The following is a 103,273-nucleotide window of genomic DNA, read 5'->3' as shown; positions in this document are numbered from 1 at the left end:
CAAGAACAGAATCATATTGCATGGAAAAATCTTGAATTAATTTACGGAAATTTCTGAGGATGACGTTTTTAGAATCAACAAAAAGCAGCCATAATATTATAGATATTTACAGCAACTCAATATTGCTGCACCTCTTCTGTCAAAAAAATTAACAAAATTTTGAACTACTCAATAATGAATGGTTTTGTAGTGGAAATAGGCACACGTTACCCGGGACACTTTACCCCTATACCCCCTATATTATAAAGGCAAGGGGATAGGGATAATTATAGGCCAATTTCCGATGTATCCCATCTTAACAATAATGATAACAATAATAACAACAACATCAATAATAAAAATTATTATTATATACTTTTCATTTCTGTATATTATATTTTTGTGATTTGCTTTACATTGTAACTTTTGTTAAATTTTAGAAAGAAAAAGAATCAATCAATAATAATAAGCAGACGCGTACGCAGGATTTTTGAAAGGGGGGTTTTCGAGCTGATTTTTTTTTTTAAATCTCCCGCCCAGTCTCTAAAAAGTGATGAGCGGGGGGGGGGGGGGGGGTAGGTGATGATTTTTTTTTCCTTTTTTTTCAGCGCTGCAAATAAGACAATAACATTTAAGTGGGGATGGGTATGTAACAGTGCGGTCATGACCCGCGAGCGAGCAGAAATGTTCTCGTTTTTGCGTTGAAAACATAACCTTTTTGTCAATAGTTTGTTGGTATCATAGTCGATGCTACATGTCCTTCGGATCGTAGCACTCATGATATGGCCAACCGCGTAGCCAGGATTTCATTTTGGAGGGGGCGGTAAATGCACGCGAAGCGTGCCAACACTTACAGAGCGCTCCCTAGGGGGTGGGTGCAGGGAGGGGGAGTTTCCCACTCCCGCGCGAAGCGCGAAGCTTTTAGTGTTTCATAAATCAAAATGAAGAGGAGCCGTTTCTCTTGTCTCTAGTACCTCCAATTCGGTTGACTATATTGCGATTTTGAACCTTGTTTTTCAAAAGTGATTGTAAACGCACAAAAGAGGTATACAATGGAGGAAATTAAAATGATAATAACTCCGCGCGAAGCGCGGAAGCTAAAGTGATTTATCAATTTTTCTTGCCATAAAAAGGGTCCCGAGAAAAGGGTATTCTCAAAGATGTATTGAAACTTTCTTTGGAAAGATCAGATTTGATTACAAACAATTTAGCATCAGTGCATATTTTTAACTCGCAAAACAGAGGAGAAGATTGGTAGAGGAAGATATTCCTCCCCGCGATGAGCACTGAAACTCTGAAATTTCAAAGGGCGGACGTTTCATCAAATGCAGATATCTCTAATACCCAATCGTCTCTAATTCAATTGATTTTCTAAGATTATTGAACTTCATTACAAGGAAAATAGTGCGCATAAAGTTGAAACTTCTGTGATTTATTGAAATTATCTATCTATATAATAAAGGATGATTAATTTTTTTGACTTATCCTGAAGCGCTTCATTTTGAATATAAAGAAACTTAAGTGTCATTCAAAATTTCAAACTGAGGGCGCAAAACAGGACAGGAGATGAATGTATACAGGGAAATGACATGAAGTTTAATACAATTTGATGAAAAAAATATTGTACTTTTTTATTTAATACGACACGAATTCCATACCTTCCTCTTTTTAAATTAGGAACCTGTTTGCCCCCAAATTATGGTTGTTTATAGTAATGAGCTGAAAAGCGGGAGAAGCTGACTTTATGGAGGTGACGGCAGAAACTGATATAAAGATTTTACCCGCTCGGAGCCGACCAGACCAGAAGTTGCGCGATCAATTGAAAAAAAAGATAACTTCATACATTTACTTCGGCCTAACCTTACTCAAATTCATGCCCTAATGTATACAATTTTAACTTTAACTGGCAAGAATCACATAGCTGAGGTGGAAAAACAGGATTAGAGAAAAGGTGGGGGAACAATGGAGAACTTCAATATTGTCATTTAACCGCGCGCAGCGCGGAAGCAAAATTCATATATGAATTTAAAGCAAGAAGAGTGAAGGAGTTTCTCTTTTGAGAAAAAAATAAAGAATAAATAGAAAAAACACAAAGCTACCTTTCTTCCCTTTCCTTCCTTCCCTTTTCCTTTTCTCCTCTCCTTTTCTCCCTTCTTTTTTTTTCTTTTTGGGGACGTTTTTTTGGGGGGCGACCGCCCCCCTGGCTACGCGCCTGGATATGGCCTTGATCAGAACACTAGAAACTTAAGAAATTTCATAAATGATTACGAGCGAGCGGAGTGAGCGAGCCGAAATTTTCGCGTTTTCCCGTCAAAACATACATTTCTTGTCAATAGTTTGTTAGTAAATCAAGTATTAGTCGATGCTACATGTCCTTCTATTCGTAACACTCATAATACGGCCTTGAACAGGAGACTAGATACTTATGGAATTTCATAAATTATTACGAGCGAGCGGAGCGAGCTAACCGACATTTTAGCGTTTTCCGTCATTTTGGTTTTCATATTGGTAAAACATATTTTGTAAGAAAACGTATGTCTTTGTCTTGGTTCACTTGTATTCATAAGTATACATCATGATAAGCATGTATGGCCTTGTTAATGGCGATACCGTGATCATGTCGGCGACATGCGGAAATAAAAGATATAATAAAATGGAGCGAGCGAAGCGAGCGGAATTTTTTTCTGTGTTTTTCGTCGGAAACATGAGATTCTGTTCATTATTGCTGTCATATACATTATTGGGTAGGGGAACTGTCCGTAACCAGACCAAGGAGTTATCAGGCTCTTGCCCGATAACTCCTTGACCAGGCCGACCTCTGGGGAGACAAGCAAAAAAAAAAAAAAAGAAACGAAAAGGGGGGGTTTGAACCCCCGAACCCCCCCTTGCGTACGCGCCTGATAATAAGCATATGTCACTACATAAAACAATAATAACTCAAAGTGCGAGGAAATAAGTAATCGGGTCTGGAGAAAAAAATTTGGTGTATATAACTGAAACCAGAAGGTTTTAGCACAACAGGATTAAATATCTCGTTAAACAGACAATAGAAGCACCAGGAACAATGAAGACATAGGCCCTGAGCAAATTATATGTAATATAACATAAGTCACTGGCATAAATCCGTGTTGATGGGTGGGGGGGATGCCTGAAATATTTTGGCATTTTTTTGCAATCATGTATTTAGATATGCAAGGAATTGTCATTGATATGTCCACAGTGGTGTACCGTGGGTCACGGCATTCGGGGCACCAGCAAAATTTTTGAATCACTGAGTGAGCGCGCAAAGGGCGCTCATATGACAGTTATACTGACCTAATTGAGAATTTTTTAAGGACAATGTCATTAAACGGATATGTATCTCACTGATCAAATAATGCTAGCGCGAAGCGCGAGCTGATTTTTTTTCATATTCACACCTAAAAAGGGACATTATAATCAAATTTGTGTAATCACGATAGGTACCTGTCTTGCTAAATAAAGCGAGCGCGAAGCGCGAGCTGAAATTTTCGCATATTTTGACCCCAAACAGCGAGATTTTAAGGAATATATTTTAGGAATCCATTAATAGTAAGCATATCTCACCATAGTCATCTAATGCGAGTGCCAAGCGCTTGCTGATTTTATTAGAATTACATCTGAACACATGAAACACTTTTTGTAGTCATTGCAATCATGAGTATCATACGCATCTCACTAATCAAATATTGCGAGCGCGAAGCGCGAGCTGAAAATTTAGACAATTTTGACCTGAAGTGGGGCATTCTAAGGTTTCTTTGTAGGAAGTAACTAGGACCATTCGTGTTTCATTAGTCAAATGATGCGAGCGCGAAGCGCGAGCTGAAAATTTTTGATATTCAGATCAGAAGAAGGGACATTTTAAGGACTGATTTTAGGAATTCATGAAGAGCAGACATATCTCACCAATCCACTAATGCGAACGTAGTCACGGACAGGAAATGTTTCATATATATGAAATGAAGACCTTAACATGGGGCAATCACTTTTTGAGTCATGTAAAAGAAGCATATGTCACTACATAAAACAATGATAACTCAAGTGCTAGGAAATATATTTGGTTTATATTGACTTGAAAACGGGATGTTTTAGTACTTCAGGATTATATATCTCGTTAAACAGACAATGCGAGTACCAGGAACAATGAAGACGTAGGCCCTGGGCAAATAATGTTTCATAAAGTTATGATAAAAATGTTTCTTATGTAATGTAGCATAACATAATTATAATATAACATTATAATGAATAATATTTTCTTCTTTCCCACTACGTTTCTCTTCCTTTGTCCCTCTTTTATCCTTTCCCCTTTTTGGGGGGTCAGCCGATGGAGAGGGGGGGGGTATGTGCCCCCCGTAGTTACGCCACTCTATGTCCATATGGCAAATACCCTCCAAAAATATTATTATTTGTTAAGCGGTATTTTAGGAAGAATGTTTACCAATAAAGCAACTATCTCTTGTGATTTTTTTTTTTCATTTTTTTCGTAAAAAGTGGGGGATGTTTGTACAGGCCATCCCCCCCTCCTCGAAAAGTGGGGGGATATATCCCCCCAATCCCCCGGGATTTACGCCAGCGATAAGTACAATAAAATGACAATAATTTCTTCTTTCCCACTACGTTTCTCTTCCTTTCTCCCTCTTTTTTTCCTTTTCTCCGTTTTTTTTTTTTTTTTTTTTTTTTTTTTTTTTTGGGGGGGGGGCAGGCACGTGCCCCCCATGCCTCCCGTAGTTACGCCACTGGTAACGCCCCTAGCTGTAAGACTATGTAATGAAATAGAAATATTCTGAGATATACATGGGTTCAACCCCTGTTTATAACTCTGAGTCACTAAATGTTGTCCTATATACCAAAACCCAACACTGAGCTGTAGGCCTATATATTAAAGATCTTTTCGATATTCAGGCCCATCTCTCCAAAATGAATGACAAAATCTCCCCACCTTCAAAAGAAATTACAAATGCATATTTTTCTTATATGCATATTTAATCCATTCTATGTTGGACAGGGGTACAGTCCTTAATAGTCCCTAATTTAACCCTGCACAATCTACCTTTAATCCAAATATATTATACTTTACTTTATTTCGAGATCTCTATCGTTAATCATAACTGAAAATTATTTTTTGTACGTCTACATGTGTTTCAACTGGACATCGTTGGTCGTTGAAAAACAGCATTGCTGAATCGATTGTTCTTTTTTATCCTGTATAAATATGTTGAATATAAGAAAAATCAATACATGGGAAATCCGTGATAGCTAGTAGGACCTTCTACCCAACACATATCTACGGACTACGGGGGGGGGGGGGCTTGGGAAACCTTTCATGCATAGGTCTATTCTGCGACGATATTGAACGATGCAGTATTCCATTCATCGCCAACGGGGGCGCGGCGGAACGTATTTTATTTTTTGGGGGTGGGGGCAATAAAGGGCACTTATGTCGAGACAAACAGTTTACATACACCCATGGAATTCAGCGAAATTTGTTCGCTTGCCAAACATCGTTAAATTAACTATATTTTTTCAGAAATCTAAATACAATCATGACGAATTTGGTATCAAATGAAAGAGCTAATGATTGGGATGCCATTGGGATTAAAATATATTTCAGGTGGAATTTTCTTTGAAAAGAAAAGCAATATTTGTCCAAATGTTTTCTATTGTTTGCTATTATAATTTATTTTCAAACATCGCTTCAGAGAAATATATAAATGTCAAATTCATTATTTATATTACAATTTCTACCGTAATGTCATAAAAAATGTAAATAAGATGTTTCGTGGTGGGAAAAAAGAAGTAACTAGCAAAAAATATGAAATGCCTTTGTCCAGTTTTTTTTATTTATCTATAATAGGAAGATATTGGCAGTGGCGTAGACAGGTCCTTAGACCTGGGGGGATGATCCCTAGCTGCAATATATATATATATATATATATATATATATATATATATATATATATATATATGCATATCTATATGTATATATATATTTGAGATCAGTAGTATGGAGAGGGCCGTAGCAAGGTCAATACCCGTCTTCATCAAGCTTTATATAAATATATATATATATATATATATATATATATATATATATATATATATATATATATATATATATATATATATATATATAATTAATATATAAATATAAAGAATGAAGGAGATAACGTACTCGATAAAAACAAAATATCATGGGCCAAAGCAGACGAGTTAAAGATAACAAAATAACACGATCTGCCTCATGGATTATCTCGTGTGTCTTTTAAAGGGGAATGAAAGCTTTGGAACAAATAGGCTTGTGTAGAAACAGAAAAATCAAAGAATAAGAATAAAGAAAGTTTGAGAAAAATCGGACAAATAGTGAGAAAGTTATGAGCATTTAAATATTGCAATCACTAATGCTATGGAGATCCTCCTTTTGGCAATGCGACAAGGATGTGTGATGTCACTGATGAACAACTTTTCTTTTGGTGGACTATAAAATAAGCCTCAAAATGTCTCTTTTTGCTTTTTATTATGATGATACAAACTCTGTATCCATGATGTATTTAAAAAAAATATGTATTACATGCCCTCATGTAGAAAGAACACATGATCTATGGATAGATGTGATAAAAGAGGCAATTCAAGTGAAATATATACTAAAGTAATGGGGAGAGTTGTTCATCAGTGACATCACACATTGTTGTTGCATTGCCAATGGGAGGATCTCCATAGCATTAGTGATTGCAATATTTAAATGCTCATAACTTTCTCATTTATTGTCCGATTTTTCTCAAACTTTTGTTGATCTGTTTCTTTGATTTTTCTGTTTTCACACAAGCTATATTGTTCCAATGGTTTCATTCTCCTTTAAGCATTCACTTAGCTTTCAGCAATAAACAGGGCATCCAGTAATAACGAAACTTCCTTGCATATTTTTCATGGCAGTAATCTTTTGTTTGATCAATGACAAGGAGTAAAGATGATCATAAGAGAAATGTCATTTGTCGGATGTCTAGTTATCATCTTGGTCATGACAGTCCTGCTAAACATGATCTAGAATAACTAGTATTCCTTATTTTACTAGTATACTCTTTTAAAAGTAGCGATATTGTTAATGATCAAACGAATGAATCAACAACTAAAGGAATAAACAAATAAACAGCCAAATAACTAAAAAAAAATATCAATTACAATTATAGTAATAGGGGTAAAATAAAAAAAGCTCAACGTTATATTTCTTATCCACGTGCAGATATGCGGACACTAAAATGATAAGCACACTCTGTTTAAAATTACCATGATTACAAAGGCTTGATTGAATTAAGTATGGAAATGAAATAAACCTCACCGGGTTGTCGGAAGTAAACTGTATAGATAGTAACTTGTTATAATTTCGATTCATTTCTTATTATGTACCTTGTTATGATGATTATGATAAAAACATAGGTAAGGAAATGTAACAGTTTATAACCTTCAAACCTAGAAGACTGCGCACGTACAGAAATCACTGGTATAAGTAATTCCAAAATACATTGCGCCAAAAATATTGAGTGAAAAAACCTCGGATATCACTGAGGCCATCCAAAATTTGCACTTTCATTCCAAAATCATTCATTTACTAATTCGCTCCTTAGAGACTGAAAATTTTCACCTTTCCTTTGCAAAGTAGGGGTTGAGGACATGGCCAGCAGGGAAAAGGGTCAGTGTATGTGTATAGGTAATTTCTTATTAATTCATTTGAACAGTGTTAATGTGTTAGGAAAGCAATTGCTCTGAAAGGGAGTAATAAAGCGACACTTTCTTAAATCTGTAATGAAATATTTTGAACTTATCTCCTTTGCAAATACATAATTATTATAAGGAAATGTACTTGGTGAAACTCTGAATAACGATCCTTAAATGTATATGACGACGCAAGACAGCTGTTATTACTTAAAACTTGCAAGTTGTTAATGCATATATGATGATTGACTCTGAATAAAAGTCCAATTTTGATCATGTTTGTCATTGCTGTACGTTATGATTATTACTGCAATTATTATTGATTGATTTTAACTAGCATTCATTGCTTTATTACTGTATAGTTTTGCTTCTTCCCCCACAGAAACCTGGGGGGATGATTGTACACACCATCCCCCCCACCTAAAATTCTGGGGGGATGCATCCCCCCATCCCCCCGCTTTCTACGCCCCTGGATATTGGGGAAAATGACACCTAAATATTTGTCAGCTCCTGATGACTAAACAGTGTGATGAGGGGCATAACGTACTTATTCATTTGATATCAAATTCGTCATGATAACACAAATAAATGTTATGATGTTTCGCAAGTGTCAACTTTTCTTTGAATTTCCTGGGTGTATACCTCTGGCCTCGACTGTACATGTTAAAATTGGGATTTTGCTGCAAACGGATATTTTCACCATGAGATCATTTACGTGGAATAGGTGTTTTGTCGTAATCAAGTTGACCGATCGGACGGAAAGCCTTTCTGAAGTGATATTTCTGATTGATCAGATATATATTTGAAAGTCTTAAAAGACTTTCATGTTTTTTCGCGAAAGAGTGTAGCGACTGAGCGGTCTTGAAAAAAAAATCTGAAGTTGTTTAAACTTTGGTCAATAATAAAAAGTGAAAGTTTTAATATACTGACCAGAAAAAAAAAACATTTTGAAAAAAGACACTTTTTATTTTGTGAAAGGGCATTTTGGGGGCATTTTTTCCACCGAGGAATTGGGAGGTGGAAGTGCCCCCTGTCCTTTTCCTTTTCCATTGCCCCTGATCTTGTTCGTCAAGTACTCTATAAAAGCGTTTACTAGCTCGTGGGCCCATTTGCAATAGCTATAAAAAAAAAACAATCTGTAGATGCAGTATAAGCGGTACTTTAAGGGCTAGTATAGCAAGTCAATGATCCCCTGCGATACCTTGCAATTTTTTTTTTCAAACCCCCTACTTTATCTATAACAATGGGCCTACCAAATGCCGCTTGGTTGAAGTTTTATACCTCTAAATTTGTTTGTTTTTGTCAAAAGCGCTTTCAAATTTCTAGTGACTCTTTCATATAGGATACGATTTTTTTTCACAACCATTTTGAAAGTATTGATAAGCATGATAAGTATGCAAATTATCAAACGTATTTTTGTCTAAGATTGTATACACGAGTTTAAACTGTTTAAACAAAATGTATATACTGTAAGTTCATCTATTAATCAGCTGTATAAAAAACAGCGTGTTTTACTATGTAAATCAGCTCTCGTTTCGCTCTCAGAAACTTATTTTTTGAATCCCCCTAATGATGACAAAAACCCTGTTCATGGTAATATTCGGTTTCAGGTAGGGCCTGTTACAACCGATAATGTCGCTCTCATATGATTTACCTAATTCTTAATGTTGTTGCAAAAATTAAATTATAGTGGGATCCTGCATCTTCTCCAGATCAAGCTTCGCTCTCGCATTATTATATATCCTGAGGCCTATATACCTTTACATCGGATCTACGGGATAAAGTGTGCATGCAGTTGTTAATCTGCAGCCAAGTTTATCCTTTTCATGATTACGGATAAAAGATCAGACCCGATCAGACTCGGATCAGACAGCAAACGTACCGGGAAACGTGCACTGTTTGTAATATTGAATGAAAAGAGGGGTTGGGCTCCTGACAAACCCCTTTTCTTCCTTCAGTTGTTTATAAACCCTTTCTCCTCATTTCATAATCTCTTTCTTATCGTTCCTTATGTCTTTTTCATTCTGTATATAAATTCATTTATATACTCACTCTTTCCTTCTTTTGCTATAATACTCTCTGTATTTCCTTTTCTTTCCATTATGTAGATTTAGATGTGTAGTCTTATTCAAAGTATGTATACATCGTATCCTTATTGGGGACCTTGTCTTGACAAGCCTAGTTTTTAAGGTCTCCTCTTTTTTTCAAAATGTGAAATTTTGTGTAACTTTTTCTCCGTAATCCTACTCTCTTAATTCCAAAGACTTATTTTTAAGTCCAAAAGACTTATATTTTAAGTCCAAGAGAGACTGGTTAAAATGACAAAACCCTTGGATTTAAAAACAAAACTATCCTTAGACTTAAAAGTTTAAGTCTGTAGAAGTTTTAAATTTTAAGTCGTTTGGACTTGAAATTTAAATCTTTCTGGATTCATTTTTAAGTACCATCAGGATTTACTGCAGTTTAAGTCTTTCTACAGGTTTAAATATGAATGGTAAATCGCAACATAAAAACAAATCATGTAAGGGTTGTTTTCAAGTCCTTCTTAGAATTAAAAATATTGAACTTCAAATGAAACACGATACAAGTACTTCAAATTCATAAACATTTATTTTTCCATGAAATAGTCAATTATAAGATAATGTAGAATTTCAATTCCACAATAAACCAACATATGCAAATTCAAACCAGTTCATTACCTTTTTACAATATCAATCTGTTATATACTGCCTTACCACGACAAAAGTACTGACCATAAAATAGTTTACGAGTTATAAAGCAAAAACTATATTTTGTACGATTCATTTTATTTTTTTGCGAATTCATAGCTCAAATTGGTATATAAACAGATAAACCGATGATGCATAATAAAAAACTACAAAGTATTTTGGTATGTGGAAGTTTATGCCAAGTAAAATGGTAAAATTGGTCAAAAATTATGGTCAACACTTCCTTTTGCTGTGGTAATTCAGTAATTGCCCTATCTTTTGATGTGTGTACAAAATGCAAGTAAGCAACAACAGCAATCCAATCAGTGAATGTACATCATTTGGATTTATATCATTTACTAATCTCTAATAATCAGGCCTACTAATTCAGGATTTCTTGCCATTTACTCATAAAACATTTTACAGTAAAAGGGTGTTCAATGAGTTTGTGGCAGAAGTGTGCAGATCCTCTCATTCATTTATAGTTAGTGCCATTTCTCGTCTTTTTTTAGGTACAGCTAATTTAAAAAATATATAGTTAGTCATCGGTTTTTAACCCTTTTTACCATGAGATTTGGGACAAAATTCCAAAATCTGGCACTGTGCGGTCATCCGTTGCCCTGGTCTCAAGGGCTTAACACCAACAGAAATCAACAAGAACATGGAGACCATATTTGGAGATACTGCCCCTTCCTACAGAATGGTTAAGAAGTGGCCTGAATTCAAACATGGCAAGGAGAGCTTGGAATACGACCCCCGTCCAGGAAGGCCAGTCAGAGTCGCTGCACTGGGCACAATTTACAACGTTCTCAGAAACCGCTAACTGGCCATGTTAAATTACCTGTAGCTAAAAAACAAAAAATCGAAAGAATCTAAAACTTTTGGTGTATTCATGGATTGAGTAGATCTGCACACTTGCCAAATTACAATTTTGCAGTTCATCAGCTTCTATCTTAACCTTATATAACATGGGCTTTTTTGAAACTGCATAGCCCAGGGTGGGGTGGGGGGCATATTTGCCCCCCCCCCCCCCCGATCTTGGCCATCGATCGCAACGTAAATAGGCATACACGTTTTCCACAACGTAATCTCAAAAATTGTATAATTACATAATTATTCAATTTTTTTTCAATTCTGCTAATTTATGCATGAAATTAGAATTCAGCTGTACATCTGTACATACAGGTCCAAAACTGCTAAATTATGTCTAAACACTCTTTTCAGCATTCTCATCAAATGTACATCCCAAAAATGGTGGTATCAATTTTTTTTTGTTCCTATGTATTTTATTGTGTTTTAAATTTCTTATTTCTTTTTTCGACATGAAATTATTGATTCATTTATGAATTTTGGCTAGAAACAGAATTTGCATTGGATTTGTACATGAAATCATGTTTTTGAGCAATTTTGGGTCCGACGTGCTTATAAAATGTTGCGCAATTTCGGTTATCAAACGTCAGGCGTGAACTTTTCATATTCCGGATATAATGCAAAAATATGTTGAGGGGCTAAAAAGATGCAATGAAAACAGCAGTGTGGACTGTATAGAGGCACATTATAATGTTACATCCAAAATCAAAATGAGATAAAGTTTACCTAACCTAATCCATGTTAAAATTTGTCCCTGACACTGGCGGAAATGTTAACTTGGATCAACTGCATATTTGTACGGATTACAACAAATTTTGAGGGAGTGTTCATGAATACTTTGGTAGGGCTGGGTTGAATTTTTTTACATGTAAAAACTTTTTTGACCCTCCTATACTGAACCAAAATTTCATCAAAATTGTGTGAAATATACCATACAGTTATTTCAATGACTTGTCAAATAAACTGCATTTCATTTTACCCCTTCGAGGGGTAATTAAAAAAAAAAATGTTTCTCCCCCTTCTTTAAGATAAAATCAATTGGCAATTCAACTGGAAACTCTACTAGTGTTTGATAAAAATGGCTGCTAGCTACTGAAAAGTCGCATGTAGTGCAATTTTAATTGGACTAATCAATTAGTAATTGGAAGAATTATCATATAAAACAACTTTAATGATTGATATACCAAGATGATTTCCATCTTTCTGTATTCAAAAACTGTAAATCCAACAAGTGTAAACCAGCTAAAATTTCCAGTAAACATGGCAGACCTCGTTATCAGTCTTATGGTTAGGGAATGTGGCCTTAAAGGACAAGTCCACCCCAACAAAAACTTGATTTGAATAAAAAGAGAAAAATTCAACAGGCGTAACACTGAAAATTTCATCAAAATCAGATGTAAAATATGAAAGTTATGACATTTTAAAGTTTCGCTTCATTTCACAAAACAGATATATGCACATCTCGGGCGAATGAGGGAACTGATGACATCACTCACTCACTATTTCTTTTGTATTTTATTTTATGAAATATTTTTATTTTCTCGTCATTGTCATGAGAAATGAAGTTTCATTCCTCCCTAAACACATGGAATTCCATTATTTTAACATTTTGTGTTTCAGGCAAGGAGGTCCCAATCATCAAATTCGTAAAAATTGAAATATTGTATAATTCAAACAATAAAAAACAAAAGAAATAGTGAGTGACATCATCGACTCTCTCATTTGAATGTAACTGGCTCGTTCAAGTAACTGTTTTGTTAAAAAATAAGCGAAACTTTGAAATGTCATAACTTTGTTATTTTACATCCGATTTTGATGAAATTTTCAGCATTGTTCTTGTCTGATTTTTCTCTATTGATTCAAATGAACATTTTTCTGAGGTGGACTTGACCTTTAAAGGGATGGTCCGGGCTGAAAGTATGTAAACGTAATATATAGAGTAGAATTCACTGAGCAAAATGCCGAAAATTTTATCAAAATCGGATATCAAATAACAAAGTTATTGAATTTTAAACTTCAGCAATATTTTGTCAAAACAATCGTCATGAATATTCATTAGGTGGGCTGATGATATCACATCTCCACTTGTTCTTTTGTATTTTATTATATAAAATCAGGTTTATTCTAATTTTTTCAACCAAGAACTAGAAAAAGTGGATAACTGATTCTGTGCATTAGATATTTATTGCTGCAACTTCATTATAAGGGAGATTCACACAAGTATGAAATAATGAAAGAAATATGATTTTATTTAATAACATGAGAAAACGGAAAGTGGAGATGTGACATCATCAACCTACCTAATGAATAACCATGACAACTGTTTTCACAAAATATTGCTGAAATTTAAACTTCAATAACTTTATTATTTGTTATCCGATTTTGATGAAATCTTCGGCATTTTTCTCAATGAATTCTACTCTATGTATTCAGATACATGTATAAATATTTTTAACCCGGACCATCCCTTTAAAACAACAAAATGGGCTTCTAATAGCCTGTCAAATAATTCAACAAAGCCATCACCTCCTACTCTACTTTGATTATCACTAAACAGGCAGGAAATGTGAGGCTTTTCTTCATCTGTGCGCAAGGTAATCCTACTCACACGTACATCATAGACACTGATGCGCATGTAAGACAGAAGCTGCGTAAGACAGAAGCTGCGTCTGCTGCAGTTGTACTGTGTTCAGTACTTTCCTATATCAATTCACGTTGTGAATTGGCCTGCCTATTTAGTGATGATCAAATTATAACATTTTGGTCTAACACGAAGAGGGTTCAGTTTGTACGGATTACTAGTACTGATCAGACATAATAACTGATGCAAGTGAGCGCACTGCAGGTCTCACCTTGGATGGGTGAACACCCCATATATGTAGGCTGCTAAATATTCATTAAATGGTGCCAAAACTTGGGCAAAGTGGACATCGAAACAGTAATGGGCTTTGAAGAGCCTGTCAAATGTATCAACAAAGGTATCACCTGCCACAAGGACATTTTGGTCCAACACCAAGTAGTGTCGCTTGCTCTTCTTCAAAAGGAAAGGTTGGCTGAACATTTTCTCCATTTCCAGCTGTCATCCTCAAATCAGTTCCTTCCTGAAATATTACAAATTTAAAGAAATCAGTAAAAACCATATCCATCATCTATTTCAGCAAAGGAATATATCAGGCCTTGTCATTTGCAGCAAGCTTTTTATCACTCGCCTTAATTTGGTCTAATAACAGGATAATATTCAGAGCTGCCAGTCATTACTGTTCAAAAACCTGAAATGCAAAAAACCCCAACCCTGTACGGTGAATCCTATTGAAGACTGGCATCTCTGAATATTGACATCATTCGCCTAGAGCTCCCCACACAATTTCTTTACATATTCTGATCTGAAAACTTGATATTCTGAGCATTTTTGCTACCAATGATTAAGATGGGTATCTAAAAAAAAAAATAGATGCGAGTGCGAAGCTCGTGCTGAAAATTTTGATATTTCGATCTGAAAAAAATTGAGTTTAATGGACGTTTTTAATAAACAAGATATATATCCAACAAAAAGACTTTTGCCAAATGAAGCGGGAGTTCTTTTGAGGTCTAGAACTGAAAAAGACTGTTACAATCGAAAGCTCAGCTAAAGCCACTTAAAAGGGTGCATTCAGAATTCGAGTGATTTTGTTGGTCTACATCACACAACGTTGGTCTCTTACGGATGCACACAGCTTGCCTAAGAGTTTAGGTCAAGTGATGAAATCGCTGAAACTCTGAATACATATAAGATATCCAACTCACAAGACCCGCCAATTAAGCCTTGCAAGCTGTTCATTGTTACCTGACAAAGGCACAATTCACTCCAGTGAAAAAAAAAGTAAGTCTACTGCATTTGCACTACAACAAGATTTAATTAAAATTAAAACATGAAAACAACCTCCTAATTATTCAATTTCAAAAAAGTACACTAATGAAAATGCAAATCTGGCTGGAATGCAAGTAAGTGACACAACATTCCTAAGTTGGATGCATATTTCATGATGTTTGATCACATCAGTGTTCCAATTTTGGCAGTTTTAATAACATAAAAAATGGCAGCTTACTGTCAGAAGCTTCATCTTTCATGACCTGTTGTATTGTAGCATAATCCTCCTTGGCAGTGGTGATGATCTCCCTGAAGGTAGTCCCCCATTTTTTCAGAAAATTCCCAGACTCCTTAGGAAACATAAGTGCAAATTCAACATTGATCTGGAATAAAATAAAACACAAACTAATTAATACCACCGTTTCATGATTATCTGTGGATTCGCGCAAAACTCCTCTGTGAGAATCCAAATGGATTTACGCAGGGTGCCGCAAACTTATATCCCTGCCTGGCCAAGGTAGAGATTGGGACAATGTGGCATGCTTGCACAACACAGGAGTGTGTTTGAATTGGAGACATGTTTTTTAGGCACAGTCTCTGAAAAATGGAGAAGCCATGCCAAAGTCTGACAATGGGAAGACCATGCATGTTTCAGCTAATGGTTAAAGTTTGGATCCTTAGAAATCATGAAGTACCTTTCCAGCAATCGACTGCTGTATTCCTTCACAAGGAATTGCCTAAGTAAAATCCTCCACTCCTTTCACAACTTTTTTGTGATGTGATAGTGCAGTGCATCAAGTTAGCAACTCACACACTACCACGTGATTGGCTGCAAGAGTGCACAGCAAAAAAAAGTGAGAGGTTCAATTTTGCATAATAACTTTTAATGAATGCAGTGGCTCTGCCTACTCTGCAAACATTTTGGTACGTTGTAGATTTTTTTAAAAGGTGAAATAATGATAAAGAAATTGTAGATGTCCACATTATATGATACAGATTTCTAAAGCACTACATGTACATCAGGGGGTATAAACTGTATAATAAACTAATTGGCACATTCTACAGAACCATCTATGTTTCTTACCAAGTTGGATTAATCCTTGTATCATGGATACAGGTCTATGAGCTCGGTAATAGAGAGTTCCCCTTTGACCTGTGCCTGCCGATACTCATAAGTTCGCTGAAAGTATTTTCTTATTGTTGGTAAGTTTTCTTTGGTTGGGCTGGCATACTTCATTCATTCAACCTACAAAGTCAAAATACGGTAGATATGAACCAATATAACTATAGGCGGGGAGAGAAGCACTTATAATCTTCAGAATCACAAGGTAGTAAAGCATAATAAAAACTTAATTCTTACAGTTTGATGGATAGCATGGGGTTTTTAAGTTAGAAGGGGAATCAGATTTACCATACAAATTGTATTGATTGGTATTAAACATGAGTTGATTGATTTCCAAGTAACTAGGGTCAGCATATGCTTGGTTAAAATACTAGGTTTTCTGCAGCTGCATCTTTAGTAACTGAGTTACGAGATTTGGCTCTTAAAAAGAAAATCCTGCAAAATGAATTTCCATTGGGCCAGGGTGAATATTCTTCGAGAAAATTGATGTTCCTAAATTGCTTTTGTGATTAGATCAAAATCTTCCACAATCCTATTTCATTAGGTTTCAAAATCTTTAATAGCGAAGTGCAAAATTATCAAGTGATAAAGCAGCTTTTTGGAAGAATATTCACCCCGCTACTGACCCTGTTGTTAATAAGGGCTTACCATTTTCTTTGCATCAGTGTCTTCCAATAGTGCATCATCTATACCTGCTTCATCTTCTTTTTCATCGCTGGTCTTCTTCGGTTTCCTCATTTTCTTCTCCTGTTGCTGTGACATTCTGGAGTTCTTAAGACAAGTTTGGAGGAACCCTTCTCCATCACAATAGAGCACTTCCTGTATTTAGATTTAAAATGAATGTCATTAATTTGTTTAACTACTTTTTTTCCTTTACAAATTACAGATAAAAAAAACTCCCTTCCTCTCTTTACTAAAAAGGCATTAATGAATAACATTTACCATGTTTACGTTTGGGATTGTGTGCCTCATATAGTATTCTAATAAATGATTATTTTAAGTTGTTATTTGATTATAGTAAGGTAAAAAAAAGAAAACAGCATGGCATATTTGTTTTAATCTAACCAATGTGTCATGCTGCTCCACAACACACGCAAATCACTTCAATACACACTAGTCTAGAGACATGTCACTCACAAGTCCCGTAATCCACATAAAGGCCATATTTTGATCATTTTGGTTTCATAATTTATGCAAAATAGGCACCCTATTTCCAATGTTTCCAAAGCTTATACTGCTAAGAAACATGGTTGCAAAAAATGCGCAAAAAATAAAGAAATCTGCAGTTTGTGACAAGATTTTCATTTATCGCAAGCTCCGAGGGTGATGGTATTGGCGAAAAACAAATAAAAAACCCAAACCCTCCGGTTCTGCCGAAGTTAAATGCAAGTCCCCGCTGGCCTGCATTCGACCGCAAGGGGAGTACTGATGGGCGCCGGAACCTCTGCGATGGACAACCATGTATATGGTGCAGCGCATTTAAATATTGCAGAAAAACTTAAGCGGTTGAATTTCGGGTAGTTTACTCTACATGTCAGAAATAGATCTAACTTTATGTACTATCTACAGAAAATCTCATCAAAATGCGAACAAGAATGATGTGATTTTTTACCAGAAAAGGCGATGATGTAAATTTGACGCAAAAAAGGACAGTGCCCTTGTCTGCCCACTCATTCACTTTACAATTTACATGCAGTTTGGGATTTTTTGCATGAAAGTGGCATTTTCAAGGCATGCGAGTGAAAAATAAAGTAGTCCTCTTTTCTCATTTTTTCAGTGACATACGTATCGCAAAAATTGATTTAAAGATGATGGTGTCCGTTGCATCTTTATGATGTTACTGTTAGAATTGCGAAGTTACATGTATATGCGCAGACAAGGGGCTTCAGACCATACATGAAGATCTAACGTTAGATCTAGAATCTAGACTAGACTAATCCACTGACTGAAGTGATACCAAAACACTAACAAGTGAGTTCAGCTGATTTCACTACACTAGAGTGACTAGATCTAGTAGATAGGTCTAGTACACACACAGAAAAAAAATCATACCAATTCCAACAATAACATATTGACCAAGTGCGCATAAAATGAGTGTAATTCCAAGGTCTAGGAGACTGCACGCATGCATGTGTAGCCCCGGGCCGGCTGGGACGCTGCCACGAACGCCAACTACAGTCAAGCGTTCGGGCTGCCGTAGTAGTAGCTCATCATGTAGGAATAGGGGGTGGGTGTCGGGACAGAATAAAATTAAAAAATGAAACTGCCTTCTTGAGTTTGATTTAACAAAAACTACTGTAGTGTAGTCTTTTGTAGATCTAGACTCTATGCGCTGTTTTCAATAACTGTTCTTGGACCTATTTCATAGCTACCAAGTCTCACGCATTATGTGTGAGACTCAAGCATTTTGTACTCTTGTTCATCCCCTCAAATCTCTGTCTCACGCAACTAACACAGCCTATCCCCATAATAGGCCTATATACATTGTACACAATGTCTGTGATCTCATTCAGATTCACAAAAAATCTCACGCATAGCCAAAGCCCATAGGGCCTAGCTGGTCTTTGAACTTGGCATCTCTGCTTAATATTTGTTCTAACAATTATAAAAGGCATTGCCTGTTACTTTTAAATGACTATTAAAAATTGACTGCCCAGATAAACAACCCGTCCGGACACATGCACAACAAATTAATATACGGTACATCATGTCTAGTCTAAAGTAGTCTAACCCAGGGAGCTCCTGCCCGCGAAGCGGGACGGAGCCGCTTCGCGGGCCGGAGCTTCCTGGCCTGGGTTAGGTACCGGTAGAGTCTAACGCTAAGCGGCTAAGTTTAACATCACGTTGTCAATGACAATGGTGACACCAAAAACATCTGATTCTAAGAAGTTTTCTACGACGAATCACAATAAAATAAATATCAACATATTCATCATTATACATATATAACTTCGAGCATACCTTTTAATTTTGCAATAATGTCCTCCGGAACGCTTTTGGTCAAATATTCTTCCATCGCAGCCCGGGATCGCAGCCATTATGAGAGAGAAATTATGGCGGCGTTGGAAGTTTTGCTCTGGTCACGTGATTCCAATTCATTGCAATATGATTGGTTAAAGTTTTAAGTCTTTCCAAAAGAATTAAAACATCGATTGTTTTCGCGGAACGTCCGAGAAATTTTAAATCAAGGCATCACTAAAATAAGTCCTTACGACTTAAATAATTACAAGTCTCACATAAGGTTTAAATTTTAAGTCTCGGGAATTAAGAGAGTACTCTGTATAATGTAAATGATATTTGATTTGATCTATTTCTGCATTCACATCAGTATCAGAATTACAAAATGCATATATACAATATATACAAAGGTAATACATAATTATAACAAAATGAAAATAGTCGCATAGTGTAAATATTGTAAATAAATATCAACAAGATATGTTATATATTTTTCCAAAACAAGATTATGAATTACGAAGATGAAGGCCTCGTAAAAGATATGATTAATGTAACGGCCGCAATCTATGTTTATACGCTGACAATCTATTTTTTTAATCTTGATATTTATTTTATCATCATTTGTTTTGTAACTACCGTGTATTAATGTTTTTGTGAAATGAAGAATGAATGAACTATGAACTATGAGTATTACACAAGCTCTGCTCAACTTCCAAGGGCATGAAGGCTAACCGGTACTACCGGGTACTACCATTCATATTGTTCTTTTGATATACATTTTAAAGATTACTGTAGATCTATGCTATCATTTTTTTCTGTTATGTTTGCAAGTCAAATAGATCTAAAAAAAAACGAACTTGAACTGGAATGTCTGCATTAAAAAAAACAAAAAAAAACTTGATTTTACAGATGATCTCGTCATTCACAATCTCTATGATGTCTCATCACCTCTTCAACAATTTCTGTACAGCGCCCTCTAAGCAGAATTACAGAATCGATTGCAAAGAAAAAAAGACTGAGATGAGAGAATTAGAAGAGCTGGCAAGCGACTTTTTGCAGAATGACTTGAGAGGAGCTAAGAGCGTCTTTTTATCACAGATTTTACAACTAAAGGCCAAATGTGGATGTGACTTTTCGAGCCTGGTAACTAGAGAGTATGTCTGCAAATAAAGTGAGTATCAAGGAATTATAAATTGTAGGCCTAGTGGCATCTCGTCTGTTTCGTTTTTTGCAGTTGCAATGCATGTACGGTACCGTATCATGCGTACCGGGTATTGACAATTGACTTGACTCTTGACTTGTCAGTTTACGCAGCCCATAAGCATAACCCAGGTCCCAGGCAGGAGCTCACCGCGTATTTACCCATACTCACGGGACAAGGAATCGGCATTCTCATACTTTATGTCCCAACAAACTTACCATTGAAAACGATGACCTTTCTCCGTCAACCCAAATGAAAGAAAGTAGGCGGCCTAAGTAGTTCCGGCGCAATCATGGCAATGTTTACGTTTTATTTTAGCTAGCTTCAACTTAAACTTTAAAGGTGAACTTCACTGTGGAGTGTTAGATGCGCGGAACGCGCATTAAGACAGTTGGTAGACCAAAAGCTTCAGTCTCTGTATTTTGGTTGTTCTGCTACGTTGGCTCCACTCACCATACTATGAATGGCAGTAGAGGCGCACGGCCAATATTGGAGACTGTCTCCAATGTGGGAGATTATCTCCAATATCAGAGACTTTTGTAAAGAATTTGGGTATCCAATTTCAGAGACAGTCTCCAGTTTGGGAGACCAATTTCCTTTGTTTACATTTGCTGCAAAAGGATTACCTTGGCGGCAAATAAAAATGTGATAAGCAGATTCCTCATAAAAAATTACCCCTTTTCACCGTCTACTTTAAAAATTCACCGTCTACTTTTGTTTTGATAAGGATTTTTGTTGTCAATCACACACAAAACAAATGGGCTTCTGACCTCAGTGAGACAAAATTTTGGGTGGAAAAAAATCATGCTTTTGTTGGTGTTGTTTCTTTTGTCCTTTTGCAAAGCAAGTCTCCAATGTGGGAGATTGTCTCCCCTATTGGAGAGAGTCTCCCATATTGGCCGTGCGCCTCTACTGAATGGGGATTACAGTAAAATGTCAGAAATTGTTGAATAAATCCCCAGAAACGACGGTTATTCCTGTCTAGACAGTTGGCTGACCTCACGTACATGACGTACGTGCAAAGCGCCAACTTAATGTGTTCCGCCATCTTGCTTGTTGGTTGCCGATATTAAATGCGCATTTTCAGATTTTTTTACGGTCAGTCATTATCCATGACTGAAACATTGACCAATCAAAAACTAAGATTCTATAAGAAATATGAATATTCATATACGAAAGTATAAACATAGATAATTCAGTTTTATGTGAAATTTAAACACAATTCTTCAAAATTGGGTTAGTTTTATGTCTCTTAAATGACCCTTAAAACCAAATTTTTTTTTCGAAAAAATAAGGGTTTTCCCAAGTTGCCATGGTAACATGGTCTGAATTAAAAAAGCTTAGCAAACACTTCATTTCAGTGATCGAGGGTGTATTTGTTTACGGTATACGTCTACATAAGTTATAACATTTTTTCCAGACCATGGATGAACTTTCAAAAAGATTTTTTAGGCAAGTTTTTATGATTTCCGGCAATTTTCTGACACAGGCATTTTGAAGACGTAAGTTTTACAGAATTAGAAGAAGACATCATGGATTTTCCTATTTATCACGACGGATATGCAACTTACTTGTAAATAAATCAAACAGAGTCTATGATTGATTTTCGATAATGCAAAAAGAGACATTCAAGTCTCTGATTGAGAGCCGCAGATTGAACATTCGCACAGCGCAATGGTAACGTTTTCGCCAAATTCGTCGGGGTGAAAACTCCAAGCGAGCCGTACCACTCACCAGTCGCGAACGCTGCGCTGTATGTTTGATGATATATCTGGTGCCATTTCGTGCTTATATCTCATTAAAATTATTTGTCATAACATTGGAAATATTATCGTGTAATGGCCCAAAGGATCGACTGTAATAAAATACACTTTGAAATATTGTCAGAGAGTGATTAGTTAGGTGATGTTTATGGTCAGAATTTAGTCATGGCTTCGTGTGAACTTACGCGAATGCGGTCACTTGCTCACGGGGCGAGTCGGCCAGGCCCTTTGGTGGAAGGTCGTTACGTGCATTGAAGCAAGAGCAGAGTTGGGGAGTTAGGTAAAAATACTTTGAAATAAGTAATCTGCAACTATTTTTTGTCTTATCCCTTTAGATTAATTAGATAAGAAATTAAAATTCTAAAAGTTTAAATCCAATTTTAGACAGTGGCATAACAAAGTCAAAGAGTGGTGCTTTATAATTATGGGGGGGGTCTTGCATGCCCCAATTCACGAACAAGAAAAAAAAGAGGAAAAGGAAAGAGAATCTTGCGAAATTGTTCAATTGGATTTTTGTAACAAAAACATCAAAATTATGCTCATGTTGCTTGCTTGCAACTAAGTACTTTTCAAAATTTTGCCTGATACGCCATATCGTATATAACCCTCAATTTTTTCGCTCGTTACGCCACTGATATAACAGCTAGTTTATGCCAACATTATTTGGTTGCGGGATCAAAGCATCAGCTATAGTTAAACATATACTTTATGCCTGTTCAACTTCAAATACAGGATTAGGCCTGTATTTATAAGATGTTTTTAAGATCTATGGGTGCCTTTATTATTTTCATTTTCAATTAAAACAATTATTAATTATGTATTAATTTAGTAATAACCTCCGTGATACATTTTATTGTGTTAAATCATGCCATTTCTGTTGTATTAAGCCCTTGTAAAAGCATGCTCAGTAGCAGATCCCTCCCCCATATATAAACACAATAAAAATGTATATAAAACGAATTGACCCACCCCCCCCCCCCCCCCGCTCCCCTATCGAGGACAAAATGAAAATATAATGTTCAAAATAATTGACCGCCCCCCTTTGACGTGGCAGCTGTTGGTGGCATGATGTCTTCTTTGACTTTTTTTTTGCGTGTAAAAATAATACTGAAGAAATAGGGGCACTCTAAGTGTCCCCCATGAAAATCGATCTGGATCTGCAAGTGCATGGGGCTGCCCCCTCTCCAACGCCATAGCTACACCATATCTTTATGTTCTAGCTCTCATATTTTTCAGCTCCCTGATTTTTTGGAAGAAAAAAAAACAAGGCGAAAGAAAAGAGTGAAATAAATCCAATACGATTAATCACAATTTGAGTTGTTTGAAAGAATTATACTTATAATAAACTAAATTAAATTCTTCAACCATGATGAAGAATAAGAGCAATCTTGATAAATTCTGTTTTTTTTTCAAAATCAGAACCAATTAACCTTTTTCTGATTTTTCTGTCACTTTGAGAAAAAAAATTAAGGTGTTCATCGACGCCCAGTACTGCATGATGAAACTGTATTCCCACTGGGTCACTCCCCCCCCTCTCTCCCCCCATAAAGCGCCATGCTCATTTCTCTTATCTCACCTTGACCTTAATTAATTAATCTTAACGATTTGGTGGTACTTTCAAACGTGACTGGTCGCCATCATAGCTTCATCCCCAACAAACACTGAACAAACAATCACAACAATATTCTGTTGTGCGACCCAACATCATTCCTTTCAATACGCATAAGACCATACGTGGGCATGCAGAAACAACGTGGGTTCTCAAAAACTGACCCGTGTTTGGACTGAAATTGTGATTAAAATGAAAATGTTATAAATATCACAAAAATATGGGTGTAATAACGGATATTTGATTAACGGAAAAACATCCATCGCTAATTCATAAGAATTCTGGAAAAGATTTGAACGAGGTTTTATCAATGGTAATCAAGAGGAATTAGTGTATAGATGAATGGCGCTCAACGTTAGCCGGTGAGGGCGCGGGCCAAATCTGGCCAGAATCTGGCAATATGGTGTCGTCCATTAAGCTGACGTTAGCCAGCGGCGACTGCACGTACATGACCTGGGAATCCAGAATCAACTCTCTTATACTCTTTTTATGTCCCAACAAAGAAATTGCACTGTGCGCGCCTATGGTGCGCGTTATGTCTACTATAGTGTGAATGGGGATTGGGGATATAAAGTATGAGTATATTATTATTAAGAGAGATGGAGTTTGGTTGTCAGGTTTAGCCAACAAGATTAATAAATGAATGCGCATAGTGTGAATGATAGGCCAGGGTGGGGGACATAAAGTATGAGTAAAGAGAGTAGAAGGAATTTGCTATCAAGGTGAATGAATCATTTTGAGATCTCATGAATATACATGGCTAGCTGTCAAGCTAAACTCGTATTAGGAAGACGGTAAGTGCGGCTTGAATTGAAAAACAAGGGGAAAATGGGGTTTATAATATACACGTGCTGATTACAGCAAATTAATTTAGCAAAAAGTGGGGGACATAAAGTATGAGTATAAATAAGAGAGATGAAATTTCATTTTCAAGGCTTAGCCAGCAAGATTAAATGTGTGAAATGCGCATTGTGTGAATGAGGGTGGGGGACATAAAGTATGAGTATATTAAGAGAGATGAAGTTTTGTTTACAAGGTTTAGTCAACAAGATTAAATGCGCGGAATAAACATAGTGTGAATGCGGGTAGGGGACAAAAAGTATGAGTATATTAAGAGAGATGAAGTTTTGTTTTCAACGTTTTAGCCAGCAAGATTACATGCGCTGATAGTGTGAATGGGGGTGGGGGACATAAACTATGAGTATATTAACAGAGATTAAGTTTTGTTTTCAAGGTTTAGCCAACAAGATTAAATGCGCGGAATAAACATAGTGTGATTGGGGGTGGGGGACATAAAGTATGAGTATATCAACAGAGATGAAGTTTTGTTTTCAAGGTTTAGCCAACAAGATTAAATGCGCGGGAATAAACATAGTGTGAATGGGGGTGGGGGACATAAAGTATGAGTATATTAAGAGAGATGAAGGAATTTGGTATCAAGGTTTCCCTATCCAACAGGGTTAAAACGGAGGTGGGGGACTGATACCATGGTCACATTTGTTCTACGGCGGCCGTACGGCGAGTCGAAAACAACCGTTTTATCAATTTTGATTCAAACCACCTATATGTATTTGGACAAAAAATGTTGAAACGGCTGTTTTCGACTCGCCGTACGGCCGCCGTAGAACAAATGTGACCATGGCATTAAAGTGTGAGTATATTAAGAGAGATGATGGCTGGCTTTTAAGGTTAATAAATCGTTTTGAGATCTCATGAATGTACATGGCTAGCTGTCAAGCTGAAATCGTATTTGGAAGAAGGTATGTGCGGCTTGACTTTAAAAAACAAGGGGAAAGTAATTAGCTTCCGTGTATGAATTTCACCGCGGATGAATTTAATTAAGTGACGAGGTTATGATAAGTGACAAGGTTTTGAACAGCCAGTGGTAAGAAATCGAGATCGAAAATCTGTTGGGACATAAAGTATGAGAATGCTGAGTGGTCGGCATATGGTGATAGTATCCTGACATCAAGGCACAGACTGGAACCTCAAAAAAACGAAAATTTCTCTTCTTCTACCCCACTTCCCCAGTCTCGATTGGCCATTTTGTTATGATTCATAACAAAAATGGCCGATCGAGACCTACATATCGAGCCTTGTCTAGGCTCAGTGATCAAATGACAAATATCAAAATCATAAAATATATGATCACTGAGTCCTCTAGTAGGCACTTCAGGTGAAAATTAGGAAAGGCTGTTCCAGCATATTGATGATAGGCTCACATTCACAATGAGGCCCAATATCTACGATTCACAAAACTGTTTGAATTTTTAAGTTCCAATATCTAGAAGTCGAGTTATTGTCATCTTTGTGATGAAAAAACAGGGCTTTTTGTGGACAAATGAAGATTGCGAAATCTTATTATTCTCTTTGTTTTGGGCATGGCACATTTATAACACACATAGCTTATGGGGAATTATTGCACAATCTTTTTATTTATCTTGAAGTGCTCAGATTGATTTGATATATTGGCATATGATATATTTGGTTCCATGGCAACTTGAACTTCCCCTGGACGATTACCCCCACCCCCCCTGGACAATTACCCTCCCCCACCCCCCTCCCGGACAACTACACTGTACCCCTATCCAAGCCTGGAGGCGTCTGGGGAGTAAAGTCTTCTACCTTCGTAGGTTACTCCCCTAACGCCTGGGGCTCGAATATGTAGGCTCCCACACACCAAGAGAAAAAGCAACTATAAAAATGCACCAAACTTAGGGACAGTGATTTTCCGTTTCTAAAAATTGCCTTTTCCGTTTCAGAAAATCTCAAATTCTGTTTCAGCATGTCTGAAAACGGAAATTCTGTTTCCCCATAGACTTTGTGTACAAGAAAACCAATACGCAACGAGTAGCGATGTCAAAATGCTAGCGCTGCTCAAAATTTGCATCTACCAATGTACTAAAATCGCTTTAAAATCCATATTAATCGAAGAGATTCGAGCTCATAAAATATTTAGGGAAACATAATCAACATGAATATATTCTTACCTTTCATATTATTAGCATTATTTTATTGTTAAATGGGATTTTATCGCTGATTTGGGGACTTTTCAGACATCGTTTTGAGCAGTCGATGACTTCCGAATATCCGCCATTTTGGATTTGATGAATCACCGTGATCATTATATTACGACCGAACGTAGAGGGCAGCAACACACGGCCGGATTCTGCCTTCTATGCGGACGTAAGTGTAAACTAATTTGGATACGATCGAGTGATGGAGAGGCTCGAGTGTAGTTACGACGTGTTGATTGTCATGATTGTTGTTGCAAAGTGAGATCGTGTTTTTCAGTTGATATTCGTATTTTGTTGAGGATTTGAGATTAATTTCTGTTGCTTTTTTGTGCATTTTGAGAAAAAACATGTTTTCCGTGATTTTCCGTTTGAAAAGACACTTTCTGTTTCAAACAGCCGATTCCGTGAATTCCGTCCGTTTTCCGCAATCGCGGAAAATCACTGTCCCTACAAACTGCTAGTTATGTTTAGAATCTGAGGTTAACACTTCTGTACATGGGTAAAAATATCGGTTGGCAACGTTTGGCAAAAAATGGATAGTTATGGTTAAAAACTGTCGCAGAAGTGCGATAGAAAAATAAAAGTAGAAGAGAGTTTACTCACATTTGTTGTCATCGCCATCTTTGATCCATTGTTAATGCAACCTAGTTACGTGACGCGTGTAGAGGGCGGCAAAATCACGAGCGTTGCTAGATTAAAAAGTGCTAAAATGTCCCGCTTCAACCACTGAACTGAAAATACGTATTTCTAGTTTAGTGGTTGAAGCGGGTCATTGTCAAGAGTCTGTGAGTTATGACAATATCAAAATCATAAAAAATATGCTCACAGAGTCCTCAAGACTAATTCCTATCCATTCACGTGTAGCCAGGAGGCTTCTAGGGTAGTGCTAGTGTTGTCAGTCGGTCCGGGATCGGGATGAATTCCCGGCGGTCTGAGGCTCCGAGACGGTTCCGAGACGGTTCCGGGATCAATCAACTTAGACCGTATCCCGGCAGGAAAATAAAATCAATAATGGCCAAATTCATGTTGTAATATTTCCCTAATTAGTTTTTGTACTTACGAAATACGAGAGAACAATTTAGTTTCAACTGGCTGTGTGCACATGCACCTCGAAATATTACGCAATCTGTACTCGTCGATCGCATGAGCATGCACGCAATCTAGCTTTGCACACGGCTCCGAGAGATCTGCGCAGACAACAATCGTCTACTGTATAGTCTCATGTGCAGACCTCTTTCACCTCAGTTCGTTTTACTGAGTCATTCATTTACCCCATACTTTCGAGTTGAATCTGCTACGATATGTATGGACTAGTGAATTTATCATGAAATAATTTACTAACAATTGACGATGATGATCTATGAGTATTTGCAAATTTAGTCATTTAAAAAAAGTCGCCATTAATTTTGTGATGATTGTATTTGTTGGGGTATTTTTTTGCGAAAGGGTTTGCAAATAACAACTAGACGAATGCGCATCATGTTTCAGCTGGTTAGAGCCGGGAGAGAGAGAGAGAGAGAGAGAAGGGGAGGTTACGGGAAGTGCTTGGTCGTTCACGACTGGGGACCATCTGTCATCTGTTGACTTGATGTTTACAATTGCAAACCAGTCGGTCAAATCATGGAGCTGTTAATAGCTCTATGGTCAAATCATTTCTCCTAGATATATTTCGACTTAAATTATAAAATTGTACCAAAACGCTGTTAGAATTGGCGATGTTTAAAGTGGCGTTGTTTAAACTTTGAAACAACATTGTTTTGAAAGACATATCATACCCTATATGTTGTAAAAATATGTTGTTAAATGCATCAAACAAATTATCAATGATATTAACAGTTTTAAATGATATCGTTGGAAATTGCAAAAAATATTTAAAAACAAACTGTTTAAAGTTTAAAAAAAATTCTATTGGTTTAATAGTTTAAAAACAGTTGTATATTGACTGGCTTAAACAATGTTTCTTAATATTTAAATAGTTGTTCAAAATATTTTTTTACTGTGAATAGTCTGAGTATCTATTCAAATAATGTTTTCTCGATCGAAAGTAATTCATGATTAAAGAAAAAATGAGTTTGTTGTTTCGATGCGAAGTGCCGGCCGCCGGGACTAATCTTGTGTAAATTTCCTAATAAGCTTCTCTGATAAGATAGTATTCACTTTTCTCAGTAGTAGTGATATCAAGGAGATATCTCCTTGGTGATATCATAATGTTCAGAGTTACGAGAGAGGGAGAGAGAGTGAAACTGAAAGTTAAAATTCCGGGCTAGCTAGGGCCACAGGCGCACTGACAAGACATTACGCAATTTGCTTATAACTGTCAACCACGTGCGCACCGACCACAGATCAGTGGCACCGACACGTGTGTTATTGGACTGTCAGATCAGCAGCTGGGTCGACTCAAACATAATTCGGGTCATGTCAGTGGTCATTAATGTTTACAGTTTGCGGTGGTGGCACGCTTTGACTGTCTCATTATTTTCCCCACGTTTTGAGTGAATGTTTACAATTTGCGGTGGTGGCATGCACACTTTGACCATGGAGCTAACAGTTAATAGTTCTATGCTTTGACTGTCTGGTGCACCGCCAGTGCGCAGTGTTTAAGGCTGGAAATGTAGGTATACACTTTTGGATTGCATTTGTGCGTGGAGATATGTTTCGGGATTCGGGACGAGCCGGGATCCCGATAAGGAAATTTTGAAGTTGCCGGGACGGTTTCGGACCGGGATTTTTTTCTAGATAACAACACTATTCTAGGGAGTAAAAATCATTTACTAACGTAAGGTTACTCTCAACCAATGAACGTAGAGGGCAGCAACACACAAGCATGTTGCTTTTAGGAAGGTCCACTTCGCTCAGATTTTGTGACCACCTTCTCCCAGTGCACTTTTTTTGAAGATTGTAGAGTTGATTTTTTTTTTTGTTTGTTCAATTTCATTATTTTTCATTTATAATGAAGCCTCCAAGGAAATATGTTAAATAATATTATTTTGGCATATTTGTATTTTTTAAAAATTGTAAGATAAAAGGTAATCATGATTCTTGTAGTTTACGTAGCAATAAAAATATATAGACTGATGACATTTGTGTTACCGCTCTTCTGCTTAATTTCGCTGCCCCTACCAATCTACACAAGCCGCCATTTTGTTTTCTATTGTTCTTCACTCATGATACGGATGCTTGCAAGTAACCTTGGTAAGCGATGAATTTCAATGACCGGAGTTAGAAATGAATATTCATTATGAATGACGTATTCTGTTGAATCCCGGGGGTGTTGAATTTCGGGAATTGAAGAGTCAGTCAGAGCCTGAGCTGAGGTAGCTACCTAGACGGTATTCTAGTGAGCTATATCAGCTCAGGCTCTGCTAAGGCTAAGACTAATTCTGGCTCAGTAGCCTACTAAGTAGGTCTAGCTAGCCAGCTAAGTCTAGCTGCTATTTAGGCCTATCCCCGGGGCCTATCTCTCAAACTTGACCCTCAGCTCAATATACCCAGATTAAAATATGTTACCTACCTACCGAGATCGAGAAGACAAACTCTGGTAACCAACATACATGTAAGTTCTCTACACCATTCTCCAAACGAGTTCTCTTTGGCACCACATAATAGTTTGTACGTCTCTACAACGCTATCAAACTACGCGCGTTATGACACTGCTATGACTTCAATTCCCGAAATTCAACACCCCCCGGGATTCAACAGAATACGTCATTCATAATGAATATTCATTTCTAACTCCGGTAATTGGAATTCATCGCTTACCAGTAACCTTACGTTAGACTTTTAGTAAAAGATTTTTGTCTCACCTGCATAGCAGAGTGAGACTATAGGCGCCGCTTTTCCGACGGCGGCGGTGGCATCAACATCAAATCTTCATCTGAGGTTAAGTTTTTGAAATGACATCATCATATATGGACCTAGTTCATGAAACTTGGCCATAAGGTTAATCAAGTATTACTGAACATCCTATTAGAGTTTCATGTCACATGACCAAGGTCAAAGGTCATGTAGGGTCAATGAACTTAGGCCATGTTGGGGGAAATCAACATCAAAATCTTAACCCGAGATTGTTTTTGAAATGTCATCATTCATAACTTAGAAAATATTTGGACCTAGTTCATTAAACTTGGAGATAAGGTTAATCAAGTATCACCAAACATCCTGCATGAGATTTACATCACATGACCAAGGTCAAAGGTCATTTAGGGTCAATGAACTTTGGCTGATTTGGGGGTATCTGTTGAATTACAATCAAAACTTTAAAAGTTTTTGGATCTGATTCATGAAACTTGGACATAATAGTAATCAAGTATCACTGAACATCCTGTGCAAGTTTCAGGTCACATGATTAAGGTCAAAAGTAATTTAGGGTCAATGAACTTTGGCTGAATTGGGGGTATTTGTTGAATTACCATCATAATTTTGAAAGTGTGTTGGTCTAGTTCATAAAACTTGGACATAAGAGTAATCAAGTATCACTGAACATCCTGTGTGCATTTTAGGTCACATGACCAGGGTCAAAGGTCAATGAACTTTGGCCATATTGGGGGTATCTGTTGAAATACTATCATAACTTTGCAAGTTTATTGATCTGACTTTTGAAACTTGGACCTAAGAGTAATCAAGTATCACTGAATATCCTGTGCAAGTTTCATGTCACATGATCAAGGTCAAAGGTCATGTGAGATCAAAGAACTTTGGCCGCATTGGGGGTATTTGTTGAATTACCATCCTATCTCTGTAAGTGTATTGGTCTAATTCATAAAACGTGGAAATAAGAGTAACCAAGTATCACTGAACATCTTGTGTGAGTTATAGTAGTTTTCAAAGTCAGCACTGCTGCTATGTTGAATCTTGTGATGCAGGTGAGACGGCCAGAGGCATTCCACTTGTTTTTTTTTTTTTTACTTAATTTCAATTTAACAGAAAACTATTGCTTGTTTTGTAAAATTTTCTTTTGGATAATCTGAAGGTCATCATTTTACACCATATTAAAAGAAAATTTTTAAATATATATTTGTTTTATGTTGCCTGTGTGTGGATATTTCAGATGTCACTCTATAACCGTTACTCCGTAACCAGGTATGGGTTTTTGTTTTAAGTTGTAATTAATAAAAAAATACACCAATTTTTCAATGTACTGTACATAAATGCAGCATACATGTATTAAAGCTAGAACAAAATAGAATCCAATCAATAACTCAATATTGTGATAGCCATTTAAAGTTCACAGAGTTTGAGCAATATGTTTTCTCCTCAAATATGCATGTCCATTTTACATCACTCCGTAACCATGTTTATGAATATTCATATCTCATTAATGCAGTGGATCAAAATAACAAATATTATTTTGAAACATGGGTTCAGCAAATACTGTTAGGAACCATTTCTTTGCAAATGAAGATTCAAATGTGGGTGATAAAATTGTTTGAATGCTAAAATTTGTTTATGAATGTCACTCTGTTACCTTGGAACTGCCCGGAAACAAGGCATATTAAGTTATACCCAAGTCTGGAAAAAATAGTGAGAAAATCCTTCCCTATATTTGCCGTAATGTCAGAAAAATACATTTTATCAATTAAATGCCTCCCCAAAGTATTCACTTTCTCAAGAGTGGTTTAAGAAGTCATTTATAAACAATAGAGCTAGAAGGGCTACATCATCAGCAAGGAAGATTATAAACCCATCTTTCCTGAAAGATACCTCCTGGTCCTTTCTTTTTGAGAATCTTTATCAGGTTGTCGAGAAAGAGTGTGTAATAGTAATGGGGGAGAGTATGGCACATTTTCTCACTCCATTTTCATGGTTTACTTTCACATTTATTTATTTTTTTTTTGGGGGGGGGGAGGGGACGATTGGCTGAATCTGAACTTAGGTCAAAAAAGGCCTTTCCATGATTGTGGGAATGACATTACTTTTATTTGGGAAAAACTTTCATATAACCCCTCCACTATAATTTTTGTCATACACGTACTTCTGTGTAATTATAGCAATAGCCAACATAAAAAAAATTGGGTGATTTTTTTAATAATCTGAGTTGAGTAAAAATCAATAGGCATTCTTAAGGGGGAGATATCTAAAAACATTGTGAATGATATTGAATATCGGTCATTTTATGTATCAAATGCCTCAAAAAGAAATGCAGCACTTCTCATTAAAATCCCTGAATTATGTGTAAAGTAAATGAGTGCGCAGCCATAGGTCCTATTTTTTCAATTTGACATGACTTGCCACAATTTTTTTTGCAAGGAAATCATATTTTGCTCAATTTTTCATGAGATTTGGCAGATTTACTCGAAGAAATATTTATAATATCAATTTAAAATTTTGTGAAAAATCAAACAAAATTTTCATTTAACTTCATTCATTATTTACATATATTTGTGAAAAGTAACCCTTGAAAATAAAGAAAATACATGTAGTTTTTTGCCTGATATACATGTATAATGTGTACTTTAATGGGCAATATTTACATGTAAATTTAGAATTAGTGGGTGCATGTGCCAATTGCACCTCTGCCTGGTTCTGCCACTGGATTTCTAGAGCCAATGGGTTAATACAGAGATGTATGGAACAATTCTAAAAACAGAAGAGAAAATCTGTGCAGAAAACCTTGATTCCTTTTACATGTGCAGTATAAAGTCAAGCTTTGTCATGTCTGGACAAAATTCATTTTTTTCTTGCCGCTTTTCAAAAGGGCTACAAAGCGACCATAAATATGGAGAGAATAGCTTTACAAAACACAAGTTGCCCTCTGATTTGATAATATGCAGACCATGATCTTTTAATCCCCAGCTAACTTGTAATTTATTGAAGGTTTTGTTTAAAATTTAGGGGAAATAGAAAGAAATAAATGCTGCCAGCTGCTGCAAAATATGGCTCTCAAAGATTTAGTTTAGATTACTCCAATGATGTTGTAGGACTTAAGCCTGTTCATCGATCAAAGTAGAATGTCTATTGCTGTTCTCCTTCAGACAATATTAGTTGCGCTACAACACACAAGAATCGAAAATCACTCAAAATCATTGACAATCGTCTCCCAATGCTTAAAGGACAAGTCCACCCCACCAAAAACTTGATTTAAATAAAAGGAAAAATTCAACAAGCATAACATTGAAAATTTCATCAAAATCAGATGTAAAATAAGAAAGTTATGACATTTTAAAGTTTCGCTTCATTTCACAAAACAGTTATATGCACATCTCGGTCGGTATGCAAATGAGGGTACTGATGACATCACTCACTCACTATTTCTTTTGTATTTTATTATATGAAATGTGAAATATTTTGATTTTCTCGTCATTGTCATGTGAAATTAAGTTTCTTTCCTCCCTGAATACATGGAATTCTATCATTTTAACATTTTGTGCTTCAGGCAAGGAGGTTCTAATCATCAAATTCGTAAAAATTGAAATATTGTATAATTCAAACAATAAAAAACAAATGAAATAGTGAGTGACATCATCGACTCTCTCATTTGGATGTAACAGGCTCATTCATATAACTATTTTGTTAAAAATAAGCAAAACTTTGAAGTGTCATAACTTTCTGATTTTACATCCGATTTTGATGAAATTTTCAGCATTGTGCTTGTCTGATTTTTCTCTATTGATTCAAATCAACATTTTTCTGAGATGGACTTGACCTTTAACAAGTCTTTTCTTAAATGCAATCACTGTAGGGCCGTCTGCACCATCCCGAGTTTTCAAATAAGCGCGCTATTTCTGATCTGGCAAATTATCCTGATCTGAACAATCTTGAGATTATTTGTAATGGAGATGCAATTACCTCGAGAGTTCTCTGGATTAATTGCAATCCCAAGTCAACTTAGATAATTCACAAAATAGCGCGCTATTTTACGAATTATCCTGCTAATTCGCAGGTGCAGACGCACTCGGGATTATTTATGCACTGCGCCAGACCATATTGCATTGATGCCTCGCTCAAGCAGGAATCGCTCTTCTTGCGATGGTGGAGACAAGGTTTCTTGAATAACTATTTTGTTAAAAATAAGCAAAACTTTGAAGTGTCATAACTTTCTGATTTTACATCCGATTCTGATGAATTTTTCAGCATTGTGCTTGTCTGATTTTTCTCTATTGATTCAAATCAACATTTTTCTGAGGTGGACTTGACCTTTAACAAGTCTTTTCTTAAATGCAATCACTGTAGGGCCGTCTGCACCATCCCGAGTTTTCAAATAAGCGCGCTATTTCTGATCAGGCAAATTATCCTGATCTGAACAATCTTGAGATTATTTGAAATGGAGATGCAATTACCTCGAGAGTTCTCTGGATTAATTGCAATCCCAAGTCAACTTAGATAAATCACAAAATAGCACGCTATTTTACGAATTATCCTGCTAATTCGCAGGTGCAGACGCACTCGGGATAATTTCTGCACTGCCCCAGACCATATTGCATTGATGCCTCGCTCTTCTTGCGATGGTGGAGACAAGGTTTCTTGAATGTCAAGATTTATTGTGAAGAGGGCGGATTGGGCTAAAATCTTGAGATTGAGCAAGCTCGGGCTGGTGTACATTCCCCAAAACAACAAAATATATAATGAACAGGGTGCTACATAAGCACTTGCCCAGGGCAAGTAAAAGTTAGAGTTGGACAAGTGTTATGAAATAAAGACCTGCACTACTTGCCTGAATTGGGCAAGCAAAATTCTCAGAGTAGAATGACCGAAATTAGGGTCGATGTGATTTATTCATTGACCCTGAATTTGGTCATGGTGGGCAAGATAAAATCACTTTGGAAATGGAAAAAGAAATGCAATCAGTTCATGTAAAAGGAGTAAAAAAGGTCAATGGATACCACAATACTTTCTTTTGAATAGATAAAGTCTCTTTTTCAGGGATTTTTGATTTCAGGCAAGTGAAAGATTCTCGGGCAGGTATATTCCAATTATTTAAAAATTTAATTGCAAGTGCTTCTCAAAAGTTATGTTGCACCCTGTGACCCTGCAATTTTTTTTTGTTTTTTGCATAATGCACAGTCTAGATCAGTGAGACTAGATTCACTTGTTTTGTTTCAGTGCTTGGAGACAACTGTGAGATGATGATGATTGAATTATTTATATTCTAATAGAATTTTGTCAAATCAGTGGTGAAGCAATAAGGTCTTGATAGGCCTTTATACATGTATCTGACTCTACAGTGTATTTAACATTGTTATTCATATGAAAGGGAAATTATGTCTTTGCTTCAATCATATCTGTGAGGATCATAATCATATATCCATTACTAAAATAGGTCAAATGTTACACCTTCATGTGAAGCTAAAGCTTTCTGTGCGTATAGGATCACATTTGGCCTTTTTTGGCTTGGAGTTGCATGTATATGTATATTGAACTAAATCCGAGTTTAAAAGTGTGTTTACATTACAGAAATGAATACTCACCCCAGTGTTGTACAGTACTTTGTACCTAGTATGTATTGTCGTATCATTCACAGCCGTGACCAATATGCATCATATTGCCCTTAAATACCAGGCAGGATTTTTATCTTCAGATCTTCAGAATTTAATATCAGGGAAGTGATGCAAACAAAAAGCTGGGTTGGATTGCTATTTGCATGCAAAATGTGGAATCATTGAAATTTCATAAAATTTTCAAGAAGCAGGGTAGTATCAAGCTGCCCGTTATAGAACCGTCATATTGTTTGATCAAACAGTGCACAGGTAAAGAAATTGTAAGAAAATTAGTGCAGAAAAAATGCAATGTTCATTGCATTTTTGAAAAGGGTCACAGAAGACAAAGCAAACAGTACTTAAGATGACCTTTTTTTTTCTTTTCCCACAAATTATCCATCTTTCCTCCTTTTTTTAAATTGATTTATTTTGGCTGGCTGCTTTGTGGGGGAGGGGCATGTCTTAGCCCACAAGACCACAGCACACATTATCTCAAGAGTCTTTTGATGCCCTCTTCCAGGTGCTCAGTTATATACCCAACTCATTCCTCATTTCCATAGTGTGCAACCCATAGTGATCCTATGAGTCATAGATCTTGACCTTCTATGTCACGCAAGATTGATTTTTGAACTTGGCATCTGAACCATGAAGATTGTAGCCTCTTGTCTTGGCCCTGGCGGCTGCTTTCTGCAAACATGGCGAATCAAGGGATATAGAGAAGCAGAGCGCTGTGAGACAGGGCCTCTTGACATCTGAGCCGAATTTCACTGACTTTTTTTTGTTTTTTATTGTTTTTACCAATATTCCGACCAAAAACTGGCCAGTGAAATCATCCAATGAGAGCGTGGACTGCTATGGCGTCATATTGAATATTCATAAGCTCAACTTGAAATGCGACCCATTGATTTGTGGCAAAGAGTGACAACGAAATCTCAAAGAGCATTATTGATATGCCTCTAAAATGCTGAATATTGACCAATTTAAGGATTTGCAAGTCAAGGAAATTAAATTTGCATTGAAAAGACAAGATGTTTTTGTAAATCTACCTACAGGATATGGAAAAAAGGAATATTTCATGCGATTCCATTATGCGTCGATTATCACTCTCCGCTGTGCAGTGAGGGAATGCTGGAGTGGAGTTGCTTCCCCTGGACTCTAGTATGACCAGTGGCTGACCAGTATCTCCCAGGAAGTTTCGTGGCAGTGATGGGTCTGTTACAGCCAGTACTACATGTAGTAGTAGTACCACTACTTGTAGCATTTTGCTGGTTATATAATAGTGTCCCGCAAATTAAATGAATCCCCTGCAGAATAGTGGACTACTATAGTATTCCAAACCCTGGACGAAACAACTTTGACATTTCATTGGTTTACTAGCAAACTAACTAGGTGACTGGTAATATGACTCATGTATATTCATTAGGAAGATGTTCCGTATGAATATATACATGTACATGTAATTCAGCTCAGATGTCAAAAGGCCCTGGCTCGCTGCCCTCGCCAGACATAATTCACTTTGTGAATTAGGAAATCCCACGCTTCGCTCGGAAGCAGCCACCAGGACCTCAACAAGAGGCTATAAAGATGGGGAGTCAGGGCTCAGATCATAGATCATTTTAGTTCATAAAAACTGATCAGTTGGTCATAGTAATATACAGATATTGCCTACCTAGAGTTTGAATATAACATTTCCTCTCCCCGACGGAGTTATATTTTTCCCAAGGGAATATATTTTGCCCGAAGCGCGCAGGGCTGAGGGAAAATATTATCCCGAGGGAAAAAATATAGCTTCGGAGGGGAGTTGAAATGTTATATATTAAAATGATAGACCAGGCAATATCTGTTATATTATATAGTATATGTGGATTCGCCATCAGAAATTGTATTCATTATCCGGCTCAAACCCGAAATTCTTGCTACTGCTCTGATCCATCTACGTCATAATAGTATATTTTTTTTTTTTTAATACATTAAGCGCGTTCTTCATGCAATCGACGCGTTAACACTAGCGCGTACATCAACTACCTTGTTGCGCAACTTGTATGCAGCGAGTGACGTCACCTTAGTGGATATAACGCCGCAATTGAAAATACAACGCGGTATATTCCCTGAGGTGACGTCAAAACCTAGAATATAACAAATGCGATCCTCGCAGCCATGGTCACGTGATGGCGTATTGACCTATCACTGATTCGAATCTACATGACCTATGTAATATAATAAAATATTATTGGGATTAGACTAATTCGGATTGTTGTAATTAAGAATGTAATTCGGAATGTCATTGAAATGTATTGAACCCAGCCCTTACATGTAGTATATTGTACAGTGTAGACAGTCAATTGGAAAAAATAGTGCTTGACGATGGTTGCTATTATTTGTGTAGAGCCCCTGGACCTCTTCGATGTTTCACAGAGATTGTTCAGTGACTCTGAACATCTCATGCGTGAGTGAACCCTAAACTTCAAACCTTGTTATCTCCCTTTAATGTTCATGGAAGTTAGTGAATTTCTACTTAGTTTCAATCAAGTATTTGTGTTTAGTTCTTTTAAATCAATTTTGACAAGTTAGACTTACATGTAGGATGTGCTTTTTCATGCTAAATAAAAATATCAAAAATCATTTTCTAGATGTGCATAAAAAAGGAGATATCACCTCTTACTCATCGTTATGATATACAGTATACCTTGGTTTTTTAATTTTATACCTTGGTCACAATTCTTCTACGGGGGCTGTACAGCGAGTCGAAAACAGCCGTTGTAACATTTTTTTTTGTACCAGCTACATATACGTGTAGGTGGTTTGAATAAAAATGAATAAAACAACTGTTTTCGACTCGCCGTACGGCCGCCGTAGAAGAAATGTGACCAAGGTATTAGTTCAGGGCCCAAAGCATGAAGGTTACAATTCGGCCTATTATGCAATCAAATGGTAGCCACTATAGCAATAGGAAATTACCATAAGAAATAAAACCATCATAGTATATTTTATTCAATGACTAGCCATGCATTTGTGAACACTTGAAGTATTCATTTGACCCATGTACTGTACACTGCACCAATGTCAACAGGTTTTAAATGCAAGAGAAGTGGCATTGATGATAAATGGCTTTAGTGGATACTGAACTAACAACAGTAACTTGGTATGCCTACTGTAGAATTGTTTTTACTAGGCTGTATACCCTTTACATAAACCTATCCTCCAATTAGCCGCATAAGAGTAATGCGGATAATTCAATAAAAATTGCGTTCATAAACTCCGAAAATAAGCCGCATTATTTTTACGAGCGCCCGTCCTGAAAAAGGCGGATAATCGCCATGACAACTGGACACGCCCCCTCCGATGCGGTTGTGTTGGAAAAGGGTGACCTTGTGACCGCACCATGGCAATTATCCGCATTATTTGGAATTGCGTTCATAAACTCAAAATCTTATCCCGATGCTGCTATTATGCGGATAATAGCAGCAACAGAGTAATGCGGATAACTCTTGTCCTCCTCCAATTTTACGACCAAATTATGCTGCTATTAGCCGCCTAATTCATAGTAATTGGGTTTATGAAAGGGGTATGAGTCATCTCGGGTGTTTCTTGACCGGTGCCTGCCAGGGCCGGACTTTTTTGCGGAGATCGGTTGACCATTAAAATAAAGAAATAAATTTTCAGTGTCAAAGACTGCACATTACCAACCGAGTTTAGGCCCTTATTTTCTATTCTATTCTAGAGCAATATTCTATATAAAGTTTTTTTCACATGATAGTATAACAAACCTTGGTCAACCAAGTAGGATTTCTCAACAGGCCCACAAATTTTACATGTCCTGTTGCATGTGCATGCAGCCATATTCTGCATTCGACCAATGAATATAGAGGGCATCAACACTTAACAGCGTCAATGGGACTTAAAACAAACAGAAATTCATTTAAACATAAAATCAATATTGCTACCAAGGGTAGACATAGAGACATGTGTGCCATCTGCGAATAAAACAGAGTTTTCTGATGTAACATTGGGGTAAATCACTTATGAATAAAGTTAAAAAAGATACCCTCGCATGTGCTTCATCGCCACTCATGCTATAATCATAGAGCTATAGCTCTATGCTATAATTGTAGATGTGCATTATTTCAAGGAGCTTCATATTGATTATTTGTGTATGTGGGTGAGTCAGTGTACTACTTCATTCAGGTCTTTAATCCACAATAGTTTGTTGACCCTCCATGTAGTGTCCAGAGGCCGTCCAGAGGCCTCCAAGATTGAAGGAGGTTGTGTTGATAGTCTACAACTAAAATTCAAAGACCCACTGATATGTTTGTGTACAACCTGTATCTAACCCAAATCAGATCAACGTACTCAACAGTTTATGAGACAAGGCATGCTTCAAGTGTCAGAAACTTACCAACTTTCATGAAGAATGTTGTAGTAAGTGGAAAAAATACTTGTTTTGTTTCTGATTCAAAGTAAATTTGACCTATTATTGGTCAAGATAATAGACTACATGTGGAATTGTTTGCAGTGTAATTCACCTTTGAATCATTGCTCTAGATAGCCTTTGCATTGAAAGTCTTCAGTCCACAATGTACATTGTACATGTGTACATAGCTCTATGATGTAGGTCAGGTCATTGCTGCATTACTAGTAATTCATGCTCTAAACAAGGACACTACAACTGAAGGGTAAGGATGAAGACATGAAACTCTTGGGAAGAGTGTCTAATGTTTTATCAGCTTTATATATTGTCATTATGGTTTGTGATAAAGTATATCCAGGGGAAATGGTAGAGCCTAGAGAGAGATGAAGGAGGGGACGATTTTTACATTTTAACAAAGCTTTAAAAAAATCTATGAAAATTTGAGGTTGATATTTTACTTCTTGGGAAACTAGGGAGGTGTGATAATTCCCCTATATTTTTAATTTATCAAGGAGTTTACATGTAGGGGAGGGTGGGGGTAAATAAGGCGGCCTGTTAATTTTTAGCTCACTGCTCAAGAATGGTAGGGTCAAATGGATTACTGTTTGTGTAGTAGGGTATTTGAGATTTTATTCATTTCATTTTATTCATGGAGAAAATTGTTTGATCAAATTATTTTTTTTATACTATAGTAAAATAAAGAAAGAAATACACCGGTGTAAGTTGGGATATGACATCAGCTTCCTCATTCATGAAGATGCATGTCCATTCTATAGGCCTATAGCATATAATCGTTTCACTGAAATAATGCAAAACTTGAAAATGCCAAATTAGAAATGACCATACTGTAGTAAAGGCAGAGCCCAGACCAAATTGGATTCCATATGACACTTCCTTAGATATAAAAAAAACAATAGTCCAGCCTGACCTTGTACACTATTCTGTGTAACAACACAAGCAGCGGAAATGTACTATCCCTGTCCGTATCTCTTTGAGTTCATATCATTGTTTAGCTGGACAAGTCAAATTTGTAAAGTTTAGATCTATTTACATTATTTGCAATCTTCTGGTACTGCATTATTTCCTAAGAGGAATTTATAAAACATGATCACTTTAACATAAACAGAACTCGAAAAATGAAATCGGTTCTCGATCGATTTCAGTTTTTTACCGGCGTGATTTTTCTCGTCAGATCTGCAGATTATATTCCAAGAGATTTTCAGGGCTTGATTTAGACCTACATACTAAAATGTTGAAAATATGTAAGCATCCAAGCATCTCAATCAATGGTGATCGGACTAGTATCATCTTTGAATGTAATGTGGATGGTGTACAAATGTCAGAAATTATAAATCCTAGAAGAAAAAAGAGTTCTTCCTTTCTAAATTGGTCATCTATATTAATGCATTTTATCAGAATTTTCAATAAAACTAAAATTGCCAAATTTTCTGTTGAAGGGGAACCCCTTTCCTGTATCTACCCCAGGATGTTTGGCAGATATTTACATGTACATGTAGTCTGACACCTTTTGGACTCCCTCCCGGGGGGCCACTTCCATTCACGAGTGGATACCATGCGCGACCATGGGGTCTCGAAAAGCACCCTAAACACGTAATTTCCATATTCTGAAAATGCACCCCTTAACAAGTATTGGCGTGTACTGTGAAACCCTACCCTTAACATAGAAACAAAAAGATACTCTTGGCAAATATTCCCTGAAATGAACCCCTAAACAAGTACAGGAATGTTTTATTGTTACGGGTCCTTCGGTCGTCGGCTTTACCTTATTGGTTTAGTACGACCCCACCTTCTACACCTTGCGCAAATCGGACTCTAAACACGTAGTGTTGGGGCAAAAAGGACATCCTTTATAAAACATTTAATTTTGTTTTATCTTCCCCGCAAATTCGACCCTAAACACGTAATTTTCCTAGCGAAATAGATACCCTTTTTTCATTATTTTTGTGTTTTTGACACCCTTATCACGTTACGTACGTAACGTGCCCTATCGTGAAAAAGACATCGTTTTTACATGTTTTTTTGGTCGCGCATGGTATCCACTCGTCAATGTAAGTGGCCCCCCCAGGACTCCCCCCCCTCCCCCATTAAAGGGGAATCCAGCCTTAGCCATAAACTGTTGTGCTGGGAAGGAGAAAAATAAATTAAACAGAATGGTGAAAGTTTGAAAGAAATCGGACCAGCAATAAGAAAGTTATAGACGCTTTAAAATTGAGATAAATACTATGTAGATTTCAAATTGGCAACTGAGTAAGTAAATTATGACAAGGGGCAAGGACAGCTTTCCCATAGGCCATGTACTTTATTATCACAGATTTGTGGTTTTCTCCTAAGTACCCATTCCCCTGGGGTTGTGATCTAAATATGACCCAGGTAGTATATTGTTGTATGTTCTCATGAAAGAAAAATATAATTTGAAATAAAACTTTTTGGGAAAATGACATTTTAGCCATAATATGTATTGGAGTACATGGAAGAGTAGTCCTTGCCTTACATCACTATGACATCCCATATGCGGCCAATTTGAAGTCTCCATGGGTATAGTGATTACCAATAATTACAACTTTTAAAAATTCATAACTTTCTTGTTGTTTGTCCAATATTGTTCAAACTTTCACCTATCAACTTGTCTGATTTTTCTTTTCCTTATAAAACAAGTATTTATTTGGGTTGGATTCCCCTTTAAAGTCTCCTCTTGCCTCTGCACAGCATGGAGCTTGAAAGAGCGAATGCCTCCAATATCATTATCAGTCTTAGAAAATCTCCCGCGTACATGTGCATTTCAGGCTCCTTGAGCCTGAAATGAATGCCTCTCACATGCATTGATATCCTCTTTTACAATGTACATGTATATTCTTTGTCTTGTGCCCAATTATCAACTGCCTACTCATCACCACTTAATAATCGATTCAATTACCTACATGTATCAACATAAAGAGCGTTCAAGTTTGATCTATTTGATGCATGTATACTCTAGATTTCAAAGTGCCATGTACCAGCAAATTCATTCATTGTAAAATCATTCTTCAATAATTTCATTATCCCATTTTGATGAAAACATATGGTGACTTTGCTCCATTTGCTCAGCCATGCTATATTGTATGAATATGGAATGGCCTGCTCAAAGTGAAATACCCACATAGGCTGTAATAATCATTTTCTAATCCAACTACAGTGTACTTCGTATTCTGACAGTTCTGGAAATTCAGTTTAGTGCACATTAAGAAGGTTTGATCGATGGAGGTAGAGTGCAAAGACTCTTATTTAATTATTTCAATATATATTTTCAAATAAAAACATAAAAATATAAACTTGAACATGAATTTACTGGCCATTGAAATCATGATTGAAAGAAAAAGGTGTCCCAATAGCTTGAAAGGCTTGAAAAATTGATTTAGTTCCCAATAGTAGACCGGCCAAACCTCAAAAAGTGCTCTAGATAAGGATTCGACGGCAAAATTTGTTAATGCTTGGCATCCCAGCTAATAGTCTTGCAAAAATACCCAGGAATAGCGTACGGCCGGATGCCAAGCGCAATTTTGCGTGAAAGTGTCATTTTTAGCGTAAAATCTGAAAGACTGTCGAAAATCACGCATTTTGATATTTTGACGGATTATCATCATATTTTTTATTATCTTTGATGTGGAATTGTTTTTATTCAGAGTTTCAAATTATAAGTCTACTAAATATGCATTTCAAATTTGAATATTACACACACACATATGGCACAGGGAAACATAAAACCGCGATTTCCTCGAAATAAAAGTTTGTGAGAACTATCAATAGTTTGAAGTTTTTTTACGCATCATAAATTCTTCGATTTAAATGCGTTTATCCATCGAATGTATAGTAAATGTCCTAGTGTCACAAATATTAAAAGAATTTTCAAGAAAGATGGTAGATATCTAATTTTATGTTATCCGAAAGGAGACAATGTGCATTTTACCAGGTGCGCATTTTGAAAGAAAAAATTGAAAATACCGTACATTATGTACATAATTACATGTATAAGTCCATAATAAAGCGATTTTTTAATTGGATAGCACAATTTTTCAATTCCTTGCATCCCAGCTAAAAGTCTTGCGGAAATACTGAGGAATAGCGTACGGTCGGATGCCAAGTGCACTTTTGCGTGAAAGTATCATTTTTAGCGTAAAATCGGAAAGACTGTCGAAAATCACGCATTTTGATATTTTGACGGATTATCATCATATTTTTGATTATCTTTCATATGGAATTGTTTTTATTCAGAGTTTCAAATTATAAGTCTACTAAATATGCATTTCAAATTTGAATAATACACACACATATATAGCAATATGACACAAAAAATCGTGATTTACTCGAAATAAAAGTTTGTGAACACTATCAGTAGCTCTTAGTTTTTTTACAACTCAAATTCTTCGATTTGAATTGGTTCATCTATTGAATATCGATCGTTTCTAATGTCACAAATATTAAAATAATCTTTAAGTAAGGTGGAAGAGATATTTTCCGAAACGGGACATGCAAAATTTATCGGGGAGGGAGGGGGGGGCATTTTGAGTGTAAAATTGAAAATATTGTAAATTATGAACATAATTACATGAATAAGTACTTTAAAAACGAATTACAAAATTTCTGGCCGCAACTGCCTCTGCCCCCTCCCTCCCCCGCTGTCTAAGGTCATAGTGTCCGTAAGCATTACATTACATTTAGGATCACGGTTTTGTTGTCTCACCTGCGTAGCAGAGTGAGACTATAGGCGCCGCTTTTCCGACGGCGACGGCGGCGGCGGCGTCAACATCAAATCTTAACCTGAAGTTTTTGAAATGACATCATAACTAAGAAAGTATATGGACCTAGTTCATGAAACTTCGTTATAAGGTTAATCAAGTATTAATGAACATCCTATTAGAGTTTCATGTCACATTACTAAGGTCAAAGGTCATTTGGGGTCAATGAACTTTGGCCGATTTGGGGGTATCTATTGAATTACAATCAAAACTTTAAAAGTTTTGGATCTGATTCATGAAACTTGGACATAATAGTAATCAAGTATCACTGAACATCCTGTGCGCATTTTAGGTCACATGACCAAGGTCAAAGGTCATTTAGGGTCAATAAACTCTGACCGAATTGGGGGTATTTGTTGAATTACCATCCTATCTCTATAAGTGCATTGGTCTAGTGTTAAAATGTGGAATAAGAGTAACCAAGTATCACTGAACATCGATCTTGTGCGAGTTATAGTAGTTTTTAAAGTCAGCAATGCTGTTATGTTGAATCGCGTGATGCAGATGAGACAGCCAGAGGCATTCCACTTGTTTAGTAAGATATTCATCTTTTTCCACATTAAAAACATGTTCAAAATCATTCATTCAATTCGAAATTTTCAGTTCACGCTTCGCGCTTGCATCAAATGCTATAATTAAATACTGATCACTGTTCATGATTTGACGATTTTTATTTTACCTCATTTGCTAAGAAAGCGTGAATGATTCTAAGCTAGCAACCAGACTGCTAGCAATTATAGAGGAGCGATGGCTTAAGGTACTCTCCGATGGACCTATAATGAGGATTAAAATGCCTCACTACCATAAAAAATGTATTAAATGCTCCGTTTTAATGTCAGAATATAAAAAAATAGCATTACAATTAAATATGAATCATGTTCATGATTACACTTACGAATTGTAACTTTCTAAATTTCAGCTCTAAATTTCATGGCATGTAAAAAAATGCTCGCATTATTTAAATAGGACTTGTCAGATACTTAATGGCCAGCGTCCAGCGCAGATATTGTAATATATAGATAGTCGTACAACTGCATTTCCCAAAAGGGCACTGGTATGTCCAGGGCCGCCTCGGGTCGGACTGTCCGGCCCCCGTCTTAGACTACGATATATAACAACATGGACCTGTGATAAATGCAGTGCAAAAGACCAAATAACATTTATCATTCATATTTTAACATAATAATTATAGCACTAGGACATTGGAAACAACTGAAATTAATAATCATTCACGATAGCGCCATCCATAGCTCATCGAACCTAAATAACGTATGACCTTGATCATGTGAACTGAAATTTGTGCAAAATGATCGATGATACTTTAATACCCTTATGTTCAAGTGAAATCTTTAACTGGATCAATGGAAAAATCAAAAGTTATGATGACATTTAAAAATTACCCCCATATGGTCAAAGTTCAGTTACTCTAATGACTTTTGACCTTAATCATGTGATCTAAAGCTTGTGCAAGACGATCAGTAATACATGAATATTGAAGTGTCATTAAAATTAAAGTGTCATTAATTTCTATCAAAGTTATAATGAAATTTCGAAAAAAAAATGTAACTTTGGTTAAGATTTCAAGGTTGATATGACGCTGTTATATCAAAACTACCGTCACCTTCACCGGAGAAGTTGCTCCTTTAGTCCTGCTCTGTTATGCCGGCGAGACAAAAAATAGGTACTGCCGTGCAACGGCCATTTTTAAAAAAATATACTCCGATATTCAAATAACTGAAGTAAAATGTAGATTGACAGAGTGGTTTAAAAATGCTAATTGAATCGCTTTATCATGTTTATACATCCATGTATGTTTTCTATAATTTTGGATATAGATATTCCTGTAAAATTAATGCTACCATGGTAACGGCAAATTAAATATCAGACCTATTTCTGAATATCGCCACAGGTAGATTTAAGTTCAGCACCAATTCATTCGCGGAAATAGCAAGAAGATCGAACTCTACAAAAGCAAACATAATCCTATGTAATATCATGACGAGTATCGCACTGATATAAGCTATGTGCAATATCGATATAATATTGTGCGCTGTTTATTTTTATCAGAAATGTGCATCTGATAAAATAATGTGCATTGTTATATTTCGCATATATAACATAAAATGATATATATCTTGCATCTTATTTCAATATTTGTTTTCACTATATGTGTCATGACAACAATTATTAAGTATTTATTCGGTTAGCACCAAATCTTGACGAAATTGAGATGCGGAACACAAACATTATACCATTACTAGTTTTTACAAACTTTTATTTTGAGTAAATCACGATTTTATATTTCATATTGCCATATATGTGTGTGTATTATTCAAATTTGAAATACATATTTAGTAGACTTATAATTTGAAACTCTGAATAAGAACAATTCCATATCAAAGATAATCAAAATATGATGATAATCCGTCAAAATATCAAAATGCGTGATTTTCGACAGTCTTTCCGATTTTACGCTAAAAATGATACTTTCACGCAAAAGTGCACTTGGCACCCGCCCGTACGCTATTCCTCAGTATTTCCGCAAGACTTTTAGCTGGGATGCAAGGAATTGACAAATTGTGCTATCCAATTAAAAACTCGCTTTATTATGGACTTATACATTTAAATAAAAACTCGCTTTGGTATGTACTTATACATGTAATTATGTACATAATGTACGGTATTTTCAATTTTTCTTTCAAAATGCGCACCTGGTAAAATGCACATTGTCTCCTTTCGGATAACATAAAATGAGATATCTACCATCTTACTTGAAAATTCTTTTAATATTTGTGGCACTAGAACATTTACTATACATTCGATGGATAAACGCATTTAAATCGAAGAATTTATGTTGCGTAAAAAAACTTCAAACTATTGATAGTTTTCACAAACTTTTATTTCGAGGAAATCGCGGTTTTATGTTTCCCTGTGCCATATGTGTGTGTGTAATATTCAAATTTGAAATGCATATTTAGTAGACTTATAATTTGAAACTCTGAATAAAAACAATTCCATATCAAAGATAATCAAAAATATGATGATAATCCGTCAAAATATCAAAATGCGTGATTTTCGACAGTCTTTCAGATTTTACGCTAAAAATGACATTTTCACGCAAAATTGCGCTTGGCATCCGGCCATACGCTATTCCTGGGTATTTTTGCAAAACTTTTAGCTGGGATGCCAAGCATTAGCAAGCATTAACAAATTTTGCCGTCCAAAATATAAAAATCGTTTTGGCCGGTCTACTACAAATGTATTTCTTATTTTTAGTCAAACTCCTCATGATCTACACATATACATACTGTACAACTAATTTGTCTACTTGCTAGTTTTTTTTCTTTTTTTTTGCTGGGTCTCATGGCTGGTATGGCTATTTAGTCTAACATACATGTACTCTTGACTTATTTTCACTTTCGGCTATAAATCAACTCTGGACTATTTTCTAGCAGTCCAAGTGTCAGACAAAGTGAAAGGTTGACCAAAGCTTGAATGATGGCAGCCCATCTTGAAAATAGACCTAATGGTTTTCGATCAAGAATTAGCATCCATACAAAAATCCTGTATTCTTTATTCATGAATCGTAACTTTCTTTTTTCCCCTAAAAAGATTAATTGATCAATTTTCTCTAAACCTATTCCTCAATCTGTACCTTTGATTCAAGTTCTTAGTATTAATTTCATTGTAGATACGATGTATATGAAAAGTAAACCAAATACATGTATTTCCTTTGGCTTGTTGTGCTTATTACCTACCACTTTCATACTGACAGCCAGAGTGGAGTTACTCCCGGGTTCCAGAAGGAGTTCACTTTGTATGAAAATTCTAGGATTATTTTGATCCGGATTCGAAGCGGAGTACTCAACGCAGTGCGAGAAGAGGATTTCAAATGGAGTTCGTCTGCACCGGAAGTGCAGTATCGGCTATCTCGCGCATATTTTCATTTATTTCTACATGGGGGAGATTCCACTCGCCACACATATGGCGCGAACTTGCTTGGAAACTATGAAAACGACTGCGGATACACTGCTGCAGAGCTGACCAGTTTGAAAAGGGGTGTAATGTCGGTCCAGAGTACAAGCGCATCAACTCAACCTGGAGTAACTCCACTTTGCTTTCAGTATGAAAACACCTCCAGAGGCTAGAGCATGGCCCTAATTGATAAGCCAGATGCGAAAAAATGGCAATGTAATTAATTGCTGGTACAGGGGAAAGTACATTTACATATTATTAAAGTATAGACAGCATTGACCAAGTACGACCCCCACACAGAACATCATTTCATTGTCAAATTATTTGCTTTTGCTCTTTTGAAAATATTGTCTTCTGAACTCTGATATTTTTAAAATCCTTTCCTTTATTTTGTTCATTTCAAATCAGTCAGACTGCAGGTCCCAAGAAAGTGACTTCTTTCATCCAAGTGATATTCATGACTTGAGAAGTTTTGCATATTCAAAGGATAAGTCCACCCCAACAAAAACTTGATTTGAATAAAAAGAGAAAAAATCAACAAGCACAACACTGAAACTTTCATCAAAATCGGATGTAAAAATAAGAAAGTTATGGCATTTTAAAGTTTCGCTTATTTTCAACAAAATAGTTATATGAACGAGCCAGTTACATCCAAATGAGAGAGTTGATGACATCACTCACTATTTCTTTTGTATTTTATTATATGAAAAATGAAATATTTTGATTTTCTTGTCATTGTTATGTAAAATGAAGTTTCATTCCTCCCTAAACACGTGAAATTCCATTATTTTAACATTTTGTGCTTCAGGCAAGGAGGTCCTAATTGTCAAATTCGTAAAAAATTGAAATATTGTATAATTCAAACAATAAAAAACAAAAGAAATAGTGAGTGAGTGACATCATCGACTCTGTCATTTGGATGTAACTGGCTCGTTCATATAACTATTTTGACGAAAATATTAAGCGAAACTTCGAAATGTTATAACTTTCTTATTTTACATCCGATTTTGATGAAATTTTCAGCATTGTGCTTGTCTGATTTTTCTCTATTGATTCAAATCAAAATTTTTCTGAGGTGGACTTGACTTTTAATGAGCTTGATGCGGACCAAAACACCTCTTTTCATTCGGTCATTGCTGCTCTAATTGTGCATCGAATTTCATGAATTTGGTATCATTGTAAAGAAAAAGAATCATTCTTTCAGGTCATCTGTTTGGATTTATTCAAAGATTTTGTAATATGGGTTAAAATTGTGATCTAAAATATGCTACAAAATAGATATTTTCACCTGACAATAGCTGCTATTTTCACACTTTATTTTTGTTTGAGCCCAAATGATTTTTATATCATGATAAAGCTGAATATGTAGGCCTATGCTTTGAAATGATATAGGTTTCAAAATAAGAATCGGTTTAATTGGGTCAAGATCACACTTTTCATTTGCCAAGTACATAAAGCAGTTGAAAACAAGAATACTGCACTCTTGATTGGTCAAAGAGACCACACAATGGCAAATTCCAATGGTTCCAGTGCCTGGGTTCAAGGTCACACTTCCCACGTTGTAATCTCCTCAAATACCCAGCGCCTGTTGTTCTGTGAACCTTATCCAGCCAATCAGAACTCTTGATTTCATGCAAGTACAAAATTTCAGAAATCTCGTCTTGTACATTGGTGGGAAAAGTGTGATCTTGACCCGATTGAAAGGTGCCGCATATCAAGAGTGGCATTGTAAGAAATTACAGAAGTTCAGCTTCATAGTGATATAGATATCATTGAGGCTCAAAATAAAAAAATTTGCAAAAGAAAACAGAGGAAGAAAATTCAGTTTTGAGGCACATTTTCAGGCCAGACATTTACTTATTTAACAAAATATTACATACAAAATAAATGACCAATATGAAAGAGTAACTTTTACTTATCTGATGGTGCAATAATATTTCATTTAACTTGAGGTTAAAACAGGTAAATTCTTTAAAAGAATATCTCACGAATCACAAGATTTTGCAAGGAGGAGGATTCAGCCACGAGATGATTTGGATGAATCTGGCCTTTTTGCTCATTAGCATAGGGACCTGCGGTCTGACTGAAATATAACTCTAAACTTGAACAAGTGACGTTGATAGGGGCTACATGTATTGGGCCCATTTGCATCATGACTACAATTTTTTTTTATTGACCACTACACATGTACTGTACATCAAAAACATGTATGGCAGATCACATGCACACTAGGTGGTTTCAGACTACCTCGAAGTTCGTCAGTTCCAGGTATTCTCTGATCGGGAAATTTACCCTGATCAGAAAATACCAGGTATTTTGGTAATGTGAAAGCAAACTATGCGTAATTTCCCCGAAAGAAAATACCCGCTAAATAGTAGGTACTTGGCAAAATTACGAGAATTTTCGCGGGGATTTTTCCAAGGTCGCAGGTATTTTGGCGATGTGAAAGCAAATTACGGGAACTTTTAGCCCAGCGTGTCGTTGGGCGTCGTGGGGCGCGGGAGCTGTGGGTGGCTGCTGGGCAAGTGATTTTGAATCTCGCGCCTTGCCTGTTTATCAGACCATACTGCGCATGCTCGTAACTTCAGGAACTTATCCCGAAGGGTATGGTTGAGGGCGGTGTGAATGCAGGAATAAATTAATGGGTATTTTTAGCCTAAAAAAGTTCTTGTAATTTAACACGGGGATTCTTGTGATCGTGGCGGTTTGAAACCACCTACTGTGTACCATAGTTCATTCTGTAATTAATGGGAAAAGCATCAGGGACTCAGGGATTGTATTCACGGTCAAGCAATAGATAGGAAATCTGTTTTGCCATGACTTGACCTCTCATTTGTTATCTATGGGTTTATAAGGGCAGACAATTTGTAGCTTCATCATTGTCTATTTTGACAATAATTCTGAAGGGAAATAGTTTTGGATATCACAGGTGGATCCAGGGGGGGGGGAAGCCGGACCATGCCCGCCCCCCTCTTTTGAGAGGCACTATTACATTTTTTATAGTAAAAATGCCATTCAAACGGAAGTGTGCCCCCTTTTTTGCTTGTCAAATTTTTCCTCCGGAAAATGTGCCCCCCCCCCTGTTCGGAAAATCCTGGATCTGCCCCTGTCAGATTTAGCCTATTCATTTTCTATAGCAAATTTGACAGAATTGTGTTGGATTGTGGTTGTAGATGACTGTGTTCTGAATGAACCATATTGCCTGGTTATCACAAGGAGAGAAGTTCAAAGTAGACATAAATATAGGCTCATATTCTGAAGTCTGGTTTAACTTTAAAGAGGCTATGGTCTAACTCTGTTTAAATTATGGTAAGCCAAAAATATCAAAATTTGCTCTTTGTGCTCTTTTATTGTGCTGTAATGGGGAAGAAAACAAATTCACGTATTTTTCCCAGCCAGTTTATATGGATGATCTGATTGACAAATACATGTACATATTTAAAGCTGATATTAAAATAAACCATATTGTGATAGAGGTTTGTGTCACAATTGGCTATCTATAAGTAAATCACCAGAGTTTGAATTATTAACAGGAGTCCAGAATAAGCACCCATAGGCCCATATTCTGAATTCCGGTTTAAATCAAACCCTGGTTTAAATTGTGGTTTAACTATGGAGAGCCAATTCGAGCATACAATCACTAAACAGTACACAGTCAAATTATTAAACTCGTATGACACCCAAATTATTCATAATTGTCTGGGAATGATAACTGAACTATTTTTCTTTATTATGAAAGTAAAAGGAAACAAAAATAGTAAACAGAAATATACAAACAGATTTTTTTTATTCTTTGGGCTCCCCATAATTTTAGCATTGAGTTAGACCATGATCTAACTATAAGTTTAATCTGACTTCAGAATATGGGCCATAGTATACAAAGTACATTAAGTGTACGGGGGTGGGGGGGAGTAAAGCAAACCATAGGGATGAGATACTGCCCTTCATTCCGTATTTTCTTTTATGCACCTGTATTCCTGAAACTGAAAGCCAGAACTGGAAACTGTTCATTTTTATTCTCTTTGCAGACATGTTATTCTTCAGCTGATAACAACGGTTCTGCTATGATGGACCATCATTCAAGATGTTTCCTGGTAAGATTTAAAGGGGATCACAAACATCCTCTCTGACATCAAGTTCATTTTGTTAATTTTAGCATAAAAATCAGAAAATATATGATGTTGCTCTTCTTGATAGCATTTTAAGGATTTCATTTCAGAGTTTCATTTCAGAATTTTAACTATTTTTGCAATCTGGTGTCCATGATTACTAGACAATGCACCTCTTCTTTGATTGTTTTGATATTTTTGTTCTGTAGTATGTCATAAATCAGGGATGCTACTTTTTAGACATGCATAGGTCGTACTTCTGATCCAACATAATGCCAGCCATCACCCTAAGTGTCAAAAGAGGCCCACTTTAAATCATTTTCCAACTTTTAATTCAATTCTAAAAGGTGACTTGTCAATTCCCTTCACCCAGTCTACACCTGCTTTTTCTGTTTGACTTCTTTCCATAGATATACTAAATTGATTGTTTAGACCAAAGTTGTCTGAGAAATACACCAACTGCTTGTAGACCAAGTGAATATAATTATAAAACAAGATTTCTAGTTTCATCAGGGGGTTGTTCAGACTTGTAAAATATTTTTACTTCTTAAAAACATTATAAGTGGCAAGTTACTGGCAACTCAATTTCTATATTTTCTTTTGATTTAAGGGCAAGCGATCAGCAGTCATCTTCCTAGTCATCTACACCATCCTCATGGGATTCATGTTCCTGTCCTATCTCTATACATCATCGGACGGCAGAACGAGCAGCGCCGCCCATCTCTCCGGCAAGGATGTCATCGTTATCAAGAAGAGTGCCGCTAGAACGTATTCAGATGTAGCAGGGTCAGATGTAGTAGACACAGATGGCAGGATACATCTGGGCATGAATTTTCTTCCAAAACCAGGGGTTCCATCGCCGGTTCAGACTCATTTTAAATCGCTCCGAACAGGACAGGTACATGTATAAAAGTTGAATAAAATCTTCTATTGTATCAAGGAATGCAAGGTATCTGAGTTCTTTCTCAATCTTATGATGAAATACTGGTGTGAACAGAACTTTCTATATAAATATAAAAAACACTGATCTCTCTCTGTCATCAAGAAATATTGCTGGAGTGATACACAATTCCTCTTTATAAATATCAAGTATCAGAGATCTCTCTCCCATAACTCTTTTACATCAAGAAGTACTAGTGGAGTGAAATTATTCCTCACTATTTCCTCTATAGTCAAGAGGAATATCCAAAACACATAAGAGATACTCAGCTTGATACATTTCCTCTATGAGAGTACATGGGTCATTATAACAAGTACCAAAGATCTCTCTTACAGAGGATAAACAATATCCTTGGATGTTAATATGTGAAATGAAAAATTGAAGTTCCCGTGGATTCCCCTTATCCACGAAGTAACAGTGGGATGAAACTAATACTCAGAAAAATATCAAAAATTTAAATAATGCAAAGGATTTTTTTTAATCCAAGAAATGCAGCAAAGCTATTCTTCTGATAAGTCGCGAAATTCCCCAAAGAGCTAGTCTAAATGTATTGCAACTGTTGTCAAAGTTTTAATGAGTTTTTAAATCAAACTTCTTTTTTATTTGTTTATTTTTTTTCAAAGTCATGATATGACAGTGGTCCTTATATCTGATCAAGCCTGTCAAATTGGTGACAAACCACAAAGTTTACATTGACTGACTGATAAATTTATCACTTTTTACCAATCATAAACCAGGAAGGATTTATTTGAAGCTTTCATTGGACATTGTCATCCTATCAAAATTTGGATAAAGTTTGTTATTGTCATTAAGGACACAACAGTGAACATATTCTTTTTTTAACAACACATTCTTTGTACATTTTGAACAAATCTGTTGAATGGTGTACATGTACATCTTCCCCCCCAAAAAAAAAAGAATCTTATTTTGTGCTAATTTTCAACTGACAGGTAGTGAAAACAATAGTCTGTGTTGCTTTTGATGATTTGCCCAAGTCACCAAAAGCATTGCTCATTTATTGTCCAAAGAAGTGATTTCTTTGGTTTGTGCCGTAATTGTGTGATTTCTGTTTGCTCTCTCCTCTGCAGCCAATTAAGGACAAATGCAAAAAATGTGCAGTAATCTCCAGCTCAGGACACATGCTTGGAAGCAAGCGAGGGAGAGAGATTGATTCTATGCCCTGCGTGATACGCATGAACAATTCCCCGGTCGAGGGGTTCGAGGAGGATGTAGGTGCAAGGACTACATTGCGCATTGTGTGCCATATGTCGACCGAGCCGGTCAATGCCGACTCGGCAAGCCTCCTCAATCCGTCCAACAAGCAGAGTCGGCCGGAGAAGATAGTTTTCTTTGGTCTCAATGAGCCCAACCACAGGTGGGCATTGGAGAAAGCGGAAATCATGGTCAAGAACTACCCGGAGGTGGATTTTTATTCTTTGGACGAACTGGGAGAGCTGGAGTTTGATCTGATCTTTCAGAACGAGACAGGCAAGAATAAGTGAGTTGAAACAAAAATCTTCTCAGTTCTTTTTTGTCTCGCCCACCAGAGGTGAAGGCGAGACTTAAGGTAGGGATCCAAATGTTGTCCGGCGTCCGTGCGTCGTCCGTCCGTCGTCTGTCATCCATCCGTCACAAACCTATTGACACTTAACTCCACAACCGTAAGTTGCTTTTCGACCAAACTTGGATGGTAGATGGACTTGGGGGACTTGCATGTTATGCTACAGTCAGAGGTCACATGGTAAGGTCAAAGGTCATTTTCAGGTCAACGTTAAAGTTTACATGCAAGACTCTCTTATGACACCTAACTCCGCAACCGTAAATGACTTTCCAACCAAACTTGGATGGTAGATGGACTTGGGGGACCTGCATGTTATGCTGCAGTCGGAGGTCACATGATAAGGTCAAAGGTCATTTTCAGGTTAACGTTTAAGTTTACATGCAAGACTCTCTTATGACACCTAACTCTGCAACCGTAAGTCACTTTTGAACCAAACTTGGATGATAGATGGATTTGGGGTACCTGCATGTTATGCTACAGTCAGAGGTCACATGGTAAGGTCAAAGGTCATTTTCAGGTCAACGTTAAAGTTTACATGCAAGACTCTCTTATGACACCTAACTCCGCAACCGTAAATGACTTTCCAACCAAACTTGGATGGTAGATGGACTTGGGGGACCTGCATGTTATGCTGCAGTCGGAGGTCACATGGTAAGGTCAAAGGTCATTTTCAGGTTAACGTTTAAGTTTACATGCAAGACTCTCTTATGACACCTAACTCCGCAACCGTAAGTGACTTTTCAACCATACTTGGATTGTAGATGGACTTGGGGGACCTGCATGTTATGCTGCAGTCGGAGGTCACATGGTAAGGTCAAAGGTCTTTTTCAGGTCAACGTTAAAGTTTACATGCAAGACTCCCTTATGACACCTAACTTCGCAACCGTAAGTCACTTTTCAACCAAACTTGGATGGTAGATGTACTTAGGCGACCTGCATGTTATGCTGCAGTCGGAGGTCACATGGTAAGGTCAAAGGTCATTTTCAGGTCAACATTAAAATTTGCATGCAAGGCTCTAATGACAAGTGTTATCATCCCAATCATTTCACAATGAAGTTTCGATACAATTCTGTTGCGTGCCCTCGCAAATCACGATATTTCTGGTCATTTTCACAAGTGGGCGAGACACAATATCGCTCTTGCCTTGTTTCAATTAGATGTTATGATTTCTTATCAGTTACTCTGAAGTTTTTGTGCTCCATAATTACTGCACAGTCTGTCCCACTAATTCTTCAGAGAAGATTCTCTACTCTTTAGCTCATTTGGGAACATTACATCATGCATCAGAAATTTTAGATGTAACAGATAATCATTTGTGCAATACCGGTACTTGGAAGAAGATCTGCACATGCCTTTGTATTGAATTTTATCTACAAGTATGTCCAGCAGCCCTTTGCAAAGAGAGTTTAATCAAACACACTCCCACAATCAACAGTGAAAGTAAACCAAGGTGAAGCATGCATTTCCAGCTTGCATTTTATTTTTTTAAAAAGTGATTGAGTTTTAAAACACCACTCTTTTTCTGCAATGGGTTTCTGAACTTTATTGCTTGGAGACAGTATTGCTAGGGAGTCTTCTTCTATAAACTGAATGCTAACAAAATTTTACAAATTAATTTTTCTTTGCCATTTACCCTATAGCACCTACAGATTATAAGCATAATGGCAAACTCTCACTAAAATAAACTGGTAATTAGTAGGCATTGTTCCAAACAAATTGAAACATTTTTTTTTTTTATAAATTTACTTTTGTTCATTACAAGTTTTATTTATTTTGTTGCATAGGATCTGTTGAATAGAATGGTACATGTCAAAGTTCAATCAGATGTACGAATATTGACCTTTGAGAAATAAAAGCAAAAGTTCATGTTTCAGCTGCCCCAGAGTGGGCCCCAGTCCCACGCCTTCAAAAAATGTGAAGTATTACTGACAGAATGAAAATTAAACTAAAGTTTTCACCAAATATGGGATAAAATATGTCAAAAATTAATTGTCCATATCTGAACAGGGCTCCACACTAACCCATTTTTTCTACTGGTCCAACCTATTCATGTCGGGCCAGTAGATACCCAGTTTTTCAAATTTTTACTGGTCCGAACCTAAAATCTACTGGGCCCAAAAAATAAAGAAAACATTAAAAAAAGGCGCAAGTTTATTTTTCTAGCCTTTCGTTACCCCCCCCAAAAAAAAAAATTAAGGACAAAAAGAAGCAAGACAGAAATGAAGAAAGAAAGAAAGAAAGAAAGAGAGGAAGGAAGGAAGGAAGGAAGGAAAAGAAAGAAAGAAAGAATAAAAGAAAGGAAGGAAGAAAAAAAGGTAAAGAAAGGATAGATGTGAAGGAAGAAAAAAAGAAAGAACTAAAGAAGGAAAGGAAGGAAGGAATAAAGAAGGAACAAATATAGATAGAAAGAAAAGAAAAAAGAAATGAAGGGAAGAAACGAAGCAAGCAATACAGAAAGAAAGAACAAATCCAGAAAGTAGTAAAGGAAAGAAGAAGCAGTGAAAAAAGAAGGTTAAAAGGAGAGATGGAAAGACGGACAAAAGAAAGAAAGAGAGGAATGAAGGATTGAAAGAAGGAAGGAAGGATTGAAAGGAAGAAAGGAATTAAGGAAGAAATAAGGCAAGGCTCCACATTAACTTTTTTTGGTGGTGGGCCACCAAAACCTTCAAATAATTTTTTTGGTGGCCCATTAGTAAAGGTTGGTGGCCCGAAAAATATAAAGAAAAACATTAATTAAAATGAATAAAACAAAGTGAAATATTCTGCAGTCACTAACACGTACCACTATTCTTTGTACATCTTGTATGTAAATCGTGCTTGCTGTTATTTTACTTTGCTTATTTTGTGGTAATATATAAATTGTTCTATCATTGTAAATATGAAATGATTGAAAGAGAATAAAAGAATTGTATTGTTCCCAGGTTGTGGATTTTTAATCTCCGTGCCGACACACACTCATAATGGTAAAGTAAATAAATAGTGCATATAGCAAACTCAGATAGATTTACAAAACAATTATTTTTCCTTTCTTCCTTTTTGATCATAAAACCTAAATTATGCAGGCCCCAAATCCAGTTTATTTTCTCTTTTCCAGCATATTATAGCAGGAGAAAATCACAGAAAAATATGCTGCAGAATTTATAGAACAATGTGTAAAAGGTGGAAATAAAAAAAATCATTTTTAGAATAGTATACTGAAAAAAGAAATAAAAAATTGTAAAAAATGAATAAGTGAAATAAAACAAAAGAAAAAATGAAGAAAGAAAAAACAAAGAACAGGAAAAAAACATTTGAGAACAAAAGAAAATGTAACTTTGTAAGAAAAATGAATAAGACAAAATTATCAAAAAATGGGGAAAATTATTATTATTCAGTAGAAACATGTTCTTTAATCAGGCATATTCAATGGGAAGGGGGTATAAATGGTTTAATCACTGTAAAAAAAAAATGAAAGAAAAAAAATGAGAAAACGGCAAAAATTATCTGGAAAAAATAGTGAGAAAATTCCTTCCCTATATTTGACAAAATGATGGAAAAATTCACATTTCATATCAATGAAATGCCTTCCCAAAGTATTTACTTCCTTAAGAGTGGTTTAAGAAGTCATTTGTAAACAAGAAAGAAAGAAGCTGCCTATTTATTTTTGGCTAGAAGAGGCACAGCTTCAATATAAACCAAATATCAACATACATACAAATGCACATACGGGACTGTGATGTACTCACCTATGTGTTTTATGTGTATTAATGCATTTGCATGTGACTTTGACGTAGATTTTCAGAGTTCTGGGGAAGATTTCTTAGCAGTAACATCCCTGAGTCTGAATAGTCTGCTAGCGCACAGCTAGCTGCAGTGGTTTCATGCACGCAAAGCTCAGCCAGACAGCCGGCGCGGCCGGCTGAATAATAGTTACTGTATGCTAGCGGTAGTAGGCCTACATACTGTCATGACTATGCAATCTTTGTGTGTGTGTATTTGTGTGTAGATTAACAAAAAAGGCGCATGACGAATTGGCTTGCAATTTGAACTGTAGAAAGTTGATAAATACATGCAAAATCGGGAGAAAAATTGCGCTACTTTGAAAATTATTGGTTGCCCGATTCGGGCCACCAAAACTTAACATTTTTTCAATAATGGTTGCCCGAGATGAATTTTTGGTGGCCCTGGGCCACCGGGCCACCGCTAATGTCGAGCCTTGAATAAGGGAAAGGTAAAATGATAGATAGAAGGAAAGAAATAAATAAAGGAAGGAAGGGAAGGAAAGAAGCAAGCAATTATGAAACAAAGAAAAGGTAAAAGAATAGATGAAAGGAAGAAAAAAAGAAAGACAGATAGAAGAAAGGAAGGAATGAATGTAAGAAAGAGAGAAAGGTCTGAGAAAAAAATAGAAAAAACAAGAAAGGGTAAATAAATGATGGATGGAAGAAAGAAAGAAACAAAGTAACGAAGAATGAAGGGAAGAAAGGGGTAAAAAGAAGGAAGGAAAGAAAGGAAGAAGAGATGAATATAGGATGGATGGACTCAAGAACTAAAGAAAGAAAATATCAGAAAGAAAGAAAGAGAAAAAAGAAATAGAGAAAATATTTTATAAAAGGATAGAAAGAAAGAATGAATTAAAGAAAAAAAAGGGAAATTAAAAAAGTAACAAAAAATCGAGGGAAGGAACAAAGAAAGATTAAGAAGGAAAGAAAGATAGGAAGAAAGCTAAAACTATCATAATAAATAATATATCAGTTTCTTTTTGGCTCAATTAAAATAGCTACAAAAAGAAAGTCAGATACCAAGTGTATCAACACACACATAAATGCATATGTGGAGCTATTATGTATTCAGACGATATCACCCGAAACCCGATCTGTTTGAACCAAAACAGAAGTGAAAATTTCTCCTTTTACTGCTTACAAATGACAGAGTTACTCCAATTTTTAGGAAATATGGACATTATAAGAGCCTTTCATGAGTATGAACCATGAATTTTGACAGTTCTGTGAGAGATTTCTAACAGAGTTTAGCCAGGCTTTGTTCGTGCGCCCAGTAGAGAATTTACTATGTGGGTTGTGTGGCTGACTACATGTACACTGTATGCATGCTGTATGGTACTCTAGTAACACGTGCGATTCATTCTGTGTGTATTCTGTGTGTGAATGGCAGAATGTAATGGGGGGAAATGGTTTGCTGTGAATTTGACCATTTCTGGAAAAGTTATTTGCCCAACAATGGTTTTTATTACTGGTCATGTCGGACCCTTAAATCTTGCTATTTTTGGAAAAATTACTGGCCCGACAATGATATTTTTTACTGGTCATGTCGGACCAGTAAATCTTCCCGTTTCTGAAAATCTACTGGCCCGACAGTGTTTTTTACCGGTCAGGGACCGTCGGACCGCCGCTAGTGTCGAGCCCTGCATATCGACTTCGATGTCACTCTGTGTGATATCCAACGTTTTGATGAACTCTTCATGGTATAACAACGCTTGAGCTTCTTCGGCGAAGTAAGTGGTTTTCCGAGACGTGGACGCAGCCATCTTTGCTGAGATCAACTGCGCAACAGTCTGGAACTTGCTACACACCGATGCGTATCAATCGGTTTTTCTCCATTATACTCAATAGGAGCATACACTTTCTATGGAGATCTATATAGCAGCCAACCTATACAGTATGCACATGCAATATTAGCACGGTAAATCATATACAAGAGAAACTATAGCGCAACTAAAACGTACGGGCGGTTCAGTGTGTAACAGGAAGGGCGGTCTCGGGCGGTTCAAGGGCCATTTGGTTAAAGTGTAAATTGTTAGATAAGAGCATAGAAGCAAATGCATGATCGTATGAAGGTACATTCATGTATCTTTGCCTTTGTCACATGCCTTCTTTTCACAAAGGCGGTGGAAGCTAGAATACACATCTGACATATTTCTGGTTGTGCTTTTCATAAAGTACATGTAAACATGCAGTAGTGAGGTTTTCTTCAATATGCTGTGATGAATCAGCACTTCATGTACATATATGTACATTTACATGTATGTGAGCAAACTGTTGTCCTGGCAACAATAGATTTGAAGTGCATTTTGTGTAATATTGTCTTGTAATGAAATTGTTGTAGAGAAGTCATTCTACTCCATGATACTCCTTGTACGAATTTTGGATCTATTTTGACGAACTGCTAGAGATCTGGGGATTGGTTCACCAACATTTCTCATCTGACAACTTGTCAGATCTTTACAACATCCTTTGTTTTGATTTGCTGAGAAGTTAAGTTGCCTGACTGTTACTATAGTAACTGTTTAATAAAAACATCTGACAGATTCTTTCATGAAATGCTCCCCTACATGTAGCCATTCTCAGATCCTCACAACAAATCCATGACCACTTTTGGAAGCATGTTCAACAATATTGTGTGACCTGAGCCCCTTCTTAAAAAGAGTTTTGACTGATCCGATCAACAATAAAGTATGGACACCCAGCAACGTCGACATCTAAAATGCAAGTTTGTTCAAAATATTTGCTAGATATATATGACATATTTTCATACATTCATCATTCTCTTGAAGATTCAGTGTGAGTCTTTGTTTACTATATAAAGGGGATTGTACAAATTTCCTGAAGAAAAAAATTATGGTACATGTATTTCCATACAGTTAAGATTGATTAGATCATTCGTAACTCTTTGTAAGACGGTGCCCTGAAGACTTTTGACAATGGCTTGGGTACCGTGCTGGTGCTATGTACATGTAGACTGCTAGCATGTTCACATGATTCAGAGCTGCCAAGTACATGTAGTACGATTTTCCCGTATTTCATACGGAAATCAGTTTAAAATATGGCAGTACGCTTTTTCATGATAAAATACGGGAAAAAACAAATTAGAGAAGAAAAGGTTGTTTGCCCCACTAAGCATCCGGGAGCTTTCGGGCGGAGATGAAAAATGGCAGCCATGTTTTGCTGCCCTCTACGTTCAATGAGTTGTGCTTTCATCAAGGCTTTCCGATTAGAATTTTCGATATCCTGGCGAATCAACGCAGGTGACAAGTTATGAGCGCACGCATGTAGATTACAAGCGCAAAGCAGCGGCTCCAATCGCAATATATAGCGACTGGGAAATACGTCTGTAAGGATGATGACATCATCCAAGATGGCAACTTACGTTGACCAACGAAAGGATCGAAGATGACAATATTTCGATCATCATTAGAAAGGAATTAGCGGTTACTGCGGTCTAAGGTACGATACATGTATTTCTGAATTTCATACATTTTTCCGTAAATATGGATGCAATTTCTTTTTCATAATGTGACATTTTATTTACAAAAAAACGATCGGAAAATCAGTTTTCCGCCGAGTGTTAGATCTAATGTTACTGCTAATTTAGTACGTTGTCTGTACGTATGGGCCTCCAAGCTCTTCAGTCTATGTATTGGTGAGTGAGCCAATGCAGTTCAGCGGAACAACCAAAATACAGAGACTGAAGCTTTTGGTCTTGTGTGGGGCGCAAATTTTGAAATATGAAGGAATTTTTCCATTATGCATGCATATTTATCTCACACGGTAAAAATACGGATTTTTTTGTCAAAATACTGATTTGGAGGGATTTAGAATACTGAAAATGCAAAATACAACTTGGCAGCTCTGCATGATTCCCATAAAGCTGCAATTTGTCAGCTACAATACATGTGTAAACATTTACACAAATTCCAATGTAAATATGGAATGGTCCTGTTTGCAAATTAAACTTTAATTTTAATGGAGAATTTGCTCTTTTTCAATATTTGCTCATAGGTACACATGTATAAAGTGTGTTTTTATGACAGATCTTCAAATCAAATTAATCAGTGCTCTTGGGTCCTAAACTATTTTTGGACAGGTTTTGTTGCATGAACTTGAAATAGTTCTACTTGTACAATATCAAGAAAATAACCAGTAGAATGTTGATTCTTGATAGAATGATTATGATTTTCTCAACTGTTTAAATCATAGCTTTTACAATAGTCTAGGCATGCATTCATGTTAATATTTTTTTTTTTTTGGGGGGGGCGGGGCAGGCAATGTAGGAAGTTCATGAAAGGCCCGGGGTTAGTGACTTCGCTCTTATCACAGCAAAAATCACTCATAAAATTCCCCAAAATGGAATGCCTTACCCCTTTCTTAACTGGGCTATTTCAGACCAGTATACTACTGGGGGGGGGTTCAATTTGACCCTCCCCTCAGATCTCGCGATCACCGAGAGAATTTGCACGCGCGTAGAGCCAGATGTAAACTACAAGAAGTCCTGTATGGTAAATTTTTTTAAAAATTAATTCTTTATATTTTTAATTGAAATTAATTATGCAAATTTGCGTATGAAATTTGCCCTAAATTTTGTTTTTTGTGTATGTTTTTGCCTTTAACTCCATTCATATAGCTAGTAGATTGCTAATTTTTGGTTTGAGTATCAATTGTTGCATTTTTAACAAATATCTACAAAAAAACTGCAAAAATATAATTCTTATGTATTTTATTGTTTTTTTAAATTCTTATCTATTTCTTTGTTTTTTCAAACCTTTGTTTTTTATTGTTTTTTCCAATGAACTTTGTCGGGGACCCTTCTGCGATCATAAATAGCATAAAATAGATCCATTTAAACCAACAAAAGTAAATATAATCATACATTCTATGATTTTGGGTTGAGAAACACAATTTGCATTGACTTTGTACATGTACACGGAATCACGTTTTTGAGCGATTTCGGGTCTGACATGCACTGAAAAAATGTTGTGTAATTTCAGAACCGCGTCCCCGGGCATCTCAAAAGATGCGCATGACTTGAAGTAAAAAAGTCAGTGAGCGGCGCGATTAAAAAACTTTGCGCGACGGCGTAGAGATGAAATTTGTCGAGGGGGGGATCAAATTGATTTGACCCCCCCAGTTAGAGTCACTCAAAATCTGCCACATTTGCAAAAAATGAAAATAAATGGACATTTGAAAAATAATCAGTATTCTACATCAGTGGAATTATGATATTTGCAATTTTGCATACTATAGCATACATTTTTATCTCATCTGGCCCGAAGGGCAAGATGAGCTTAAATGCTGTGTTGTGTCGACCGTCCACAATTTCAAAATGCTACTACTTCGCCATTTCAAGTCCGATTTCAATTCTGTTTGCTTTATATGATTGCACTACATGTAGGTGGGAGATTCAAAACTTCACAGAATTTTGAAATTCATTAAATATGCTAATTTATGCGTATTTTTCAAAATTCACAAAAAAATGCTACTTCTTTACTTGTTGACCGATTTTGAATTTTTTGCTTCCATCTGGTAGAGCTTCTTGAAGTTCACCAAACTTCTACACAGAATTTAGAAATTTTGACCAGAACAATTTTTATGCTAATTTATGCGAAATTAATTAATGCATATTTTTAAAAATTCACATAAATCCTTCTACTTTATATATTGACCGATTTTGATTTTTTTTCTTCCATCTGTAGAGCTTCATGAGGTTCACCAACCTTTTTCACAGAATTTTGAAATTTTGACTAGAACAATTTTTATGCTAATTTTGCAAAATTAATTTATTCATATTTTTAAAAATTCACGTAAAATGCTTTTTCTTCTTTAATTGTTGACCGATTTTTACTTTTTTTCTTCTTCCATCTTGTAGAACTTTATGAGGTTCACCAAACTTCTACACAGATTTTTGAAATTCTCAGTAGAAAATTACTAATGCTAATTTATGTGAAATTTATTCAGAAATCACAGAAAATGCCTCTTCTTTATTTGTTGACAGATTTTGATATTTTTTCTTCCATCTGGTAGAACTTCATGAGGCCCACCAAATTTCTACACAGAATTTTGAAAATTTTCAGTAGAAAATTAATTATGCTAATTTATGCAAAATGTCTTCATATATCACAGAAAATGCCTCTTCTTTATTTGTTGACAGATTTTGATTTTTTTTCTTCCATCTGGTAGAGCTGCATGAGGTTCACCAAACTTGTACTCAAAATTTTAAAATTTTGTCTGGAAAATTTATTCTTATTTATGCAAAATTTATTCATAAATCACAAAATATGTTTTTATTTCTAATCAATTTCAATTTTGTTTGCTTTATATGATAGCTCGAGGTGGTGATTCAAAATTTAAACATAGAATTTTGAAACTCATTGAATCTGCTATTTATTCATTTATTTTCAAAACTCACATAAATTACTTATTTATTTGTTGATTGATTTTGGTTATTTTTGTTCCATCTGAGAGCTACATTAGGTTCACCAAGGTTCTACACAGAGTTAAGAAACTTTGACTAGATAATTATTAATACTTAATTCATATGAAATTTATCCATAGATCACAAAAAATGCTTCTATGTCATTTCTTCATCAATTTCAATTCTATATCCTCAATGTGTCACCAATATAATTCACTACAGAGTCAACTGGGCTGAAATTAAAATTGTGTTAAATTTTGTTGCGAGATGCCGGATGAGCTCCACATCATTGATGTGCTAGTTAGTAGGAAAACATGGAAGTATCTCAACTAATTTTGCACAGTGGGCTGATGCAAGTTATCCAACATGAAAGAGTGGAGATACTTGGAAGATGAATGAAATCGTGAATGTGTCATTCCAAAAAGCATGTAACGCCTCCCCAATGTGCAATGGCTTCAAACTTATGTAGGGTGGCTGTGCAATCTACTGAACCTGTACCTGGTTATGGTCAAAATCATTCATTTGTGCTTGTAGATGATGATGGAAATGAAAGACGAATGATATTGTTGATTGTGAAAAGAGTAGCCCCCCTCCCCCTCCCAAATGAACGTACACCCTCAAACCTTCAGCAATTCCCCCAAGAGTGAAAACATAGCCCCTTTATAGAAATTAAAACATTACTTCTTACCCAGGAAAGAAGTCAGAGGGGTTTAAATATTTTAAAAAGCATACATGACATGCAAATAATACATATTGAAATACAATTTGTAACAGTCTCAAAATCCAGAACAGAATAACAACCTAACTTGACTCAAGTGCTGCGTATATTTATCTATGTCAGTGTAACTTGATACAAATGTAATAGGGTCTATATAGTGGAGACCGTGACCAAAATCGAATTATGATTTGATCTCAATTTCTCCTTTTCAGATATGATACCAACACTTGGTTATCAACGGGTTGGTATACCATACTCCTAGCTCTGGACATGTGTGAAGAGGTCCATATGTATGGCATGGTCAATGAGAACTATTGCGAGTAAGTATAGATAGAATTTGATATTTGTTGAGGCAAAGTTTCATTTTAATCATGATTTACATTGCAAGTTTACATAAAACGTTGGAAAAGATTGCATTTTTCAACACTGAACAAAGTTTGATGGTGAATTAAAATTAAATCAGTGAATCTGCCAAGTGTTCATAATTTATTCCAAGAAATTCAATTATACGCTTGATATTTGTGATGTCACTAATTTAAATCTTGAGAAATTTGGTTCAAATTCTTCCCTGCACCTGGCATTCATTATTCAGTCGATTTAATGTTCAATTCGTATTGCATGGCCCATGCCATCTTGTTTATCTTGGGGAAAAGTGGTTGACCCACAATAACTCTCATGGTAATGAACGTTGATGCTGCATGGATCGTGAAACACAAATTTATTGATAGAAAAATTAGGTCTGGGTATTCGCGGAATGTCTGAATGCTCTTAAACTGGAAAAAAAAGCAATTTTCATTGGTAAAAAATGTAGATTTGTACACTACAGGGACAGTTGAGGGGGGGTCTCTCTACATTTTAGGCTGATGGTTTAGAGCAGATCAAACTAATTTGATGATTTGCCTTTAATATGTGATTTCTTGATGATGTCATTTTTCACCCACAGGTTCATTATCAAAGCAGTGTGGTCCTCCACTCGATCACAAAAGGTGGTTTCAGACCCAGGGGGGGGGGGGACTCAGTATATAATGCATAGTGGGTATGTGCTGCGGAGGGGACCCCCATTTCCACACTCAAATTTCCGTTCCAAGGCATAGCACTTTTGCCTTGTTGAGAAAAAGAACAAAGAAAGCCACTCCAAGGCATAGCATTTTCTTATCGAGAAAAAAGAAGAGGGAAATCCGCTCCAAAGCTTCGCATATTTTTCGTTACGCCGCTCCGATCGCATTGAATGAGCTGCAATTTTGGTGAAAAGCAGCCGCAGAGCTCCCCCGGCGGAGGCCGCGCTAGCTGCATCATGCATGCATGACCGTTCCATAGGGATGCATACACACTCACACGCTGGCGATCCGTTCCAAGGACCCATGTTTTCACAAACATTTGTCTTTCCGAAGCCCGTTCGAGGACCCTCCTTTTTACAATAAGCCCGCTCCAAGGCCCCCGTTTTTTGTCTCGCCTGCGGCACACCCCCAGCACTTTTTTGGTCAAGTGCCCCCCCCCCCCCCCGGGTTTCAGACCTCAAAGTTCGTCAGTTCCAGGTATTTTCTGATCGGGAAATTTACCCGATGAGAAAATAACAGGTAATATTAGCAATGTGAAAGCAAATTACATGTCATATCCCCAAAAGAAAATACCCACTATACAGAGCGTATCAAAAAAAAGTTTACACTTTAAAAAAGCCCTGGGAATTAAAATATATACACCATGAAGGTAATTTGTTCACATGTTATCTTGGGTTTGGGTCTCATTTATCCAATGAAAGTAAAAGTTTTGACAGAATGTTACACTTGAGAGAGCACTGTTCATTTTTGTAAAGCTCGCAGAAATCTGTTTGCGCAGAAATGCTTGTTTTCACGTGGTGTCAATGGGAAAGGGCGAAATCAAACTTACCCTCCGAAACATTTCTCTTACATTTCCCTTGCACTTTTGGTCAATTGAAATAAGATGGATACATTCAAGCATTTTGTAACAATTTTCCCACCCAAATTGAAATTTCAACACTTAGTAAGCACAACCTTTACCCGTCTTGTGCCAGCTGGATCTTAGGACATAACTGAATCTGAACAAAAATTTATATCAGACATCTCCAGCATTTTTTGGACTAAGTTTTTATCTTTTAAAGTGGGTTTACATGTCATTTTTTATTAATACTTGTTTCTCCACACTTTCCCCAAGCTTGACAATGATTAACAAAATGAAAGTCAAGCCTAAGCCGTTTCATGTAAATCACAGCTCAGTGTAAACCAAATATCGTCACGATGGCCTCGGTGTGTGGGGAAACGGGGTGGGGCGCAATGAACTCTTCGAAGTGTTTTGGGCAAGGAAACACGTTAAAAAGTTTAAAGATATCTTCAAATCAATTTTACAATCTAAATTTAACGTGTCCTTGATTATTAAGGTCTAACTTTATTCACGTAACTATTTTAAAGTTCTGCGCAAATCATTTTTCACTAACTTTTCAAAAGTAAGTGGTGCTCACTCAAGCGGAAATATTTTTCAGAAGTTATATCCTAAATTGCTTAAATGGATCTGTACCAATGTTAAAATGTGGAAAAATGATCGGGATATTACAAATGTATAATTTTACAAGATTTTTTGTAAGTGTAAACTTTTTTTTGATACGCACTGTAGTACATGTAGGTACTTGGCAAAATTATAAGAACTTTCACGTGGATTTTGCCAAGGTCGCAGGTATTTTGGCAATGTGAAAGCAATTTACAGGAACTTTTAGCCCAGCATGTAGTTGGCTGCAGGCGCTGTGGGTTGCTGCTGAGCTAGTGGTTTTGAATCTCGCGCCTTGCCTGCTTATCAGACCATACTGCGTATGCTCGTAACTTCAGGAATTTATCCCGAAGGATATGTTTCGGGGCGGTGTGAATGCATGAATAATGAATGGGCATTTTTTAGCCTAAAATAGTTTTCGTAATTTAACGGGGATTCTTATGATCGAGGCGGTTTGAAACCACCTAAAAACACATTTATCTAATAACTTGTTCAGACAGGCTGAATACCAAATGATTTATCTCATCACAGGGTGCGTTTATTCGACACTTTTTACCCTAGAATCATGATTAGAATCATGATTCAAATCACGATTCTGCAGAATCACGATTGCGTTTAGTCGAAAGTGGAAATAAACGTCTTTCAAATCACAAACATGAAACACGGAAAAAGGGGCGTTTGGAAAGACGTTTCTGTAGAATCACGAACGAAAAAGGTCGTATAAACGATATCGTGATTTGAATCATGATTCTATGACGTCATTGTGTCGTGCTTCTTCCGGGTTCGACTCAAAGGCGCGCGCTGTGTTTCGTGCAGGTTAATTTTCGTGTAGCAGTATTGCCAGTGTACTAGTACCGGTATATGCCAATTGTCACGTGCATTTAGGAATTATCATTCTGTGTATTGTACCCCCGGGGTTGTACTGTAGCGTCATTTGTATATTTCATTGTTTTCATCAATCATATCTTCAAGTTCCAAAGGCACAAATTGGACTGACGACGAACTCAGGGCTCTGCTTGTGCTTTGGCCTGAAGCAAAAGCATCCCTAAAGCCTGGGCCTAAAGCTTACCCGGATTCACAGAAATAAGACGATCTACGAATCCCTTTCAGCGGCGCTTGCGAGGGAGGGATTTCTACGGAGATGTGGCACCGCCTGTCGAGACAAAATTAACAGAATTCGTGCCCAGTACTACGGCTACCGAACACCATTTTCGATGAACCGACAAGATTGAATACAAGTAAACAAAAACAATACACGGAATTCTGGAAGTAAAAGATTTATTTTCGGAAGCCGAGTAAACGTTGCACAAACGATCGCGCGTTAGCTCGGGCGGCAGCAAAAATCTAGCAGCCGACTTGAAGTTAGAAACACGCACGAAAATGTTGACCTATACTTCCTGGGTCAAACTGCGCACTGTGATGCGCACTGGATCGGCCCGAATTCAGGGAGAAACAGCGTTAGAAAGATGGTCGTATAAACGCTGATTCTGTCGGATCGTGATTCATGATGCTGTTTTGAATCATGATTCAAATCGTCATTCAAATCATGATTCTGGGTTGAGGTCGCATAAACGCAGCCTTAAAATACTGAGTATAACATAACCTCTTTTTGGTCAAAACTTGTTCAGGCTCAAAATACTGAATCATGGATCTCATTCATCCATGTCTGCCTGGGGAGTGTTTCATCAACATTTTCATCCGACAAGTTGTCAGATCTGACATCTTTCTCTGATGTTGATTGGCTGAGAGGTACTGTTACTATGGCAACTGTCGGAGAAAATGGGACTTAGCTAGGAAAGCTACGTGTTTAGGGTCAAATTTAGACTAAATGTTTTATAAAGGATGTACTTCTTGCCTTAAGAGTCAACACTGCGTGTGTAGAGTACGATTTGCGTGAGGTGTGAGGTACGTGGGGCTGTACTAAACACAATGATGCATAAAACCGACGTTCATGACATTAACAATTGAAATATCGCTGTACTTGTTTAGGGGTGCAATTCAGGGAATACTTGCCAACAGTATTGTTTTGTTTCCAAAACTTGTTAAAGGTAAATGCCAGTTTTTTTGTAACGATATCAAAATGAGTTGATACAGAATCAGATGAAATGACCACCAAAGTGTCTGTTTGTATAAATAAAGAATATATGCCAAAGGATTATGTAAGAAATTGTGTAACTGCTGAGAAATTAGCAAATAGGCACATGATTCGGGTCAAGCGTCGGGCACGACATTCAAAGCAATAATAATACACTGTCCCGCTTGCGCTTCTCTGTGTTGGTGATCTTCGGTGTGAATATTTTTTTTTTAGCGTAGATTTCAAGATTTCACAAAGTTCAGTTTATGTGACTGTACCAGATCTAGATCCTCGATGATATACTGACAATTGAGCCTGGTTTTACAGACTTTCTCATTAAATCAGTGTTTACTGCAACTACTGGCATTTCTCTTTAAGGCCAATACTTGTAAGGGATGCATTTTCAGAATATGAAAATACATGTTTAGGGTGCTTTTCGAGACCCCTTGGTCGCGCATGATATCCACTCATCAATGGAAGTGCCCCCCCCCCCGAGATAGAACGATAGAGGGCATACATTTAGAATTAATATCTATACATGTATTTATATGGCACTTTAATCTTCAGGACATCTGGGTCCAGTTGCAGGAAATCATAGTAAAATTGCCACCCAATGTTGACTCCAGTGAATCTTTGATACTTTACATACATATATGTATGTAGTTACAGTTGGACAGTAATTACCTATAAAATGCAATAGGACTCGGAACTATTTGAGAGGGCATACTCCAAAAAGAAAATCTCATGATCTTTGGCATGATGTTATTTGTCAGAGGCCTGTGAAGGTTGTATTAGAATAGCTGATAAATTTCTTTGTTATCAATTGTCAAGATGATACATTTTTGGTATTAAAGAAATCTTTGAGAGATTTGAGTAATTCATGACTGGAGATGTTTCTATCCAAGCCTTAGTTTAAAAAAGCCTTTTTTAGTTCAAGCATTAATCCAGGAAAACAGAAACTTTTATAATTCAGAAATAAATTACAGCTTTATATATTTGAATATTATCTTGTGCCATTTGGCAAGTGCAGCATTGCAGGAATTGCAGCCAATTTTTGATGAATTTAATTCTTTCCAGAGAACTTGGTGTACATGCTATTGATCACAGCCAAGTTTTAATGAATTTAATTCTTAGTAGAGAATCCTTTTTATGTACTTAAGCCAAAAGCAGGAATGGTTGGAGGTATATTGCCAACAATATCGTTGGGTAAATCTGATTTATAATTACATCTATTCAACATTGATTTTAAGTTTTAAATCCAGCTTTTTTTTTTTTAGATCCCAAACACCTTAACTGAATTCAGGTTTGCAGATTTTTCTCTTGGGCAGAGTATTGTCTGAGAAGATTTTAGATCATTATCCTTTGTACTGTAGGTCAAAGTGCTTGTGCACAGGTTCCAGCCCCCCTCCCTTCCTGAACACACACACAATGAAATATTTTTAATAGGTATTTCAGTTTAGTTTAAAGCTAATTATCTCAGGGTATATTTAGTGTGAAATTTTTGGTGGGGCATTCTGACCCCCCCCCCCTCCAAGATATCAGATTTTGTTCATGTGATCACCCACAATATTTTGCATGGTTCGAGAAAACAATGTTAATCTACATGTATGGGGTTGCATACAGGAGCTATTATTGTACAGAAATTACCATTCGAATTTACTATTCTAATTTTTGCATGAATTTGGCTATAGATTAATAAAGCCCTTGAGCTCTTTCATGGCCTACTGATCAAATGCACACATGAAATACGTAAATTGGTATAAAAATGTTTTCTTGTGTATTCTATTAATTAAAAAAAAAAAAATTTCTATTTCTTTTGTTTCTGTTTTCCATTCAATTGCTTCCAATCTTCCAGATCATGAGTGACATGAAATAGATTTATTTTGATATGTAAAAATAATAATATGTACAGTTATGAATTTGACTGGTTTGCTTGTTAGCAATTCAGATGTAGGGATGCAGTTTCTAAAAATTGCCTTTTCCGTTTCAGAAAATCTTAAATTCCGTTTCAGCTTGTCTGTAAACGGAAATTCTGTTTCCCATAGACTTTGTGTACTTGAAAAAGTGACATTTCCGTTAACATAGAAAATCAATACGTGATAAGTAGTGATGTAAAAATGCTTGGCTGGTCAAAATTTGTATCTGCCACTGTACTAACAACGATTTGAAATCTATTTCAATTGAAGAGATTCAAGTACAAAAACTATTTAAAGAAACATACTTTACATGAATACATCCTCACCTTTCACATTAGCATTATTTTATGGTTAAATGAGATTTTATCACTGATTTGGGGACTTTTAGACATCGTTTTGAGCTGTCATTGATTTTTGCCTATCTGCCATTTTGGATTTGTATGTACCGCTATCATGAGCGAACGCAGAGGGCAGCAGCACACGGCCGTGTTTCTGTCTTTATGCAGACAAACTAAGGATACAATCAAGTGATTGAGGGGCTCGAGTGCAGTGCAGTTACGATGTGTGGATGGTCATGATTGTTGTAGCGAAGGGAGACTGTGTTTTTTCCAGTTGATATTGGTATTTCGTTGAGGATTTGGGAGTAACTTCTGTTGCTATTCTGGGCATTTTGAGAAAAAATATTTTTTCTGTGATTTTCTGTTTGAAAAGCTACTTTCCGTTTCAAAAGGCCGATTCCGGGAATTCTGTCCATTTTCCACAATCGCGCAAAAATCACTGTCCCTACAGATGCAATAGCTAACATCATTCATTGTTTCATGAAATTCTCACTGGATGACCAACAAATTGTTTCATATCTTTTACAAGTACAAGTATTAGATCTTCCCATTATCTGTCAAGTTGACTTCCTGAACTACTTGTATCAGAAATGGTTAGGAATAAAACCAGGAAGTCCTTGACCAGGAGATGTTTCACAAAGATTTAAAGGGGAAGTTCACCCTGACAAAAAGTTTGTTGGAATCAAATACCGAAGAAAATATGTAAAAATATAGGTGAATGTTTGAGGAAAATCTACTGAAGATTATAAATAAGTAAATAGAATTTTAAATTTTTGATTTGCGACATCATACGAGCAGCTGCCTCACATGAAATGCATAAATTACAATTTGTAATGGTTCGTGATGACTTAAAATTTTCTGTCTATATTGAAGGTACAAGTTTTTGAGAAAATACATTTCATTGATTTTGTTTTATTCATGATCATGATACATGGGAAGCTGCTTGCATATGTCGTCACAGATCAAATAATTTAGACTCTAATAACTTGTAAAATCTTCTCCAATATTTTGTTATTACATGTATTTCTTTGCTATTTTTGTCTCACCTGCGAAGCAAAGTGAGACTATAGGCGCCGCTTTTCCGACGGCGGCGGCGACGGCGGCGGCGGCGTCAACATCAAATCTTAACCTGAGGTTAAGTTTTTGAAATGACATCATAACTTAGAAAGTATATGGACCTAGTTCATGAAACTTGGCCATAAGGTTAATCAAGTATTACTGAACATCCTATTAGAGTTTCATATCACATGACCAAGGTCAAAGGTCATTTAGGGTCAATGAACTTAGACCATGTTGGAGGAATCAACATCGAAATCTTAACCTGTGGTTAAGTTTTTGAAATGTCATCATAACTTAGAAAATATATGGACCTAGTTCATGAAACTTGGACATAAGGTTAATCAAGTATCACTGAACATCCTGCATGAGTTTCACGTCACATGACCAAGGTCAAAGGTCATTTAGGGTCAATGAACTTTGGCCGAATTGGAGATATCTGTTGAATTCCCATCATAACTTTGAAAATTTATGGATCTTATTCATGAAACTTGGACATAATAGTAATCAAGCATCACTGAAAATTTTGTGCAAGTTTCAGGTCTCATGATTAAGGTCAAAGGTCATTAGGGTCAATGAACTTTGGCCGAATCGGGGGTATCTGTTGAATTACCATCATAACTTTGGAATTTTATTGGGCTAGTTCATTAAACTTGGACATTAGAGTAATCAAGTATCACTGAACATCCTGTGCACATTTCAGGTCACATGACCAAGGTCAAAGGTCAATGAACTTTGGCCGAATTGGGTGTATCTGTTGAATTACCATCATAACTTTGAAAGTTTATGGATCTGATTCATGAAACTTGTACATAAGAGTAATCAAGTATCACTGAATATCCTGTTTGAGTTTCAGGTCACATGATCATGGTCAAAGGTCATGTAAGGTCAATGAACTTTGGCCATGTTGGGTTTTTTTTGGTGAATAACCATCATATCTCTGTAAGTTTATTGGTCTAGTTCATAAAAAGCGGACATAAGAGTAACCATGTATCACTGAACATCTTGTGCGAGTTAGAGTAGTATTCAAAGTCAGCACTGCTGCTATATTGAACCGCGTGATGCAGGTGAGACGGCCAGAGGCATTCCACTTGTTATGAAAAAAAAACTTCTTTTTCAGGGTGAACTGAAACATACTGTATACAGTACTTTGATACCATCTCATATTCTCATTGGCCAGATCATGCTTGAGATATGCATGTGTGGCACTGAACCTCCAAATTCCTGCAATTAATTCAACAATTTCAATAATAATTCATTTTCCCCTTCATCATTGTACCCTAGAAGATTTTTTAAGTGATACATTAGTTACAATTTTTCAGAAACAGTACAATGGTGCAAAAAAAGAAGAAAAAAATCAAGGTAGGAGCAATAATTGTGTAGTCCTTGTTACATTTACATGTACAATGTATCCCTTCAGAATTAATCCAGTGTTCAAAGAGTTAAGCATGACCTTTTATTTTCAGTCAGACTTAGATCTTGAGAGGCCCCCCTAGGTCAGTTTCATTTGGTGATTCATGTTGACTTAAAATGAAATTCAGTCTGCCCATATGGCTTGTATAAATGATAAAACCTACACCTTCATTGCATTTCCTTAACCCCATACTATCCTTAACCCCAGGCTATCCTAACCCCATACTATCTTTTTTCGATTCACACTGTCTTTCTTCACCCCATACTATCTGCTCAACCATGGTTAATGCCTTAACCCCGGACTATCCCTCAGCTCATGAATATTAATGGTTTTACTAAACAGAGCGTGATTAATGTGCAATTCAACTTCTGTGATTGGCTAATGCTTAGCCCCACTTTCCTTAGCCCTGTTTCGTTTTCACACTGCATCTCTTAGCACCGCAATTAACCCTGCTTTTTTGCAGGGCCAGATAGTACCGTACTATTTACCGTGCTAGCCCACTTTGCTGAAACAAAGTGGGCTAAGCTTAACCCCGGGAAATTGGTGGGGCTAAGACCCCCCCTTAGCCCCACCAATTTAGGACAAAAAGTGCAGTGTGAAAAGCATATAAAGGGTTCAGAGTAAAATATCCTAATAGTAATTACACTGTAGTGTGTGAGCAGTGATGATGTTTCTCTGATGTTTGTGCATAAGAGCTGCATAATCTCTTCAATATCAAAGAAATCTGAAACCTTGCATTATTCAGTATCACTGTCTGATAATGCAATCAGAAATTTTCAAACACCTGCTGGCTGTGTCTGCAATTTTTCGTTCAATTAAAATCATTACATGACTTATTTTATGCAGTGAGTTTGTAGGACTGGCAAGAAATACATGTTCCTTATTTCATATTATTTGTAGAAGAGGTATTTTTAATATACTCACTGTAGCAATTATTCTCTTTGATTATGCATTTTATGTATACAGGTTTTCAAATTTACGGCATGATTAATGCAGAGCATGTATTGTACAGGTGTATTGTAATCATGATAATGGTTGTCAACATTCTTCCTTTGTTTCTCCTTGACCTTCTACCACCCACAGGAGAAACATAGATTCCAAAATCCGCTACCACTATTTCCAGACCTGGGACAACCCCACAGAATGCGACTACTACAAGAGCCATGAGGACACCCGCTACCTGGGCGGCCATCGGTTCATCACAGAGAAGGCTATCTTCAGCCGCTGGGGAGCCATGTTCAACCTGACCTTCCACCAGCCAGACTGGGAGCCTCCGAAACTAGTCGATGTCCTCAACAAGCCCCTCAAGACACCCTTTGTCTCGAGGAATGAGGAGGACAAGAGTGCAGTTGGAAAGCTCTTTGACCATTTTGCAAAGTGGGCTTTTGGAAGTTTGATGTGAAAGAAATCAACCCTCGGAGTAGTCTCCAGACAAGCTGGTGCTCTGTGTATTTTGGGTTTAACGCTGATGTGCAGTTGTGATAATGGTTCTTGACCTCAGTAGTGTCCTTTGTTGAGATTGGTGTGAATGCTTTCCATACACTTTTGAAGACCTCTCTCAAAGTCTATCATTTACCATCCCCTACACTCCACTTTTCCTTTGTTTCTCTTGCTCTCTCTCTCTCTCTATCTGTTGCTTGTTCTTTCAGATTTCTGATTACATGAACTCAATTTTCAGTTTCTGGTATATATGGTATTTAACTTACCGGGGGATTTTTAACATATTAGTTTTGTTACAAATTGGGGAGTGAAAAAAAAACTTTAGAGATACAACCTGATTAAAAAATTACCATGGGACAGTCATTGAAAATGGGAAGAAGTTGTACCCTTTATGCATGTGAGTTATCACTGCCAAATAGATTAAGTTAAATCCCTCTTTGCTCGCTCTCTTAAAGTGATAAATTCACCTATATATCATGGAGTGTACCATTCGGGGCATGTATTATGAATAATGGTAGCATATCTGTGTCATAGCATCAATAATCAATCGGTTCACTCTTATCAGATAAGTTTAATTACAATATCGACTTTTATCTTACGATATTGACCTTTATCTGTCTAGAGATAGTCTCAAAGATTGGGTTAATTAGGATCATTTTAAAATTTTAAAGTGATTCCTGGCAATTAGCCAGTCATTTGCCCCCCAGAAGAGCCTGGTTTGTCAAAAGGTACTAGTCCTTGTATAAATTTGCAAGAGGGAGTTGAAATTGTAAAGCTTTTTACAGTCAGACCCCTTGACCATCTCTCTTATCCAGCTACATGTATATCAAGCAACAAACGTTTTGACTACAGTTTATCACTTGACATGTACAATCTTATCCCATGACCATCTTGAACCATTTACAAATAAACAATTTGACCATCTTTCTGACCACCATTCATACTCCACTCTTGACCATCCATAACCAGTTATAGATATCTTTTAATCATGCTGCCTACTTTCATACTGGTAATATTTTCAATTTTACAGGGATGGCCTTCATTGGAGTACATCAATAATTAGCAAACAGGGTTATAGAACGTCTATCTTTAAAAGAAATCATATTTTTAGCTAAGAATGTCAATAAAAGTACTTTAAATATATCTGCAGACTAATATGTGTTTTCATAGGCCCGTATTCTGAAGTCTGGTTTAAATTAGACCATGGTCAAACTCTGTGCTAAAATTATGGGGAGCCAAAAATTCTGTTTATATTGTGTACTTCTTATGTTTACTATTTTGCTTTCATAATGAAGAAAAATACTTTAAAATCTTCAGTTATCATCCCCAGACAAGTTGGGCATCATACATGAATTAATAAATTGGATGTGCACTCTTAGGGATTTGTACCACAATTGAATTAAACCAGGATTTAATTTAAACCCTAGTTCAGAATACGTGCTGCAATTTATATAATGCGGTATTGATAGGATAGTTGTGTGTTGAAATTTAATCTCCTTGTAGGTGAAACAACTATGTACATGTACAAACACTTAAACATGCATGTACATATAAATCTGAAACATGGGTTTCAGTTCAAAATGAACATTTTAAAGATATGCAATTTGTTGTCATATCTGGATGCCAAATATTTTATTTGTATGTTGAACCGGTACTATGTGTATGCTCACTTGTAAAATATTCATGTAAATACACAATGCGATATTGCAATGCATTGTAATAATCATTGTTTAATATATAAGAAGGCTAATATGTTATTTATCAGAGATATTGAAATGATTTTATGCTGTTTGCCATGCAATTGTTTAATTACCATCATAAGAATGAGAAGGATGATTCTACATGTCTTGTGGCACATTTCAAAAACAATTATTAGTCTCTTAATAGCTGCATGCTTGAGCAATAGAAATTCATTTGAAGTCAGTGAAAAAGTTATAGTGGGTAGTGATATGAAAAACTGATAACCAACAAAAATGTTTGATTATGGGCGAATTAAAGGTAAAATTTTGTGTGTCATACAAGACTCAGAAATGTCCTGAACAACACTCAAAATTGTCACCTAATTAACCCATGGAAAAGATTATTTTGGTGGTTGTAACTTTTTTTACTTTACTACCCAGTAGCACTTTATTATTACCACAAAACAAATTGAAGTTCCTCGTTTGTTTGGACAGCATGTTGAAAAGTGGTGTGAAAATGTCTGATTTTTCTAGCATGGCATGGAATTGCCCAGAAATTGATCAGGCAATCTGGGCCCTGTCTTACAAACAGTTGCAATTCATTCATATCAGACTGAAATAGCTATTGGTCTAGATATACATGGTTAAGAGATAATTAAGGGAATTTGAGATCAATCACAATTTGAATCATTTGCAACGCTATTGTAAGACTGGGCCCAGGTATAGGGTCAAAGTATACTTATTACAGCCATAGCACTGACAAGAAAAATTTACCATTGTTACTAAGTAAAAAATCATTACTACTTGAAAAAAATTGAAGAAAAAAGTTTACCTCTTAACAGGTATAGCACAAACAAGGAAAATTTATCATCACTAAGATTTCTTTCTTCAGGTATAAAAGAAAATATTCATTTGTCAAACAAACTGAACAAGTGAAATTAGTCACCCATGAAGGGGTGACAGAATAGCATTCATCAAACACTCAAATTGTGTCGTTGTAATTATGATTTGACATGCACACTCAAATATAATTGTGTCCTAACTACATTTTGTTTATCTCTTTTTATTGGAGATAGATAATAATAAACATCTGTCATCTGATCAGAAAAGCTAGTTTGCTTCTGATGTTGTTGCTTTTGTGATTTTTTTTCAAGGTTGCTACTTTAGAGAAAAAAATCCTACAATTCAAAGATGTATTCTAGTATTCAGGGATGCCACAATTTTGAATTATTTCCATAAAAAATATAATGAATGTATGTATTTTTTAAAATATTTTTTGTCTTCAAAAGGTTTGAACTTTCTGATATACTCACTACAAGGGCATATATGATTTGTAGTAAAGAAGTGTTGCAATTGCCCCAGAATGCCAGTAATTTTACACTTTCGTTAAATGTTCCCCAAAAAGAATCTCAAGGGGACTCTGACCCCTTTAGTCCCGCTAGAGCACTGCTCAGACCCCCATGTATTTGGGCGGGGGAGGGGGGTTAAAGGGGAATCCAACCATGGTCATTAAGTTTGTAGGAAAGGAGAAAAACAAGACAGACAGTTTGAAATAAATTTGACAGGTTATAAGAAAGTAATATGGCTGCTTTGAAATTGAGATTCCTATAAAGACTATACAAATTTCAAATTGGCAACTGGGTAAGTAAATTATGACAAGGGCGAGGACAACTTTTCTTTTTTTCCTTTAAAAACAACTAATGGATTCCCTTTTAACCAAGTGGTATCCCTGTCTACTGAAAACACATTTTTCGCTTACAAAATCTATATGACTTTGATACTTATTAGCATCTATTTTAAGTGGCATTCTAGTATATTTTTCAACTTGGAATTCTGTTATTCCCTCCAGAATTTGCTGTTTATTATTAAGTGTGATGCTGGAAAATTGATATGTTTCCCACCAAACGAAGTACTCCAGTTAAACATATTTCAGTGCTCCTTTATCTTCCTTTGAAAATGATGTACTCAGAATTGGTATTTTATTGTAAAGCTTTAATGACGGCTGAATATGACTTAGTCTTTAATGTCCTGAATAGCAGCCTGAAGAAGCAATTTTGTATGAATATGTACATGTATTCTCTGTGTGATTTGTGAGTAATCTTGATCAACAATTGTACAAATTAATGATGTTCACAATTTATACTATCCAAGTGAAAGTCATTGTTTAATTAGAGATTCTGTGTTAGAAAGTATTATTTTTTTTCAAATCTAGGATACAGGGCCTCTTATGCGCCTACACGATTGGACAAGTGTAAATTTGATTGAAGAGGGCTAGTGCATGAATCATCGCTATTGCCAACTTGCCCAGTAAATGTAACCAAGACTATACATGTATACTAGAATGAAAGTGTGAAAATGTCAAGAATTCATTAGCACCACCCCAGATTCACATCATTGTAAAAGCAAGAAAAAATAATTTCTCATTGTCTTCCTGCTTTTTTTCAATCTCTTGAGTTTTAGGATACATGCTGTCTGTTTCATGTTACAATATTAACTAAATATTGTAAAAAAGTATTATTCCATATTTAATTATAAAGTTATTTGAGATCAACAAAATTTGTTCTTAATGCACCAAAGATTACTTGTCAGTATTCATATATTTATATGCTTGAGCCACATCAGGCATGCTATATTCATGTTAACTCGTTGTGTATGTTTTTGTGTGAACAATTCAGACATTTAAGTTGAAAAGCAGTATTTTTCTAATTTCAGTTCGATTTCTACCTGTGTTCGAGATTGCCAAATAAAACAAAAAAAAACACTTTGAAAAAGCTTGAGAAAGTCACGCTTATTATACAGTGCGTCCCACAAAAAACGAAACCAAGATTTATCGATGATTATCATAAATTAATCACAAATACATAGACAAATGACCTACCATTGTAAAGCTTAGAATCTCCTCTTTCATCTGAAATTACTTAGATTATTTCTCATTCATGCATTAGTGAGCAAAAACAATTTGAAGATGGGATACCAAAAAGTCACTTGGCCTGGCTGTATTTGGGTTTCAAAAAGAAAACCACATTTTTTAAAAGTTCAATATCTGTTCTTTAATTTGATACCTCAATTACAGAAAATGGTCAAGAAGTAAAAAGTTCGGGTTATTTGAAATAAGGCTTGAATTTCAATAATTTCATAAAATGAAGAGGTTTTACAGGCTAGCATTCAAACTCACTGGACACTGCATTTTGTTTACGATCAGCCATGCATTAAGTGTTTTGTTAACCGTGTGATAGCTTCTGTGGAAAACCGATGAATACACGTTTATTTAATGAAATTATGGAAATACAAACATGGTTTTGAGGGAACATAACTTCTTTACTTCTTGACCATTTTCTGTGATTAAGGTATCAAATAAAAGAGCAGATTTTGAACTTTTTCGGCATTGTGATTTTCTTTTTGAAATTCAGATATCCCCTGCCAAATGAGTTTTTGGTATCCTTTCTTCAAATTGTTTTTGCTCAGTCATGCGTGAATGAGGGATAATCTAAGTAATATCAGATGAAAGACGAGATTCTAAGCTTTAAATGGATAGGTCATTTGTCTATTGCATTTATGATTAAGTTATGGTAAATCATCGCTAAATCTCGGTTTAGTTTTTTTCTGGGACGCACTGTATATTAAGTATATGATTACATTACTTGTGAATGCAGTCATGTTATTGGCACTTCTATTATTTTAAGGGGTTATTTCCATTGATTTTATAATTTGTTACTTAGATAAGCTATTATTGTCCCTTATTGACAAGTTTGAAAATCAAAGTTGCACAATTAAAAAAAAGGATCAGTGTGTTTTCAGTTCACGTCCTAGACAGTAAATCACTGCATTAAGTTTTGAATGCAAACTGCAATAATTGACTTCTCTGTTTTACTTTTAATTTCTTACATTTTATTTGTAGTTTTGCTACGTTATAGTGAATTAATTGATGTGCCAATTTTTTGAGCTTCCTTTAGTTTTGTATATAGTGCATTCAGTTGCGTTGTTACATGAAATCATTCAGGAGAGATGTATACATGAATGTTTTTTATTGATTCCCTTCAAAATGGAAATCTGGGTATAATTGAAGCCATAATGTAGTGGAATATCAAGGCTGTTTCTCAAATTGTGCACAAAAAGTAAATTTAGAATCAGAATGACGTAATCAAATTTACTGTGGAAGAGGTGACCAACGCTGGTGGAATCAACAATTCTCTGTAAATCATCATGTATTTTTAAACGATTACCAGATGAGAATTAATGTGGACCAAATTAGCCGAGAGCAATGATTGCAAGACAGTTTTGAAGATAGTTGGATTACTACACACAGATCTCTAGTCTCGACGCAGGGCCCTGTTGCATAAAAGAAAAAATCTGGCAATTTTGTTTGCCAAAGGTTTTCAATGTGGTAAGTGTCAATGGCATAAATTTTGTTTGCCATAATTTATTAATGGTAGAAGAGTTATGCAACAGGCCTTTGTATCAGCAAAAGGCGACTGTAGTACATTGTAGCTTTTGTAATTTATCAAATTCATTCATTTGTCTTCTAGCCAAGTTTTACTTCTGTTCTTGGGTGTCTTCAATGCAGGATTATTCTTAAGACAAACAAGTTTTGTCATGCTTATGATATTATTCTACAATATGAGCTTTGGAAATTAAGTATTTTCCTAAATCGTGTTCATACCTCGATATATTTTGACCAAGGTTTATATGCAGAGGGATTAGTCTTGATACTGAGCCAATGCTTTTTCATTGTAGCTTTGTGGATTGGATTTTATGGTACATGAAAGTAGTATTGCTGATACCTAATAATTTCCATTCTTTGACCTGATGGTCCTTAAAGGTCAAGTCCACCCCAGTAAGATATTGATTTGAATAAATAGAGAAAAATCAAACTAGTATAACACTGAAAATTTCATCAAAATCAGATGTAAAATAAGATAGTTATGGCATTTCAGACTTTCGCTTATTTTTTACAAGACAGTGATATGCAAGCAATCAACTCTGTGACCTGCAAATGAGTCAGTCGATGATGTCCATCACTCATTATTTCTCTTGTTTTTTATTGTTTGAATTATACAATATTTATTTTTTACAGATTTGACCATAGGGACCGACCTGACTGAATCATATAGTATTAAACAATGCTAATTCTACATGTTCAGGGAGGAACTGTTTCACTTGACAATGAGGAGAAAATTAGAATTTTTCATATTTCATATTTCATATAATAAAATACTAAGGAAGTAGTGAATGGATGACGTCATCAGTCTCCTCATTTACATTCCAACCAGGATGTGCGTATAACTGTTTTGTGAAATTAAGCGAAACTTCAAAATGTCATAACTTTCTTATTTTACTTCCGATTTTGATGAAATTTTCAGTGTTATGCTTGTTGGATTTTTCTCTTTTTATTCAAATCAATTTTTTGTTGGGGTAGACTTGTCCTTTAAAGGCATGAAATATTGAAACTGCTTGTTACAAGAGGATAACATTTGATTGCACATTTGTTATCAAGATCACAGGAACTTTAGTTCTTTTATGCACTTGGACTGATTCAAAATGAATTTGTAAAGTTGTGTACTGAATTCTTTTCTCATCGTTTCAAATGCGTTTTAGTTGACTCATTCATAGAATTTTTAAATGAGAGAAAAGTTTAGACATTCTGCAAAGCAGGTGATGTATGAAGCTGATTCAAAATAGGCCCGACTTTGTTTCGCTGTATTCTGAATAGCTGATCAATCTCTGTTCCTCAGAGATGTGTTATTGATTTGAAAATTGTATTTAGCAGTAATGCATTATGTCTTGGTGGGTGTTGCATGTAGCTGTATCCACTTGTGTGTTAAACCATGTGTAACTTACAAGTAGCTGCATAAGAAACAGCCCAGGACTAGTTGTTTATTAACTCTTCATGCGTTCACCTGTAAACCCCCTGTGTGTTGCATTATTTTAGGGTCTCATTCACATTCGTGCCGTGAGTCACAGACTCCTAACAATAAATCTGGCCATGGTATTGTTTGTGAGGAGGGTTTTATTGATTTTATCCTCTCCTTTTTCAATGAACTTCCTGGCTGTGATCAGGATGTATTGATTTTTGGGGAAAACTCAACGATTCTGTGATTTGTAAACTGCGATAATCCGTCGAACGCTAAACTAATGTCGCACTCGCTCCTAAGGCGTGCAATTGTTTGAAAAACAATGGGACAGGGGACGTCTATGGGAAATGTGTGGTTGTGCAAAAATGCGAACGAAACACGCCTACGGATGTGCAATAATGCGAACGTAACGCATGAAGAGTTAATATTTTGTAAACTGCTTTCCTTTATTGTAATCTTAATGTATTTAATTGATTTAATGTACTCTCATTTCATATATGTGCCATATAATTGAATGTGTTTATACTTATATTTCATGTGGAGAAATAACAGAGGTAGATGTATTATGCTCAATATGTGATTGTAATTCACCCAACGAAATAAATTTAGCAGGGTTCTGTATGATATTTATTAGGTTATTATTTAGATCTAGTGATGGTATTATCAGTGATTTTTGTATATTTGGTGAATGCTATTATAACATTGTCAACTCAGTGGTGTATATTTCTGTACATACTTGTATATCTTTTTTTCAGTACACCACAAACAGTACTCTCTTCAATATCTATGTCCCTTAATTTTTCTCTACCTGTAACCCTAAAAAGACTGGGAATGATTCAGAACCCCCCTCCCACTTTTCATGTGATAGATTTCTAATCCTAGAAACTTGCAACATTGTTTCAAACATTTATGGTTTTCTTTTGAGCCTTGTGCATCTTTTTCTTTTGAGACCAACTTGTTGATGCCTGGGTGCATCTTTCTGAAGTTAGGCCTGATTTTGTACCATATTTTTCATCAAATTTAGTGACAGATTACCCAATTTGAATCTTTATGTAGTAATTGAGAGTAAAAAGAAATCAAAGCAAATCAGATTTCATGCATACATTATGATAATAATATAGGAAGCAACCTTTTTTTTTTTTTTTTGGTGGGGGGGGATTCTGTCTTGGAGATTATATTATAGGGAACATGCACGCCAATTTTCACTTCATTGTGTCAATATCAGAGATCAGGGCCTTGTCTTACAAAAAGTTATGATTGATCAGAATCATCAGATCACACTCAAGTTTATGGAAATCTATCAGTGTCATAATTTTTTTTCAAAAGGAAATTTGCAAATGTCCTTTAAAAACAAAGGAGAACACACCAAATTGTCAAAACGGAATCTAGGGGCCCATCTTACAAAGACTTTAGATTGATCTGATCAATTGCAATTATGGAAAGCCAGCAAAGTCAACATATAAAATGCATGTTTTTTTCAAAAAGATTTCTAGATATGATGTGTATTGATAAATTCATTGATTTCTTGACAATTTGGTCTGTTCTCCTTTGTTTTTTTAAAGGACATTTTGCAAATTTCCCTTTGAAAAAAATTATGGCACTGATGGATTTCCATAGAGTCATGATTGATTTGATCAATCCTAAGTCTTTGTAAGACGGGCCCCAGATATCAAACCCTCCCCGTCTTTTTATTGTTGAATAGTCTTAATGAATAAAATTGACCTTCTCTCTTTTCTTGGTTATTCAAATGGCAAATTCATCCTGATAAGAAGCTACTTGTAGTTTGGATTAAAGCAAACAACAGAAGGAACAGCTTACTCAACTTTTGAGCAAATTTGTTTGACTTTATTGCTTTTCATTTGCTCAAATTATTACTTTGGTTTTTTTAGTAGACTTTGAGAAGGGCAGAGGTCCCTATTACAAACCAATCTAAACGTCTTGGTCCATATTCATAAAATCTTAACTGCCTTTTTCACCTTATTATATGGCCATGGTACACAATTAGGTGATCAATAGACTTTAGGTTTTATGAATATAGGCCCAGATTTATTTCTTCTGATTACCTTATGATTATGCTATAAACTGCATTGTCCATGCATGCTCTAGTCTGCAGGCACAGACCTTGGTTTTCACAGTTCGCATAGTGCATAATGCAGAGTCTGAAGTAATGAGACTAGATTCTTGCTGTTTGTCACAGACAGAGAGTTTGAAGTCTAGGCTTCGCTCAAGACATGGTATGATTGGTAATTGTCAAATTTTTTTAGTGTCAATTCAAACCTGTGCGCTTTGAAACACAAGTATAAAGCGCCCTTCAAATGTTATTATTATTAGTCTGTGCTTGTAGACTAGCTCTAACTAGGCTTTTTCTACCTCTGACAGCTTCATAAGTTAGGGTAGTGTTTTCTCAACCTTCTTTGCCTCAAATTTCTCCCCGGAAATTTCCACACAAACAACCAACGCATTTGTCTTAACAACATCGAAGCCGCATCACACTGGAAAGAGAAAGGCCAATTAGATGAAGAAAAAATACTAAAATTACAATGAAACGGTCAAAAAAAAGAGAAAAGTCTTGTTGTTAGGTTTCGTTTCATGAAGACTTGTTATAATAACAGATGCGCCATGTCCGTCAAAAGTTTGCTATCAGTCAATGAAATTGAGTGATTTCAGCAATGTTTAAATTGTTATTGCACTGGTATTGTAACAAGTGCTGTGAGACAGGGCCCTGATTTTATGCGACTTCAAAATAAAGTGGGATCAAAATGTGAAACTCGTTACGTAGAACATGATAAATTCAGTTCTTTTTTTAATTTGAAGGGGAAAATGGCTGAACCAGTGTCCACCATCAGTTGAGAGGCACTTTGTTAAGGAATAATGGGGACAATGCAGGTACATGTATGGCTTTAACTGTATGAGGCAAAATTGTCATATAGATTGATTGGTATTGATTGGTCGATGGTGTTTAAAAAGTTTTTATTCTCATTTATTTTCTTTCTCCATCTGATTTTTGTATTTGATTTTGTACAATTTGTTTTTAATTGATGAAGAATAACAAAATCGATTTGTTTCCCTCCTGAAATTATTTATACAATCACATCTTCCCTGTGTGCTATGTATATTGCATAATCTGCACGTTGAAATTCAGTTGGACATGTTTATATGTATTAACAAAATTATTATGCAAACAGAAGTCCAACGAAAATAGCGTTTTAAAAGATTGTGAATTATTCAAGAAGATGCGCTTGCATGTTTAAAAAGCGTAGTGATTTTTTTCCCAGAGAGTACATTTCTTGCCTGGATTATTAATTAATTTGATTTGTACTCATAATCAGTGATCAAAGTGAATAAATGAATGGTTTAAATGAATAATATTGCTCTTCTGATATTGTTTATGTTGTCTTATTCACAATGGGGATACTTTCTGGAACGTAGAAAATCTATTCTCAAATGCCCTTCATGACGATGAAGTCTTTGTTTAGGATCGGGTGAGTCGAAAAGGCAGTTTTGTCCTCTATTCTGGACTGACGACATATTTTTCTATTTTTTGTCAGCTCTGAAACGTCAGAAGAAAGCACTGTTCCGATACACCGACCCTCGACAAAGACCTCTTTGTGATTTGAATTGCATTTTCAATGCATTTGCTGTGTTGTAAAATTCACTCTGCATCGCTGAGCAAAAAAACTCACTTATTCCTCCTCCCAAGACTTGACGTCCGATAAAGACCATTTCTGTTTGGATACTGTTTTTTATGGTAATTTCTGACGGGGGCTTCAAGCACACTTACCAAAATATAATGTATGCATCGGCATTGTGATGCCCTTGGCTCACTGCAAACCCATTGATTTTATTTTTGTTTTGTTTTTTAGTTTTTATTATTTTCATTTCATTATTATTATTATTTTTTTTTGGGGGGAAGCCCCCCAGTTAGGATTGCCTTTAAGGACAAGTCCACCCCAAGAAAAACTTAATTTGAATAAAAAAAAAATTCAACAAGTATGACACTGAAAATTTCATCAAATTCGGATGTAAAATAAGAAAGTTATGACATTTGAAAGTTTCGCTTCATTTCACAAAACAGTTATATGCACATCTTGGTCGGTATTCAAATGAGGGAACTGATGACATCACTCACTATTTTGTATTTTATTATATGATTTATGAAATATTTTGATTTTCTCCTCATTGTCACGTGAAATGAAGTTTCATTCCTCCCTGAACACGTGGAATTCTATTTTAACATTTTGTGCTTCAGGCGAGGAGGTCCTAATCATCAAATTCATAAAAATTGAAATATTGTATAATTCAAACAATAAAAAACAAAAGAAATAGTGAGTGAGTGACATCATCGGCCCTCTCATTTGGATGTAATTGGCTCGTTCATATAACTATTTTGTTAAAAATAAGCGAAACTTTGAAATGTCATAACTTTCTTATTTTACATCCGATTTTGATGAAATTTTTAGCATTGTGCTTGTCTGATTTTTCTCTATTTATTCAAATCAACATTTTTCTGAGGTGGACTTGACCTTTAAGTTGCAGTGATATGAAGTCAGATTCATCTGTATCAAGAGGAGCCACGATGATACCCAATACTGCTGAGCACAAAGTACACTTTGACCTCACTATCTTCTTTCTCGGACTGGTTTCCCTTAAACCAGTTTGAATAGGAAACGTGTTGTAGTATACGAAGTCCATTTATAGTTTACCTCATGGGCAATTTTGGTCAAATGACCCTCCATTTCTTTCATTATGTAAGCATGCCATACATTGCAGGATGCAGAAATTGAATAGACCAGGTTCACTAGAATAGAACTCCAATGAACACTCTATGAAGGTACTTTTTGCTTTCTTCATCTTATACATTACATTAAATCAGTTGTCAATCCAGTTTTTTCATCCCTGGACAAAAGTTTTTGTCTCACCTGCGAAGCAAAGTGAGACTATAGGCGCCGCTTTTCCGACGGCGACGGCGGCGGCGGCGGCGGCGTCAACATCAAATCTTAACCTGAGGTTAAGTTTTTGAAATGACATCATAACTTAGAAAGTATATGGACCTAGTTAATAAAACTTGGCCATAAGGTTAATCAAGTATTACTGAACATCCTAATAGAGTTTCATGTCACATGACCAAGGTCAAAGGTCATTTAGGGTCAATGAACTTAGACCATGTTGGAGGAATCAACATCGAAATCTTAACCTGAGGTTAAGTTTTTGAAATGTCATCATAACTTAGAAAATATATGGACCTAGTTCATGAAACTTGGACATAAGGTTAATCAAGTATCAATGAACATCCTGCATGAGTTTCACGTCACATGACCAAGGTCAAAGGTCATTTAGGGTCAATGAACTTTGGACGAATTGGGGATATCTGTTGAATTCCCATCATAACTTTGAAAGTTTATGGATCTGATTCATGAAATTTGGACATAATAGTAATCAAGCATCACTGAACATTTTGTGCAAGTTTCAGGTCACATGATCAAGGTCAAAGGTCATTTAGGGTCAATGAACTTTGGCCGAATTGGGGATATCTGTTGAATTCCCATCATAACTTTGAAAGTTTATGGATCTGATTCATGAAACTTGGACATAATAGTAATCAAGCATCACTGAACATTTTGTGCAAGTTTCAGGTCTCATGATTAAGGTCAAAGGTCATTTAGGGTCAATGAACTTTGGCCGAATCGGGGGTATCTGTTGAATTACCATCATAACTTTGAAAGTTTATTGGTCTAGTTCGTTAAACTTGGACATTAGAGTAACCAAGTATCACTGAACATCCTGTGCGTGTTTCAGGTCACATGTCCAAGGTCAAAGGTCAATGAACTTTAGCCGAATTGGGTGTATCTGTTGAATTACCATCATAACTTTGAAAGTTTATGGATCTGATTCATGAAACTTGTACATAAGAGTAATCAAGTATCACTGAACATCCTGTTCCAGTTTCAGGTCACATGATCAAGGTCAAAGGTCATGTAAGGTCAATGAACTTTGGCCATGTTGGGGTTTTTTGTTGAATAACCATCATATCTCTGTAAGTTTATTGGTCTAGTTCATAAAAAGAGGACATAAGAGTAACCATGTATCACTGAACATCTTGTGCGAGTTAGCAAAGTCAGCACTGCTGCTATATTGAACCGCGTGATGCAGGTGAGACGGCCAGAGGCATTCCACTTGTTTAAATATGATATCAGTATAATACAAAAGAGTAAGTGAGGGTATAACATCATCAGCTTGCTCATTACATATTCATGAAGACAATGAACTGCTCAACCGAAATAATGCAAAGCTTTAAAATGTCATGATTATTCTTTGTCTGATTTTGATGAAATTGTTAGTGTTTTGTTTTTATCCCTTGTAACAAAAGGTATTGCAGCAACAATTATCTTAGCCATAAAATCAGTTGTCAATCCGATCAGCCCCAGCGGACAAAACTTTCAAAATTGTAATGTCAACAAAATACAAAAAGAGTCAGTGGGAATATGACATCAACTTGCTCATTGCATATTCCTGAAGACATACATAGAACTGCTTCACCAAAATAATGCAGAACTTTAAAATGTCACAACTTTGTTATTGCTTGTTTGATACATGTAGATAGGAAACCAGTTTAGAATATTGCCATCATTTCCAGAACCACTTCAAGTTAAGTGGTCTTGTTGATGGTGTGAACACTCTCAGCGAGGTCAAGTGTTGCATGAAATTTTAAACCGCAACATAGATATTCAGCGTGCCCAACATGCACACACTCATTCTGTGCATGTTAGATGTGCTACATCATACTTCCATGTGAGGATTTCTTCCTTACGTACACTTAAATTTGTTTAACGAGGCAGAGCATTTTTGAAAACCACATCGCGGATGGTTTTCAGACTGATTTGGGTCATTCCCATTACATGTTAAACTGGTTTCCTGTTGCCTAGCTGTGCTTTAATAACGGCTATTCTTTATGCATGTCATACCATTCTCTTATGAGTTGTAGATTCCCATGACTGCCAAGTATTTTGTACTCACTCACCAAGAGAAAAAGTGAATTCAAAAGAATACATAATATAGAACGGATTATTAATCCTTTCACTTCTTGCCTGTTCTTAATGCTGCAAGCAAAACACAAACTGCTCATGTGTATGATCAATCCAAGGAGGTTCAACATCGAGAGATTCACTTAATATTTTTCACTGAATGTAAATTTCCGTACAGATTTGTCATAGACTCAGTTATGCCTAATTGGATATAATTGTATATTTTTGTTAATATTAAGCAAAATTAAGGCACAACAGTTGTAATATTAGTTATCATTACCAAGCATATTCTACTGTCTTTATTTACTTTCAGTCTCAGGCCACATAGCTTGGCAGATTTTTTTGTTTACTAATGAATAGGCAAGAAATATCCAGTTAAGTGCATGCCTGACATATTTCATTTAGGCAGCATTATTGTTCAGTGGCGGATGTCAAGCCCATTTAGTCTTCTTTGTTTAGTCTTTAACACTGCCAGGTCATGTAAGCTTGCAAAGTGCTATCTAGTAGGTGCTATGTTGTGCGAACATGGAGATTGCTGAGAATGTAATGAATGGACTCGTGGCTGCTGAACAGTTTCAGATCTGGGTGAATATACCTGTAAACATAACGTGGAAAACCAGAAGAGAGCAATATTTGCAGTATAGCTGGTGCCCAAGGTCTTGGAAGTAATTGAATCAATTGAATTGGATACATATACAAAAGAGAAGTTTAATCACTCAGAAATATCTCATTTATATCTGTTTAGATGAAAACAGATAGATGTGCTTGAGGATATATTTAGGATATGAAACATCAAGGTGAAGGAGTTATTGAGACAATGCGAATAACCCATTTCATAAAGGGTACTACATAAACTTTGATTGTGAGTGGTTGCTTAGTCCTGTTTCCGTAGTAGTGTCTACAATAGCGAAGTTACCATACTGTGTACATTAGTTGTATTTTTGATCCGATCAACCGCAAATATGGAAAGCCAGCAACTTCAATATCTATAATTGCATGTTCAAAATATTTTCGAGAAATGATGTATATATTCATGCATTTACTATTTTCTTGACAATTCAGTATGCTCCTTTTTGTTGTTAATTGTAATATTAGTTTTGATACATTTTGTTGTGCAAAGTATTTCTATTTCCTTTATACTTCATTTTCCTCTCTCTTCACCGCTTAGAGGCAATTTTGAGATTTTGCGGTATATAAAATTGTTATTATTTGTTTTCAATAGACATTGAACAACTTTCTTGAAGAAAAGCTATGACACTAATGGATTTCCATATACTTGCGACTGATCGGATCAATCGTAACTCTTTGTAAGACGGAGCCCTGACAATCGTAACTCTTTGTAAGACGGAGCCCTGATCAATCGTAACTCTTTGTAAGACGGAGCCCTGATCAATCGTAACTCTTTGTTTGACGGAGCCCTGATCAATCGTAACTCTTTGTAAGACGGAGCCCTGATCAATCATAACTCTTTGTTTGACGGAGCCCTGACAATTGTAACTCTTTTAAGACGGAGCCCTGATCAATCATAACTCTTTGTTTGACGGAGCCCTGATCAATCATAACTCTTTGTAAGACAGAGCCCTGATCAATCGTGACTCTTTTAAGACGAAGCCCTGATCAATCATAACTCTTTGTAAGACGGAGCCCTGATAATCGTAATTCTTTGTTTGAGGGAGCCCTGATCAATCATAACTCTTTGTAAGACAGAGCCCTGACAATTGTAACTCTTTGTTTGACGGAGCCCTGATCAATCGTAACTCTTTGTAAGACGGAGCCCTGATCAATCGTAACTCTTTGTAAGACGGAGCCCTGATCAATCGTAACTCTTTGTTTGATGGAGCCCTGATCAATCGTAACTCTTTGTAAGACGGAGCCCTGATCAATCGTAACTCTTTGTAAGACGGAGCCCTGATCAATCGTAACTCTTTGTATGACGGAGCCCTGATCAATCGTAACTCTTTGTAAGACGGAGCCCTGATCAATCATAACTCTCTGTAAGACGGGGCCCAGGGGATTACATGTAGGTGGTTTTCTTCTACAGAAACCACTTCTACATATATCTAGTAAATAAAACGGAATGCATTATCACTTTTGAGGATGCTTTTTCTGTACAATGTTAGCGATAATAGGCCTATGCAAATACTGACAGGTGGAACTGAGACAAGGCTCTGTGAATCATCTCTGTATGTTTGACAAAAAAATGAGACCCAATAAGAATGTTTGAATTATAAAAAAAAAGAAGAGATATTAAGCTAGCTACTATGCAATCTTATCTGTATCTCTGTGTGTTTGACAAAACAATGAAACCCAATATCAATGTTTGAATTAAAAAAAAGATATTAAACTAGCTGCCATGAAATCCTATCAGTTAAAATTACACTTTGATATTAATTTGACACCCTTTTTATGGTCTCAACACCATATTCACAGAGAATTGTGAATACACTGTAGATTGATGGATAAGATTATCTCGCAATGCGTTTTCATTATCAATTTGGATTAATTTAAATGTTATAATAGCATCAGATTAAAAGTTTGGTTTGTCTGCAAACTCCTAAATAAAGCTTTAACTGAAAAGACCTTAGAATTGAAACATCTATGTGCAAATACAATTTCAGTTCACAATAGGGTACAGTACACTCTGAATGCATCACCTGCCAACCCTTCATACATGTAAGAAGAAATAGTAATTTCTCCAGTCAAAATTAGGAATAATGGATATTTGTATACTTTCACACAACAGTTTTCAGAAAAAGGGAGGAATCTTAAATTTAGTTGTAGGCCAAAAGTAGGAATCATTCTTCCAAAATAGGAATAGTTGGCAGCTATATGTATGTGTAACTGTGTTCTTGCTGCACTGTTTGTTAACAATTCCCTTTCATGTAGTAGTTTGCCAGAAAATGTGAAGGATAATATTGTAGAATTTGCTGAAATTATTTTACTAAACTCTGAATAACATCAAGCATCTCAAATAGTGTTTATTTTTTTAGGTACACATTGTACATTAATTATTTTGGCGGATGGAGCAAAGGTTCTAAAAAGATGCAAGCGAGCAAAAAAAAATATCCTTTTGATAAAAAATATCTAGATTTTGATGTAATATATAGAAAATAGTAATGTTTCAGTCTTTCCCTTTTTCATTTTCTTTCCTCCCCCAACCAACTGACCCCAATCTAGACTGACTTGGGACCCATTTAATAAAGAATTTTTGAGTATGATAATGTTGTCATGGAAGCAATCATGGCATCATGGCTGAGCAACCAATTCAAATCAATTACTATAATAGCAAAGTTATGTGTATCAAACAGGTACCCTAAAAGGTTACATTGTTTTTGGAAACATATATGCAAAAGAGCACTGCAATTGATACATTTTATGTATTACATAACTTTTGTTTTTATTTTGTTTATCCATCACATGATTTTTCAAACATTTGAGTTTTCTGTTCCATGAATGTAAATAATCAGTACAATGAAGAATTTCTTATATTCAAATATACTGTATTTCAAATGTATAAAAGGGACAGCTACTATAGTACATGGTGTCATAAATATTAAATCATGAAAAAATATTCTTTTCATTTTGCTTCATCATTTTTTTTTCATTAAAAAATATTGTAAGCTAATCAAAACCCTATAGTGTTACATATTAGAAAAGAAAATAAAAAATCTGAGTACCGGTAAACAAAAATCAAACAACAAATACTATGCATTATACATATTAATAAATGCTTTTATTTGTTGTTCTTCTTACATCCATGAATTAAACTTCTCTGTGATATACAATATTATCCATACATCATATTCACTTACTCCATTATTTGATAATACCTGGAAACAATCAAGTACAATTTCTTTGCAATTCATAACACCTCAATACCCATTCACATAAAGTAATAATTTTTAGTTCTCAATTTCTGATTGAAGACAAAAATTTTGATGCTTGATATTAGGTTAGATGTATCATGTTTCCAACCAGCCTAATTTTTGAACACAGTAAAATTTCTAAATTTTATTTATCATTTAACACTAGTTTGCAAATTCCTAGTTTCCTCCCCTGTGCCTTATTATTGAAATGTAAGTATAAAATTAAGAAGCTATAGGAACTTTATTCAAGTAACAAAGGCAATCAGGTATTTAAAGCATTCCATTCTTTGCAACCAAATAATCTGGGGCCAATTTCATAACTTGTCATAAACAAATGCACAGTTTCTATAACAAATTTAACATCAACCAATCAAATTGAGGGATTTCAGTAGCTTTAAACTGTTATTGCAAATTTGCTTTTATGACAGGTTTAACGAAACAGGCCCATGTATTCATCCTAATACCAAGGCGACTCCAATCAATTACCACATATATAAATATGAACTCCTGTTAAGTGTGTAGCCAAGCAAAGGGTACATGTATAACCATGAGCAAAATGTTTCCAGCAATCAGCTTCAAGGGAGACTTTGCTCGACAAAATTTGTTTTTGTTTTGTCTATTTGCTCTCAAACATCTGCCATTTTATATCAATATGGACCAAAGCTGGTAGGCCATACATGTATTTGTATGAGCACTTGTGCTGAAGATAAATTCCACCCCAACAAGGAATTGACTTGAATAAATAGAGAAAAATTGAAAAACATTAACACTGAAAATTGTATCAAAATCAGTGTAAAAATGGTAGTAAATGACATTTATTTTCAAAGTAATGTAATATTCACAACACAGTTGATATGTAAATGAGGAACCTGATGTCTCACACTTATTATTTCTTTTGCACTTTATAACAAATTATGTGGTGCAGTGTAAAACACTTCACCACATTGGCCAGATCACGCACACAGAATAATTTGCATTATAAAACAAGGCCGTCAAACAATGATTATGTTATGTTTATGAATTAGTGATTATATGCAATGATTTAATAATTTTTCTCCATTCGTTTATACATAATGACCATTACCAAATGTACGTATTTTACTTTGATATACATGTATGTATATATATATGTATTATTTCAATCAATATCAGGTGCGTCTGGTCAGGTATGGGGAGGAAGGTCTGCGGACCATAGTTATTAAGTTAACTTTTTCCATACCCTGGCAGCTTGACCAGACGCACCTGATACAACGTAATTTTGTCTTGAATTTTATATTATGATCTGTATGACTCTATTGCATTTTGTATTCACTTGTTTGTAATATTTTATTTGATTCTGTATGCCGAATAAAATAATAATAATAATTGTAAAATTGTTGATTTTGTTTGATTGTAATCCTTTGTTTGGATTTGAAATCAATTAAATAAACTTGAAACTTGCACTACAGCATCCCCCCATTTCACAAAGACATGTCATGATCCAAATTGCAAGAGTCCTATAACATGTTTACACTATCAACCAATCAAATTGTTATTATAACAGGTTTTATGAAATGGGCCCCAGATGTTCACTAAGCCTACGAAATCAAACCATGTTTTTAAGTACAATAAGGAAAATACTGAAAAGTTCATGAAATGAAATAGAGAAGAAATAGTGGGTAGTGTCATCAGCTCCCTCATTTGCATACCGACCAGACCAGACCATGATTTCACAGAGCATACATGTTCTGTGAAATCAAGCAAACATTCCAATATCAGAACTTTCTTATACAACTGTATAACATCCAATTCTGGGTCCCATGGTAGCAACTCTTACTGGAATACAAACTTTCATTGAAAGAGTCAATCACGAAGCAGAATTTTCACTGTTGGCATGGTAGTTGACATTCCAGCAAGAGTTGCTCTGACTCATATCAACCTTTTATGAAATGAGGCCCTGATAAATATTTAGTGTTTCTCTTATTTGAATTTTCCTCTATTTATTCAAATAAATTCATTGTTGGGGTGGACTTGGACTTGAAAATAGAAGAGAAATCATATATTATTACCATACAATTCATAATTCTTATAAAATCATGTACCCCATTTCCCAATGATTTATATGAGGGTGTTTTTCAGACCTCATGATAAAATATTTGATGCATGCATTTTTAAAAAAGCAGGACAAATATTCTGAAAGAAAGTAAAAATCAATTTAAAGATATAAAATTTCTGAGTTTATTATTTCAGTTTAAATTTTGCAATGAATATATGCATCACAGTTCTATGTTTTACCTTTTCTTTCCTCCTCCTTTTCTGTGATTCTTTTCCTCAGTACATTGATAATAGACTGATTTAGTTTAGGTGCTGGCTTTAATGGTAATTTGTTTCTGGGGGTTCAAGTATGCCTAACAAAAAAAGCCAAATCAAACACTGACACAGTAACACCTCTTATTCACTTCATTAATTATTATGTCAATTTCTTTTAGTTGGGAAGCCTGCAAACTATGGTCAACATGATTTATAATTCTATGGCATTTTCATAGATATCATTCTAAAAATCAAATCAAAGTCATGAGATAGCATAACATAATTATATCCTCTAATAAATGATTATTCAATCATTATGATCAAAATGGTTATTAGGTTTTGAAAAATACATAATAAACTCAAAGACAATTATCCATTCTTGTAAGTAAGGGATGCATAAATCAAAATTTTTCTCCACATGATACAAGAGGGGCCTTGACACAATGCAGTTAAGCACAGCATCTGGTCTTGCTTGGCCATAATAGGATTTACAGTATATTACTTTTCATGATACTCCAGTAAAGTTAAAAAAACACCCTCATCATGACAAAAGAGTATTTCTATTCAAGGGTTTTTTTTTCCTATAGATGTTTGAAAAAATTCTGTGCTCTTTTTTCGCAACTTACGAGGGCCAAGTTTAGCATTGGACGGGAGGGGGCAAATCACCTTTTTTCCCCTCATATAATATTTTGGTTGATCAACACGATGTATTTAAAGTGTTTTAAACATGCATATCATGCTCAAATTAACAACAAAAGAAAATATGACTAAAATGGGATGCCCAAAGTCTGTTCTAACCTTTAAAAAAATGTATCTCCCATATCATATTAAATTCAAATTTTCGCACAACCCCCCACCCCCTCCTCAAAAGAATAAAATCTACATTATCCCCATAGCTCCCAAAATTGTATAGTGTTGACCATCATTCTGTTTTCATCAGCTAATTGGTCAATATGTTAAATGATTTAAGAATCACTCTTTAATTTGGAGGTCTATAACAAATTGATATTTATTAATTCCCATGTTCAATTTTCTTGTGAGTCCAATGCTTTTTTTATACACCAAGACTGTACATAACCCTTCATGCTGACTTGTCAATAATTGATATCATTCCCAAGGCTCCAAACTGTGTGTGATCATGAAGATGACCAAGACATGTGCACACACTAACATCTTGAGATTGAGAATACAATTTTTCTACGGGACAGTACTTAACCTTTTGAGGTCACATATTACAAAATGCAATTGTTAATCACCAGACTTAACCACTTGCTCAAAGAGAAAATGATGATGTGGACTTTGATGTGGACTTTAATGTGCTACCATGGACAAAGCAGTTTCCCAATTGGCTGACTCTCACAGAAGCAAACACAGCACCTATTGTTATTTCATCAAAACAACAGAGAATTCATAACCTTGCACTCAGCAGAATGTTTATGGCAAGAAAATGAATTAAAATGAGTGACAATGAATAAAAATGATTTGTATATACCAGTACAAACTTCAGACATTGAGGAATCAAAAACTACAATCAATATGTGATCAAGAAATCTGATCAAATACATCTGTGCCCACTTGATACAAATGACAATGACATGTACCAATTCTGCATTTCACTTTATAATGTACTTAACACTACCTCTCATTTTATTTTAGAATGAGTGTGCATTATAAATAACAATAATGTCAATGCTCACTCACTATGGTATACCCTGGCCCACATTTCTGTTAACTTTTGACTACTTAATTCTGTAATTCTCGTGTGTTTGTACTCTGTACAGGAATTATCGACTGCTACATGTACTTGGCGACGGGTTGAAATGAATTTGTGTGGAGTTGTACTATATAATGCAGCAATAATAAATTTTTGAGTGCCATTTCTGGAAGCACCTTTCCAATGGATATCTTCTCACAACTAAAAAACAGTCATAAAAATTTTATCTGCAGAGCAAATATCTGAAGGAAAATTACCATATCACTTTGGAAGAAAGTCGGGGCACAGAGGAATAACAGAGCACCAATAAATGCACACGGCTTGAAATCAAGAATATTGTAAATGGTCATAAGTTACAAGAACAGCTTGATAGATATACTAGTAGTTACTAGGTCCCACATGAAAGAAAAGTTGTTGATCATTATTAAATGAAAGTACTATTAGCATGAGAATAACTGAGGGGCATCGAAGTGATGACAGTTTTTCAACTGATTCAGTGAGTGCCCACTATCAACTCTATGTGAGTACAGTATATAAATATAGAAAGAACGATCCAACTCCATCTCATCGCTAAATTGAGCCCACCTTGTCTGTATATCCTGATATTCCACTTACAAGTGCCCAAAATGAATGAAAAACATTTTAAAAATCCAAGGTGGACTAACAAAAAAACTGTTTCATACTTCATGCTTTTATACCTGATATGAACTATCATGTAATTGGGTCTATTCAATGTAATATTTCAAGAATTTGAACATAGCACTAATCATTTAGCATTTGATTTAACAAAATCATATTCCTCCACCTTTTAAACATCTACAGTATTTACAAATCAAAAGAAAAATAACATTCAAATATACAAATGAAAAGATATACAATGTGAAATGACGGCTTGTTCATGAAAGCTCATATCAAAAGTATAAGCAGGATATCAACAAAGCAAATTAATACTTTATAAAAAAAATATTGATTTGTATATATATAGCGAATTCAACAATATATTGCAAAATTCAAAACTTTCTGACATAAAACCTTTAATGCCAGTCTTACAGTTAGTGTTTCAAAAGTGTGATAATTCTATGAGCATTGATAGGCCCACATACATGTATATATTTTGATCTTCCCCTTAACTGTGCTTTTCTTAATTGTTGCCACATATTTTTCATTTTCTCCAATTTGACAAATTTCTGACTGTCTCATGAAGGAAATGTTTATTGTAGCATGGAAAACAGGGCAGGGATTTCTGTATTTGGGCGATCCATCTTATTTCTACCCAATTTATCTTTAACCCAAATTTTACAGTGGTTACATTATCATTCTACTTATTAACATTATAAAACCGTATGGGATAAGTTATTGAGGGTAGAGTTTCATGATACTACACTTGTTTAGGGTGTTTATTGAAACCTCAAGTACACGCATGATAACCACTGGCCAGTGGAAGTGTCTCCTGTACCTTGGGTTGCAAGACTTATGAATCATAAACTGTAATCCTGGTACCTAATCCCAACAGGATTATATGAATAATTGAGGAGCATCAAACAGTAATTTCTAACTGATAAATTCAATACTCTGCAAAAAAATCAAATTTATTCTTCTCTAAAACTGGTTAATTATTCTTCAATAAGGTCAAATTGCTGCCAGCATATAAAAGCAAATTACTTTTTAAATATGAATTATCATATTAATGGTTATTTACATACAATATGGTTTTGGCCGTGTCTCAGTAGGTGTTCAAACTCATACTTTATTCAATAAAATATTTCATACAGTTGATAGTTAAACATAATCACTTTATGGGTCCTCTATACTTGGAAATACTAGGTTGAAATAAAAAGAGTAAAATGAAATATAAAGTGTGCCCTGGCATCAAAACCATGCAACCCATGTTGTCCAATTTTGATAAACTTTTCACGAAAAAGATACAAGAGACTTGGAAAAAAAAAGACTATTGGTGTGTTGCAACATAGTACAAGTTGGGAAGATATAAGCAAATTGTCCATTTGCTAAACAGTAAAAACATCAAACAAATATGTTGACAGATTATGGAGCATTTAAAAATTTAAATTGTTTCCAAAACCAGTGATGAGGCAGTATGCAAGTAAGCAGGGTTCTAACACGGACCAATTTGAGTGCCAGGTAAAATAAAATACAATAGAAATAGGGAGTGGTGACCACATCAGTTACCTCACTTATAGACTGTCCCATGTATGAACCATGTGAGTAAAAAAAATTACCTGACACCTCACAAATCCCCAATTTAAAGGAAAACATCATGAATGCATAATTATTATACACTCAGCAAAAAAGTTCTTGGACACTTATAAAAGTTAAAATATGCCATATAGATATTTGATTAAAGGCAAATTATTGTATGTCAACACAACCAGATGATACTCATCTTCCAGTATGACACAACATTTTCATGTGAACAGTCATGCATGGATAGTTAAATGCTTTAAAAAATAACAATGTCAGTAAAAGAAAATTGCAAGAAATGGATCAGTCAGTGCATGGCTGGTTACAGGCATTAAACAATAGCAATGTCAGTAAAAGAAAATTGCAAGAAAACGATCAGTCATTCTTTCAGTTGTGAAAGTTTGTGTGGCATAAATTTCCATTAAACAATAAAAGAAAACTTAAAGTCACCACTCTAAAAGTGAAGAAAAAGTTATCCACCTTGGATGTATCACTATTCCACTGGAATTTTAAGTCAAAGTTAGTTAAAAAATGTCCAATTTCAGTATCTTCGCATAAGCAAAAGAAAATTATGCTTATCCTCCTATCTTCTGCAGGGGTGGTGGCCCTAGGTCAACCACTCCTAGGGCGATCTCTAACTTCATCAGCAGCCAAATACTGCTGGTTCAAATTTGAAATTGTTGTTGGTGAAACTTGGAAATATCGAGCCACTTGTCTAAATGACTGCCCAGACTGCAACATTCCTACTGTTCTTGCACTCTCTTGTTGGAAAGCTTCATCTTGAAAGTGAGTGTCCAAATGATCCATCTCATTATGTTCTCATGATGCATTCCTAAGCATTTAATTCAAATGATAACCAACTGCTGAAATCGTTGAATGTATGCCTACAGGATGGCCATGATCATTAGCATTTAAATGGTCCATTTCTTGCAATTTTCTTTTACTAGCATTGCTATTGTTTAAAGCATTTAACCACTCATGCATGACTGTTCACATGAAAATGTCATGTCAT

At 35.8% G+C, this 103,273-nt stretch overlaps 1 protein-coding gene and 1 long non-coding RNA gene across 3 annotated transcripts; one reads left to right on the top strand and one right to left on the bottom strand.

The window, feature by feature from the left end:
• Nucleotides 1-14,094: 14,094 nt before the first annotated feature.
• On the bottom strand, nt 14,095-19,328 carry LOC121414697. The gene is made up of 5 exons (XR_005969894.1): nt 19,214-19,328; nt 16,901-17,071; nt 16,214-16,375; nt 15,368-15,512; nt 14,095-14,383 (listed from the first exon to the last, which is right to left on the bottom strand). It is a non-coding gene; the product is annotated as an uncharacterized LOC121414697 (long non-coding RNA).
• A 21,274-nt stretch (nt 19,329-40,602) lies between these two features.
• LOC121414671 (alpha-N-acetyl-neuraminyl-2,3-beta-galactosyl-1,3-N-acetyl-galactosaminide alpha-2,6-sialyltransferase-like) lies at nt 40,603-78,852 on the top strand. 2 transcript variants are annotated; one of them, XM_041607779.1, is made up of 6 exons: nt 40,603-40,632; nt 53,418-53,483; nt 54,109-54,396; nt 55,527-55,936; nt 67,116-67,223; nt 77,284-78,852. In XM_041607779.1, exons 1-6 carry the CDS (start codon nt 40,618-40,620, stop codon nt 77,600-77,602), a joined length of 1,206 nt encoding a protein of 401 aa, XP_041463713.1. In that variant the 5' UTR covers nt 40,603-40,617; the 3' UTR covers nt 77,603-78,852. The 2 variants fall into 2 exon arrangements, with proteins under 2 accessions (XP_041463713.1, XP_041463714.1); XM_041607780.1 differs by lacking the exon at nt 40,603-40,632 and adding an exon at nt 40,868-40,886.
• Nucleotides 78,853-103,273: the final 24,421 nt, after the last annotated feature.

Source organism: Lytechinus variegatus, chromosome 1 (genome assembly GCF_018143015.1).
Source record: "Lytechinus variegatus isolate NC3 chromosome 1, Lvar_3.0, whole genome shotgun sequence".
Taxonomy (NCBI): domain Eukaryota; kingdom Metazoa; phylum Echinodermata; class Echinoidea; order Temnopleuroida; family Toxopneustidae; genus Lytechinus; species Lytechinus variegatus.
The sequence above is the reverse complement of the archived record's forward strand: the minus strand, read 5'-3'. Positions and strand labels throughout refer to the sequence as shown.

Bases quoted from the DNA above. Each gene is read 5' to 3' on its own strand.
- LOC121414671 (XM_041607779.1), top strand. The intron at 53,484-54,108 runs GTAAGATTTAAA...TTTTGATTTAAG, and splicing joins ATCATTCAAGATGTTTCCTG to GGCAAGCGATCAGCAGTCAT. The intron at 54,397-55,526 runs GTACATGTATAA...TCTCCTCTGCAG, and splicing joins AATCGCTCCGAACAGGACAG to CCAATTAAGGACAAATGCAA.